General features: G+C 41.4%; 1 protein-coding gene and 1 pseudogene across 5 annotated transcripts; both read left to right on the top strand.

The window, feature by feature from the left end:
* The first annotated feature begins 27,291 nt into the window (after positions 1 to 27,291).
* Positions 27,292 to 28,449, top strand: LOC102269136 (pyridoxal kinase-like; annotated as a pseudogene).
* Positions 28,450 to 62,306: 33,857 nt separating this feature from the next.
* FERMT1 (FERM domain containing kindlin 1) lies at positions 62,307 to 123,206 on the top strand. Of its 5 annotated transcripts, none has more exons than XM_070381265.1 (15): positions 62,307 to 62,486; positions 74,100 to 74,268; positions 76,532 to 76,765; positions 79,684 to 79,830; positions 81,174 to 81,387; positions 83,460 to 83,562; positions 96,593 to 96,700; positions 97,087 to 97,218; positions 98,818 to 98,867; positions 112,109 to 112,233; positions 113,166 to 113,272; positions 114,418 to 114,639; positions 115,481 to 115,605; positions 116,964 to 117,105; positions 120,627 to 123,206. In XM_070381265.1, exons 2-15 carry the CDS (start codon positions 74,118 to 74,120, stop codon positions 120,798 to 120,800), a joined length of 2,034 nt encoding a protein of 677 aa, XP_070237366.1. In that variant the 5' UTR covers positions 62,307 to 62,486; positions 74,100 to 74,117; the 3' UTR covers positions 120,801 to 123,206. The 5 variants fall into 5 exon arrangements, with proteins under 5 accessions (XP_070237366.1, XP_070237365.1, XP_070237367.1 ...); XM_070381264.1 differs by having other exon boundaries at positions 62,308 to 62,568; XM_070381266.1 differs by lacking the exon at positions 62,307 to 62,486 and adding an exon at positions 62,687 to 62,704.
* Positions 123,207 to 144,179: the final 20,973 nt, after the last annotated feature.

The raw sequence follows: 144,179 nt of genomic DNA, 5'->3' as shown, positions 1-144,179 counted from the left end.
GAGCTGCAGGCCACCTGGACTGGTTGCCCTGACTAGACTCATCAGAACACCAGGCACCGCAGGAACTTCTCCCATTAACTTCTACAGGCCACGGGCTGCCACAGAAATAGGGAAGGGGCATCTGGAGGGTCTGCATACTCTAGCACCCACATATCTAAAGATTGAGCTGGCAGAAGGGTGCTCCTCTGCTGTGAAAAAGCTGCTATGTAGCATGGGAATTTGAGCCATGGCAGAGGTGAATTGATGGAACATATTCTCAACCCATCCCTTGATAGAAAGGGAAATTCTTGCCTACATGAGAGGCTCTACCTGGAGGAGTGCTGTGTACACTGCCAGGAGCTGTTCATCTATGGGATCCAGGGGGTTTCTGCCCCCTCCCAGACCTAAGACCAAACTCCTACGAGTACTCTCTTCTGCTGTCTCTGCCATAGTGCCCAGCCCATACTTTGCAGAGTCACAGATACACTGAACTCAAAGGGCAGCCCTGCTTGAGAGATGCCCAGAGCTTTCAACTGCTTCATTAGAGCTCTTCCTTCTCAAAGGCAGCTTGTTGCTCTGATTCCCAATCCCACACATACCTTTTCTTTACAAGGAGGCTTGAGGAATGGGGTACTCTGCCAGGTGGGGAATGAAAGTCCTCCAAACCCCAAATCCTTACAGAGGCTTGCTCCTCTTTCAAGTTCTTAGGGGTTGGACAGGCTTGTATTTTACCAATCACAGCTTCTGAATCAGTGAGAATCTTACCCAACCACATGATTCCTAAAAACTTTATGTCAGCGACTGGGCCTGGACTTTTCTGTGAGTTCACCACCAGTCCTTTCCTCTCAGGTGTTCCAGCTAAGTTTTCAGAGTGTCCTTCAGCAGAGGAAAGTCTTCACAGGTTGACATGATATCATCCGTGTAGTCCAGGGCCCCTTTTCCTGATGTGGGGAAGGAGAACAGGGACAGGTCTTGGGGTCCCATCCCAGGACAGGTGGTGAGGCTGTGTAGGCGGCCTTGGGGAAGCACTTGGAAGTATTTTTGTCCTTCCCACATGAAGACAAATTGATCCTGTGACTTGGCGGCCCAAGGTGTACTAGAAAAAGCAACACAGCATTTTACCTTCCTAGAACGATGGCCAAGGTGTCTAAGATAGGGGTGACGTTGGGCACAACGCTGCACAGACTGGGTATCCTACCTTGCTCTAGTTCTCTGCAGTCTATGGTCAGTTGCCATGAGCCATCTGACTTTTTACCAACCATACCAGCTAAAAGGACTCTGGGCAGGGCATACAATACCCATTGGGCACAGTTTCTCCTGTCTCCTTATGCCCCTCCAAACTGCCAGGAAACTGGCATTGTTTCACAGCAGCCCTCTTCACAGAAGCAGTGGGCTACTGGCTCCCAGTTGCTGTTGCCCCTCAGCACCTGTTTGATTATTCTAACCCAGAGGCAGAACTCACGTATGAAGGCTTGAGAGTTTGACCTTGTAGGGTATCAATGCCCAATACATTCTCTGGTATTGGAAACATAAAAACCTCTTGTTCTTGTGGGGAGAACACCAAATTTGCAGTGTTGAAGGGGCCTTCTTAACCATAACCATTTGCCCTCTGAAATCATGGGTAAAAAGGCAAGGAAACCTCTACAGGTGACCGTGTGTCAGAACACATTAGGCTCCAATACCAACCAGAGCCATACCTTTTATTTTTTATATCTGGGAGTCCAGTAAATAGTGAGCTCCACATTAGGCCTCTGATTGCCTCCATTGGCTCTTACCTGGAGGTGATCTTGGCCTGCATCCTATACCTGGGGAAAAGGAGGCACCCATTCCAAATAAGACTGTATCCATGAAGCTTCTGCTGAAGCAGACAGGTCATTAGGGATGACACTGGCAATTTGGACAGGTTTTAATATTTTTCACAGGCCAACCAACCCAGTGTTGGGTTGCCAAATCTATCTTTTCAGGCGGCATCCTGGCAGCAAGGGGATCAAAGCATATTTGCCTCCAAGTTACTTTTACAGGACCCTTTAGAGCCAGTTGGACTTTTGGAGCTCCCTATCTGTCTTGGGTCTTTCTCACAGCCATATCCCATGCAGGATTTGTCAGTTTCCCCCAGATCAGCAGTGTATTGCCTAACATCATAAATGTATTAACCCACTACTGGGTTCAGCATGGTATTGGCGTCCCATACCAGGTGCTGGAGGCAGGCTGGACTACCTTGGCCCTCATTCCTATGAAGAAAGTGGCCTGATCAAGGCCTTCAAAGACAGAGGCATTGATGATTCATCTCTTTCCCAACTCCCAAAGAATTTGTTGTATCTCCTCTATAAATTTCCAGGATTCCATGTGCTTCATTGGGCCAGGCCTCCCTGTGATCTAGATTTATCCAAGCACCATGAAGTTGTTGCATGAAGGCTGGATGTGTGGTGATGCCACTCATGTTCTGTGCTTTCCACTGGTCAGAGAAATGCCATCACCTCTCACATCCCATAACTGCATTAACCGTGACTGGATACTTTCCCTGATCTTTTGCTGGAACTTGGCCACTATATCAATAAGCCCAAAGGTTCTCATCATGGATATTTACTAAACTGAGGGCTGCCCTGCTGACTAGGCCATTGTTACTTTGCTTTTATTTTCCTTTGTACTGGGGACTGGCAGCATGGGGTGATTTCACTGCCAATCACTACTTCATCCTCCTCTTCGCTTCCTCACTTTTCCAGGGATTCCACCTCTTAGAGTCCCACTCAGGTTTTGTCAAAGCATTTGGACTTTAATCTCAGGCAGCTTGTGCCCTCCAAGTGTTGCAGGGAAAAGTAGGACACAAGAGGAGGGTCATGTCCCAGGACTTGAGTGAGTCCCTGGGATGGGCCACCAAGTGTGGACCCTTGGCTTTGTGCAGGAAAGAATTCAAGAGCAAGCCATAGTAAAGTGAAAGCATGTTTACTGAGAAAGCAGTTAAAGTGAAAGCAGGCTTACATTCCATAAACAGGATGCAGTTTGCCTCAGACAGTGAGAGTGGCCCTGGGAGAAACACTGTACAGATAGAGTATGCTGCTGCTGCTAAGTCACTTCAGTCGTGTCTGACTCTGTGCGACCCCATAGACGGCAGCCCACCAGGCTCCCCCGTCCCTGGGATTCTCCAGGCAAGAACACTGGAGTGGGTTGCCATTTCCTTCTCCAATACATGAAAGTGAAAAGTGAAAGTGAAATCGCTCAGTTGTGTCCGACTCTTAGCGACTCCATGGACTACAGCCTACCAGCCTCCTCCATGCATGGGATTTTCCAGGCAAGAGTACTGGAGTGGGGTGCCATTGCCTTCTCTGTAGATAGAGTATGGGCCATCTCAAAATGCTGAAGCCCCCAAAATATGTGGTGGTTAGCTTTTATGAGCTGGATAATTTCATAAGCTAATGAGTGGAAGGATTATTCCAACTGTTTTGGGGGAAGGGTGGAGATAACCACTTTTCGGCCTTTTATTGTCTGCCTCAGAACTGTCATGTGCCTGTGGGTGTCATTTAGATGCTAATGTATTACAATGAGTGCATAATGAGGTTCAAGGTCTACCAGAAGTTGAATCTTCCACCATCTTGGGCCTGGTTGGTTCTAACCAGTTTATGCCATGTCCTCAATGGCTATGTCCTTCTTTTAAAGGTTTTACCCTGTCCCTTTCCTATCTCACTAGCTTTGCAAAATGACATGCCAATTTCTTCCATTCATCATCCTGCTCTCCCACTTTGTCTGCCAGCCCTGAAGCTAGCAGAGTGGTGGACCAGGCACACCCTTCCATAACCTCAGCTCTTCTGCTTTCTAACTCAAGCCTGAGCCTCTTGTTGGACATTGGAGGCCACCAACCTACCCACAGCAGAGACAGCCATGCATTTGTCTTCTTTGCTGGAGTGCACTCTGAAAAGTTCCTCAGACAAGTGCATCAGCCCAGCAGGTGTTTAGGGACATCCCTGTAGTCACATGGTGGTCCCCCAGCATCTGATATACAAGCCACCCCTCCCCACATAGAGATCAGGATTTCCCCTCATACCTCTTTCCTGAGGCCTATTTCTTGGATGGTCATCAATTGTTAGTTTGCAACCTCAGAATTTCCTTAGGTGAAATCTGAAACTGATCTATGTATACACAGGGCATTGAGTGAGTGTTAAGTCACTTGTCGTATCCAATTCTTGCAAGTCTATGGACTGTAGCTCCTCCAGGTTCCTCTGTCCATGATATTCTCCAGGCAAGAATACTGGAGTGGGTTGCCAGTTCCTCCTCCAGGGGATCTTCCTGACTCAGGGATCAAACCCAGGTCTCCCACATTACAGACAGCTTCTTTACCATGTGCATCACCAGGGAAGCCCCTGTACGTGGAAGGCAAGGAGAGACCAAAGACAGAGCCAAAGCACTCCAAACCAGTACATGCCTGATTTAAAAAGCAAAGGCACTTACGTGAAAGCCTGGTCTTGGGTGACCTCTAGAGGAGTAGATCCCCACACCCACCCACCAGAGTACTAAAGTTTATACAGGAGCTTTAACTGATTTCAGTTGATCCCAAAACACATGCTCTCTCAAGGCCATGTCTTGAAACCAGCTCCCACTGTGGGAACAGTGGGTAGAATGTACATTCTGAGGACAGGGAAGGGGTGAGGAGTCTCCAGTTGCCTGGGTCCAGTTTGTGGGTCAACAGTGGTTATGTCCTCTCCATGACTTCCTCCAACACCTAGCACAGGGGAGGCGTACAAGAGGGCATCACTGAACATTGACTATTGAGTGAATGGTCACTTAAGGGAACATCTAAACTCAGGCCAGTTAATGGAGATTTCCAGTGATAACACATCAGAGAAGCCATTAGAGACTGGCACTCGTTCTTTAAGAACTTTGTTCTACAAATTAGAAATGCCTCTCTGAAATGCTATCAACACTCCCCCATCTCAGGAAATGGGACCACTGATTCTTCAAGCCAGAATGCTGGAGATTCCTTCAGCTGATTCCTCCTGTCTGTTTCTCTTACTCCCACATCCAGAGCATAATTGTGTCTAGCCAAGGCTGTCTCCAAAAGACACCTTACATTCATTCACTCCCTCTCCATCTTTAACTCCACCGCCACCTTGGAGGGCTAAGCCTCCACTATCACTTGTTTGAAGGCTTGCGATTATGTCCTAAATGATCTCCCCTGGTATCCTAGCAAATATCTTCAAAGGGATATCTTCAGAATACCTTCTTCAGCCTGTCAGTCCATTGTAACTTTTTACTCTGTTTTATATGCTTCCCCTTCCAGACATGGACTTCCATAAGGGCCTGAACTTTACTGTTTTTCTTCAGTCACCATTCTACAGTACCTAGCAGGTAAAAGGCAATAAAAATTGCCTAAAATGAGAAATGTCCTTGAAAATCAGCTAACCTAGTAACTTGTAGCTTTGGGGAGGTCGTGGATTGCTTGGAGAAATCAATGAAAGCTATGAATGTTCTCCCATAAAAACAGATTTATATAAGATGTGTAATATATTAACTATAATTTACAATTTTAGCTATTATGATATTCCCCCATAATGCTCCATTTAGAAAAACTCTAAATAACCTCTTAACTTTTTCAGAAGCTTAAATTATGTAGTTGATTGAGTTGAGATAAAGTGAAGTCGCTCAGTTGGGAGTTGAAATAAGCATGTTCAATAAAACTCTAAGTGATTAAACTAGAACCCACATTTTCCAAAGAAATGGTAAAGGAAACCATTTAGCTAAGACATCCTGACTATAATACTCAAGAGCTGAAAAAGTATATAAAAAGCTACTTACCAGTTTATTTCTTAGTAATCAAATTTGTAGAATATAATCATAACAACAAGAGAATTTCCTTTTTTTATCATTTGTGCCATAGAAGTTCCATGACCAGCTAGAGAAGTTACAAAATCCTAGGACCTGGAAAAGTCTTTTGAGACCTGGCAGGTCTTTTACAAAAATGGAGACAAAAACATCCCTAGGGGCAGTTAGACTGAAACTAGGGATGACATTCCAGGCAGAGGGAACAGCCATGGCAAGGTGCAGAATCAAGGGCAGGTCTGATGTGCTCAAAGAAAAGCAAAGGAGCCAGGTTGGCTAGCTCAGAGCAGACTTGAGGGAGGGTAGCAAGAGATATGCTCAGGTAGGTGACTGGGGTATTTGACTTCTCAGCAGCCAGTTAATGCTGGAGAGGTGAGGACAGTGTGGGTAGTAGGTAAAGTTGTGGGCACTTAAGTCAACTATGGATGGGATCCAGATTCAAGGGAGGAGAAATGAAGACAGAATCTTTCTTGTTTTCTACAGTGGTACATTTCCAGTTTTTATTAGATCCCTCCTATTGTTCCCTCCCTCACCAGAGCTACCTTCTCTGTTGACTTTCCTCAGGTCAGTTTGGGAGAAGAGGAGAAATGATAGGTCAGAGGTGGTACTGGGACTGGGTTCAGCTATATCCTTAACAGGGAGGTTGGGGAAGAAGTAGAGAAGGGTATAGCATGGGATTTCTTTTTTGTGTCAAGCCTTCACACAAAAAAAGAATCAACACACATAGAGTTTGCTTCATAATCCAGTCCCATGGCCCCTGTGAACTTCCAGATGTTCAAGCTGGATTTAGAAAAGGCAGAGGAACCAGAGATTAAATTGCCAACACCCGTTGGATCATTGAAAAAGCAAGAGAGTTCCAGAAAAATATCTACTTCTGCTTTATTGACTATGCCAAAGCCTTTGACTGTGTGGATCACCATAAACTGTGGAAAATTCTGAAAGAGATGAGAATACCAGAACACCTGACCTGCCTCTTGAAAAAATCTGTATGCAGGTCAGGAAGCAAAGGTTAGAACTGGATATGGAACAACAGACTGGTTCCAAATAGGGAAAGGAGTATGTCAATGCTGTATATTGTCACCCTGTTTATTTAACTTATATGCAGAGTACATCATGATAAACGCTAGGCTGGATGAAGCGCAAGCTGGAATCAAGATTGCCGGGAGAAATATCAATCACCTCAGATATGCAGATGACACCACCCTTATACCAGAAAGTGAAGAACTAAAAAGCCTCTTGATGAAAGTGAAAGTGGAGAGTGAAAAAGTTGGCTTAGAGCTCAACATTCAGAAAACTAAGATCTTGGAACCTGGTCCCATCACTTCACAGCAAATAGATGGGGAAACAATGGAAACAGTGGCTGACTTTATTTTGGGGGGCTCTGAAATCACTGCAGATGGTGACTTCAGCCATGAAATTAAAAGACACTTGCTCCTTGGAAGAAAAATTATGACCAACCTAGATAGCATATTAAAAAGCAGAGACATTAATTTGCCAACAAAGGTCCATCTAGTCAAAGCTACCGTTTTTCCAGTAGTCATGCTTGGTTGTGAGACACCAAAGAATTGATGCTTTTGAACTGTGGTGTTGGAGAAGACTCTTGAGAGTCCCTTGGACTGCAAAGAGATCCAATCAGTCCATCCTAAAGGAAATCAGTCCTGAATATTCATTGGAAGGACTAATGCTAAAGCTGAAACTCGAATACTTTGGCCACCTGATGCGAAGAGCTGACTCATTTGAAAAGATCCTGATTCTGGGAAAGATTGAAGGCAGGAGGAGAAGGGGACAACAGAGGATGATGGTTGGATGGCATCACCAACTCAATGGACATGAGTCTGAGTAAACTCCAGGAGTTGGTGATGGACAGAGAGGCCTGGCGTGCTGCAGTCCATGGGGTCACAAAGAGTCAGACACGACTGAGCGACTGAACTGAACTGAACTAAACTGACATCCCCCCTTAGTTATAACACCACCAATTAGACCTTCTAAAGAAGAAATCACCCAAACCAGGTCATTTAAAAAAAAATAACACAGATGATGTGGTAGGCAGAACAATGGCCCCCAAAGATATTGGATAATATGATGGAAGTAATAAGGGGTCACAGGCCAAGGAAGGTGGGCAATCCCTACAAAGGGGAAAAAAAACAAGGAAATGGATTCTCCCTAGGGTCTCCAGAAGGAACACAATCCTGAGGACACCTTGATTTTAGTCCCATGAGACCTGCTTCAGACTTCCAGCCTCTAGAACTGTCAGATAATAAATTTCTATCAGTAATTTGTTACAACAGCAACAGGAAACAGGTACACATGTAAAGCTGGTTCTCATTTACTCATTCATTAATTCAATAAATATTTATTGAGAGCTTCTTTGTTCTGGACACTGTTCTTGGCTCTAGGGATACAGTTTTTTTAAAAAGACACAAAGTCCACAGCCCCTTGGAGCTTACATTCTAATGGATATAGACAGACAATAAACAAGAGAATGTCTAATGTATCAGATGACATAATAGGTCAGGTAAGTCCTATGACTGAAATAGATGGAAGTAATGATGAGTGGGAGGGACGATGTTATACAAGATATTTAGAGACATCTGACAAAATGACATTTGAGACCTACACATCAGGAGCCAAAGCATTCCAGGCAGAAGAAGAGCAAATGCAAAGCCCTGAGGCAGGAACTGTGATATAAAACATTGCGATTTCGCTGGTGGTGTAGTTCCAAGAACTATCACTGCTCATATTTATAGTCAAAGGAAATGCTACTTTTGTGTTAGAGGTTAGTGTGTTTTTCTCTCCCTTTTCTAATTCACACTGAATTTGGATTAAGATCTGGTTTAAAACCCTGGTAAAATCAAGGCATTTACTTAATCTCTTAAAAATAGATAGTACTATAGTAAGTTAAAGTAGGAGCCCACTCTCCTCAAATCTCTAGAAACCCTCTCTTTTCAATTCAAGTTTTATTAAGTACTTATAGAGATCTTCATGTGCACAATATGAGCAAATAAAACAACAGTAATAGGAAGTCAATGACAACATGCAAGTAAAGCAAGGATTCTGATAATTATTAGAGGAAAATTTCACCTCTAACTTAAAAATAAACGTATTTGTGTTCTAAATCTAATGACCAAACCCAGATGGGGGAGGGGCAGAAGGAAATGAGGTATATAGGATTTGCAAGCAGGACAACAGTGACATCTAGTGGGAGCTTTGTGGTAAAGCACCTTGAATACTACCAAGAAACCCAGCAGACAGAAATAAGCACAGAAAGACATAGTCATTAAACATGTATTGAGCGCCCAGAGGAGATACCCCACATCCAAGGTCAGGAGTGGCGGCTGTGCTTTGCTGGAGCAGCCCTGAAGAGATATTTCTCATCCAAGGTCAGAGAAACCCCAATAAGACGGTAGGCGCTGGAGTGGGCTATGAGGACATACCCCAAGTCCAAGGGCAAAGGAGAAGCCCAAGCAAGATGGTAGGAGGGGCGAATTCACGTTTAGAATCAAACTCCATTTCTGTCAGAGAAGCTAAGAGGGCTCAAACAAACCTTGTGCGCACCAGGACCCAAGGACCCCACAGAGACTGACACAGAACTGTTTGAGCATTTCCCCTGGAGGTATGGGTCAGCACTGGACTGCCACAGGGACAGCGGCTCTGGGTGCAGCAGACTTGAGTATGTCATAAGCCCTCTCGGAGGAGGTCGCCATTAACCCCACCATAGAGCTGCCAGAACTTACTCAGGACTGGGAAATAGACTCTTGGGGGCACAATCAGAACCCTGCGCACCAGGACCCAGGAGAAAGGAGCAGTGACCCCACAAGAGACTGACCCAGACTTGCCTGTGAGTGTCCAGGAGTCTCCAGTGGAGGCTCGGTGGTGGCCTGCTGCAGGGTTGGGGGCACTGAGTGTAGCAGTACATGCATGGGATGTTTTGCAGGAGGTCACCATTATCTTCATTACCTCCACCGTGGTTTGGCCCCAGGTAAATAGCAGGGTTTTGCCAAGAGAACGCACTGGTCATAGCAAATACACTCTTCCAACAACACAAGAGAAGACTCTACACATGGACATAACTAGATGGTCAACACCGAAATCAGATTGACTATATTCTTTGCAGCCAAAGATGGAGAAGCTGTACACAGTCAGCAAAAACAAGACCGGGAGCTAACTGTGGCTCAGATCATGAACTCCTTATTGCCAAATTCAGACTTAAATTGAAGAAAGTAGGGAAAACCACTAGACCATTCAAGTATGACCTAAATCAAATCCCTTATGATTATACAGTATAAGTGAGAAATAGATTTAAGGGACTAGATCTGATAGAGTGCCTGATGAACTATGGACAATGGTTCATGACATTGTACAGGAGACAGGGATCAAGACCATCCCCATGGAAAAGAAATGCAAAAAAGCAAAATGGCTGTCTGGGGAGGCCTTACAAATAGCTGTAAAAAGAAGAGAAGCTAAAAGCAAAGGAGAAAAGGAAAGATATAAATATCTGAATGCAGAATTCCAAAGAATAGCAAGGAGAGATAAGAAAGCCTTCTTCAGCAATCAATGCAAAGAAATAGAGGAAAACAACAGAATGGGAAAGACTAGAGATCTCTTCAAGAAAATTAGAGATACCAAGGGAATATTTCATGCAAAGATGGGCTCAATAAAGGACAGAAATGGTATGGACCTAACAGAAGCAGAAGATATTAAGAAGAGGTGGCAAGAATACACAGAAGAACTGTACAAAAAAGATCTTCATGACCCAGATAATCACGATGGTGTGATCACTCACTTAGAGCCAGACATCCTGGAATGTGAAGTCAAGTGGGCCTTAGAAAGCATCACTATGAACAAAGCTAGTGGAGGTGTTGGAATTTCAGTTGAGCTATTTCAAATTCTAAAAGATGATGGTGTGAAAGTGCTGCACGCAATATGCCAGCAAATGTGGAAAACTCAGCAGTGGCCACAGGACTGGAAAAGGTCAGTTTTCATTCCAATCCCAAAGAAAGGCAATGGCAATGAATGCTCAAACTACCGCACAATTGTACTCATCTCACATGCTAGTAAAGTAATGCTCAAAATTCTCCAAGCCAGGCTTCAACAATACATGAACAGTGAACTTCCAGATGTTCAAGCTGATTTTAGAAAAGTCAGAGGAACAAGAGATTAAATTGCCAACATCTGCTGGATTGTAGAAAAAGCAAGAGAGTTCCAGAAAAACATCTATTTCTGCTTTATTGACTATGCCAAAGCCTTTGACTGTGTGGGTCACAATAAACTGTGGAAAATTCTGAAAGAGATGGGCATACCAGACCACCTGACCTGCGTCTTGAGAAATCTGTATGCAGGTTAGAAAGCAACAGTTAAAACTGGACATGGAACAACAGAGTGGTTTCAAATAGGAAAAGGAGTACGTCAAGGCTGTATATTGTCACTCTAGTTATTTAACTTATATGCAGAGTACTTCATGAGAAACGCTGGGCTGGAAGAAGCACAAGCTGGAACCAAGATTGCCGGGAGAAATATCAATAACCTCAGATATGCAGATGACACCACCCTTATGGCAGAAAGTGAAGAAGAACTAAAGAGCCTCTTGATGAAAGTGAAAGAGGAGAGTGAAAAAGTTGGCTTAAAGCTCAACATTCAGAAAACTAAGATCATTGCATTTGGTCCCATCACTTTATGGCAAATAGATAGGGAAACAATGGAAACAGTGGCTGACTTTATTTGGAGGGCTCCAAAATCCCTGCAGATGGTGACTGCAGCCATGAAATTAAAAGACATTTACTCCTTGGAAGAAAAGCTATGACCAACCTAGATAGCATATTAAAAAGCAGAGACATCACTTTGCCAATAAAGGTCTGTCTAGTCAAGGCTGTGGTTTTTCCAGTGGTCATGTATGGATGTGAGAGTTGGACTATAAAGAAAGCCGAGTGCCAAAGAATTGATGTCTTTGAACTGTGGTGTTGAAGACTCTTGAGAATCCCTTGGACAGTAAGAAGATCCAACCAGTACATCCTCAAGGAGATCAGTCCTGAGTGTTCATTGGAAGGACTGATGCTAAAGCTGAAACTCCAATACTTTGGTCACTTGATGCAAAGAGCTGATTCATTTGAAAAGACCCTGATGCTGGGAGGGATTGGGGGCAGGAGGAGAAGGGGACAACAGAGGATAAGATGGTTGGATGCCATCACCAACTCAATGGACATGGGTTTGAGTAAACTCCAGGAGTTGGTGATGGACAGGCAGGCCTGGCGTGCTGCAGTCCATGGGGTCACAAAGAGTCAGACATGACTGAGCGACTGAAATGAACTGAGCTGAGCACCTATTATAGACTAATATTTCTTAGGCCCAGGCCAATAGCTCATTCATGTATCTTTCCCTCCCCTGGTTCCATCCCACACCATAATGCCTTTCTGTGTACACATCTAAGCCAGATACAAGGTAGGTAAAGAAAATGGCCCTGGGTACTCTTCCCTTTCATAGACTGGCTAATTGAAGATGTAGAGAAGGCAATGGCACTCCACTCCAGTACTCTTGCCTGGAAAATCCCATGGATGGAGGAGCCTGGTAGGCTGCAGTCCATGGGGTCGCTCAGAGTCAGACACGACTGAGTGACTTCGCTTTCACTTTTCACCTTCATGCATTGGAGAAGGAAATGGCAACCCACTCCAGTATTCTTGCCTGGAGAATCCCAGGGATGGGGGAGCCTGGTGGGCTGCTGTCTATGGGGTTGCACAGAGTTGGACATGACTGAAGCGACTTAGCAGCAGCAGCAGCAGCAGCAGTGCCATAAAAGGTCATGCAGATATGAGGTGACCAAATCTAGGCCAAGGATGTTCGCCATGAGGACAAAGGAAAGCATGTGCCCTGAAGTAGTTTATAATTTTGGAGACCTGGAATGGAATCACTCGGTTCCCCACAAGCTACATCCATGTTCTCTCTCCCTTTGCCCTTTCCTTCCTCCAACAAACCCAGAGTGCCTGAGAGGTAGTGCAAGGGCCATGAGAGAAGAAGATAGACAGCATTTGCTGCAAAGTGAGTTTCCTGGGACACTGCTCAGACCGCCACAGGAGTACACATTGTGGTGATCCACCCTATGGACAAGGGCAGCCTGAGGACTGCTGAGGGCAGGTTGGAGAGGCACTGAGACCTGGGTGGTCAGAATGCAAAGGCTAAGAATGGTCCAGGCAGAAACATGCTTGGGGCCCATTGTGAAGGGAGTTCCAAAGTCTCAGGTACCCAGTGTAAGCCTTTTAAGGGTCTAGAGGTGGTCTCCAGGGGGAAATACTCTAAGCCACATGGGCTCCTCAGCCAGTTGGACAGACATGCCAGAAGGAGCTGCAGGAGGAGAAAGGGTTCTTGCCAAGAAGGATAGCACTGCCCTTACCTGTCCTCCCTTCTGCATTTCCTGGTTTTGGTGTTTACATGACAGTAGCAACTCTAGACATTCACATAGTCCGTATGGAAGAGGAGTGAGAGAAATCAACCACATCTCTCTAACAGTGCTCTGTGGTATAGTCCAAGAGTGGGCACCTGCTCCTGCCAGGCTGGTGGGAAGCCTTCCCAGGACATTGTCAGAACTTTCAGCATTTCCAACTGTAGAGTCATAATGGGCATGGCAAAGTTCATCCTTTTCACCTAGTTGAGTCAGCCTGAGAATAACACCACTGCAGAAGAAAACAGAGCCAAGACATGGGGAGAAAGAGGCAGGGCTCTGATGAAATCCTGAGTCCTGCCACAGCTCTCACATCTCAGTTATGACAAATACACTCCTTTTGTCCCTGAGCTACTTTCAGATGGTCTCTTCTCTTCCTGATTTCAATCTTGCAAGATACAGACAGCAGCTGATTTCAAAATGGAGACATTAATGCTCCCATTTCAAAGGGACACATCTTCCAGAAGCCTTTCCCAACCCCTCTAATCAGCAAGAAGCCTCCTGCATTGAAATCTACAGTTCTGGGGAGTTACCTGGTGACCTAGCTGTTATGATTCCTAGTTGTTATGGTTCCTGCCTTGGCCCAGGTTCAGGGAACTGAGACCTCACAAGCCACTCAGTGTGGTCAAAAAAGAAAAAGAAACTCACAGTTCCAACAGCCCCAGGCCTCTCATTTGGAACTTTTTATTTATAATCCCATTTATAAAGCATTTTCCAGTTACGAAGCCTCTTTCAGACACATAGTCCATACAAGAAGTAAACTGCCTGGGTTCAAAGCCCACTTTGCCCCTTCTTAACTATGTGATGTTGGGCCAGTTACTTAGCTTCTTTGTGATTCCGTTTCTTCTACTTAAGGCTGCTATGATGTTTGGTTGGTTGGTGTTCAGTCGCTAAGTCGTCTGACTCTTCGCAACCCCATGAACTGCAGCACACCAGGCTTCCCTGTCCTTCACTATCTCTCTGAGTTTGCTCAAACTCATGTCCATTGAGTCTATGATGCTATCCAACTGTCTCATCCACTGTAGTCCCCTTCTCCTCTTGCCCCCAATCTTTCTCAGCATCAGGGTCTTTTCCAATAAGTCAGCTCTTAGAAGAGTGCTCAGCACATGGTAAGATCCATATACATGCCTTCCATTACTTATTATAACTACTGATGTTATTTTATCCCAAAGCAACCTTTCAAAGTATGTATTACTGTTTTTATCCTTATTCCCGTTTTACAGGTTAGTGAAACAGAGCAGGACCCTATAGCCCTTGTTCCGCCGCTCCCACCCCCATCCATATCCTCTGCCTGTCTTTTGTCAGTGGTAAACTTTAATCATAGAATAAGTTTAATAGAGAAATGAAAAATGCAGAAACAAAGGAAGACAGTCAAAGGAGACCAAATAATAATAATGTAGTCATTAAGCATAGTCAAAGACTTTTAGTTCCTTCTCAAGGGCTATAAATATTCTGAGCCACAGCCCATGAGCTGTCTTATAGAAACTGAAATCCCAGGTGGTGAAGTTAACTACATGATGACCAGACTGTACAGATGACATGAGTTGTGACAATTATGAGAACTGGGCTCAAAAAAAATGGAAACAAACTGACCTGAAACTGAAGATTAACTGTACCTAAAACAATTGAGATGATGCTGCTCAGACCACTGATGACCAGTATGAAGATGACTGTGCTATTTCTGCATGTAGCCCCCTCCTTCTGTCTATAAAACCTCTTGCTTCCCCTAGAGGTTGACATCAGAGGCTGGTATCAGAAGCTGGCATCTGAAAAAAAGCAAACTTTTCTTTCCACCAACCTGGCCTGTTTATTGGCTTTTGAGCAGCTAAGCAGCTATACCCCTCACCTCTTGGTAACATTGAAAGTGAAAGTGAAAGTCGCTCAGTTGTGTCTGACTCTTTTCTGTATAGTCTATGGACTATACAGTCCATAGAATTCTCCAGGCCAGAATATTGGAGTGGATAATCTTTCCCTCTCCAAGGGTATCTTCCCAACCCAGGGATTGAACTCCAGTCTCCCTCATTGCAGGCAGATTCTTTACCAGCTGAGCCACAAGGGAAGCCCAAGAATACTGGAGTGGGTAGCCTATTCCTTCTCCAATGGATCTTCCTGATCCAGGAATCAAACCAGGGTCTCCTGCATTGCAGGCGGATTCTTTACCAACTGAGCTATTATCAGGGAAGCCTCGGTAACATTAGGAGACTGAAAATATCGTATGGAAAATTCATTTAGTGAACAAAATTGCTGAGATAATTTCAAGTCTTCTGATTCTATATACCCATCAACAATCTTCCCAAACTGTAATGTGTAATTAGGACTTTCCTAATATTGTCATATTATTTAGCTTTTGTATTTGTATGCCTATTTTAGGTCTTCTCATTAACTAAACTGTAATCTCCTTGATGCTAGAAACTCTCACTAATACATCTTTAAAATCCCTGTATGGTGTTAGAAAGTGTTCTAATTTCATTCTTTTACAAGTGGTTGACCAATTTTCCCAGCACCACTTGTTAAAGAGATTGTCTTTTCTCCATTGCATATCCTTGCCTCCTTTGTCAAAGATAAGGTTTCCATAGGTGCGTGGATTGCCTGAGCAAGTAGCACAGTAGCGCCAGGTAGTAAACAAGCATTGTTGTTGTTTAGTCCCTAAGTCGTGTCCGACTCTTTGCAACCCCATGGACTGTAGCCACCAGGCTCCTCTGTCCATGGGATTTCCCAGATGAGAATATTAGAGTGGGTTGTCATTTCTTCCTCCAGAGGGTCTTCCTGACCCAGGGATTGAACTTGTGTCTCCTGTGTCTCCTGCACTGCAGGTGGATTCTTTACTCTCTGAACCATCAGGGAAGCCCCTAGTAAACAAATACCCAGTGACTAATAATATTTAATGGGATAGAAATACATTAATACTTAACGCGTTATACATTAATTCTTTAGGTGGTAGAGACAGTTTGTAAAGCAGGATGTATATGAATCTTATTACTGTAAAAAATATTTTTCTATATATTTTTCTGTATAGAGACAGAAAAAAATGACTAAAGGAACTTATATCCAACAAGTCTGTCATTTCTGGGTAATGGCTTATGGATAACATTTTGTGTGTTTCTGGGATTTTAATTAATAGATTTCCAAAATTATATACACCCCAGTGTCTATAGCAGAATTATTTATAACAAAAAGATATGGAAGCAATCTAAATGCCCATTAACAGATGAATGGATAAAGAAGATGTTGTATGTACATACAGTGGAATACTACTTAGCCACACATAAAAAGGAATAAAATTCTACCATTTGCAACAACTTGGATGGACCTGGAGGGTATTATGTTAAGTGAAAAAAGACAGAAAAAGATAAATACTGTGTGTTATCACTTATACGTGATATCTAAAAAAAAGTTTATGGATAAATATAACAAAACAGAAACAGACTCACAGACATAGAGAGCAAACTAGTATTTACCAGTGGGGAGAGGGACAAGATTGGAGTGGGATATTAAGAGGCACAAACTACTGTGTATAAAACAAATAAGCTACAAGGATGTATTATACTTCACAGAGAATATAGTTAATATTTTATAATAGTATAAATGAAATACAACTTCTAAAAACTGTGAATCACTGTATTGTGCACATGAACCTAATATAATATTGTACATCAGCTATACTTTAATAAAAATAAATAAAAATTTAAAGAGACTTCCAAAGACTCAACAGCTGGCAGGTGTGATGTGCTGTGCTCTCTCACTTCCATCCTCCCCAGTGCTACCTGAGGGCTGTCAGGGTTCCTGTAATCACCTCAATTGGAAATGGACCAAGGAGCCTTCTCAAGTCCAGAATCTATATTTGTTAATATCCTCGGTGTGACCACCTGTCTCAAGCTCTCCCAGTTGGGTTCAAACAGCTTGAGTGAATGCACCACTTTTCAGTGATGCATAAAACTCCCTCTTAGTGCTGCTTGGTGTCTCCTCAGTAAAGGATTCTCAGAGGAGCATAGAAACTGCCTGTTCTTCATTCAAGAACTCTCCCAAATAGGGGGTGGACGATCCCAGGTGATCCTCTGAGCAGAAGAGAGCGAAGTTCCCCATGGGCGCTCTCCATTCTACATCTTCTACCACCAACATACATCTCACAATAGAGAAAAACACATTGTTAAAAGCATTATAACCTGTATTGAAAATATACTGAAATGAGTTCTTTGTCCAAGTCTTGCCAAGTTTGCATGCTTTTCCTAGTATTTATTTTTGCTCTTTGGGAGTCGAAGCATAATCATCTTTAAACTGTCTATTCTGGATTTTTTTGTTTATACTTCCTCTCAGATTCCTGGGATAGTTTTTTATCTCTACAGTGACTGGCACAGACAACTCTAGACATCTATAAAAGGTCTTACCTAATTTCTTTTTTTTTTTAAGTATTGGGTTTTTTTTTTTTTTTAGTATTATCTTTAAATATTTCAAAGGATTAAAAATCAGGAAACTATAGAGTAAGACTGGTTCCTCTTTATTATTTAGCAAATATTTTTTGGTACCTTCTATGTAACAAACCCTGGGGAAAAGTGAATTAAAATACACACTTTTCTTATCTTCCAGGAGCTTAGAGTCTAGTAGCCTTCAATCTCACTCACCTCTAGAAGTGGTGTCCCTTTTCTCCAACTGTCATCTGTCTATTCTATTATTGTTGCTACTGTTCAGTGACTAAGTTGTGTCCAGTGTTTTGCAACCCCAGGTAATGTAGCTTGCTAGGCTCCTCTATCCATGAGATTTACCATTCAAGAATACTGGAATGAGTAGCCATTTCCTTCTCCAGAGGATCTCCATGACCCAGGGATTGAACTCACATCTCCAGCCTTGGCAGGAAGATTCTTTACCAGTGGGCCACCAGAGAAGCCTATGCTCTATGCTCTTTAAATTTTCCAAAATCAAAGCTTTGCATACACACTAAACAGAAATATCAGAAGGAAAGGAATTAGGGGAAAAGGAGAGGTTGCCTCACATATTGTCTTCCTAGTTACTGGTTTAACATCTACCTTTACAAGTGTATTGCAAACTCCATCAGGGCAGAGACTATATCTTTTCATTCATTGCTGTATCTCCAGCACATAGAACATTGACTGGCACAGATGAGGCACTCAACAAATACCGATTGATTTGTTGAATGAATGAATGGACTTAGGAACATTGCCTGACAGGGAATTCACTGGCTGTCCAGTGGTTAAGACTCAGCACCTTCACTGCCATGGGTTTGGGTTCAATCCCTAGTCAGGGAACTTAGATCCCACAAACTGTGTGGGGTGGAAAAAAAAAAAAAAAAAAAGAACATTGTCTAACAGATGTAGGTGCTCGCTTATGGATAGTTAAATGAATAGGTGGTCTGAGTAGATGAGTGGATAAGCATATAGATTAGCTAACAGTGGGGATGAATAGGTAAAAGGGTGGGAAGGTCAAGGAGTGGATGGATGGGTCAGGTGGTGGGGTAAGCAGATACATGGTTGGGTTGATGCATATGTGGTTGGTTGATTTTAAAAATGGAAAGTTTCAGTACAGTTACCAAGATTCTTGTGATAATGTTTGTAAAGAGGTTTGAATTTTCTCTAGTCAGGAAGAAATCACAGAAGCACCACCATAGTTTGGAGCAGCCCACGGCCTAAATATTCCTAAATCACACCCCACACCAAGGTCATGAGGCTCTAGCAGCACACATGGTTCAAACCAGGTACATTTTGCTACCCTCACCCATTCTTACTCCTGGCAACAGCATCTATTTACCCTTTGAAGAACCACCCACCCCTCCAAATATGATCTCATGAGTGCACAATAACATGAGCTGGACTACTCGGATATTTTGAACCTGAAGCAGGAAAACACTGTATTTGTTTCCTAGAGCTGCCATAACAAAGTATCACAAACTGAGTGGCTTAAAACAGTAGAAACTTTTTATCTCATAATTCTGGAGCCTCGAATTTTGAAATCAAGTTGTTGACAGGGCATTTCTCCCTCTGAAATCTGTAGCGGAGAATCCATTCTTGCCTCTTCTAGCTCCTGGTGTTTGCTGGAAATCCTTGGCCTCCCTTGGGTTTTAGTTGTGTCACCCCAATCTCTGCCTCCATGGTCAATCACCATCTTCTCCCCATGTCTCTCTCTTCCCCTCTAATAAGGGCACTAGTCATGTTGGATTTGTCACCCCACTCCAGTATGACCTTGTCTTAACTCAGACAACCTACTTCCCAATAAGCTCACATCTGCAGATATTGAAGAGAGGACCACCACATATCTTTTGGTCAATACAATTCAATGCCTAACAGACACAAAGCCTGAAACCATTTGTCTGAAAAGAGAAGCCTAAAGTGATTTGATCCCTCTATGCCTTAGTTCCTGTGCTTTCCAAAGTCTAATGGGGAGCTTTTCCCTGAGTCTGTGAACTGCAGCTACTTAACCGTACATTTCAATTTTATTTGTTCACTCTTTTAAGACAGAAATGGTTTATGTTGTCTACAACCAAAATATCCTACCAGCTAGACCCAGTCCTCCAGGACAAAGGGATTGGGTGTGGTGCACACACAAACACACCACAAACACACACACACACAGTCATCTCTCCTTCGACCTTGATGAGTGAGCTTGTCAAGAAGAGGCCAAGGGGTTCCTTTGTCAACTCAAATGAAAACAAAAGGTCTTTTCCAGTACATTTTGCTTAACCTTGGGGGCTCAGACAGTAAGGAATCTGACTGCAACGCAGGAGACCCAAGTTTGACCCTAGGTTGGGAAGACCCCCTGGAGAAGGAAATGACCACCCACTCTAGTATTCTTGCCTGGGAAATCCCATGGACTTCCCAGGAAGTCCGCGAAGAGTCAGACACAGCTGAGCGACTAACAGTTTCAGTTTTCCTCTCCCTCTGTATTTTAGTTTAAGAATCTTGAACAGTTCATCAGCTTGATTGTGTTGAATCCTTGTCTAAACTTATCATAAGGGTATTGTGAAAACTAACTAGGGGAAGGAGGTTTGAAAACACAATATGACCAACAAAGTGTCACGAAACAGTGAAGGCCATACTTTAGTTGATGAGGACTGAGAGTAAACTGTAGATTCAGAAGACTCTTGTTAAGGGTCAGTCTCTTATCCTTCTGTATTTTCCTTTGTAAACAATTTTATTACCTGAAATTGCATTTTATTTGTATTTATTTATTTACTTGCCTATAATCGACTTTCCACTAGAAGACAAGTTCCTCTAAGTGGGGACTTGATTTCCCTAGCTGAAGTCTCCATAATGCCTGGATGAATGACTGAAAGAAGCTGCATTGTCAGCACTGAAGACAAATTGGTTAACCTGAGTGTTTGTTGTTTGCCAACTTATTACAGGAATTGAGATGAACTAAGACTAGTAATAGGCTTCCCTGGTGGCTCAGACAGTAATGAAGCATCTGCCTGCAATGCAGAGACCTGGGTTGGATCCCTGGGTCGGGAAGATCCCCTGGAAAAGGAAATGGCAACCCACTGCAGTACTCTTGCCTGAAAAATCCCATGGATGGAGGAGCCTGGTAGGCTACAGTCCATGTGGTTGCAAAGAGTCAGACACAACTGAGTGACTTCTCTTTTTCTTTTCTTTCTTAAGATTAGTAATGCACAATGTAGCCTGGAGACCAGCAGCATTGGCATCATCTGGGAGCTTGCTGCAATGCAGGTTCTCAGGCCCCAACACAGACCCACTGAGTCGGAATTTGCATTTTAACAAGATACCCAGATGATTCATCTGCAAGGTATAGTTTGAGAAGCCTTGAATGTGAAAGGTGCATGAAACTGTTCATTTATTAAGGTGAGTGAAACTATAAAACATAGACATTACCACATTATTATACTGTCGCTATATGTCCCTCACTTTTTCACTTGTGTGTCAAAAGACAGGTATCCTAAGGGCCTAATAGAACATAATATTTAATATAAGAGTGATAACAATGCATAATAATCTTAGAGGAGTTCTGATATACTGCTGGACAGAATATTAACAGATACAATCTTTCTGGTGAAAAAGCTTTACAATCATACCAAAACTCTTTATTTTTTACTCATTTTTGTTTATTTAAACATCTGGATGCTCTGAGTCTTAGTTGTGGCAGGCAGGATCTTTTGGTTGTGGCATGTGGGACTAGTACCCTGATCAGAGATGAAACTCAGACTCCTTGCATCGGGAGCATGGAATCTTAGCCCTGAACCACCAGGCAAGTCCCCCAAAACCCTTTAAATTTTTACATACTTGCACAAAAATTTAGCAAGATGTCCAGCAGAGCCTTAACTTGGAGGGCAATGGAAACAATTCAGAACAGTAGATAATGGATTAAAATAAATAATGCTTACCCAGACAGTAAGTAGAAAGCTTGTAATCATGTTCAGTATATATGAACATATGTATTATTAGTACAATGATTAAGCAATATTAATACAATTCATACATCATAATCTTTTAAAACTATTTTACTTGTTTCCCATTCTGCCTGTAGACACAAGGAGAAGGGGTATTTATCTTCCCTTGCTGCTGCTAAGTCGCTTCAGTCATGTCCGACTCTGTGCGACCCCATAGACGGCAGCCCACCAGGCTCCCCGCTCCCTGGGATTCTCCAGGCAAGAATACTGGAGTGGGTTGCCATTTCCTTCTCCAATGCATGAAAGTGAAAAGTGAAAGTGAAGTCACTCAGTCGTATCCAACTCTTTCGTGACCCCATGGACCGCAGCCTACCAGGCTCTGCCGTCCATGGGATTTTCCAGGCAAGAGTACTGGAGTAGGGTACCATTGCCTTCTCTGGATATCTTCCCCTACTTGGGTGAAAATCAGGGCAGCTTTTATAAGATATCTGGGCCCTCTTAGATCATGAAAAGTGCTCCTGACACTCGCTGGTCCTTTAAAAAAAAAAAAAAAAAAAACATTTGATAAGTGATAGTCTAGTTTCATGTAAAAATTTAAATATCAACTTCATTCAAAGTTAAAAGTTCTCCTTCCTCCACCTGTGCTTCCCACAGCTTCACCACCTGCAGTGCTAGTTCTTAAAGGAAGGTTAGGAATTTACACAAAGAAAGGGTGGAGGAGGGCAGTACAGACAGAAAGAACTGTGTAAACAAATGTGAGAAGCAACAAAGAGCACACCTTTCTCGGTGGACTCCAAGAAAACCATCCTGCTGAGATAGAGCCCTCTTAAATGGCAATAAACTCTCAGAAGCTGCCAGAAATTCAACCTATCAAAACTAGGTAGAATTGGAATTTGCAAAACAATACTGCATGTGTGTGCCAATAGTATTGTGAGCTATTGAGAGCATTGGTTTGAGAGTTAAGCAGGTCCAAGTTCAAATTCCAAGTTTTCCACTTAATAGCTGAGTGACCTTGAGCAAATTGCTTAAGAAGCTTCAGTTTCCTCATCTGTAAAATGTCCCCTTAGTTTGTGAGGATTAAGTGACATAATGCACGCAAAGAACTAGATACTTTGCCTGGGACACAGAAAGTACTCACCAAAAGGCTAAAGACTGCCTCCATGACCCAGGAAACTGCAAACTTGAGCTTACCCTCCGTAGTGGTCAAGGATTGGAGCAACTGTCATTTGCAATTACTACGAAGAAGTTGAGGTTGCCATCTCCTGTTCCCTTCCTAAGAACCAAGAAAAATGCAGGAGAGATATTCACTGGAAGCCTTAGGGCAAGACTCAGACTCAAACTGGGCTCGGGAAAGGAAAGACATTTCCTTTAAGTTAGTAAGTACTTAGAGAAGACAAATTTTTAGAGACCAGTGGAACTGGAGCCCAGAGAACCCTTCCAGAAAGCTCTATAACCCTAAGATGCTGGATGGAGGTCAGGGAAGTAAAATCCAATAACAACAGATAACAACAGAAATCCCTTGCATTCCTATACACTAATAATGAGAAAATAGAAAGAGAAATTAAGGAAACAATTCCATTCACCATTGCAATGAAAAGAATAAAATACTTAGGAATATATCTACCTAAAGAAACTAAATATGTATATATAGAAAACTATAAAACATTGGTGAAAGAAATCAAAGAGGACACTAATAGATGGAGAAATATACCATGTTCATGGATTGGAAGAATCAATATAGTGAAAATGAGTATACTACCCAAAGCAATTTATAGATTCAATGCAATCCCTATCAAGCTACCAACGGTTTTCTTCACAGAGCTAGAACAAATAATTTCACAATTTGTATGGAATTACAAAAAAACTCAAATAGCCAAAGCAATCTTGAGAAAGAAGAATGGAACTGGAGGAATCAACCTGCCTGACTTCAGGCTGTACTACAAAGCCACAGTCATCAAGACAGTATGGTACTGGCACAAAGACAGAAATATAGATCAATGGAACAAAATAGAAAGCCCAGAGATAAATCCACTCACCTATGGACACCTTATCTTTGACAAAGGAGGCCAGAATATACAATGGATTAAAGACAATCTCTTTAATAAGTGGTGCTGGGAAAACTGGTCAACCACTTGCAAAAGAATGAAACTAGAACACTTTCTAACACCATACACAAAAATAAACTCAAAATGGATTAAAGATCTAAATGTAAGACCAGAAACTATAAAACTCCTAGAGGAGAACATAGGCAAAACACTCTCTGACATACATCACAGCAGGATCTTCTATGACCCATCTCCCAGAATATTGGAAATAAAAGCAAAAATAAACAAATGGGACCTAATTAAAATTAAAAGCTTCTGCACAACAAAGGAAACTCTAAGCAAAGTGAAAAGACAGCCTTCAGAATGGGAGAAAATAATAGCAAATGAAGCAACTGACAAACAACTAATCTCAAAAATATACAAGCAACTCCTACAGCTCAACTCCAGAAAAATAAATGACCCAATCAAAAAATGGGCCAAGGAACTAAATAGACATTTCTCCAAAGAAGACATACAGATGGCTAACAAACACATGAAAAGATGCTCAACATCACTCATTATCAGAGAAATGCAAATCAAAACCACTATGAGGTACCATTTCACGCCAGTCAGAATGGCTGCGATCCAAAAGTCTACAAGCAATAAATGCTGGAGAGGGTATGGAGAAAAGGGAACCCTCTTACACTGTTGGTGGGAATGCAAACTAGTACAGCCACAATGGAGAATAGTGTGGAGATTCCTTAAAAAACTGGAAATAGAACTGCCTTATGATCCAGCAATCCCACTGCTGGGCATACACACTGAGGAAACCAGAATTGAATGAGACACGTGTACCCCAGTGTTCATCGCAGCACTGTTTATAACAGCCAGGACATGGAAGCAACCTAGATGTCCATCAGCAGATGAATGGATAAGAAAGTCGTGGTACATATACACGATGGAGTATTACTTAGCCATTAAAAAGAATACATTTGAATCAGTTCTAATGAGGTGGATGAAACTGGAGCCTATTATACAGAGTGAAGTAAGCCAGAAAGAAAAACACCAATACAGTATACTAACGCATATATATGGAATTTAGAAAGATGGTAACAATAACCCTGTATACAAGACAGCAAAAGAGACACTGATGTATAGAACAGTCTTTTGGACTCTGTGGGAGAGGGTGAAGGTGGGATGATTTGAGAGAATGGCATTAAAACATGTATAATATCATATATGAAACGAATCGCCAGTCCAGGTTCGATGCATGATACTGGATGCTTGGGGCTGGTGCACTGGGACAACCCAGAGGGATGGTATGGGGAGGGAGGAGGGAGGAGGGTTCAGGATGGGGAACACGTGTATACCTGTGGCGGATTCATGTTGATATATGGCAAAATCAATACAATATTGTAAAGTTAAAAAATAAAATAAAACAATAAAAAAAAAAAATAACATTTCCCACTATCATAGCAGAAGGGAAAAGGCAAGGAAGAAGGAGTGGTTTAAAATACTTTTGAAAAATTATTCATTTTAAATTTTTTAACAGGTTAAAGCCTATACTTGATTAAAAGCAACAGATTTGTTAGAGGAAGCATGCTGATTGAAACTACCCACCCTGGCCATGAGTTGTTTTACAACAGGAGGTCCTGGTAAGGAACAGGGAACTAATAAGCCTCCACCAACCAGAAGAGTTCAGAAAGGTCAAAAGGAGACACCACCTGCCCGACCACCTCCCAGAATCCTTCTCTCTGGCATCCATCTTGGCTGAACAAGGCATGCACCGCCAGGAAGGACTCTGTCAGAATTTTTGGCCAAAGACAACCCAGAAACTAATCCCATCACCATAAAACCCAAAACTGCAAGCCATGTGACAGAGCAGTTCTCCTGGTTTCCCTTACCCTACTGCTCTCCACCTGGGTGCCCTTTCCCAATAAAAATCTCTTGCTTTGTCAGCACATGTGTCTCCTCGGACATTTCTGAGTGTTAGACAAGAGCCCAGTTTCAGGCCCTGGAAGGGATCCCCCTTCCTGCAACAGATTCATACACCATTCCTTGCCATACAGTGTCCTCCTGTTCCCAGAGGCAAGTATTTCTAATTCTTTTATCTCTTTCTCCTGGGTGTTAAATCTATATCTCTATACAGTGGAACCTCATTACTCAGTTCCATATTTGAGAATTTGTCCAGCCTTCCCTGGTGGCTCAGACAGTAAAGAATCTGCCTGCAATGCAGGAGACCCAGGTTCGATCCCTGGGTCAAGAAGATCCTCTGGAGAAGGGAATGGCTACCCACTCCAGTATTCTTGCCTGGAGAATTCCATTGACAGAGGAACTTGGCAGGCTACAGTTGATGGCGTCACAAAGAGTCAGATGTGACTGAACAACAAACACACACTACTAGCTAAACTTTATTTGTAACTCCAAAATTAATATTCAAGGTGCTTTTGCAGCAGACAACAAAAAATCTGAGTCATCTCTAACATGCTAGTGTCCAACTGAGGTGGAGCAAGACAGTAGATGGCTTTCTTATTTCATGTCTCACACAGATGTCTTCAAAAATAATCAATAAAGAACTTCCCTGATTGTCCAGTGGTTAAGAATCTGCCTGCCAATGTAGGGGCCACTGGTTCAATCCCTGGTCTAGGAAGATTCCACACGTCATTAAGCAGCTAAATCCACGTGCCACAACTACTGAACCCTGCTCACTCTAGAGCCTGTCCTGGGCAGGGCTCTAGAGAAGCCAACACAGTGAGAAGCCTGTGCACCACAACTCGAGGGTAGCCTCTGCTCTCCAAAACTAGAGAAAGCCAGCACGCAGCAACAAAGACCCAACACAGTCAAAAATTAATAAATGAATAAATAAAATTTTAAAAATAATAATCAGTTAGAAATCTACAATGGTAGTATAAGAGAGATTTATTTGACCCAAATTGAGGACTATGGTCAGGGAGACAGCAACTCAGATTACTCTGAGGAACTGCTCTGGAGAAGCATGGTTTTCTGCACAGTTTTATGTCTTATCATAACAAAGAACATCAAGCAAGTCAGGGATACATCATTTCAAGTTTTCAAAAATAAACAAATAAGCACATACACAGCCAGTTAGTATGTCCTTGGCACCTAGGAAGGGAGTCATCACTGAAGGAATACCAGCATTGGCATCACTTGAAGACAGGCATTTCAACTTTATTTTTAATGTGGACATTTCTTTACTTCTAGTCAATGCAATCCTTTTTTTTTAGTGATTAAAGCAGATGTACAATGTATGTTCAAGAGACCACAAACAAGCTGTTTCAGTTAACATAAGTTCAATTAAAATCATGATTAACCCAGAAACCAGGCATTCCCATACCTCAATAGGTGAAATTTTCCATCCATTATTTTTCCCTTTTGATGGCAAATCTTTCTATAGAAAGCACTAATGATCAAAATATTTGTCCCCTCAAGGCCAGGGTGGTTGCTGCCTGCCCTGGGCCCATCATGTCCCTCAGTGCTAAGCTTCCTTTTTTGTTGTTTACATATGTATAGAGATCTGCCTAAGAAGGAGATAGCCTGCCATCCAAGTGAGGGGCCTGTGCCAAGAGGAGCCACAGTGGAGCAAAGCCTGAGCATGGTGGGAGCCAAGCAGAACATAGCCCCGGCGCACAGAGGAGATCCTAATCCCACCTGGCCCGCACTGCCAAGGCAGACCTGGCATGCAGGAGGAGTGCTGGGTGCTCTCCATTCAGAGCCATGTCATCCACAGCTAGAGGGCAACTGAGTGGCCATGTTCCTGCTGCAGGTTTTGGGGTTTGAGGTGGACACAGTGAATTTTGTCCAGTTTTCAAACCACACAGGCCACTCTCCCTGGAAGGGCCAAGTGTTGAACTCAGATGAACTCCCCAAGCTGTCAGATGGGCTGAAGTTGAATGACATGAAGAAATATGACAATGTGCTCACAGGTTACATGCGAGACAAATCCTTCCTGGCCATGGTGGTGGACATCCTGTGGGAGCTGGAACAGCAGAACTCCTGGCTTATGTGAGCAACCCCATGACTGGAGACAAGTGAAATGGAGAAGACTCCATGTACTTCCCTTGAGGACTTCCTTCAGGTTTACAGAGGGAAGGTCATGCTGCTTGCAGACATCATAACCCCCAACCAGTTCTGGGGCTTCCAGTGGTAAATAACCCACCTCCCAGTGCAGGAGAACTAAGAGATGCAGGTTTGATCCCTGGGCCAGGAAGATTCCCTGGAGGAGGACATGGCAACACACTCTAGTATCCTTGCCTGGAGAATCCCATGGATAGAGGAGCCTGGCGGACTATAGTCCATAGGGTAGCAAAGAGTCAGACATGGCTGAAGCAACTTAACACACACAAACAACCAGCTCAAGACTGCGTTGCTGAGCAGGAGGAAGATCCCTAGCCAGAAACAAGCCTTAGCAATGATGCATGTGCTGCATGATGGGCCCCAACATGGTGGTCATCACCACCTCAGATCTGCTGCCACCCAAGAGGCAGAAAATACCCAGTCGAGCTGGGGAACCTGAGGATGCTGACCACCGATGGCTCTGTGGTGACACAGCACATTCATGTGGAGATGAGCAGGGTGGACACAGCCTTTGTGAGCACTGAGGGCCTCTTTGCAGCCATGCTCTTGGTGTAGACACACAGGCACCCTTAGGGTCTCTGGGTGGTCTGTGAGAACACCATGTTGCCAGGTACCATGTTCTGCAGTGGACAGTCAAGTGCACAAAAGCCAAGGCTGGGGACAGACCAAAGCCTAGCCTGGCCTAGCTGAAGCTGAGAATGGTCCAGAGCAAAAAGAATATCAAGAACCCAGAGATCATTGTCCAGGCCACAGTGCTATGAGTGATGCAGAAACCTGCCTCCTTAATGCCCATCGTTAGGTTTTCATCCTTGTGAAAAATGTAACATCTACCTTAGAGCTGTGACTGAAATTTGATTTTTCTTTTATGAGAAAAAAAAAAGAAAGAAATTTGCCTGATTATTCAACTGGGGGAAGGCAGAGTGGGGACAAGTCAGACACAGCTAATTGGGCATGCACAGGCATGCTAATTGGGGAACATTTTATAGGCGATGCATGCATGCATGCATGTGCTAAGTCGCTTCAGGCATGTCCAACTCTTTGCAACCCTAAGGATTGTAGCCCACCAGGTTCCTCTGTCCGTGGGATTCTCCAGGCAAGAATACTGGAGTGGGTAGCCATGACCTCCTCCAGGGGATCTTCCCAACTAAGGGACTGAGCCCACATCTCTGATATCTCCTGTGTTGGCAGGTGGGATCTTTACCACTAGCACCACCTGGAAAGCCCTTCAGATCAGATCAGATCAGATCAGTCACTCAGTCGTGTCCGACTCTTTGAGACCCCATGAATCACAGCACGCCAGGCCTCCCTGTCCATCACCAACTCCCGGAGTTCACCCAGACTCACGTCCATCGAGTCAGTGATGCCATCCAGCCATCTCATCCTCTGTCGTCCCCTTCTCCTCTTGCCCCCAATCCCTCCCAGCATCAGAGTCTTTTCCAATGAGTCAACTCTTCGCATGAGGTGGCCAAAGTACTGGAGTTTCAGCTTTAGCATCATTCCTTCCAAAGAAATCCCAGGGCTGATCTCCTTCAGAATGGACTGGTTGGATCTCCTTGCAGTTCAAGGGACTCTCAACAGTCTTCTCCAACATCACAGTTCAAAAGCATCAATTCTTCGGTGCTCAGCCTTCTTCACAGTCCAACTCTCACATCCATACATGACCACAGGAAAAACCATAGCCTTGACTAGATGGACCTTTGTTGGCAAAGTAATGTCTCTGCTTTTCAATATGCTATCTAGGTTGGTCATAACTTTCCTTCCAAGGAGTAAGTGTCTTTTAACTTCATGGCTGCAGTCACCATCTGTAGTGATTTTGGAGCCCAGAAAAATAAAGTCTGACACTGTTTGCACTGTTTCCCCATCTATTTCCCATGAAGTGATGGGACCAGATGCCATGATCTTCGTTTTCTGAATGTTGTGCTTTAAGCCAACTTTTTCACTCTCCACTTTCACTTTCATCAAGAGACTTTTGAGTTCCTCTCCACTTTCTGCCATAAGGGTGGTGTCGTCTGCATATCTGAGGTTATTGATATTTCTCCCAGCAATCTTGATTCCAGTTTGTGTTTCTTCCAGTCCAGCGTTTCTCATGATGTACTCTGCATATAAGTTAAATAAACAGGGTGACAATATACAGCCTTGATGAACTCCTTTTCCTATTTGGAACCAGTCTGTTGTTCCATGTCCAGTTCTAACTGTTGCTTCCTGACCTGTATACAAATTTCTCAAGAGGCAGGTCAGGTGGTCTGGTATTCCCATCCCTTTCAGAATTTTCCACAGTTTATTGTGATCCACACAGTCAGTCACTCAGTCATGTTGGACTCTTTGTGACCCCATGGACTGGAGCCCACCAGGCTCCTCTGTCCATGGAATTCTCCAGGCAGGTATACTGGAGTGGGTAGCCATTCCCTTCTCCAGGGGATCTTACTGACCCATGGCTCGAACCCAGATCTCCTGAATTGCACGCAGATGCTTTACAGTCTGAGTCACCAGAGAAGCCTTTATAGGCCATAAATTTTATCAATTATACTGAATTGTCACATAAACATTGTTACACTTGTTTTTAGCAATAACCTTAAAGCATGTCCTGAATAACTTCATAGCCAGCAAAAGAATAATAATACCTACTATGACAAAGACGATCATTTGTAAAGCAAAGCAGGAAAAAAAGATCAGATGACCTTGTAACCATTTCATCCTTTTGGGAAATTGTGTGTGTGTGTGTCTACTTTTCCAGGGTTGTTGATATAAGTGCAACAAGTAGTGTGAGCAATAGAATTATTGCTTTCTTGTTTAACCAGCAAAACTATGAGGCAGTTCTATTATCCAATATTATGTGGGCTAAGGAATTTAGGGATGTCTGCTATGCTGCAGTGCTTTTTGCAGTTTCCTCAACTATTTGACCAATGGTGGCTGATGGATTTCTAATCATATCTCTGTTTATACATACTCCTGCGTTAGGAACCAAGATTGCCAAAATATTTTGACATGAGATATCTTATTATCTTGCTAACATGGATCTCTTGACTCTGTAATAAAGAGGGAAAATGGATTCATCTCTTTACTTATGTATAGACAATGTAGTAATATATTATCCTAGTAAACATAAGCCTTCTATTTGCCAGCTAGTTAAGACTATGTGCCCATCTTTAGGAAGGTGGATCAGCTCCAATATCACATACAAAGACAAAACCTGGGTGAGCACAAGTAATCTCTCCCACAGTGCTTTCACTGCTAGCCTCATTAGCTGGAAGTTTTGTTAGCATGAAATTAAGCCATGGGTCATTTCTCTTGCAGGCTTTCCAAAAGCCATCTCTATAGTATTTGACATAAGGGAGTCACTGGCATAATTTACTTGTGGTTTGTTTTTTTTTCATTAAGACATTTGTTAAGTAAATAAGAAACAGAATGAGGTGTCCTAAAGTAAGTTATGTCAAGTCTCTAAGGATCAAGGATCATATCAAAGGAGGGACACATCAATATATTGAAGAATTTGTACCTGAAAGGTTAGGCCAGTGGGAGGTCAGTATAGGTGGATGGTAATGTTAGAAACATTTGAAAAGTCAGCGATATAGGTATTATGGTCTTGTACTATGGCCAATTGGTCTTGTGCTAACAGAGGAATTTGATGGCAAATCCAACAATCAATTAGATTGCCTCCAGCAGTTATTGTTGTTGTTCAGTCGCTGTCATGTCCAGCTCTTTGAGACCCCATGAATTGCAGCACACCAGGCTTCCCTGTCCTTCACTATCTCCCAGAGTTTGCTCAAACTCATGTCCATTGAGTTGATGGTGCCATCCAACCATCTCATCCTCTGTCACCCCCTTCTCCTCCTGCCCTTAATCTTTCCTAGCATCAGGGTCTTTTCCAATGAGTTGGCTCCTCACATCAGGTGGTATTGGAGTTTCAGCCTCAGCATCACTCCTTCCAATGAATATTCAAAATTGATTTCCTTTAGCATTGACTGATTTGAACTCCTTGCTGTCTAAGGGACTCTCAAGAGTCTTCTCAGCACCACAATTCAAAAGCATCAGTTCTTTGGTGCTCAGCTTTCTTTATGGTTCAGCTCTCACATCCGTGCATGACTACTAGAAAAACCAAAGCTTTGACTATACAGATTTTTCTTGGCAAAGGGATGTCTCTGCTTTGTAATATATATTAATGTTTAGTTTTGTCATAGTTTCTCAAGGAGCAAATGTCTTTTAATTACATGGCTGAAGTCACTGTCCATGGTGATTTTGGAGCCCAAGAAAATAAAATGTCACTCTTTCCACTTTTTTCCATCTATTTGCCATGAAGTGATGGCAGTGGATGCCATAATCTTAGATTTTTGAATGTTGAGTTTTAAAGCCAGCTTTTTCACTCCCCTCTTTTGCCTTCATCAAGAGGCTCTTTAGTTATACTCTGTGACAATTTTACTAAAGAATTTTCTTTTCATTCTCAGCATTAGGACAAAAGTATAGCTAGAAGCAAAATAATAACTTTGCATTTTGAATAGGAGGACAAGTATTTAGTACACAGAACAATTGAATTAGTAGCATGGGTCTTACAGGCCCAGTGTGGATTCCTGTGTCAGCTGTATGCCATTGCTGTCATCCTTCTGTCTTAGTGTGGGTGTCATTTGAGGTCAGAAGTCCTTTCTATACAACAGTCCAGTGCAGAAGCCCTTCTTAAGTAGGAAATACAAACTTAAGAGTCAATTCCCATCAGTTTCACTGTACATGAGCTACTTAAGAATATTTTTTTATTTAACTTATTTTTTATTGAAGGATAATTGCTTTACAGAATGTTGCTGTTTTCTATCGAACCTCAACATGAATCAGCCATAGGTATACAAATATCCCTTCCCTTTTGAAACTCCCTCCCGTCTCCCTCCCCATCCCACCCCTCTAGGTTGATACAGAGCCCCTGTTTGAGTTTCCTGAGCCATACAGCAAACTCCTATTGGCTATCTATTTTACATATGGTAATGTAAATTTCCATGTTACTCTTTCCATACATCTCAACCTCTCCTCCCCTCTCCCCATGTCCATAAGTCTGTTCTCTATGTCTGTTTCTCCATTGCTGCCCTGTAAATAAATTCTTCAGAACCATTTTTCTAGACTCCATATATATGTGTTGCTGCTACTGCTAAGTCACTTCAGTCGTGTCCGACTCTGTGTGACCCCATAGATGGCAGCCCACCAGGCTCCCCCGTCCCTGGGATTCTCCAGGCAAGAACACTGGAGTGGGTTGCCATTTTCTTCTCCAAAGCAGGAAAGTGAAAAGTGAAAGTGAAGTCAGTCGGTCATGTCCGACCCTCAGCGACCCCATGGACTGCAGCCTACCAGGCTTCTCCGTCCATGGGATTTTCCAGGCAAGAGTACTGGAGTGGGGTGCCATTGCCTTCTCCATATATGTGTTAGAATATGGTATTTATCTTTCTCTTTCTGACTCACTTCACTCTGTATAATAAGTTCTATATTCTTCCACCTCATTAGAATAGACTCAAATGTGTTCCTTTTTATGGCTGAGTAAAGGCCCATTGTGTATATATACCACAACTTCTTTATCCATTCATCTGTTGATGGACATCTAGGTTGCTTCCATGTTCTAGCTATTGTAAATAGTGCTGCAATGAACAATGGGATGCATGTGTCTCTTTTAACTTTGGTTCCCTCAGGGTATATGCCTAAGAGTGGGATTGCTGGGTCATATGGTGGTTTTATTCCTAGTTTTTTAAGGACTCTCCATACCGTCTTCCATAGTGCCTGTATCAATTTACATTCCCATCAACAGTGCAAGAGTGTTCCCTTTTCTCCACACCCTTTCCAGGATTTATTTTTTGTAGACTTTTTGATGAGGGCCATTCTGACCAGTGTGAGGTGATACCCCATTGTAGTTTTGATTTGCATTTCTCTAATAATGAGCAATGTTGAGCATCTTTTTATCTGTTAGCCATCTGTATGTCTTCTTTGGAGAAATGTCTGTTTAGGTCTTTTTCCCACTTTTTGATTAGGTTGTTTATTTTTCTTGTATTGAGTTGCATGAGCTGCTTATGTATTTTGGAAATTAATCCTTTGTCAGTTGTTTCATTTGCCATGATTTTCTCCCATTCTGAGGGTTGTCTTTTCACCTTGCTTATAGTTTCCTTTGCTGTGCTAAAGCTTTTAAGTTTAATCAGGTCCCACTCATTTACTTTTGTTTCTATTTCTATTACTCTAGAAGGTGGGTAACAGAGGATCTTGCTTTGATTTATGTCGTCAAGTGTTCTGCCTATGTTTTCCTCTAAGAGTTTTATAGTTTCTGGTCTTACATTTAGGCCTTTAATTCATTTTGAATTTATCTTTGTGTATGATGTTAGGAAGTGTTCTAATTTCATTCTTTTACATGTAGCTGTACAGTTTTCCCAGCACCATTTATTGAAGAGGCTGTCTTTGCCCATTGTATATTCTTACTTCCTTTGTCACAAATAAGGTACCCATAGGTGCATGGGTTTATTTCTGGGCTTTCTATCTTGTTCCATTGGTCTATATTTCTGTTTTTGTGCCAGTACAATCCTGTCTTGATGACTGTAGCTTTGTAGTATAACCTGAAGTCAGGAAGCTTGATTCCTCTAGCTCCATTCTTGTTTCTCAAGACTGCTTTGGCTATTCAGGGTCTTTTGTATTTCCATATGAATTGTGAATTTTTTTGTTCTAGTTCTATGAAAAATGCCATTGGTAATTTGATAGGGATTGCATTGAATCTGTGGATTGCATTTGGTAATATAGTCATTTTCACAATATTGATTCTTCCTACCCAGGAACATGGAATATATCTCCATCTGTTTATGTTATGTTTGATTTCTTTCATCACTGTCTTATCATTTTCTGTGTACAGTTCTTTCATCTCCTTGGGTAAGTTTATTTCTAGATATTTAATTATTTTTGTTGCAATGGTGAATGGGATTGATTCCTTAATCGCTCTTTCTGATTTTTCATTGATGGTATATAGAAATGCAAGTGATTTCTGTGTATTTATTTTGTATCCTGCAACTTGACTAAATTCACTGATTAGCTCTAGTAATTTTCTGATACCATATTTAGGATTTTCTATGTACAGTCATGTCATCTGCAAACAGTGAGCAATTTACTTCTTCTTTTCTGATCTGGATTCCCTTTATTTCTTGTCTTCTCTGATTGCTGTAGCTAGGACTTCCAGAGCTCTGTTGAATAATAGTGGTGAAAGTGAACACCCTTGTCTTGTGTCTGATCTTAGGGGGAATACTTAATGCTTTCAGTTTTTCACCATTGAGAATAATGTTTGCTGTAGGCTTATCATATATGGCATTTACTATATTGAGGTAGGTTCCTTCTATGCCTGTTTTTTGAAGACTTTTAATCATAAATAGGTGCTGAATTTTGTCAAAGGCTTTTTCTGCATCTATTGAGATGATCATATCATTTTTATCTTTCAGTTTGTTAATATGGTGTATCACATTGATTGATTTGCATATATTGAAGAATCCCTGCATCCCTGGAATAAACCCAACTTGATTATGGTGTATGAGTTTTTTGATGTGTTGCTGAATTGTTTGCTAAAATTTTGTTGGGGATTTTTGCATCTATGTTCATCAGTGATATTGGCCTGTAGTTTTCTTTCTGTGTGTTGTCTTAGTCTGGTTTTGGTATCAGGTTGATGGTGGCCTCATAGAATGAATTTGGAAGTGCTCCTTCCTCTAAAATTTTTTGAAAGAGTTTTAGAAGGATAGGCATTAACTCTTCTCTAAATGTTTGATAGAATTCTCCTGTGAAGCCATCTGGTCCTGGGCTTTTGTTTTTTGGGAGATTTTTGATCACAGCTTTAATTTCAATGCTTGTAATTGGGTTGTTCATAATTTCTATTTCTTCCTGGTTCAGTCTTAGATGATTGAACTTTTCTAAGAACCTGTCCATTTCCTCCAGATTATCTATTTTATTGCCATATAGTTGTTCACAATAGTCTCTTATAATCATTTGTATTTCTGCATTTTTCATTTCTAATTTTGTTGATTTGATTCTTCTCTTTTTTTCTTGATGAGTCTGGCCAAGGATTTGTCAATTTTGTTTATCTTCACAAAGAACAAGCTTTTAGTTTTATTAATCTTTACTATTCTGGAGAAGGCAATGGCACCCCACTCCAGTACTCTTGCCTGGAAAATCCCATGGACGGAGGAGCCTGGTGGGCTGCAGTCCATGGGGTCGCTAAGAGTCGGACACGATTGAGCAACTTCACTTTCACTTTTCACTTTCCTGCATTGGAGAAGGAAATAGCAACCCACTCCAGTGTTCTTGCCTGGAGAATCCCAGGGACGGGGGAGCCTGGTGGGCTGCCGTCTATGGGGTCACACAGAGTCGGACACGACTGAAGTGACTTAGCATAGCATTGTTTCTTTCATTTCATTTATTTCTGCTCAGATCTTTATGATTTCTTTCCTTCTACTAATTTTGGGGGTTTTTTCTTCTTCTTTTTCCTGAAGTTTTAGGTGTAAAATTAGGTTATCTATTCTATATTTTTCTTGTTTTTTTTTTTTTAACTTTACAATATTGTATTGGTTTTGCCAAATATTGAAATGAATCCGCCACAGGTATACATGTGTTCCCCATCCTGAACCCTCCTCCCTCCTCCCTCCCCATACCCTCCCTCTGAGTCGTCCCACTGCACCAGCCCCAAGCATCCAGTATCGTGCATCGAACCTGGACTGGTGACTCGTTTCATACACGATATTATACATGTTTCAATGTCATTCTCCCAAATCTTCCCACCCTCTCCCTCTCCCACAGAGTCCATAAGACTGTTCTGTACATCAGTGTCTCTTTTGCTGTCTCGTATACAGGGTTATTGTTACCATCTTTCTTAATTCCATATATATGCATTAGTCCACTGTATTGGTGTTTTTCTTTCTGGCTTACTTCACTCTGTATAATAGGCTCCAGTTTCATCCACCTCATTAGAACTGATTCAAATGTATTCTTTTTAATGGCTGAGTAATACTCCATTGTTTCTTAAGGTAGGATTGTATTGCCATAAACTTCCCTCTTAGAACTGCTTTTGTTGCATCCCATAGGTTTTGAGTTGTGTTCTCGTTGCCATTTGTTTCTAGAAAATTTTTTTATTCCTTTTTTGGTTTCTTCAGTAACCTGTTGGTTGTTTAGAAATGTGTTGTTTAGTCTCCATGTGTTTGTGTTTCTTACAGTTTTTTTCTTGTAATTGATACCTAGTGTCACAGCATTGTGTTCGGAGAAGATGCTTGATATGATTTCATTTTTCTTAAATTTACTGAGGTTTGATTTGTGACCCAGGATGTGATCTATTCTGGAGAATGTTCCCTGTGCACTTGGAAAGAAGGTGTATTCTTCTGCATTTGGATGGAATGTCCTGAAGATATCAATGAGATCCATCTCACCTAATGTATCATTTAAGACTTGTGTTTCCTTATTCATTTTCTGTTTTGATGATCTGTCCATTGGTGTGAGTGGGGTGTTAAAGTCTCCTACTATTATTGTGTTACTGTCAATTTCTCTTTTTATGTCTGTTAGTGTTTGTCTTATGTAGTGAGGTGCTCCTATGTTGGGTGCATAGATATTTACAATTGTTATGTCTTCCTCTTGGACTGATCCCTTGATCAATAGGTAGTGTCCTTCCTTATCTCTTGTAATCTTCTTTATTTTAAGGTCTATTTGTCTGATTTGAGGATTGCTACTTCAGCTTTCTTTTCCTTCCCATTTGCATGGAATATTTTTTCCATCCTCTCACTTTCAGTCTATATGTGTCTTTAGGTCTGAAATGGGCTTCTTGTAGACAGTATATATATGGGTCTTGTTTTTGTATCCATTCAGCCAGTCTGTCTTTTGGTTGGAGCATTTAATCCATTTACATTTAAAGTAATTATTGATATATAGGTTCCTATTGTCATTTTCTAATTGTTTGGGGTTGATTGTAGATCTTTTTTTTCTTCTGTTGTATTTCTTGACTATAGACGTCGGTGTAACATTTGTTGTAAATCTGGTTTGGTGGTACTGAACTCTTTTAACGTTTGCTTGTTGAAAAAGCTATTTATTTCTCTATCAATTTTGAATGAGATCCTTGCTGGGTACAGTAATCTTGGTTGTAGATTTTTCCCTTTGAGTACTTTAAATATATCTTGCCATTCCCTCTGGCCTGCAGAGTTTTGCTGAAAGATCAGCTGTTAAACATATGGGGTTTCCCTTGTATGTTACTTGTTGCTTCTCCCTTGCTGCTTTTAATATTCTTTCTTTGTGTTTAGTCTTTGTTAGTTTGATTAGGATGTGTCTTGGGGTGTTTCTCCTTGGGTTTATCCTATATGGGACTCTTTGTGCCTCTTGGATTTGATTGGTTATTTCCTTTTCCATGTTGGTGAATTTTTCAACCAAACTCTCTTTAAAAATTTTTTCATACCCTTTCTTTTTCTCATCTTCTGAGACCCCCTATAATTCAAATGTTGGTTCATTTGATATGGCCCCAGAGGTCTCTGAGACTGTCCTCAGCTTTTTTCATTCTTTTTACTTTATTCTGCTCTTTAGAAGTTATTTCCACCATTTTATCTGATTCATTCTTCTGCTTCAGATATTCTGCTATTGATTCCTTCTAGAGTATTTTTAATTTCAGTAATTGTGTTGTTTGCCTCTGTATGCTTATTCTTTAACTCTTTTAGGTCTTTGTTAATTGATTCTTGCATTTTCTCCATTTTGTTTTCAAGGGTTTTGATCATTTTACTATCATTATTCTGAATTCTTTTTCAGATAATTTTCCCATTTCCTCTTCATTTACTTTAACTTCTGTGTTCCTAGTTTGTTCCTTCATTTGTAAAGTATTTCTCTGCCTTTTCTTTTTTTTTTTTTTTTTTTAAGTTATTGTATTTGAGGTCTCCTTTTCCCAGGCTTCAATGAAAGTTGAATTCTTTCCTTGAAGAAGATTGAATTCTTTCTTCCTTTTGGTTTCTTTTTGTTTTGGTTTCCTTTTGCCCTCCTAAGGTTGGTTCAATGGTTTGTGTGAGCGTCTTAGAGGTTGAAATTTGTGCTGAGTTCTTCTTTGTTTTTCCTCTGATGGGCAAGGCTGAGTGAAGTGGTCCTCCTGTCTACTGATGACTGAGCTTGTATTTTTATTCTGTTCGTTGTTTAGATGAGGCAACCTGCACATGGTGCTACTGGTGGTTGGGTGATGCCAGGTCTTCAAGTGGTTTCCTTTGTGTGAGTTCTTACCATTTGATATTCCCTAGGCCTAGTTCTCTGGTACTCTAGGGTCTTGGAGTCAGTGCTCCCACTCAAAAGGCTCAGGGTTTGATCTCTGGTCAGGAACGAAGATTTCACAAGTGGTTTGTTATGGCATGAAGGGAGAGTAACACAAATATCCAAAAACAAGAAACCAAAGATGAACTCCAGATCAATGGCAGCTACAAAATCAGGCAAATAATAATTAAAATAATTGAATATACCCATGTATGTATACACTCATGAGCATAGTGAAAACAGTCCAACAAAAATAAAGCACAGTAGTGATCCAGTGAACATAGGAAATCAAAAATTGTATTTATCAGTTAAGAACAAAACTAACTTGTGCACAGACTGGAAAACAAAACTAAAGCAAGGTTCCAAGTGGAGAATAAAGCAATGACAACAAAAGTAACAAATGTATTGAGAGGAAAGGAAAGAAAAAAAAGAAAGAAAGAATAGATATGCAAAGTTAAATAGCGGTAGATGAAGAAGATATATGTGTATTAAAGATTAACTGCAAGGGGAACAGAATAGTAGGAAAGGCAAACAAAGGAATAAATGTAGAAAAAATATAACAGGTTTAAAAGATTAAAATTAATAGGAGGAAAACTCCACAGAACTGCAAAAACCCAATGTAGAAGTTTATGACAACAATAAAAAATGTGATTGAGAAAAAAAAAAAAAAAAAACTCAAAAGCTTAATTGGATTTCTTAGTGCCAATAAAATCGTCAACTACAACAAGGTGGGGGGCGGTGCAAAAGAATCTACAGAACAAGTCAAAAAATAAGAATAACAAATGTTTTTCTTGAGTCACTGCTGTCAGAGTCCTTTCCCACGCTGGGAATCACAGTCCACCTTACCTCCCTAGGATGCCTTCCAACACTGTGCTGATCTCTGGACCTGCTGTGGGGGCCGCTCAGATTCTAATCTGGTCCTACACCTGTGTGTTCTTGCCTCCAATGTCCTCAGCTATCAGAGCTAGTGCGTTTTCTTTTGTGGGAGCTCTCAATGTCCTTTTATATATTCCATAGACACAGAGTCTGCCTAGTTGATCATGTGAATTTAATCTGTAGCTTGTACAGCTGGTGAGAAGGTTTGAGGTCTTCCTTAGTCACACTGCCCCTGGGTTTCAACTGTGATTTTATTTCCACCTCTGCATGTGGGTCGTCCACTGGGGTTTAGCTCCTGAGGCTGCCCTGAAGGGCTTGGATTTGCCCTTACGAGGGCCAGGTGTGGGGGTGGTGCAGCTGCTTGGGTCGCAGGGGTTCTGGCAGCACCAGGTACTCAGGGGGGTTGACGGCTAGGGCAGCAGGAAATATAGTGCTCTACAAGGTATGGCAACCAGTATTGGCTGATGTGCTCCAGTATTCTTGCCTGGAGAACCCTTTCTCTGACAGAGAAGCCTGGCAGGCCACAATCTACAGGGTCACAAAGAGTCAGACAGGACCAAAGCGACCCTGCGCGCATAAACACAAGACTTATTTGGTTGTGGGGTTTTTTTTGTTGTTGTTTTTTTTTTTTGCCTCTGGCAACTCTGCCCCAGTGAGAGTTGAACACAAAGGTGGTGCAGCTGCTTGGCTTGTGGGGGCCCTGGCAGCGCCAAGTGTGCAGGGACACAGACTGCCTCCGCTGCAGGAGTTATGGCCCTATCAGAGTCTTTTCTTCAAGCCTCAGGTAGCTGGTGATCAGAAGGCTTTGGCCAGTCTTTGTCCCTAGCTTCCCATTCAGGCACTTAGAGGCATCCCTTGCCTTGGGTCCTTCTCTGTTGTTCCACGCGTCATGCACATAGAGGGGGCCCCCCCTAACAGGGGTCCTACTCTGTAATCTGGAGCATCAGGCACTTAAAGGGGCACCCTGGGTGGGGTCCTACTCTGTAGTTCAGTGCATCAGGTTTTGATGCCGGCCTCTCTATTATTCAGCTGCCAATGCTGGTATGTGGAGAAAGGGTTTGGCTCCACCCCCTACACCTGGCTCAGCAGTATCGCCTTGCTTCCATGGCTACCTGGCTTTCCTCCACATGCATTTTCCACCACGATCTCCTCCCTCACATCCCCTCAATCCATCTCTCTGCAGTCAACAACAGCCCTTGCCCTGGGATTGCTCCACAATCCCTAAGCTCCATCTCCCAGCCACTGCCCCTTCCAGGAGACCCACATTCCTGCCCGGCATATGTATGGCTGTGGCAAGGACCGTCTGATTCTCATTCCATTTAGGCTGCCACGGATCAGCTATTTCACCCTCAGCCTTAAATTTTTCTCCTCTGACTCAGACAGTTGCCCCACTGTGGGGTTTGGAGCCCTGCTTCAGTGCCCCCACCCGCCGAGGGCAGGTCCAGTCCTACTAACACTCCTGTTTTTCCTCCTAGTTCCTTTGTCCTACCGAGTTTTGCATGGTTCTATATATTCTTTTCCACTGGTCAAGTACTCCTGTCTGCTCTCAGCTGGTGTTACGCATGCACTTCTGTGTCTGAAGGTGTATTCCTGATACATCCGTGGAGAAAGATGTACTCCACATCCACCTACTCCTCTGCCATCTTGTTCTCCCATCAAGAATATCTTTCATCTATGATGGGAAGTCCTTTACATGGTGTCTCTCTCAGTAAGCATGGTCTCCTGGATGCAGATCATGTGGCATCTAATCTTCATCCAAAGATAGATTACTGTCATCAACTTCAGAAAAAGCTTAGAATATTCTTTCAATAATTCAATAAAATTTACAGTAAAGTAACATAGCAACAAAGAGGCACCTCAGGTGTAGGTAGTAAAAGCAAAACTTCAGTATAAACAAAACCTCAATATCCATAAAGATATATTATGGAAACATAATTTTTCTCTCTAAATTATCTTCATTTTTACCAAATATAATAGTCAAATTAAGACTAATTTGTTTGTAAAATAAACCTGGTTCCAGTAAACTTGGCCTGATTACATAGGTGGAATTGATCATATAGGTTCTTTTAAATATGGCTTTGCTGGAACTTTTCAAGAGGAATCAAAAGTCCTCTCAAAGAGTAGCTTTGAAAAATACACATTCAGTTCAGTTCAGTTCAGTCGCTCAGTCGTGTCCAACTCTTTGTGACCCCATAAACTGCAGCACGCCAGGCCTCCCTGTCCATCACCAACTCCCAGAGTCCACCCAAACCCATGTCCATTGAGTCGGTGATGCCATCCAACTATCTCATCCTCTGTCGTCCCCTTCTCTTCCTGCCCTCAATCTTTCCCAGCATCAGGGTCTTTACTATGTGTAAAATAGATAGCTAATGGGACATGGTGGTATTATGCAGGGAGCTCAGCCTTGTGCTCTGTGACAACCTAGAGAGATAGAATGGAGTGGGAGGTGGGAGGGAGGTTCAAGAGGGAGGAGACATGTGTATACCTATGGCTGATTCATATTTATGTATGGCAGAAGCCAACAGAACATTGTAAATCTACTACAATTGAAAATAAAATTTTTTTAAAGTCCTCTGAAGACCAAGAGTGTCATGCCAAGGGCTTGCCATGAGATTCTGCCTGCAATATCTAAAGATTTAGGGGTATATCTCTTTTCCCAGGGTCTAAAATACCTTGAGGTTCCTGCATCTGCCAGGAAGTAGCCTTCCTTACTCTCTTGGATAGGCTGCTGGGAATCCAAGAGTTTCTAAATTCTGGAGGGTTCAAGTAGAGAGGAAAGATAAATGCTTCAGTCTGCTTACAAAGATACAATTTACAAAATTGTTGTAAAATTAGCTTAGGATGGAAAGTTTCCTTTGTTCCAGAAAAAAAATTAAAAATTAGTAATATTTCAGACAAAAAGGTCATTAAAATTGTATTTAGTTCATTCAGTCTCATGTAATTAATTTCTGTTCTACTCAAGTCCAGTTTTCCCATTAGTTTTATTGACCTTGCCTGATGATTGAGGATGACAGTGTCAGTGATAATTTCAAGAAATTTGCAAAGGTTTTTGTTAATACTCATCTGATTTGCCTGGTGAAGAGGTGCCTTAATCACTGGAGATTGTAGAAGATATTCTCTAACTGGAAAACACATTTTCTAACAGTTTATCATTGTTAAATCATCAGCCTTGTAGAAAGAGAAGATTTTAACCCATCAAATGAAAACTGGGATTTGTCAGAGAGCTGGGGAGAACCCAGCAACCATCTTGAGTTTCCCACTTACAGTTGTCACTTACCCACCTTAATTTCTCTGATTTAGGAACAGACTGATCATGTTACAAGGACATCATGATGGCAAAAGCCTGACGATAAGGGGTCAATCTTGCAGAGGCAGAATGGACTTTATCTATATGTGCCATAATCTTACAGATTCTGTTGTTACCTTTACATGAAAGCCAACTAGGGCATTCTCCTAATATTTGAGTTCAGTTCCTTTGACATAAGCCTCAATTTTAATGACAAGATAAGATTTTATGTCAGGACATATGACTTCCAGGAATTCACATAATTTCAGGAGACTCGCTGTCCATGGAATTCTCCAGGCAAGAATACTGGAGTGGGTTGCCATTCCGTTCTCCAGGGGATCTTCCCAAACCAGGGATTGAACCTGGCTCTCCTGCATTTCAGGCAGACTCTTTAACATCTGAGCCACCAGGGAAGCCCACATAATATATACTGATACCTATATAACATGTATGGAGATGATTTAATGCTACCTTTTATTTTACAGTGCTTCCCATATAATTTAACATACTGAATAAGCCTAATTAGTTTACTATCTCTCTTTGAGATGCTTCAGGACAAAAATCTTAATTTTCTTTTTATTTGTTTATCTTTGGTTGTGCTGAGTCTTCATTGCCACATGCAGGGTTTTCTCTAGTTGCCACAGTGGGGACTACTTTTCATTGCAGTGCATGGGCTTCTCATTGCAACGGCTTCTCTTGTTGCAGATCATGGATTCCACGTGTGCAGGCTTCAGTAGTTGTGACTCATGAGCTCTAGAGTGCTGGCTCAGTAGTTGCAGAGCAAGGGTTTAGTTGCCCTACTTCATATAGGATCTTCTCAGACCAGGGATCAAACTTATGTCCCCTACTGGCAGGTGGATTCTTAACCACTAGACCACCAGGGAAGGCCCATTTTGTTTTTATTTCTGTATTTTTAAATTTTTATTCATTTATCCTGGCTTCATCACACAGCATGTGGAATCTCAGTTCCTTGACCAGGAACTGAACCTGTACCCCTGCATTGGAAACACAAAGTCTTAACCACTGGACAACCAGGGAAGTCCCCAAAATTACTTTCTTTGTCTTAACAAAATGCATTTCCACTTTTCATACCCTCTTTTACTGAAAACACACATCTTATTTTCATTGTATAGTGAAATATTTCCCTATTTCAAATAGTTTTGCTGCTTCAGTCAGGTCCGCCTCTGTGCGACCCCCCAGATGTCAGCCCACCAGGCTCCCCCATCCCTGGGGTTCTCCAGGCAAGAACACTGGAGTGGGTTGCCATTTCCTTCTCCAATGCATGAAAGTGAAAACTGAAAGTGAAGTCGCTCAGTCGTATCCGACTTGTAGTAGCCCCATGAACTGTAGCCTGCCAGGCTCCTCCATCCATGGGATTTTCCAGGCAAGAGTACTGGCGTGGGCTGCCATTGCCTTCTCCTTCAAATAGCTTTAATTACCTATATATTACTATTTTTAATTTTTTTAAAAACCTGGAACTTCCCTGACAGTCCAGTGATTAAGACTTGTGCTTCCACTGCAGGGGGCATGGGTTCAATCCCTGGTCCCAGAACTAAGATTTCACATCCCACAGGATGTGCAGGGAAAACGCAGGGGGCGGGGGAGGAGACAAAAAAAAAGCCTGAATCTCTACCAAAAACAAAAGCAAGCAATTGTGAACTGTTTGTCATATCAGCATTTCCTGGTTGGCAAACTTGTAAACATACTCTGTAATCTCTAAAAACATGCATTTACTCATATCAAAATTTCTTCCCTCAATGTTATACAAGACATGTTTCCAATAAACTCAAACATCTTTAATTTTTCTCTAATAAGGGGAGAAAAGTGGGTAAATTTAGACTTGCTTAGCAATTAATGTTTTAGTATCTTACCTTAATTGGAAGTGATCAGAATATTCAATGAATTCCTATCATTTAACTTAATTTAGAAAAAACTTTCAGAGAAGGAAACGACAACCCACTCTAGTACTCTTGCCTGGAAAACCCCAAGGACAGAGGAGACTGGTAAGCTGCAGTCCACAGGGTCGAGAAGAGTCAGACATGACTGAGCGACTTCATTTTCACTTTTCATTTTCATGCATTAGGGAAGGAAATGGCAACCTACTCCAGTGTTCTTGCCTGGAGAATCCCAGGGATGAGGGAGCCTGGTGGGCTGCCATCTATGGGGTCGCACAGAGTCGGACATGATGGACACGACTTAGCAGCAGCAGCAACAGCAGCAGAAAAAAACTTTAAAGCTTCAAGGTACCAAAAACCTGGAGAAACTATTTTTAGGTAGACATACTACAAAGCCTGACTGGCCTCTTGAGAAACCTATATGCAGGTCAGGAAGCAACAGTTAGAACTGGAAATGGAACAACAGACTGATTCCAAATAGGAAAAGGAGTTCATCAAGGCTGTATATTGTCACCCTGCTTATTTAACTTATATGCAGAGTACATCATGAGAAACGCTGGGCTGGAAGAAGCACAAGCTGGAATCAAGATTGCCGGGGGAAATATCAATAACCTCAGATATGCAGATGACACCACCCTTATGGCAGAAAGTGAAGAGGAACTCAAAAGCCTCTTGATGAAAGTGAAAGAGGAGAGTGAAAAAGTTGGCTTAAAGCACAACATTCAGAAAACGAAGATCATGGCATCTGGTCCCATCGCTTCATGGGAAATAGATGCAGAAACAGGGGAAACAGTGTCAGACTTTATTTTTCTGGGCTCCAAAATCACTGCAGATGGTGACTGCAGCCATGAAATTAAAAGATGCTTCCTCCTTGGAAGGAAAGTTATGACCAACCTAGACAGCATATTCAAAAGCAGAGACATTACTTTGCCAACAAAGGTTTGTCTAGTCAAGGCTATGGTTTTTCCAGTAGTCATGTATGGATGTGAGAGTTGGATTGTGAAGAAGGCTGAGCACCGAAGAATTGATGCTTTTGAACTGTGGTGTTGGAGAAGACTCTTGAGAGTCCCTTGGACTGCAAGGAGATCCAACCAGTCCATTCTGAAGGAGATCAGTCCTGGGTGTTCTTTGGAAGGAATGATGCTAAAGCTGAAACTCCAGTACTTTGGCCACCTCATGCGAAGAGTTGACTCATTGGAAAAGACTCTGATGCTGGGAGGGATTGGGGGCAGGAGGAGAAGGGGACGATGGAGGATGAGATGGCTGGATGGCATCACCGACTCGATGGACATGAGTTTGAGTGAACTCCGGGAGTTGGTGATGCACAGGGAGGCCTGGCGTGCTGCAGTTCATGGGGTCGCAAAGAGTCGGACACGACTGAGCGACCGAACTGAACTGAACTGAACTACAAAGCCTACCACAGTGCAGTCCATGGGATTGTGAAGAGTTGGACATGACTAGGCAACTGAACAATGAACAACTGCAAGACAATCATTCTTAAAGAGTTCACCTAAAAACTTTTATCCCATTTATTTCTATTCATTACTGATGAAAATTTCATATTGACAAGTTAATTTTCTTGTTGATAAATTTTGTAACAGAGGTAACATGAGCTTACTGATTTTTGGTAAACCGAGGTAAAATATAAATGTTATATTTAATGTTGGTGACTAAAGACATGTCTCCCTTAGTCAAACCAACAACTTAAACTTGTTTTCATTCATTAAAGATTAATCCTAGATCACATGATCTTTTAAAATTTGGGCTTAGTTTTATGTTATGTTTATAAATATTTGATTTGAGAATTCACTGGAAGGCTAGTGGTTAGGACATCATGCTTTCAATGTAGGGTACATAAGATCCCACATGTCACTTGGAACAGAAAAAAAAAAATTTTTTTTTTTTAATTTGTAGGTGCTTTTTTCTTAAGCCAATTAGTAGAGCTCTTTAAAAAACTAATTTTTATATTATCTAGAGGTATAAACATCATAGTTATAATGTGTACACATACATAATACATCTGCTGCTGCTGCTAAGTCGCTTCAGTCGTGTCCGACTCTGTGCGACCCCATAGACGGCAGCCGACCAGGCCCTGCCGTCCCTGGGATTCTCCAGGCAAGAACACTGGAGTGGGTTGCCATTTCCTCCTCCAATGCATGAAAGTGAATCTAGCTAGACACAAACAGAGACCTCATAGTTTTCTTGCTTGAGTTTTAAATGACCTCTTTTTCCATTTTTTCTTTTTTTAAGTTTTAGGATCTACTAATTGAACTGTAGTCTGAAGCAATGTGGGCTGTGTTTACATTTCAGGGACATGATGAGAGTTAAAATTTCAAATATTCTCCTAGGACTGCTTTTGTACTATCAGGATTACAATTTTGAAAAGACGTTTTATTAAGCCAGCTTACTCTAACTGTGCACACAACAGACTTGGAATGTCAAAAGTGTCCCATTCTTGCCATTTTAGGGCTGGATAAGTACTGGCAAGTATTGGCTCTGTACCAATGGTACACGAAGCTAACTGAAGTTCCAGTGGGTAATCAGTCTGTCCAGGAGCTGGTAGTCTTTAAAAGCACAATTTCCTCCTCCTCTTTTTTTTCCAATTTTATTTTACTATAAAGGACAAATATCTCCAATTTTAAGCCACATTTTTTTAAAAAGTCAGCCAACTCGCTTCACTTCAAAGTTCCTTCTAGGCTTTTCCTGCCTAGCAATTCCCTCTAGGTTCTCTACCCAGTAACTTTCCCCTATGCGCCTTTCATTAGGAAATATAGTGGTATCCCTTTAAGACTCCAAGTCTTAAGATAACAAGCAGCTCAAATAAAATTCATTGACCATCACTTAATGCAAGGAGATCCAGATACCAGGAAAAACTCAAGGAAGCACCTGAAAGATGCTGTGAAGTTTGTAGGGTTGGGGCCCAAAGTAGACTCCAGGTAACCTCCGGTGAATTTTTATGATATCCTGTGGGTTATGCCAAGCAATGTCATTGGAAATTATCAGTTAAAAAATCTATAATAGAACTATAAAAGAGTTTTATTTGGCCCAAATTGAGGACTATGGTGTGGGAGAGAGCCTCTCAGATTAATTTGAGGAACTGCTCTAGAGAAGCATGATTTTCAGCAGTATCATATCTTGTCAGAGCAAAGAACATCAAATAAGTCAAGGACACATTCCTTCAAGGTTTCAAAAATAAACAGATCAGCAGAGCATATATACAGTGAGTCAATATGTCCTTGGCAACTGGAAAGGGTGTTTTATAATTGAAGAAATACCAGCACTGCCATCCTAAGAAGGGATAATTTAATCTTTATTTTTTTTTTTTTTTTTTTGTAATTTAACATGGATAAAATACTTTTATTAAATCTACTGTCTGTATTCTAATACTGTTAACTGACCCTCAGTGTCCTTTTTAGCACTTTTTCCTTCTAGTACTAGATCTAGTCCAGGATCAGATATTGCATTTCATTGTCATGTTGATAAAGTCTCTTTTAATCTGGAACACTTTTACAGCCTTTCTTTGTTTTTTATGATATTACTTGTTAGGATTTGTCTTACATACTGTGGTGCTCCCATGTTGGGTGGATATATATTTATAATTGTTATATCTTCTTCTTGGATTGATCCTTTGATCATTATGTAGTGACCTTCTTTGTCTCTTTTCACAGCCTTTGTTTTAAAGTCTAATTTATCTGATACAGTATTGTGACTCCTGCTTTCTTTTGGTCCCAATTTGCATGGAAAATCTTTTTCCAGCCCTTCACTTTCAGTCTGTATGTGTCCCTGTTTTGAGGTGGGTCTCTTGTAGACAACATATGTAGGGTCTTGTTTTTGTATCCATTCAGCCAGTCTTTGTCTTTTGGTTGGGGCATTCAACCCATTTACGTTTAAGGTAATTACTAATAAGTATGATCCCGTTGCCATTTACTTTATTGTTTTGGGTTCGAGTTTATACACCATTTTTGTGTTTCCTGTCTAGAGAATATCCTTTAGTATTTGTTGGAGAGCTGGTTTGGTGGTGCAGAATTCTCTCAGCTTTTGCTTGTCTGAAAAGCTTTTGATTTCTCCTTCATACTTGAATGAGATCCTTGCTGGGTACAATAATCTGGGCTGGAAGAGATAGGGAATCTACCTGATAAAGAATTCCAAATAATGATAGTGAAATTGATCCAAAATCTTGAAATTAAAATGGAATCACAGATAAATAGCTTGGAGACAAGGATTGAGAAGATGCAAGAAAGGTTTAACAAGGACCTAGAAGAAATAAAAAAGAGTCAATATATAATGAATAATGCAATAAATGAAATTAAAAACACTCTGGAGGCAACAAATAGTAGAATAACAGAGGCAGAAGATAGGATTAGTGAATTAGAAGATAGAATGGTAGAAATAAATGAATCAGAGAGGATAAAAGAAAAAAATTAAAAGAAATGAGGACAATCTCAGAGACCTCCAGGACAATATTAAACAAAGAACATTCAATCATAGGGGTTCCAGAAGAAGAAGACAAAAGAAAGACCATGAGAAAATACTTGAGGAGATAATAGTTGAAAACTTCCTAAAATGGGGAAGGAAATAATCACCCAAGTCCAAGAAACCCAGAGAGTCCCAAACAGGATAAACCCAAGGAGAAACACCCCAAGACACATATTAATCAAATTAACAAAGATCAAACACAAAGAACAAATATTAAAAGCAGCAAGGGAAAAACAACAAATAACACACAAGGGAATTCCCATAAGGATAACAGCTGATCTTTCAATAGAAACTCTTCAAGCCAGGAGGGAATGGCAAGACATACTTAAAATGATGAAAGAAAATAACCTAATCTTTATTTTTAATATGGACATTCTTTACTTCTAGTCAACACACCCTTTTCTTTAATAGTTAAAGCAGATGTGCAAAATATGCTCAATAAACCACACACAGACTGTTTCAGTTAGCATAAACTTTAAGCTAAATCATTTACAAGCCAAAATGATTTCCCCATACTTCAATATGTGAAATTTTCTTCCATTATAGAGGAAGAAGAATGGAGAATGACCAGAGGATGGAGATCAGTGGACAGTGTCGTGTTCTGCAAAAATCTCCAGCTCTGGGGTCATTTGGATGCAGCGTGAATCCCAACTCTGGCATCTATTAGTGGAGCAGCCTAAGTTAGCCACAATATTTCTGAACCTCAGAAAATTTTTAAAAATAGAAGCTACCAGGATAAGTTGTTTTTAGATTTAAAATTATGATCTATGGGAAATATGTATGTATGTGTGTTTGTGTGCATATATCTCCCAAGGAGCAATGGTTCATTATTGACTAATCCAATGGTCATGGCAACTTTATAGAACATAATTCCCATGAATAATAAGACTCAACTGTATATAATATGTTTCTACTACTAATTCTTAAGTTTTCAATTTGAGACATCTGTGGACTTCCATGTATAATAGATGAGTATTAAGTTCTTTTACAAATCTCCCACCTCCAAAAATAGGTATATCTAGGCATATTTTTCAGAGAAGGCAATGGCACCCCACTCCAGTATCTTGCCTGGAAAATTCCATGGAGGGAGGAGACTGGAAGGCTGCAGTCCATGGGGTTACTGAGGGTTGGACATGACTGAGTGACTTCACTTTCACTTTTCACTTTCATGCATTGGAGAAGGAAACGGCAACCCACTCCAGTGTTCTTTCCTGGAGAATCCCAGGGATGCAGGAGCCTGGTGGGTTGCCATCTATGGGGTCGCACAGAGTCGGGCACGACTGAAGCGACTTAGCAACAGCAGCAGCGGCAGACATATTTTTAATTTAGTTCTTCTCTTGGCTACTTTTGTTACGCCAGTCCAGGTTCGATGCACGATACTGGATGCTTGCGGTCGGTGCACTGAGACGACCCAGAGGGATGGTATGGGGAGGGAGGAGGGAGGAGGGTTCAGGATGGGGAACACATGTATACCTGTGGTGGATTCATTTTGATATATGGCAAAATCAATAAAATAAATAAATAAATAAATATTTTTTAAAAATTAAATAAATAAATAAAACAAATTAAATCCAAAAAAAAGAGTAATATATTAATACCTTGATTACTTGTTTATTAAGCATATCTTTTGGCATTCTGTAATGTAACATGAGGCTTTTAGCACCTCTGAAAGTTCTCATGAACTGAGAACTTCCAGATGTACAAGCTGGGTTTTGAAGAGGCAGAGGAACCAGAGATCAAATTGCCAACATTTGTTGGATCATGAAGAAAGCAAGGGGGTGGCTTCCCTGAAAGCTCAGTTGGTAAAGAATCTGCCTGCAATGCAGGAGACCCTGGTTCAATTCCTGGGACAGGAAGATCCACTGGCAAAGGAATAGGCTACCCACTCCAGTATTCTTGGGCCTCCCTTGTGGCTCAGCTGATAAAGAATTCACCTGCAATGTGGGAGACCTGGGTTTGACCCCTGGATTGGGAAGATCCCCTGGAGAAGGGAACAGCTACTCTTTCCAATATTCTAGCCTGGAGAATTCCATGGACTGTATGGTCCATGGGGTTACAAAGAGTCAGACATGACTGAGCGAATTTCACTTTCCAGAAAAACATCTACTTCTGCTTCATTGACTACACTAACATTTTTTGACTGTGTGAATCACAACAAACTGTTGAAAATTCTTAAAATGATAGGAGTACCAGATCACCTTACCTGTCTCCTGAGAAACCTGTATGTGGGTCAAGAAACAACAGTTAGAACCGGACATGAAACAATGGACTGGGTCAAAATTTTGGGGAAAGGAATACGTCAAGGCTGCATATTGTCCCCCTGTTTATTAAACTTATATGCAGAGTACATCATGCGAAATGTCATGCTGGATAAATCACAAACTAGAATCAAGATTGCCAGGAGAAATACCAACAACCCCAGATATGCAGATGATACCACTCTAATAGCAGAAAGTGAAGAGGAGCTAAAGGGTTTCTTGAGGAAGATGAAAGAAGAGAGTGAAAAAGTTGGCTTGAAATTCAACATTCAAAAAATGAATATCATGGCATCCAGTCCTATCACTTCACAGCAAATAGAAGGGGAAAAGTGGAAACAGTGACAGATTTCATTTTCTTGGGCTCCAAAATCACTGTGGACAGTGACTGCAGCCATGAAATTAAAAGACGCTGGCTCCTTGGAAAGAAAGCTATAACAAACCTAGACAGCATATTAAAAAGCAGGGACATCACTTTGTCAACAAAGGTCCGTATATTCAAAGCTTTGGTTTTTTCAGTACTCATGTACTCATATATGAACGTGAGAGTTAGACCATAAGGAAGACTGAGCACTGAAGAATTGATGCTTTTGAATTGTGATGTTGGAGAAGACTCTTGAGAGTCCCTTGAACTGCAAGGTGGTCTTAAGGGAAATCTTAAGTGAACCAGTCAATCTTAAGGGAAATCAACTCTGTATATTCATTGGAGGGACTGATGCTGTAGCTGAAGCTGCAATACTTTGGCCACCTGATGCAAAGAGCTGACTCACTGGAAAAGACCCTGATGTTGGGAAAGATTAAAGGCAAGAGGGGAATGAGGTGACAGGGGATGAGAATGTTAGAAAGCATCACTGACTCAATGCACATGAATTTGAGCAAACTCTGGAAGGTAATGGAGGACAGAGAACCCTTGTGTGCTACAGTCCATGAGGCTGCAAAGAGTCAGTCATGACTTAGTGACTGAACAACATTCTTTATTCCACCCCAAAATTCTGCCACCTGTGCCTTTATCTTTGTATAGCTGAGGTTGACTGGAAGGTTTTTTTCCCCCAACCAGTTCTTATTCTCTGACACAAAATGGTGTCCTTCAAGTGAATGCAATTCTGTCACTGGCCACCTGGAGTAGCAGCAGACCCCACAGGTATAAGAGCTCAGTCCCACAAGACTGTCCTCACTTCAGATGCCAGTGATAAGAACTGCATCCCAAGTTACCTGTATTCTGTCTGATCTGGTTACAAAGTCAGACGTTCCCACAATCCCCTTTCCTCAATGCAAAATAATTTACTGGAAAGATTCACAGCACTCAGGAAAAATGCTGTATTTACTACTCCAGTTAATTAGAAAGGATACAAAGGAACAGGCAGATGAAGATACTGAGAGTGAGGTCCAGAAGGGTGGCAAGTTCAGGGGCCTCTGTCTCGGTGGAGTTGGGTGCAGGATCTCCTGGCATGTGGATGGGTTCACCAACTCAGAGCCTCTCCAAAAACCATCACTGAAGGGGTTTTATAGGCATGATTGTGGCAGGTGGTGATAAAGTCAAACTCCAGCTCCTGGAGATTAGAGGATGGTGCTGAAAGTTTTTAATCAAAGCCTGGTCTTTCTGGCCACCAGCCCCAGCCAGAGGCTATCTAGGGCCCTGTCAAGAGTCACTAGTTACAACAAAAGACACTCCTGTCGCCCTTATCACTCAGGAAATTCCAGAAGTTTTAGGAACTGTGTGTCAGGAACCGGATGAAGACCAAATATCTTTCTTACTATATCACACTGACAATGTTTACATCCTGTTTCATAACTATAATTCAGTCTTATCTGCTTTGTTTATGGATTAATTTTTGAAATTGAGAAAGTTGTATATCCTTTTTTACATCTATTTTCTTTCCTGAGTTTTCTAATTGACTTTACTTTTTCTTGCACTATTTTCCTTTACCAATCCCAAATCTTTTTCCAAACCTCTCCTAGCATCAAATATTCTTGACATCTTCTTTTGCCCTATAGACTTCCTCTCAGGGAAAGAGGTCTTCTTTGCTTTTCAGAATTGAATCTACTGTTCCCTGTATCCTAATTGTCCCTCTCTCTTGATTCACTACCTTGCTTTCTGGAACTCATTTTGAGAATGTTTCTAAGACAGGTTTTGTGAGAATTAAATTTTCTGAGTCCCAGCATTTCTGAAACATATTTGATTGATGGTCTGACTCGGTATAGAAAGTTCATTTGGGTTCTTTTATAGATAAGCTGGGTTTTCTTACTAAAAGCTTTTGAGTTTGTATATTTCCACAGTGTTATTACATTTCTTAATGCTGTACCTTGATATAGCTATTTCTTACTAATTTGATAGGTATCCAGTAAACTCTTTAAACTGGAGACTCTTTTTCCTCACTCTGGACAGTTTCTCACTCTATTTCTGTGATAATTTATCCCACTGTGGTTTTGCTTTTCTCTTGTATTGACCTTGATGCTTTTAAACTGTGGTGTTGGAGAAGACTCTTGAGAGTCCCTTGAACAGCAAGATCCAACCAGTCCATTCTAAAGGAAATCAGTCCTGAATATTCATTGGAAGGACTGATGCTAAAGCTGAAACTCCAATACTTTGGCCACCTGATGTGAAGAACTGACTCATTTGAAAAGATCCTACTGCTGGGAAAGATTGAAGGTGGGAGGAGAAGGGGATGACAGAGGATGAGATGGTTGGATGGCATCATTGACTCAATGGACATGAGTTTGAGTAAACCCCAAGAGTTGGTGATGGACAGAGAGGCCTGGCATGCTGCAGTCCATGGGGTTGCAAAGAGTCGGACATGACTGAGTGACTAAACTGAACTGAACTGTATTCACCATCTAGGTTTCTTATCTTTTTAACTTGTTTTGTATTATTTATTTATTTGGCCATGCCAAGTCTTAATCACAGCACATGTGAGATCTAGTTCCCTGAGCAGGGATTGAACCCAGGCCCCCTGCTTTGGGAATACAGAGTCTTAGCCACTGGACCACCAGGGAAGTCCTGTTTTTTACTCATTTTTTGTGTGACATTTTCTCATGTCAGTTATTTCAATAAAACTGGGGGAAATAAATAAAATAAGAATTTTTAAAAGTTTGTTTCTCTCTCATGTTGCATGGTTTCCTTAAATGTTTGATAGCATTTGAAAATGGGGATATAGATTTTTTTTTGGGGGGGAGGTGGGAAGTTTCACTAATAGGCTTTGCTTTCAGGTAACTGAGTGGGGAATTGGTCTTTATAGCAGGTAGCCTTTTCAAAGGAGACATTTAACTTCTAAAGAGCAGAGCCATCTGAATTCAGGCCAGCAGGGTGGAGATCTTGCAGCCACTCCCTGAATGTGATAGTGAGGCAACTGACTGTTCTTTATAGAGATTTTCTATTAATTCCCTTGTTTTTGATAACACACCTCATATCCACATTTGATATTTCATACCTATTTGTTATACTTGTCATTTTCTGGGACTTGAATTTCTCTGAGAATATTCTAGAAAGCCACGGTTACATTCCCATTTTCACATACTCCTAGACTATGGATTTCACTGCTCTGCTTCATTACTAACCACTCCTTCTTCAATTTTCTATCTTCTAGTAAATCTTGAAATCTCTTATTGGTTGATGGCCTTTCTCCTGTTAACCTTTGTTGTTGTATGTTTATACCTTTTATTCCTATACTGTAATTTTAGCAGGGAGTCAACAGGAAGAAAAGATGAGTGGCAATCAACTATCTTTAACCAAAAATTAAAATATAAATTTAGACTTAGAAAAATTAAGGGTTATGACTATTCTCACACTCAGCATTCTGAATTTTCCAAAATCATACTTGCTACTATAATAATAGCTAGTGTTTATTGAATATATATTACTAGAAAGGAGGACAGAAATCACTCCAATATTTCTAGAGCACCTTACACCTATATTGAGATTTGGAAAGAACTTGCTGTGACCCTTTTCCTATTGGCCTGGTGTAAACTGTCACATTTTCCCTGTGGTGCAGTCTGGGAAAATTGATAAATTCCTAGAGATTCACCTAAGTGACAATTCCTCCTCTTCTTTCATCCCTTACCTGTGAGCAAAAATGCAGAGAAGTAAGCACAGTCTTACCGCACTGGGATGAGATGCAACATCTTCAGAGTCTCCAATTCCTCCTCTTTATTGGAGAACAGCCGTCTTTCTTATTTACTTATTACTGTAGTAAAGTTTCAGGCTCTATGCTTGGGGAATATCCTTTCATTTCACAGCACCTTATGAGATGGGTATTAATAGTCCCATTTTATAGAACCAGAAACTGAAGCTCAGAGATCCAGACTAAAATTTGCCCGACCCTTCTCATGTGTAATGTCAGCAGTACCAGAAGGTGAACACAGATTTGTCAGTTTTCAAATCCTGAACCACCATTCTGTAAAGTCACTGCCAAGATGAGAATATTAGATATGGTCCCCAAACCCCAATCTAGTTCAAAAACTCTGAGTTACAATACCAGAAAAGTAAACAATCCAATCAAAAAGTGGGGGAAAGACCTAAACAGACATTTCTCCAAAAAAAGACATACAGATGGCTAACAAACACAAGAAAAAATTATTATTAGAGAAATGAAAATGAAAACTACAATGAGATATCACCTCACACCAGTCGGAATGAACATCATCAAAAAGTCTACGAACAATAAATGCTAGAAAGGGTGGAGAGAAAAGGGAACACCCTTGCATTGTTGGTGGGAAAGTAAATTGATACAGTCACTATGGAAGATGGTATGGATATTCCTTAAAAAAACAAGGAATAAAATGACCATATGACCCAGCAATCCCACTCCTAGGCATATACCCTGAGGAAACCAAAATTGAAAAAGAGACACGTACCCAATATTCACTGTAGCACTTTTACAATAGCTAGAACATGGAGGCAACCTTGATATCCATCAACAGATGAATGGATAAAGAAGTTGTGTTAAATATACACAATGGAATATTACTCAGCCATAAAAAGGAACACATTTGAGTAGGTTCTAATGAGGTGGATGAACTTAGAGCTTACAGAGTGAAATAAGTCAGAAAGAGAAAGATAAATATCGTATGCTAACACATATATACAGAATCTAGAAAGATGTTATTGATGAATTTATTGGAAAGGCAACAACAGAGAAACAGACATCACAAACAGACTTATGGACATGGGGAGAGGGGAGGAGAGGGTGAGATGTATGGAGAGAGTAACATGATAACTTACATTACCATATGCAAAATAGATAGCCAATGGGAATTTGCTGTATGTCTCAGAGAATTCAAACAGGGGCTCTGTATCAACCTAGAGGGATGGGATGGGGAGGGAGATGGGAGGGAGGTCCTAGAGGGAGGGGACATATATCAACCTAAGGCTGATTTGTGTTGATGTTTGACAAAAAAAGCAGCAAAATTCTGTAAAGCACTTATCCTTCAACTAAAAAATAAATTAATTTTTTAAAAACTTGAGTTACAGCAAACAACCACCTGCACATGACATTTTCTCTACCTGCTCCCTGGAAGGTCATGGCTGGATCCAGAACCTCAGTTCTCCTTCTCTTTTTAGTGAGTTGCCTCAGGGTCAGAGCATGCTCCTATTGTTATCTTCCTCCTTCTCCTCATTTTGAATAATCTTGGTCTTATAGGAAAGTTATGAAAAGTACACAGAGAACTTGTATACCCTTGTACATAGTCACAATAAAATTATGGAAATCAGGAAATTAGCATTCTAATAATACTATTAACTAATCCACTGCCCTATTCACATTTCACAGACTTTCCCTACTGACATCTGCTCTCTGTTGCAGGATTAAATCTCACACGGCATTTGTCTCTTTGCTGCTGCTGCTGCTAAGTCACAGGACTCTGTGCGGCCCCATAGACGGCAGCCCACCAGGCTCCCCCGTCCCTGGGATTCTCCAGGCAAGAACACTGGAGTGGGTTGCCATTTCCTTCTCCAAAGCAGGAAAGTGAAAAGTGAAAGCGCACTCGCTCAGTCGAGTCCAACTCTTAGCGACCCCATGGACTGCAGCCTACCAGGCTCCTCCGTCCATGGGATTTTCCAGTCAAGAGTACTTAGTCTCCTCCAATCTGACACAGTCTCAGTTTTTCTGTCTCTCATTGTCACTTTTGAAACATATTAATGATTTATTTTATAAAAAATGTGAAAGTGAAGTCGCTCAGTCATGGCTGGCTCTTAGCAACCCCATAGACTGTCGCCTACCATAGACTATAGCCTACAGGCTTCTCCATCCATGGGATTTTCCAGGCAAGAGTACTGGAGTGGGTTGCCAATTCCTTCTGCAGGGGATCTTCCGGACTCAGGGATCAAACCTGGGTCTCTCACATTGCAGGTAGACACTTTACCCTCTGAGCCACCAGGGAAGCCCCTTATTTTGTAAACTATCCTTCAATTTGGGTTTGTCTGATATTTTTTCATGATTAAATTGAGGTTATATATTTTGGTCAAGAATACCATGGAAGTGATGCTGTGTCTTCTCAGGTATGCAAGGTCAGTATGCATTATTACAGATGATGCTTATTTTGATCACTTGATTAAGGTGACAACTACCAGTTTTTTCCATTCTAAAATTATAATGTATCTTGTAGGGAGATACTTTGAAACTAAAACTATCCTGTTTCTCTTCATACTTTTACTCATTTATTTTCTAATCCTTTCTTTCCTAGGATTACTAGATGTGGAAACTTCAAATACATCTTGTCTTTGCATCTTACTCACTTCCAAATTAAAGTTGTGCTTGTGTGTACCCGAGCAAAAGGGTCTAGGTCGCAGGCCTGTGCCCCAGCTGCAAAGGAGGTTGGAAATTTGAGTTCTGATTTCTAGACTGAAAGAATTTCTACAAATGTAAAGAAGACTTTCCAAGGGTAGTAGACAATGATGACTATGAATGATGTCCAGTATCAAAATATTTTAGAGTGAAAAAACAAAACACAGGAAAAAAATATATGTATAGAATATTACCACTTGTATAAAAGCTAAATAGTCTACTCACACAGACTATCTCTGGAAGGTTCAAGATGAAACTGCTGCTGCTAAGTCACTTCAGTCGTGTCCAACTCTGTGTGACCCCATAGACAGCAGCCCACCAGGCTCCCCTGTCCCTGGGACTCTCCAGGCAAGAACACTGGAGTGGGTTGCCATTTCCTTCTCCAATGCATGAAACTGAAAGGTGAAAGTGAAGTCGTTCAGTTGTATCCGACTCGTAGCCATGAAACTAGTAACAGTTTTTTCCAGAGAAGGGAACTTAATATTATCAAGAGAAGATGAAGACAGTTATCAGAGTATATTCTTTTGTACCCTTTGATTTAAATGGATGAAAAGGAAGGAGGTCTGGCATGCTGCAGTCCATGGGGCCGCAGAGAGTCAGACACAACTTGGCAACTGAACAACAGTAACAACAAAGGAAGGAAGAAGAAAGAAAGAAGGAGGGAAAGAGAGGGAGGAAAGCACAATCTTTCTTGCTCTTCTCACTCAACGGTGGCCTGCAACAAGATCTCCTTTGCCCTTCCTCACTATCTTTACATTGTACTTGTCCACAGACCAGGACATACCTCTTTGCCCACTCAGGGAGAACATTTTAGAACTTGTCTGAGCATAGAAAGTACTTATTACCCACCCAACTGGAAAGGAGGGTGTAGCTGCAATAGGCACATTGTGATTTTTTTTGCATTAAATAGAACACAAACATGAATACAGCTACTGAGTCTCAAGGACTCAGTGAAAACAAAAATACATTTTCAGTGACTGTTGCCTTTTCTTAGTTGCCAGACTAGTGACACATTTATGAGCTGAATGCGCAATACAGAAATTTACATTGAGTAATGGCTTATTTGTTTTGTCAAATAAAACCATCAATCAGGGGAAAAAAATCCCTCTTTTCTCTTTCTAACATTTTTCGAATTTTCTCTAAGTCAAGCATATAGAATTCTTTAAACTGTGCTGGATCATCTGGTAGAAGTGAAAACGTATTAGCAGAAGAAGGTCATTTGTGTCTAACAAGTTAAAGTAGCTAGGATGGTCAAAGGCCCTCTACTGGTTTATTTCCTTTTTCTGTTCAGTGAATAAGAACATGGCCACATCAATCATCCACTCCAGTGTACTTGTTACCAAGTCCGAGCTCACACCACTGGCCAGGCAACAGGCCAATAAATCAAGAGATGAGCTGTTGGGACAAAGAATAGCAACTTTATTTGGAAAGTCAGCATGTTAAGAAGATGATGGACTGGCAATCCAAAGAACCATCTTCCCAGCATTAGAATTCAGCCTTCTTTTATCCCAAAAGAGGAGGCCTGTGTCTGGTTGTTTCAAACTTCTTGGTACTAGAATCCTTTGTGCTTGCAGCTGTCCAAGTAGGTCAGGTCACCATGTTTATGTAAATATTCAACAAGGTTCCTGTAAACCAAAAAGGTTCCACAACTTTTTGTCTCTATATGAGTGAAAAATGTTGTATCTTTAAAGGGGGGAAGAGCCTTGAAAATGGGCTATCCTGTATATTTTAGGTTTGTTCTTTTCTGTTATACCTTTATAGTCCACATGATAATACAGACCTGACTAACTTACCTATTGAGGGTAATGATTTTCAGTCCAGCTCTGCAGTACGATAAGTATCTGATAATAGTTATTGTTTCAATATTTGCACTGTGAACCTGGAAATTTTTGAGATGAGGAAATATATCTCCTGAAGCACAATAACTATTTACTAACTAAAAAATATACCTTAAAACTGTTTTCTAGAGACTACAAGTTATTATCAGAGAAGGCAATGGCACCCCACTCCAGTACTCTTGCCTGGAAAATCCCATGGATGGAGGAGCCTGGTAGGCTGCAGTCCATGGGGTCGAGAAGAGTCAGACACGACTGAGCAACTTCACTTTCGCTTTTCACTTTCATGCATTGGAGAAGGAAATGGCAACCCACTCCAATGTTCTTGCCTGGAGAATCCCAGGGACGGGGGAGCCTGGTGGGCTGCCGTCTATGGGGTTGCACAGAGTCGTTCACGACTGAAGCAACTTAACAACAACAACAACAACAGGTTATTATAGGCAACTATCAAACTTCCAATTCTATCTCAAAAAACCATCTCTGAAGCCTTTTCTAAAGCTCCCCACCATGCCACACACCTGGGAGAGGTACACACCACTCCTCCATATTCCCTCGGATCTGAAGATAAAGTCTGTGCCTACTCTGAGTATTTTCAGCACTTGTTTCAGTGTCTAGCTCACAGTAATACCATGGATGAATGAATAAATAATCTTATTCATTGCTTGATGAACATGTGTGGATTAAATAACAGACTCAAAGTGTTGATTCTGCTTGTTTTTAAGAAGAATTCAAGCAAGCATTGCTTGTTAATATATTATGAAATTTTGAAGTCGAAAATATACTTTTTAATACGCTTGTAAATCAGAACCTTAGAGGATGAATTGAACTATCACAATAATAAGCAAGTACTAAAAAAAAAAAAAAAACCTAAGACATTCAATATAGATGAAACTCAAAAACAATGCTAAACAAAAGAAACTAGACACAAAATAATATATATCATCCAATTCCATTTATATATGGTACAGATATCAGCAAAAACCCATTTAAGGATTTGAAGTCAGGATAATGGCTACTCTTGGTGAGTGGTGGTAGTATTAAAAACTAAAAGGTGAGATTAAGGGGCTTCTGAGGACTTGCAAAGTCCTGTTTCTTCATCTGGATGTTCATTTCACAGATGTGTCCAGCATGTGAAAATTCATCAGCTATATATTCTTGATTTGTGTTCTTGCATATAAAAGCATATTTCAATGAAAAGCTTAAAAAGGAATTTAGGCCAAGCAGAAAGCTTAAAACCAGTTAAATTCTTTAGCGCAATCTAGATATTTTCAACTAAAATAGAAAACCAATTTGGTGCAGAGAAAGCCATCACTACTTATGATCGTTTCCAAAATCCTGAAGACAGTCTATACTCTAATCAGTCATGCACAGTCTCCAGAAAGCAAGTCTTAGACACTCTCTACTCCAAATAAGTGCATATTTGCTCAGTTGGTATTAGGTATGCAAGAAAGTGGAACCAGATGACAGTTGACCACATTCCTATAGTTGACAAACTACCAAATTAGGAAATTCAGTTTCAAATTTTTAATCATTTTAATTCTAAAACCCCATATTTGCTGCTGTTTGTTCAACTGGCCTTTTAAAATTAAATGTAAAGTACTTTCAGAACCATAATAATGGCTGAATATGGTAATGCCAAGCAAAAACAAGGATTCCACTTCTAAATTTTGCAATATTTTAAATTAAACATAAGTTATCAGAAGCTTTATGTACTTGATGAAAATCGGTAAAGACTGTATTACTGCATGAAACTCCTCCATGGACTGAAATTCGGGTGGTGGGAATCCCTTTACCCATTTTACAAATGAGAAAACTATAATTTCCTGTTTTATAACCCTGTATCCTCAAAGCTCAGACTCAGGCCTGGTGCGCAGTAAATACTCAACAAAAGGTTTGGAGAGCTGTGCCAATTGCCCAAGGTCACCCACCCTTCCTGCTTCCTTCGGAAGTGAATCCGACAGGAAGGTGAGTGGAGGGCTGGGTGGTGAATCTGAGGTGAGCCACCCAGACTTCAGCGAGGGGAGCGGCCTTAGGTTGCCCAGGGATCTTCCAACGTGCGTGTTTGGGACGCCTCGCCCTTCTCAGAGGTTTACACCATCCTCTTACTCAGAGATGAACCACTTTTGTTTCTTCCAGCTGGCAACCACAGGTGCTCCGGGCTGAGGCAGTTGAGCGGAGGCAGCTGTTCTTGCCTAGAGCCAGGGCTGAGAGGAAGTGGATGCACCCGGGATGTGAGTGACGAGTACACCCGCAGGGCGGGGAAAGTAGCAGGATCTTAATCACCAGGCTAGTCCCGGGCGGGCCTCGGGGAACTGGGAAACGAGAGGCGGTCTAGAGAAGGGTGGGCAGGATGAGAGGTCGCAAGAGGTGCGTGGGTCTGAGCATCCGCCCCGATTCTCCCCGCTGTCCTGCCGCGCGGCAGCCCAGAGACCACCATTTGTCCGTAAAGTCTGCAGAGCGCCCCCTCCCTGGGCAGTGGGACCTGGCAGGCTGGGGCTAGTCGTGCTGCTGCCTGCCCGCCGCGCTGGCCGGCCGTGCCCGGAGGGCCGCGCGGGGCGGAGACCAGTCGGCGGGGGCGGGCGCCAGTCTAGGCTGTAGGTCCGCGCGCAGCACTCGCCCGCAGAGCCTCGCGAAGCAGCCGCCGCCACCGCGCGCCCCCAGCTCGGCCTGGGTGGCCTCTGCCCGCGTCTCCAGGAGGGCAGCGGCACACGTGCCCGGCCGCGAGACCGCACGCCGCAGGCTTGAGAAAGGAAGTGAGTGCCCAGGAGCTGGGCCCCGGCGGGGACTGGAGACTGGCGGGGAAGGGAGGCTGCGATGGGCACCGCTGGTTCCCCAGACCCCCGCTCCTGCCTTTCTGCGGCTTCCTGCACATAAATAGCTGTTGAATTAAAAATCGCGTGATCAGCTTGTGACCACCTTCTCCAACCTTGAGCATCTGGCTGCGCAAAATAAACTCAGTCCAGCAGCGGTGCTGACCTTACGGGTAGGGAGGGGTTTCTACCCACCCACCACATTCCCCTGGGCCCCAGGACCTTGCATACCTGGCAAAAGACAGGCCAGTGGCCTTCGGACTCACTCACTCTCTGTTCTTCCAGAGGAAGCATTCGGTCTATTTCCCTCTCTGTCTCTCTGTCTGCCTGTGTCTGTCTGTCTTGACTGAGTTTTCTATAAAGGACCGCCGGAAGTGGGCCACTGGGTTTCCCCAGGGAAGGCAGGTGTGCTGGTGCGCTTTGCTTCTTGTTCTGATCTTTAACACACTAGGTCTGCTTTCCCAGCCGAAGTTTGAGGCTTTCCTCAACAAGCAACAGCTTGCTGCAGAAGTTCACTCTCGAAAAGAAAGGCGCAGAAAAGATAGGAGTGGAATGTGGGTAAACCAGATTGTCTAATTTTAGCCTGAATTTCGTTGTAAGGAAATCACTACCGCCTGTTTTTTAAATGAGAAATACTTTATTGCCCAGGTTAGGTAAAGAAAAATCCTGTCTGATTGCTCCCAAAACAAGCAGCAAGGAGTCATTTTAAAAGTAAGGTTATTTTCTTTATGTACAAAACATTTTAAATAACAAAGCCTCAAAGCATAGCATTTAAAAAGCTGTAAGAATCTTAAAGTCAAATACTTCAATACCATGTTAAGAATTTGACAGTGAAAGAGGTATCTTTATTGTCTCCTAACTGGGAAAGATTTATGTTAGTTACAATGTTTGGTGAAGGTACTGAGAATTTAGCTCATAGTTTTAAGTGTTGTATTTCATATTAACTTTGTAATATTATCGAAAATATGTCCCAGAGTGCTGGTTGAGAGTTTGGAGTTAGAACCTGAATTTCTGTTTGCACTCCATGATCTAACTTGCTGTGTGACTTCTGATGAATTACCTAGCTTTTCTGTGTTTCCTCATTTCTAAATGGGATTGCTGAGAGGATGGAGATAACACAAGGATAGTAGTTATCCCAGAGTACATCATTCTGCATGATGTACACAATAAATAACACCTGAGGCTGAAGATGACAGTGAGGTGGTTAGGCCCAACATAATCACTGCATGACACTGCCCATGCAAGAAGTCTTGTATGTTCCTCTGTGCATTGGGAGGTGCAAACATTAGGATCCTTCTAGTCGCCTCTGAACTCTTTAAGTTGAGTGGAACAAATGAAATCTGTTCTAAGCCTGTTCAGATTTGCAGCATTTATCTTGTGATTCTCTTTTGCTTACAAATGTGAACAGTGACACTGGTTTAATTATTGCTTTTTATAATTTTTTTAACTTTTTAATGAAATATAGTTGATGTACAGCATTATAAGTTACAGATGTACAACAGTGATTCACAATTTTAAAGGCTATACCCCATTTATACTTATAAAATATTGGCTATATTCCCTGTGTTATACAATATATCCTATAAGCTATAAAGGTTATTTTATACATGATAGTTTGTGGCTCTTAATTTCCCCTATTTTGCCCCTCCATCCTTCCCTCTCCCCACTGGTAACCACTAGTTTTTCTCTAGATATGTGTTCTCTATCTATATATCTGTTTCCTTTTTGTTATATTCAGTAGTTTATTATTTTAGATTCCACACATAAGTGTTATCATACAGTATTATCTGTCTGCCTTATTTCATTTAGCATAATATCTTCCAAGTCCATCCATGTTGTTGGAAATGGCAAAATGTCATTCTTTTTTATGGTTGAATAATATCCCATTCCACATATTTATCCACTCATATGTTGATGGACACTTAAACTGCTTCATATTTTGGCCATTGTAAATAATATCTTTACAATATGTATATTTGGTATCTTTTCAAATTGGTGTTTTGGGGGGATTATTTGTTTTGTTTTTTGATATATATCAGGAATGTCATTGCCGGGTCATATGCTAGCTCTATTTTTAGCTTTTTGAAAAACCTCCATACTGTTTTCCACACTGGCTACACCAATTTACATTTTCACCAACAGTGTATTGAAGGTTCCCTTTTCTCCATGTCCTCACCAACGTTTGTTATTTCTAGTCTTTTTGATCATTGCCATTCTGACAGGTATGAGACTGTATCTCACTGTGGTTTTAATTTGCATTTCTCTGGCGATTAATGATGTTGAGCATCTTTTCTTGTGCCTGTTGGCCATCTATATGTCTTCTTTGGAGAGATGTTTATTTAAGTCTTCTGCCCATTTTTTGAGCGGGTAGGGTTTTTTTAATTGAGCTGTATAAGCTGTTCGTATGTTTTAGAAATCAATCCCTTGTCTGTCACATCTTCTACAAATTTTTTCTCCCATTCTATATGTTGTCTTTTTGTTTTGTTTATAGCTTCCTTTGCTGTACAAAAGCTTTTACATCTAATTAGGTCCCATTTGTTTATTTTTGCTTTTATCTCATTTGCTTTAGGAGACATACAAAAAAAAATGTTGTTACCATTTATGTCAAAGGTGTTCTGTCTATGGTTTCTTCTAGGAGTTTTATGGTTTCTGGTTACATTTAGATCTTTAATCCATTTTGAATTTTTGTATATAGTGTTAGAGAATATTCTAATTTCATTCTTTTACATGTAACTGTCCAGTTTTCCCAGTAGTACTTATTGAAGAGACTATCTTTTCTCCATTGTATATTCTTGGCTCCTTTGTTGTAGAATAATTGACCATAAGTGTGTAGGTTTAGTTTTGAGCTCTCTGTTCTATTCCATTGATCTAAGTGTCTGTTTTTGTGCCAGTCCCATACTGTTTTGAGTACTATCAGATCAGATCAGATCAGTCACTCAGTCGTGTCCGGCTCTGCGACCCCATGAATCACAGCACGCCAGGCCTCCCTGTCCATCACCAACTCCCGGAGTTCACTCAGACTCACGCCCATCGAGTCAGTGATGCCATCCAGCCATCTCATCCTCTGTCGTCCCCTTCTCCTCCTGCCCCCAAGCCCTCCCAGCATCAGAGTCTTTTCCAATGAGTCAACTCTTCTCATGAGGTGGCCAAAGTACTGGAGTTTCAGCTGTAGCATCATTCCTTCCAAAGAAATCCCAGGGCTGATCTCCTTTAGAATGGACTGGTTGGATCTCCTTGCAGTCCAAGGGACTCTCAACGTCTTCTCCAACACCACAGTTCAAAAGCATCAACTCTTCAGTGCTCAGCCTTCTTCACAGTCCAACTCTCACATCCATACATGACCACAAGAAAAACCATAGCCTTGACTAGACGAACCTTTGTTGGCAAAGTAATGTCTCTGCTTTTGAATACGCTATCTAGGTTGGTCATAACTTTCCTTCCAAGGAGTAAGTGTCTTTTAATTTCATGGCTGCAGTCACCATCTGTAGTGACTTTGGAGCCCAGAAAAATAAAGTCTGACACTGTTTGCACTGTTTCCCCATCTATTTCCCATGAAGTGATGGGACCAGATGCCATGATGTTCGTTTTCTGAATGTTGAGCTTTAAGCCAACTTTTTCACTCTCCACTTCCACTTTCATCAAGAGGCTTTTGAGTTCCTCTTCACCTTCTGCCATAAGGGTGGTGTCATCTGCATATCTGAGGTTATTGATATTTCTCCCAGCAATCTTGATTCCAGTTTGTGTTTCTTCCAATCCAGCGTTTCTCATGATGTACTCTGCATATAAGTTAAATAAACAGGGTGACAATATACAGCCTTGACGAACTCCTTTTCCTATTTGGAACCAGTCTGTCGTTCCATGTCCAGTTCTAACTGTTGCTTCCTGACCTGCATACAGAGTTCTCAAGAGGCAGATCAGGTGGTCTGGTATTCCCATCTCTTTCACAATTTTCCCAAGTTTATTGTGATCCACACAGTCAAAGGCTTTGGCATGGTCAATAAAGCAAAAATAGATGTTTTTCTGGAACTCTCTTGCTTTTTCTATGATCCAGCAGATGTTGGCAATTTGATCTCTGGTTCCTCTGCCTTTTCGAAAACCAGCTTGAACATCAGGAAGTTCACAGTTCACATATTGCTGAAGCCTGGCTTGGAGAATTTTGAGCATTACTTTACTAGTGTGTGAGATGAGTGCAATTGTACGGTAGTTTGAGCATTCTTTGGTGTTGCCTTTCTTTGGGATTGGAATGAAAACTGACCTTTTCCAGTCCTGTGGCCACTGCTGAGTTTTCCAAATGTGCTGGCATATTGAGTGCAGCACTTTCACAGCATCATCTTTCAGGATTTGGAATAGCTCAACTGGAATTCCATCACCTCCACTAGCTTTGTTCGTAGTGATGCTTTCTAAGGCCCATTTGACTTCACATTCCAGGATGTCTGGCTCTAGGTGAGTGATCACACCATCATGATTATTTGGGTCATGAAGATCTTTTTTGTACAGTTCTTCTGTGTATTCTTGCCATCTCTTCTTAATATCTTCTGCTTCTGTTAGGTCCATACAATTTCTGTCCTTTATCGAGCTCATCTTTGCATGAAATGTTCCCTTGGTATCTCTGATTTTCTTGAAGAGATCCCTAGTCTTTCCCATTCTGTTGTTTTCCTCTATTTCTTTGCATTGATCGCTGAGGAAGGCTTTCTTATCTGTTCTTGCTATTCTTTGGAACTCTGCATTCAGATGTTTATATCTTTCCTTTTCTCCTTTGCTTTTCGCTTCTCTTCTTTTCACAGCTATTTGTAAGGCCTCCCCAGACAGCCATTTTGCTTTTTTGCATTTCTTTTCCATGGGAATGGTCTTGATCCCTGTCTCCTGTACAATGTCACGAACCTCATTCCATAGTTCATCAGGCACTCTGTCTATCAGATCTAGTCCCTTAAATCCATTTCTCACTTCCACTGTATAATCATAAGGGATTTGATTTAGGTCATACCTGAATGGTCTAGTGGTTTTCCCTACTTTCTTCAATTTAAGTCTGAATTTGGCAATAAGGAGTTCATGGTCTGAGCTCCTGGTCTTGTTTTTGCTCCTGGTCTTGTTTTTGCTGACTGTATAGCCTTATAGTATAATCTGAAATCAGGAAGCATGATTCCTCTAGCTCTGTTCTTCTTTTTCAAGCTTGTTTTCACTATTTGTGGTTTTTTGTGTTTCCATACAAATTTTTTAATTATTTGTTCTAGATCTGTGAAAAATGCCTTTGTTATTTTTATAGGGATCACACTAAATCTGTAGATTTCCTTGCATAGTATCATCATTTTAACAATATTAATTCTTCCAACCCATGAACATGGTATATCTTTCCATCTGTTTGTATTAGCTTCCATTTCTTTCATCAGTGTCTTGTAAATAGATCCAAGTACAGATCTTTTACCTCCTTAGATTGTTTTATGACTAAGTATTTTATTATTTTAGATGTAGTGGTAAGTAGGATTGTTTCCTTAATTTCTCTGATAGTTCATTGTTAGTATACAGAAATGCAACAGACACTATATATATATATATATGTGTGTGTGTGTGTGTGTGTGTATAGTATCCTGCAATGTTACCAAATTCACTGATTAGCTCTAGTAGTTTTCTGGTGGCATCTTTAGGGTTTTCTATATATAGTGCCATGTCATCTGCAAACAGTGACAGTTTTACTGCTTCCTCTCCAGTTTGGCTTCCATTTATTTCTTTTTCTTGTCTTATTGCTGTGGCTAGGTCTTCCAATACTATGTTGTATAAAAGTGGCTATAGTGAGAATCCTTGTCTTGTTCCTGATCTTTTGTTGATTTATTGATTTATTTATTTATATGCATCAGGTCTTAGTTGCAACACGTGGGATCCTTCATTGCCTCACAGGGACTCTAGTTGTGGCATGCAGACTTCAGTAGTTGCAGCATGTGGGCTCTCTAGTTTTGGCACAGAGGCTCTGGAGTGCACAGGCTCAGTAGTTGCTCCAGGGTATGTGGGATCTTGTTCCCCTACAAGGGATCAAACCTGTGTCCCCTTTATTGCAAGATGGATTCTTAACCACTGGACCACCAGTGAAGTCCCTGTTCCTGATGTTTGCTGTGGGTTTCTCATTTATGACCTTTATTATGTTGAGGTAGGTTTCCTCTATGCCCACTTTCTTGAGAGTTTTTACTATAATTAGTGGTTGGTGGTTTAGTTACTAAGTTATGTCCAACACTTGTGACCAAATGGACTGGAGCCTGCTAGGCTCCCTTATCCGCGGGATTTAGTGCTTAATATTAAAAATAATGTTCCTCAGAGGTCACCATGGTCCTAGCTTAATACTGATCTAATTAGGTTGAAGGGAGGAACTGAGTCCTGGAGCTAATTTTTTTTAAGTGGCTGTTGTGACTTAAGAGTTTAAGATGAAGACTAGCCTCAGCTGGAGTATGTTATGAATGCAGGGTTTCCACATCATTCCCAGATCTGCTGACTAGAAACTGCATGTTAATAAGATCCTGCTGAATAGAATCTGCATATAAATAAGATCTACAGGGTTCCTGTGCACTTTCCCTTAGAGAGACCCTTTCCCGAGCCCTTTGCATACACTGATGGTTTTCAAGAACAGGCCTTATGAAAACAGGGATTTCTTATAAGCTGTCTTTACCTAGCAAAGTGAAACAGGTTTGTCATCACTTAAATGACTGATTTTTATTTCAACTCTTAAAATAGCCAGAAGAGGTATTATCATTTTCTTCCTACTTAAGAGAGAGCTGACATTTTTAAGTTCTGCAAATTTGGGATTCCAGTCTTCCTATTATACTCAAAACACTCAGTTTTGATACTGCTTAGCTTCATTCATCCTAGTTCCTCCAATGATGGGACACTGTGGGTTTGAAGCACTCACCCCATCTGCACTTTGAAGAGTGGGATTGTATGTCTGTCACTTCTGTTTTAAATATTTCACCAAAAGTGTGTCCAAAAACTTATATGATATATATACTATAAAATGGTAACTCAAGTAAGTTGAATATGTGCTGCCCCTGGCCACCCTGGGGCTGATCCACCACTCAAGAGCAGAGGGCCCCTCTCACCTTCTCTGCTGCTGCAGGTCACCCTGGAGCTGATCCCCCATCGCTGCCAAGCTCTGGCCCCAGCCTCTCCTCTCCTCCTGCTCTGTGCTAGGAATTGGTGGTGCTGGTCACTACCCTGCTCCCATCTCTGTCTCCAGTGTGATCTCTGTGAAGCTGCTTCCCAGGCCGCAAGTGCCTCTTCAGGCTGCTGCTGCCATGTTGTCCTGTGGACATCCAGTCTACCAGAGAAGGGAATGGCAAAGACCTCTAAGGAGGCCTTACAGAAACTGAGAAAAGAAGGGAAGCGAAAGGCAAGGAGGAAGGGAAAGATATACGCAACTGAATGCAAAGTTCCAGAGAATAGTAAGGAGAGACAAGAAAGCCTTCTTAAGTGTACAATGCAAAGAAATAGAGGAAAACAATAGAATTGGAATGACTAGAGATCTCTTTAAGAAAACTGGAGATAGCAACGGAACATTTCATTGCAAAGATAGGCACAATAAAGGACAAAAATGGTAAGGACCTACAAAAGCAGAAGAGGTTAAGAAAAGGTGGCAAGAATACACGGAAGATGGTGTGATCACTCACCTAGAGCCAGCCATCCTGAAATGCGAAGTCAAGTGGTCCTTAGGAAGCATCACTACAAACAAAGCTAGTGGAGGTGATGGAATTCCAGCTGAGCTATTTCAAATCCTAAAAGATAATGCTGTGAAAGTGCTGCACTCAATATGCCAACACATTTGGAAAACTCAGCAGTGGCCATAGGACTGGGAAAGGTCAGCTTTCATTCCAGTCCCAAAGAAAGGCAATGCCAAAGAATATTCAAACTGTAACACAATTGCACTCATCTCAATGCTAACAAAGTAATGCTGAAAATTCTCCAAGCCAGGCTTCAACAGTACATGAACTGTGAACTTCCAGATGTTCAAGCTGAATTTAGAAAAGGCAGAGGAACCAGAGATCAAATTGCCAACATCTGTTGGATCATTGAAAAAGCAAGAGAGTTCCAGAGAAACATCTACTTCTGCTTTATTGACTATGCTAAAGCCTTTGACTGTGTGGATCACAACAAACTGTGCAGAATTCTTAAAGAGATGGAAATACCAGACCACTTTATCTACCTCCTGAGAAATCTGTATGAAGGTCAAGAAGCAAGAGTTAGAACCGGACATGGAACAGACTGGTTCCAAATTGGGAAAGGAGTACATCAAGGCTGTATATTGTCACCCTGCTTGTTTAACTTATATGCAGAGTACATCATATGAAATGCTGGGCTGGATGAAGCACAAGCTGGAATCAAGATTGCTGGGAGAAATATCAATAACCTCAGATATGCAGATGACACCCCCCTTATGGCAGAAAATGAAGAAGGACTACAGAGCCTCTTGATGAACATGAAAGAGGAGAATGAAGAAGTTGGCTTAAAACTCAACATTCAAAAAACTAAGATCATGGCATCTGGTCCTATCACTTCATGGCAAATAAATGAGGAAACAACGGAAACAGTGACAGACTATTTTCTTGGACTCCAAAATCACTGCAAATAATGATTGCAGCCATGAAGTTAAAAGACGCTTGGTCCTTGGAAGAAAACCTATAACCAACCAAGAAAGCATATTAAAAAGCAGAGACATCACTTTGCTGACAAAGGTCTGTCTAGTCAAAGCTATGGTTTTTCCAGTAGTCATGTATGGATGTGAGAGCTGGACTATAAGGAAAGCTGAGTGCCAAAGAATAGATTCTTTTGAACTATGGTGTTGGAGAAGATTCTTGAAAGTCCCTTGTACTGCAAGCAGATCAAACCAGTCAATCCTAAAGGAAATCAATCCTGAATATTCATTGGAAGGATTGATGCTGAAGCTGAAGCTCCAATACTCTGGACACCTGATGAGAAGAACTGACTCATTAGAAAAGACCCTGATGGTGGAAAAATTGAAGGTGGAGGGAGAAGGGGATGACAGAGGATGAGATGGTTGGATGGCATCACTGACTCGATGGACATGAGTTTGAGCATGTTCCAGGAGTTGGTGATATACAGGGAAGCCTGGCCTGCTGCAGTGCATGGGGTCACAAAGAATCAATTGGACATGACTAAGCAACTAAACTGAACTGATACACAGAGTTCAGTTCAGTCACTCAGTCGTATCCAACTCTTTGGGACCCCATGGCTGCAGTCACCATCTGGAGTGATTTTGGAGCCCCAAAAAATAAAGTCTACCACTGTTTCCACCATTTCTCCATCTATTTGCCATGAAGTGATGGGACCAGATGCCATGATCTTCGTTTTCTGAATGTTGAGCTTTAAGCCAACTTTTTCACTCTCCTCTTTCACTTTCATCAAGAGGCTCTTTACTTCTTCTTCACTTTCTTCCACACACAGAAGATACACAGAAGAACTGTATAAAAAAGCTCTGAATGACCTGGGTAACCATGATAGTTTGGTCACTGACCTAGAGCCAAACATCCTGGGAGTGTGAAGTCAGGTGGGCCTTAGGAAGCATCACTGTGAACAAAGCTAATGGAAGTAATAGAATCCCAGCTGAACTGGAATGATGCTGTTAAAGTGTTGCACTCTTAGCCAGCAAATTTGGAAGACTTTGCAGTGGGCACAGGCCTGGAAAAGGTCAATTTTCATTCCAATCCCAAAGAAAGGCAATGCCAAAGAATGTTCAAATTACTGTACAATTGCACTAATCTCAATGGTAGCAAGATTATACTCAAAATCCTATGCAGTAGGCTTCAGCAGTATGTGAGCCAAGAACTTCCAGATATACAAGCTGGAATTATAAAAGGCAGAGGAACCAGAGATCAAATTGCTGACATTTGTTGGACCATGAAGAAAGCAACGGAATTCAAATGAAACATCTGCTTCATTAACTATGCTAAATCCTTTGACTGTGTGGTTCACAACAAACTGTGGAATATTCTTAATGAGATAGGTGTACCAGACCACGTTACCTGCCTCCTGAGAAACCTGTATGCAGACCAAGAAGCAACAGTTAGAACTGGACATGGAACAATGGACTGGTTCCAAATTAGGAAAGGAGTATGTCAAGGGTGTATATTGTCACCCTGCTTATTTAACTTAAATGCATCATACAACAGGCTGGGCTGGGTGACTCACAAGCTGGAATCAAGATGGGCATGTGGATGGACATGAGTTTGAGCAAGCTTTGGGAGATGGTGAAGGACAAGGAAGCCTAGCATGCCTAGCATACGACCATGGGGTCACAAAGAGAAGGGCATGAGTTAGTGACTGAACAACAAGAACAAATTATTAATGACCTGTATCTCTTATGTGCTTAAGATAAAACTACATGTTATATGACTAAAAAAGAAACTTTTTTGTTCTGTTTGTTTTTTTTTTTTAATTTTTCATACCAGAAAATGTCCTTACTATTTTATGGGTGAATGTAATAATACCTATGTATAGATATTCTTTTTAAAATCAATTCTATTTAAGTATAATATGCATATAATAAAATGCATCAAAGTATACATTTCAATTCAATGCATTTTATTGTATGCAAATTATGCTTCAATAAATGTGATTTTTTTTATGTCAAGGATTGTCGTGATTTGTTGCCTATTGCTAAAGTAGTTCATAGAAAGTTAAGAAAAGTCAGGAGAAAGGGATGGATGCATTGGGCAGACACAGAAAATAAATAGCTAGGTAGACCTGGGAGGGTAGAAAGTTTAAAGTACAAGAGATTTAGAAGAGATCATTTTTATAAGACTTTTTGTCTTTAAAGTTAAGATGCTGAATTTAATATCAGGAACTCTGCAGCATTTTTGAGGAAGGGACTAAAAATGAGAGAAAAGAAAGTTTTGCTCTGCAGAGTCTACCTGATGAGCCTCAGTTTCCTTCTGGTCTGTCTGCCTTTTTTCATGTAGACACCTGTATTTGCCACAATGCTGTCATCCAGTGACTTTGCATCTGCTTCTTGGGAGCTTGTGGTCCGAGTTGATCATCCAAATGAAGAGGAGCAGAAGGACATCACACTGAGAGTGTCTGGAGACCTGCACATTGGGGGAGTGATGCTCAAGTTAGTGGAACAGATAAGTAAGTTGCTGCTTATTTATGGTTTCTCTACATTTGAAACCCTCTATGTTGCATCATCACTGAATGACTGAACTAGGCTGTCTGACTATCTAAGTTTTTCTGATCATCCATCTTGCAATGGCCCCTTTCTGCAGGAAGAAGAGAAATGGAGCCCTGAAGGAGCCCAAACAACCCCCTGACCCCCTCTGTCAAAACTTGGTAGCAAACTGAAGCTCCCCAGTAGGTGTAATAACCTATTTGCACTGGAATGAGGTCACCCTCCATGGTGACATCTAGGGTAACCTTAGACCACACCTGGGGCCTTAGACTGTTATGTGATTTTTTTTGTCAGTGCTTGATTGCTCTGTGAACAAGCAGCCTGGTGCCAGTGTCCTTACCCACCGTTTGCTACTAGCCCTTGTTTAAACAAGGAAAGAAGTCTTCAGGGTCAGAGTCTTAACATCAGGAGTCAACATGATGGACCTAGAATTTAATAATGTTTTATTTTCTTTGCATTTATTTTTTTGTCTTCTATTTAAGACCACAGATGTTGGCTTTTCACTTATACTAGTGATATAAAGTATTTTTAAGTTGTCTTCATTGGAATATAATATACATACAAAAAGTGCAATTATCAGAAGTGTATAGTTCAGTGAATTTTCACAAAGTCATATAACCACCACCCAGATCAAGATATAAAACAGTACCTGTTCACCCACCCAAGTCCCACATCTGACACCTCCCAGCCACTGTCCCACTAAGGGTAGCTACTACCCTGAATTGTAACTCCAAAGGAATAATTTTACTTGTTTTCAAACTGTATATACGTGGAATTACACAGGATAATATACCCTCAAGCATCTGCTTTCTTTCATGCCACATTATGTCTGTGAGATTTATCCATTTTATTGCATATAGTTGGGTTCTTTGATTCTCATTGCTGTATAATATTCCGTTATATGATTTTTTTTTCCCACAATTTATCCATTTACCTGATAGTTTATGGACATTGGGTTCTTTACATATGGGGGCTTTTATAGATAGTACCTGTCTTAGGTAAGTATAGGCATTTCTGTTGGACATTTAGATCAGGGAAAATTTAGTGAATCATAGGACTTTCCAAAATAGTTACAGCATTACAGCATTTATGCCACACTGCGCTGTGCACAGTCGCTTCAGTCATGTCTGACTCCTGTGACCCCATGGACTATGGCCCTCCAGGCTCCTCTGTCTATGGGATTCTCCAGGCAAGAATACTGGAGTGGGTTGCCATGCCCTCCTCCAGGGAATCTTCCCAGCCCAGGGACTGAACCCACATCTCCTGCATTGCAGGCAGATTCTTTACCACGAAGCCACTGGGGAAGCCTACAGTAGAAGCTATTCTACTAATAGCACTGAGAGAAAGGTTTTCTAATTTAAAAAGAGAGAAAGAGGGAGAAGCCATTTTTTAAGTAAAAGTACTGATGGCTCTTAATTTAGCAAAATAAAAGATTGAATATGACTCTAACATTGGCAAAGGGGAAAGATTCAATCTTGATGCCAAGGGGCACTGAAGAAGTGGAAGGGTTCAGTGTTGATGCTACCATTGAGAAATAAAATATTCAGCTCTGATTTTAGTGTTATCAATTTTGGAAACTGGTAATGCCGTGGTCCTGATAAGAGGTGGACATTCCTGAGAAGGGTGAAATGTAAACTTCTCAGTAGTTCTGTGTGCACTTTGACTGGAAGCTTTTGATATTCCCTTGTGAGCCGGTGTCTGAAGGATTCATCTGTTTTCCCTCGTTGTGGTGGTGATGTTGGTGGTGTGTGGGCTTCTCTAGTTGTAGCACATGGGCTTAGTTGCCCCACAGCAGGTGGGTTCTTAGTTCCCTGACCAGGGATCAAACCCACGTGCCCTGCATTGGAAGGGGGATTCTTAACCACCAGACCACCAGGGACCTGGAAGGATCCATTTCTATTTGAGAAATCATCTTGATTAAATAAAGCCTTGCTTCTGGCACTGAGGGACTTGGGAGAAGACAACTTTAGCATTTCATCGTGAATAAAAGTTGTATGTTTCTGTTCCTTCCATAGTATTTAAATATAAAGAAGGTAAGGTTCAGTCAGTCTTCTAGCTGCCTTGTCTTAGGGACTTTGACAAGAAGCCAAGAATGATGGAGGCTTGGGTTGTAGGAAGATGAGAGTGGAAGACCAGCATTGGTTTTGGTTTTGCACATGCAGGACTTGACTCCAGGGTGCAAGTGCTTGCTCTCACTTTACTGAGATCTGTTCTCTATTCTTGCAGACATAGCCCAGGACTGGTCAGACTTTGCCCTTTGGTGGGAACAGAAACATTGCTGGCTTCTGAAAACACACTGGACTCTGGACAAATGTGGGGTCCAGGCAGACGCAAAGCTTGTCTTTACCCCTCAGCATAAAATGCTTCGCCTGCGCCTGCCGAACATGAAGACAGTGCGACTGCGAGTCAGCTTCTCGACTGTGGTCTTCAGAGCTGTCAGCGACATCTGCAGAGCCCTGAGTGAGTCCCCACAGGCGGGCACCTCTGCCCTCTGTACTCTCAGCAAAAGAGGACAGGAAAATACACACACTTCTGCCCACAACTGCTTGGCTTTACATCCCTTATTAGGAGCACAGTTTTCAAGCCCAGTTCTGGGGACTTTAGCCATTTAAGTGAAGTTAAACCAGATGGAACATTATCAGAATAAATCAGGTTCATTTTCCCAAAGCTTAAAGCTATTTCAAAAGAGACTTGTAAACAGAAAAGACAACTCCATTAAGATTTCCACCCCAAAACTCATTTCCCTAAGCCATACTGAAATTGTTATATTGAAGACAAACGAAAAGAGTTCCATTAAATCATTATCACCATAGAGCTGATATGTCTATGTTGTTCTTGAGATAATGGTGATGCAGTATCCTAATTGCTTCCCTAACACTTGGCTCCAGTAAATAACTCTGTCCATAAACATCATTTGTGGAGTTTATTTTAAGCAGAAAAGTACACTTAATTATGGATCAAAAATTTTAACAGCCTTTAGGGACAACACTGCCCAAACCATTTCTTCTTTCTGGGACTTCCATAATAGTAGCAAACTCTGGGTCAGGAAGTATATTTTTTGAAAGTGTGTAGGTATACTCTTGAGTTCCAAGGCTAATATTTAGGATTTGAACACAGTATACACGCTATGTGAGTGGGTGATCTATCTTCCCCATTAAACTGTACACTGCTTATTCATTCCTTCAGCAAATATATATTTTGACTTGGCAGGCACTATGGTAAGTGCTAGAGATTGGTTAGCAATAAAAATAATCGAAACCCTCTGCCCTCCCTGAGCTTCCATTGTAGCATACAGAGACAGAAAATAAATCATGTAAAAAATAAGATGTTAAAAGAGGGTAGGTAATGGAGGAAAAAAGGGAAAAAGTCTAATAATGTACACAGTATTGAGAGTGCCAGTAATGAGTGGTGCAGGCTGGTATGGTATTATATAGGATGAAGACAGCCGTTTCTTGAGCATGTCTGTTCCTAACACTTAGCACAATGCCCAACACATATCACCTGCTTAGTAACTGTTTGCTGACCAGACAAATGATTGGAAGCTTCCATTACAAAAGGTAAGTTCCAGAATTTTTCCTTGATGCATGGTGAGCAAATGATATAAGCACAAGGTACCTGGCTTTCAATAGTATTCTAATGAAAATTTGAAAACAGTAAATGAGTAAATAAAATGTACATTTCAGACACCACAGTGGACTAGAAACACACATCATGGCTAGGGTCAAAAACTTGAAGTTTTTAAATAGAAGCATTCATACATTCTTTTCTTTCCAGATTACACCTTCATGGTAGCTCTAAATGACTCAACTTGGCATTTCTAATAATCACTTTTTTTTTTTGGCCAAGATGCACAGCATGTAGGATCATAGTTCCTCAATGAGGGATTGAACTTTGAACCTATGACCCCTGCAGTGAAAGTTCCAAGACCTAACCACTGAACCTCCAGGGAATTCCCTAATAATCACTTTTTATATCTGACCAACTGAACTTAAATCTAGCAATAGGATGATTTTTTTTCTCTCAAAGAAAAGACAAGATACAAACCTTGGGCTTAGGTATCAGTGAGGTTTTTGTTTTGTTTTGTTACTAATGCTTCCACTAGAAATTTTTATTTGTCTCCTGGTTTTGTGTATAAATTATGCATTTGGAATGGTTACAGGTGTGTGTTGCAACCTGACAGTCAGGCTTGTTTACTGGCAGCTCAACTGCCAGATTCAACCTCAGCTGAACTAAGAGGTGGGGATACCTGTGGAATTAGTGCATTTACCTCCAGGAAAGCTGCCCAGAGATTCTAACATCCACATTCCTTGATTTTTACCTGGGATCATAACAGCCCAGTGTACAATCAGTTCTAATTGGAAATGGCGGTTAGAAGTATATTTGAGTAATGGAGGACAGTGGGGACTATCTTCTTAGCTTGAGTTTTCCAGAAGAAGACCTGAGATAAGAATTCAAGTATAAATATTATTTATTTAGAAGGTTATGCCAGGAAACACTGGCTGGGAGTGGTAAAGTGAGACTGGAAAGAGAAGGCCACTATAAGCGAGTGTCACTAATCAGCTCACACTACGGACAGCTGGGGCCCTCTGGGAAGCGGTGTGGTCATGCCTTGGAGCTGTGCAACCAAGGGGTGAGGGACCTGGGGTGTTAATATACCATTCCACCAGTCACTGAGTTATTGAGGGCTGCTCTTGGGGAGTGTTAACTCTCTGAACTCATGTGACCTGTTGCATCTCTGTCTGGGGAGTGAGGACTCTGGCATCCAGAGCAGGCCCTTGGATAAAGAGATACATCCTAGCTACCACTGGAAGGAGGTCAGAGTGCACCAAAATGGGGAGGGCCAGGAGATGGACAAGGTGCCTAGGATGTCTGCCACAGGGATGGAAGAAGCCACTTGGCAGATAAAAGCTCTGAGGGTCACTGGCCCATAAAGAAATAGATGGAGTCCTTACTGGTTGCTTAAAAACCTAAAAACAGAAAAGGAAGGGAGAAAGGAAAGAAGGAAGGAGGAAGGGGAAAACTGCTAGTAAGTAAATGACACAAGAACAGCGAAATACTAGGAAAGGTTTAAGGGGGTGGCGAGCATGGGAAGGGGCCACCATACTAGCATTGAATATGTTTGAAATAGTTTCACAATAGATTTAAAAACAAACTAGAAATGTTCCTAGAATGAATCTCCCTCCACTGTTTGATCTCTACACACCCATTTTGGGGGCCACTGATCTTCAATTTCTTCAAAAGGAATGTCATTTAGTTCCATTTACTTCTCAGGAATTTTTTGAGAAATGGTTTCACATGCCCAACATGACTCAAAGTCTTAGAAGGAATTTTCTTTTTACTTCTTGCTTTTCTTTTTTCTTTTTTATATTTATTTTTAGATATTAGAAGAGCAGAAGAATTGTCATTATTAAAGCCTTCAGGTGAATATTTTAAAAAGAAGAAGAAAAAAGACAAAAATAATAAGGAGCCCATAATTGAAGATATTTTAAACCTGGAGGGTTCTCCAACAATTTCAGGTCCATCTGGTAAGATTCATGATAGGTGTTTCATTATTTTAATTTATTATTAAATCCAAGAATTTCTTAAATTCTTAAGTCTCAAGAACTCTCCTTTCATCTACTTAGCCTTTCCTCCTCTCTCCCTAAACAAGGACTAAAATTAAGGATTCCGGTGATAAGGAAAGAATATCCAACTAATTTTAGAACAGAAATTTTTTAATAAGGTGTGTTATATAGCTCATTATTTTAATGTATATATTATGTTGCTGATGAATGAAAAACTTTCACAGAATTGACCATGAATTTGTGGGATAAGGAAATTTGTTAGATCATTCAAATATACTTCTCCTCCTGATTCTACCTTCACATGACTCTTTTCTGAACTCAATTTAAATCTTGCATTAGGTATGTAACAGGAGAGGCAGTAAAAACTAGAAAAGTGTCATCCTTTTATTTTTACAGACATACTCAGAGATACTGCAGACTGCTGTAATAAAGCGAGTTGCATAAAATTTTTTTTTTGTTTCCCAGCACATATAAAAGTTATGTTTACACTATATTGCTACCATTAAGAGTGTAATAGCAGTATGTCTTTTTAAAACGTACATACCTTAATTTAAAATATTTTATTGCTAAAAATGCTAACATCATCTGAGCCTTCAGCAAGTCATTGTAGTAAAATGAAAGATCACTGATCACAGTGACAAATATAATAGTAATGAAAAAAAGGTTGAAATATTGGAGGAGTTACCAAAATGTAACACAGAGTCACAAAGTTAAAAATAAAAAAATTTAAAAAACAAAAAAACGTATCTTCGAAGCATAGTGAAATGAGATATGCCTGTATATAAGAATGAATCTCTACCTTGCTTGCAACACTGAGAGTTTCTTGCATAGTACATTCCAGTACAAAGAATGAAAGGGATTATTATACTTCCCTTATGCAAATTAGAGTCAGATGATTTATAAACCATCAACTAGCTAAATTCCTTAAATTGGTAAGCATTGCAATTTAAGAGATTTGCCCAAAAATAAAGTATATGCGTGTATTCTGTGAGAGCTCCAGTTTTCTAATAGTGCCAGAACGCACTACTGATATAAAAAATTTTTGAATTATTGAGAAGAAAATAGTCCTACATTTGTCTGGGTTGATTTTGGAAGATTTTACAGCCTATGAGTTTCCTAGCTTTCCAGGAACTAAATACCCAGACTGGAGTTTTACCTGTGTTTAACTTCTGCCATCATTCATCTGATTTTTCTAAATAATACAAACATTTAAGTTCAAAATCCATTTTAGTACAAGCAGTGTTGTTCTAAAGATCCTTATCCCAAATCTCATATCCTAGTTCGTACTTTCCTTTGCTTTGCAGTAAGTCCTGGCTTATACAGTAAAACCATGACCCCCACATATGACCCCATAAACGGAACGCCAGCATCATCCACAATGACTTGGTTCAGTGACAGCCCTCTGGCAGAACAAAACTGCAGCATCCTGGCATTCAGCCAGCCACCACAATCACCAGAAGCACTTGCTGATATGTACCAGTCTCGGTCTCTGGCTGACAAAGCCAAGCTTAACTCAGGGTAAGGACGTGACTTGTTTTACTTCTCTGTGAACTGATATTAATGTAGGAAGAGAGATGCTGCGGAGATGAGGCAGGGAGGGGTTGTTCAGTTCTCAAGTCAGCACACCTAGGAATTGTATACTATTCACAAAGGTCAGCACTGATTTTAGCAACAAAAAAGACAAAATGTAGCCATTTGTCATTTCAATACATTTAAAGTGTGACAACATTTACACATTGGGTTAACTCAATGGTTTACTGGCTAGTGAATGCTAATTCTTTGTTCGGACACGTGTGCAAATTTTATGGGATGTAGATCAGCTTATAAGTGGGCTGGTCCCCTCTGTGGCAGCAGGGGAGACCCAAGTGGCCCTGCTGTCTTTTGTAGAGCACCCCTTTTCCATTCTGCATTCCAATTAGTGAGTCCTTAAGCTTTGAAGTAGTCTCAGAAAATACACTCAAACTATTTCTCAAACCACCACTTATTTCATTCACTGTTGTCCAAGTAAAGTCACATTTGTTAGCATTCCACTCCCCCGGATCCTAGTTCATACTCTCCTTTGATCCCCTGAGATCAGACCCCATGTATGTCCATCTGTGTGTCCTGCTGTGCTCTCATGCTCCCCATCCCCCCAACGTGCATGTTCATTCCTGTGTCGCTGCCTTGCCTCCAGCTTTCCCTCTGCTCCAGGACCCTCTCCTTCCCTCCTGCTCTACTGGCCTGTCCCTGTTTGTCCTATAAGGCCCAGCCACTTCCAGTCTTCTCAGAAGATCAGTCACTCCCTCAAGTCCTGTTCTACTGCTCCAGTGTCACCTTGTTTCTTTAATATGAGGCTTGGTTACCCCACTGACTGTCAGTTCCTTTCGGATGGAGACTGCATCTTGGTTATTCTTATTCTCCTACAGGGGAATATATGATTATATAATAGAATATTTTATATATAAATAAATAAAATAAAATCAATTTATATAAACATATAAAATACATAAAACATATAAACTGATCTTCTATATATTCATATATAGAAGTTCAAGCCATTTTCAGTGGTATTGGAGGGCCCTCATTCCCACCTCATTCATTGTTAACTTTTATTCTCTCCTCATCATTACCCAGTATTTATCTTTCAGACTCTAGAACTGTGCTGCCCAGTACAGGAGTCACCAGCAGCATGTGGACATTTACATTTATGTTTGAATATAATTAAAATTAAAACATGGCACTGCTGCTGCTGCTGCTAAGTCGCTTCAGTCGTGTCCGATCTGTGCGACCCCATAGACAGCAGCCCACCAGGCTCCCCCGTCCCTGGGATTCTCCAGGCAAGAACACTGGAGTGGGCTGCCATTTCCTTCTCCAATGCATGAAAGTGAAAAGTGAAAAGTGAAGTCGCTCAGTCGTGTCCGACTCTTCACGACCCCATGGACTGCAGCCTATCAGGCTCCTCTGTCCATGGGATTTTCCAGGCAAGATTACTGGAGTGGGGTGCCATTGCCTTCTCCAAAACACGGCACTAGGCACATCTAAATCTTCAGTAGCCTCATGCGGTTAGTGGCTATTCAATTGGACTGGGCAATGTAGAAGATTTCCATAGTTACAGAAAGTTCTAGACAATAAGATAAAGCCACTTTGGGGTCAGATCACCTGGTGTGGAAGTGGTCAGCAGTCAGCAAGTGCACACAGCACAAGTAGGGGCAGCAGTCAGCAACTGCAGATTCTTATTCCAGCTCCACCAGGAGGCACAGGACCTTGAACATGTCATTTACTGTTACTGAGGCTCATTTTTGTTATTGCTAAAACTAGGAAAATAATAACTGCCCTGGCTCCTTCACTGATTTACTCTAAAGTCAGTGAGAAAATACATAAATACAAAAAAACACTTAGAAAGCTGTGTGATAAAATGGAGGCACACGCTACTATCAAGTCATCTCCTTTACTGGGTTTAGATTATGTTACATACCCAGACTTTGTTCAAGGGTGTATATAGACATACATGCATACATTTACATGTATATATATGTATATATATCATATTATATAATACTAAAATATGTGTGTAAAATTGATTGACTTTTAAAACTTATCTTGTTTTCTAGTTGGCTAGACTCCTCACGTTCCCTTATGGAACAAGGCATCCAGGAGGATGAGCAGCTGCTGTTACGATTTAAATACTACACTTTCTTTGACTTGAATCCCAAAGTAAGATACTTTTTCTCTATTCTCTCTCTCTTTTTAAAATGAATGCATAGAAATGTAAAACTGAATCATTTAGTTACCAAAATTTGGATTAATTCTTGTAACCTTCTGTTTAGCTCTGCAGGGTTAGACCGATAAGTGTATACTGGTCCCTGGATTTTCCTGTTGGTTTCTAGTGGGAATGGTGAGCTTCCCCTGAGTTAGGGGAGTCTCTAAGGACCTTCCGGAGAAGGCAATGGCACCCTACTCCAGTACTCTTGCCTGGAAAATCCCATGAATGGAGGAGCCTGGTAGGCTGCAGTCCATGGGGTCACTAGGAGTCAGACACGACTGAGCGACTTCACTTTCACTTTTCACTTTCATGCATTGGAGAAGGAAATGGCAACCCACTCCAGTGTTCTTGCCTGGAGAATCCCAGGGACGGGGGAGCCTAGTGGGCTGCCTTCTCTGGGGTCACACAGAGTTGGACACGACTGAAGCGACTTAGCAGCAGCAGCAGCAGCTAAGGACCTTCATGCATGGCATGTCCTGTCCTTCTCCACAGGGACCCAGAACAAGAAGAGAGTGAGTGGCTCACAAGCATGAAGCCAGAGCCCTTCATGCTTAAGAAAGGAGTTGTCAGGGCCAGGTTAAGAGGCATAGGGGTTCTGGCGAAGAAGCCAGGACCCCATGATAGCACACGCTTGGCTCCCCACCACAGTGCTGAATGAGTCTTGATTGGTGAGACAGAGGGGTCACCTGGGTCAATAAAGAGCCCAGCTGGTTGCCAACTCCCATGTTAAGTGCACATCCCCTCCCTGAAGTTTCCCAGGACAGCTGAGTGATGAAACAAGGCCTCTGAATGTCTGCCCTTTCTTTGCCCCAGCTCTCCCTTTTGTAGAGCTGTGAACCAGCACTTAAAATGGCCCAAAGTAGAAAATACAAACTGGTTACCTGAGTGCACAGAAGGATTGTATTATTTCCACCCCAGTACCATGCTGGCTGCTTTTGTCCAATTACCAAAGGGCTGCTCTTCGAGGAGCCTGCTCCAGGTTGCCTTCTGCGCCCATCCTTTCCTCGTGCATGGCAGTGTCTCTGTCTCTTGTGCCACTGTCTTCTCCTTAGTGCTCAATTTAAATCTGGTCTCCAGAGGCCTTCTGGGCTCACTGCTTCTCTAAGTGGTGTCTTCTTTAAAATAAGCCCTATTTCTTGTCCTTCTGTGGAGCTCTTGCTCAGTCTTTGGTTGAGATCCAGCTTTCTGCCCCTGGACCTGGCTTGTGTCTGGAGTGCATCACTTCCATCAAACCATGGTAAGAAAGCAAATTTTGGTTCTTCTTTGATTAAATCTTGAGGAGAAATTACTATTACAGCTTTTCCTAACCAATTGTTTTAATTTTACTAAACACCAGGAAGGGCAATGTGAATTATACAGCTATTAGGATTTTCTTTTTGTGTTGCCTATTAGAACCAAATCTTTTTTTTTAATATTTATTTATTTTAATTGTTGATGATTGGTTACAATGTTGGTTTGATTTCTGTTATACATCAACATGAATTAACCATAGGTGTACATATGTCCCCTCCCTTTTGAATCTCCCTCCCACCTCCCGCCCATTCTCACCCCTCTAAGCTGTTACAGAGCCCAGTTTGAGTTCCCTGAGTCATACAGCAAATTCCCATTGGCTATCTATTTACATATGTCAGTGTATATGCATCCATGCTACCCTCTCCATTTATCTCACCCTTTCCTTCTTCTCCCCCACCCTTGTCCATAAGTCTGTTCTCTGTGTCTGCATCTCCATTGTTGCTCTGTGAACAGATTCGTCAGTACTGTCCTTCTAGATTCCATATATATATGTTAATATATGATATTTGCTTTTCTCTTTCTGACTTCCTTCACTCTGTGTAATAGGGTCTAGGTTCCTCTACCTCATTAGAACTGACTCACGCATCCCTTTATATGGCTGAGTGATATTCCATTGTATATATGTACCACTACTTCTTTATCCGGTCACCTGTCAATGGACATCTAGATTGCTTCCATGTCTTGGCTATTGTAAATAGTGCTGCAATGAATACTGGGGTTCATGTGTCTTTTTCAGTTCTGTTTGCTTCAGGGTATATGCCTAGAAGTGATATTGCTGGGTCATTTGGTAGTTTTATTCCTAGTTTTTTTTAAGAAATCTCCATACTGTCTTCCACAGTGGCTGTAACAATTTACATTCCTACCAGCAGTGTAGGAGGGTTCCCCTTTCTCCACACCGTCTCCAGCACTTGTTGTTTGTGGATTTTTTAATTATGGCCATTCTGTCTGAGATGAAGTGATATCTCACTGTAGTTTTGATTTGCATTTCTCTAATAATGAGTGATGTTGAACATCTCTTCATGTGTTTATTAGCCATCTATGTATGTTTTCTTTGGAGAAATGTCTGTTTAGGTCTTTTGCGCACTTTTTGATTGGGTTGTTTGTTTTTCTGGTATTAAGTTGTATGAGCTCTTGTATATTTTGGAAATTAATTCTTTGTCAGTTATTTTGTTTGCTATTATTTTATCCCATTCTGTGGGTTGTCTTTTCACCTTGTTGGTAGTTTCCTTTGCTGTGCAGAAGCTTTTAAGTTTAATTAGGTCCCATTTATTTATCTTTGTTTTTATTTCTATTATTCTAAGAGGTGGGTCATAAAGGATCTTGCTATGATTTATGTCATACGGTGTTCTGCCTGTTATCTTCTAAGAGTTTTATAGTTTCTAGTCTTACATGTAGGTCTTTAGTTCATTTCAAGTTTATCTTTGTGTATGGTGTTACTAAATGTTCTAATTTCATTCTTGTGTAGTTGTCCAGTTCTTCCAGCACCACTTATTGAAGAGACTGTCTTTTTCACATTGTGTGTTCTTGCCTCCTTTGTCAAAGATAAGTGCCCGTATGTGCGTGGATTTATCTCTGGGCTTTTTTTCCTGTTCCATTGATCTATACTTCTATTTTTGAGCCAATATCTTACTGTCTTGATGACTGTAGCTTTGTAGTATAGTCTGAAATAAAGCAAGTTGGTTCCTCTAGCTCCATTCTTCTTTCTCAAGATTGCTTTGACTATTCGGGATCTTTTGTATTTCCATACAGAATTGTGAAATGTTTAGTTCTAGTTCTGTGAAAAATGTCATTGGTAATTTGATAGGGACTGCATTGAATCTGTAGATTGCTTTTGGTAGTATAGTCATTTTCACAATATTGATTCTTCCAACCCAGGAGCATGGAATATCCCTCCATCTGTTTATGTCGTTATGATACTGTACATAGAAAACCCTAAAGACACTATCAGAAAATCACTAGAACTAATTAGTGAATTTGGTAAACTCACAGGATACAAAATCAATAAATAGAAATCACTTGTATTCCTATATACTAACAATGAAAAATCAGAAAGAAATTAAGGAATCAATCCCATTTACCACTGCAACTTAGAGAATAAAATACCTAGGAATAAACCTACCTAAGGAGACAAAAGAGCTATATACAGAAAACTATAAGACACTGATGAAAGAAATCAAAGAACCAAATCTTTACATTTTCTATGACCTCAGTTTCTAGTCTCATTCCTGACTCAACTTACTCTTTCCTTGTCTAGTTTCTAGGTAGCTTATTCTATCTTGTTGTATGCTATCTATTCTAATACATAAGGTTTTTTCTGAAATCTGATAACACATAAATAAAGCATATTTATGCATTTTCTAATTGCTAAGTCAGGAACGTGGCTCCATCTTGTCTGTTCAGACTTGTACCCCTGTTGTTTATTTTTTCATTTCTTTATCAAACAACTGCTGTGTGCCAAGGGCTTCCCAGGTGGCTCAGTAGTAAAGGATCTGCTGCCAATGCAGGGAATGGTCTCTGGGGTCCCCTGGAGAAAGAAATGGCAACCCAACTCCAGTATTCTTACCTGGAAAATCCCATGGACGGAAGAGCCGGACAGGCTACAATACATGGGGTTGCACGGAGTCGGACATGACCTAGCAACCAAACAACAGACAACAACCATGTGCCAAGAGCTAAGATAGCAGCTGAGGACCCCAAACTGCTGGACAGTAGAATAAGGTTTTCACATTTATGAAATGAAACATAAGATTACAATAAGGAATAATTATATTGAACTACAGTAACCAAAATCTTTTCCAAAATGGATATAAGTAAATCTCTTTCATTAACTGAATAAATATATAGTGGCCATTCATAACTAGCTTAATATTGAAGTGGTGGTGATGCATGTGAGCATTATTGGAAAATAGCAACTGTGAGGAATATGAAAAATCTGTGATTCTGATAGTCATGAGTGCTCTATAATACTGTGGTTTGTTGCCTACATTCATCATGGATGGAAATGCTAAATTTCCATTAGGAGTTGGTACAAATTGAGATGTAGTTTTTCCTCATCCAAGCTTATGGACTACCTGATTTAGACTCCCAGATTCAGAAACTCTGTCCTAGGATCACACTCAGGTCTTATGCCTTCTAAAATAAGAGCTTTTCTGTGTTCTTGGTCACGCTGGCCCTTCCATTTTCTGAGCCACAACTGAGTGTGATTTAAGGACTCATACTTCTAATTGTACCACGTTCATGAATTTTCTCTACAAACTGCAGACTCCTTGAAAATAGGGAACACTTCTGATATATCCTTTGCCCTCCACTCCTACATGTTGCAAGGATGCTAGGAGAGTGATCCTTGGTCACTTGCTCTGTGATTGGATCAGCTAGGTCTTGAAGGCCCTCCTATCAGTTTCCTTGCCAAGAGATTCTGCATTAAATTCCTTGCTTTGGCAATTGAGCTCATTGCTGAAAATAAACTCAGTCATCTACTTCTAAAAAATGTCGGAAACGTGAATGACATCACAGTCAAAAAATTCAGACATGTCAAATCATCAGCCTAAGTAAGCAAACATGGAAGAGCAGTGTTAAATACGTGTTGTCTAAAAAGTGGAAGATTATGAGACTTCCCTTGATGGTCCAGTTGTTAAGACTCCATGCTTCCAATACAGAGGGTGTGGGTTTGATTCCTGGTTGGGGAACTAAGATCCCACATGCCTCTCAATGTGGCCAAATGTTTTTTAAAAAAGTAAAAAGAATTTTAAAAGTGGGAGATTAAAAAGAATCATAATCCCAGAAGGGGGCAAGCACACCAAAGACAAAGGTCACCAGGGCCATTATCCTAGGCTGTTTGCCTCCAGTCTCTGCTTGCTTAATTGGTAAGGAATTCTCTGTCCACAGCCTATGAACAAAATGTGTTTGAATCCAACAGCCAAATAGCAGCTACCAACCCAAAAATGACTGAAAGATCCAGGCTGGCAGCATATGACTTTGTGGCGCAAGATGATTCCCAACCATCTGGAGTTGTGGCAGCCCTCCTTCCCTTCCCCTCCTAAAGTACAGAGTGCTATAAATGAAACCAAGTTTAAGGCTTCTACCGTGTACTGGGTAGAGCGATACAGAAACTTAAGATAGAGTTCATGTTTTCAAAGAATCTACAATCAAATTAAGAAGAGCAAAGATGGCACCCAGGAAACCACTGCAAATATACAAGGCACCCTGTATTTAGGAGCTAAATCAGTTAATTGGACCAGGGAGCTTCTCTACTCTGGCTTTCAGAGGAGAGATACAAGCAAGCTACTGGATGGCATCACCAACTCAATGGACATGAGTCTGAGTGAACTCCAGGAGTTGGTGATGGACAGGGAGGCCTGGCGTGCTGCGATTCATAGGGTCGCAAAGAGTAGGACACGACTGAGCGACTGAACTGACAGGGTGTGGGCTACTGGAACTGATTAAAATCTCAGATGTATGAGAGTACTAGAATACAACATTTCAAATATATTACTTTAGAAAGGCTAAAAGAATCCATAAAAGGAAAGATTGATACATTTTAATTAAAAATAAAAATTGTACACATGGCAAAAAACTACAAATAAGTAGAAAAATGTTATTGTAATACTTAATACAAACAAAAGGCCAGACTCTCTAATATATAAAGAGTTCTTCCAAACCAGTAATAAAATAGCAACAACGCAGTAGCAAAGGATGTGAACACATAGTTCATAGAAAAGGAACTACAATAGCTCTTAGTCTTATATCCACAAAGAACAAAAAGTTCCATACACTATCTTATTTATCTAGAGCGTGGAGAAACAGGTGCTCTCATACACAGACTGATTGTAGGTCAAAGTACAAATTAAGTCTCTGTGGAAGACTATTTGACAGTATCTGTCAGAATTACAATTCTGCATAGCTTTGACCCTGAAAATCTACCCTTTGGTATTTTTACCACAGTTATACTCAAATATGTGAGTCAGTATGTCTGTACACAAGAATAGTTATTATTACACTGTTTGTTTTAGGAAAAAACTGGAAACCACCTAAACAGCCAGCAGTAGGGAACTGGTTAGTTACATTATGATCCATTCATATAGTGTTGTGATTAGGAAGAATGAGTCAGCTTCCTTTTGATGGGAAACATGGTCAGGGAATATTATTGAGTAAAAAGGAACAAGATACAAAACAATCAGTAGAGAAACCACCTTGTTTGTGCGGAACAAGGAAGAAAGAGTTGACTTTTTATTGTACACCTTTGTCTCTTTTAAATTCATTCAAAATTAATTTCATCATTATATACTCTTTTGCCCCATTTAAGGGCATTTTTAAATGTGTGCATTAAAAAAAAATAAACTTTTATGACTTCAAAGAAACACTTTCCTTTTTTATTAGGCTCATGTGGACTTTTTAAAGTCCAACGTCTTTGAAAAATGTTTCTTTGTTATTAACTTCCTTGTTAGGAAGCAGACAAACTCTGTCCTTGAAAGATGTGTTTTCTACTTGATACTACACTCAGTCTTCAGGCCTGCCCAAGCAGCAGTCAAGTCTAACATCTTAGAGAATAGTGCTGTCAAGGCAGGAGGTAATCAACCAGGGCCTTCCATACTTCATACATATGTGTATGTGTGTGTGTGTGTGTGTTAGTTGCTCAATCATGTCTGACTCTTTGCAACCCCATGGACTGTAGCCCACCAGGTTCCTCTGTCCATGGAATTCTCCAGGCATGAATACTGGAGTAGGTTGCCATTTCCTTCTCCAGGGTATCTTCCCAACCCAGGCATCAAACCCAGGTCTCCTGCATTGCAGGTAGATTCTTTACTGTCTAGGCCACAAGGAAAGCCTATATAGATAGATAGGTGCATATATACATTTACATTTGTTTTTTACAAAAATAATATAACAGGGTTTACAGAGTTCTATTAATTCTTTAAAGTTACATAGTCAAGGTCTATGCTTCAATATACTCATTTTTTACTCTGGAGTAAAATGGGAATTTTAGGCCTAAAATTAGATTTAAGATTACTGAACAGAGGCCGTATAGCAACACAGACATGATAAATCTTGATCATCACATAACTAGAAATATGTTGCTTTTATCCTTATGCTGGGTCTTACACACCCCCAATCAATTAGTTTCATTTTAAGTAAAATACAAAAACAAAATAGTTCACTGAAGTAATCTTCTTTTCATTACATTAGCACATATGCCAAATTATACTAACTGCATGATAATCTCTGTGTACTGAGGCTATATTTTTAGCATGTGCTCCTATCTACTTCATTAAATACAGCATCCAGCTAGCAACCACAAAAAGAGGAATGCATGCTGTACAGCAAAAAAGAGAACAACAACCTGCAGGATGGTATCTTGCAGGATTTGTTGTTGTTTTTTAGCCACTAAGTCATGTCCAACTCTTTTGCAACCCTATGGACTGTAGCCCACCAGACTCCTCTATCCATGGGATTTCCCAGGCAAAAGTACTGGAATGGGGTGCCATTTCCTTCTCCAGAAAAGGCATGTCAGTTTTATAAGAGGCTTAAAAGATACTAAAAGTTGCTACCCAACTAACAAAGAATCTTGAATGATTAGATCAAATAGTAATCCTCTCCTGAGAGCATGAAACCTATGGGAGGTAGGCTTTATTATTTTTTCATATTGTTGATTGGTGGAAGGAGAGAGAGGTTTATTGAACTGACTAGATGAGGAAAAATGGATTTGAGCAGTGGAGGTGGCAGAGGCCACATGTTTTGGTGATTTCTATTTTCAATTAACCGGGAGACAAAGGAAATCGAGGGCCAAGGAGAGGGCAGCAGTAGCCAGTCCCCACCAGGGAAAAACATGTTTCTGAATCACTGAAACCCCTGAAAGAGTTCTCAGGGAAAATCTTTTGGGGCCCCTCTTAGCAAATGAACCTGCAAAAGACCCAGGACCCTGTGCTCAGTGGGAATGCGAACAGTCCAAAGAGGAAAGTCCAGAGCTCTCTGGACGCAGCAGACGATCTGGGGTTCCTCAGCAAGAGCCAGGCCTGACCCAGCCTGTTCTCCTGATGTCAGTCTGGAAAAGTAGGCAACTCTTATTAACCAATACTTTCAAAGAATTGTTTTACCAGACTTGGGAATGGAAAAGAGATAAGTAATTTTAGGTGTGGAAGCGCGTATTCAATTTTTTAAATCTGTACTGACTGCATTTGAGAGAAAAGCCTTATTGGGTGATTTAATTTACTTTAAGTAGACAGAGAAGGAGTGATAGTTAGGCCAATAGATACATACATGCACACAGATATATATAAATATGTATATGACAAATGACAGTTTATTAGCCCAATTCAAATTTCAGCAACTGCACATACTATTTAAATTGTGTGTGTCAGCTTGAATTCAGAGCAGGGGCCTTTTGTGGGGAGAGGGTTGGGAGTTGGTTGCCTGGTTTTTGGTGTGCACTGTGTGTATGTGTGGTTTTTTTAGTTTTCATGTCTTTGGATGGTAGTATAATTGACATGCCATAAAATTCACCATTGTAAGTATACAGTGTAATTTTTAGTAAATTTACATAGTCGTGTAGCCATCACCACAATCTCATTTTAAAACACTTGCATCACGCAAAAACGTTTCCAATCATACCCATTTGTGGTCAGTGTCTGTCCCCAGCCCCAGCCTGCACCTGATCTGCTTTCTGTCTTGAGTTTTGCCTTTTCTAGAAATTTCACATACGGAATCTACAGCATGTAGCTTGTGTCTGGATTCTTTCATTGGGCATGATGGCTTTGATGTGTATCTGTGTTTCTGCCTGAGTGGTGTCCCATCTGTGGATGGATACATGTGGATACATTTTGTTTATTGATCTTCAGTTTGAGGGACATTCAAGTGTTTCTGGTTTGGAGCTGTTGTGAATAATGCTGCCATGGGGGTTTTCATGCGTGTCATGTTTCAGTTTGTTTTTGGAGGATTCTGGGGCAAACTCCTGAGGGTTTCCATGACACCTGGCAAAGCTAAGAAAACAAGGACAGACTTTCTTGAGATTGTTATTATTCCAGCCTCCTGAAAACCACACACTTGGATCTGCACTGGCCCTCCTTTCCAAGCAGTTTTAAAAGCCATGAGAAGGAGAAAGCCTGGGGGCAGGTCACAGTCCCACATGCATAAAGTTAATGCAAAAGGAAAAGTGGACTCACGCTAACCAACCAATGATAAACCTGTTTACACGCTCTGAATGTCTTTCTATTTCTCCACCATGTTTTCTTCAACATTTTTATCTTTTTTAAAGGATACAGTATAAACTCAATATGAAGGGAAAAAAAGAAAATCAAACATAGGAGTTACTGTTTAATTGAAACAGAATTCCAGTTCTGCAAGATGAAAGAAGTTCTGGAGTCAGATGGTAGTCAATGCGAGTGTACTTAATGCCACTGTGTATACTTAAAAATAGTTAAGATGGTAAATTTCATATGTATTTTTAAAAGGAATTTTTAAAAATCAAACATAAAAAGGAAGTAGTTCCAGTAAAAATGGAAAGTAATCCTTTACCAAGATCTTTCTCCTGAGAGGTAGCCATGGTTAACAGCGTAATGATTAACCATCCTTGCAGATTTTTTCACATACATTTATAAATGTGTATTTGTTTTGTAGCTTGCTTCTTTTTACTTTATATCAGCCATATTTTCATGTCAGCATATATGTGTCTGACTCACTTTTTTTAACTACTACAAAATAATCAAAGAAAAGGCGAAAGCATAGTTTATCAGGACCTGTGGGTTGCTTCTTTGATGAATGCTTTGTATCTCTTTAGAATAGTAGCCATGGACATGCTCATGAAAGGGCAAAAAGACATTTAAAGATCCTGCCAAAGTGCTTCCTACTGACACATGTGTAAGTGCCAGTTTACACCACGTCCTCACCAATACCACACATTATCAGTACTTACAACCTAGATAAATCTGATAGGAAAATAGAAATTATGTCATCGGGTTTTAGTTTTACTTCTCTGATTATTAGTGAGGTCGAGCATATTTTCCAATGTTTATGTGGCCATTTTGGTTTCATCTGTGAATTGCCTGTTTATATATATTTGCCCCATTTTTTATTGAATTCTTTATATTTTTCATATTGATTTATAGGAGCACTTACTTATTGCAGATATTTTCTTTCAATCTGTATCTTGTCTTAACATATAATCTTCTCTAGGGTATTTTTCACCATTAAAAATGTTTAAATGATTTTAAAATGATTGTAAAGTCAGCCTTATGCATTATAACCTAAAGGCTTCCTGTCTTGCTTAGAAAGGGCTTCCTCTCTGAAAGATAACAAAGTTTTCTATTGTGTTTCCTTCTAATAGTTTTGATTGTTACCTTAGATTTTTAAATATAATATGCCTTTAGATATAAAATCATATACCATGCATTTCACGTACCAACATTTCACTCATTTAAAATGTACAAGTCAGTGGTTTTTAGTATATTCAGAGTTGTGCAACCATTGCTGCTATGTAATTTCAGAGTATTTTCATCATCCCATCAAGAAATCTTATCACCCATTAGGAGTCTCTTCCCATTTCCCTCCAATTCTCCCAGTCCTCAGCAACCATCAGTCTGCTTTCTACCTCTGTGGATTTGCCTGTTCTGGACATTTCATATAAATGGAATTATACAATATACAAAATACGTGGTACTCTGTGACAGTTTCTTTCCTTTAGCATATCTTCAGGGTCCATCTGTATTGTAGCATGTATCAGTATTTTATTTCTTTTTATTGCCAAATAATATTCCATTATATGTATATGCCATGTTTTATCATGGACATCTGAATTATTTCTATTTTTTGGTTACTGTGACTAATGCTGCTGTGACCATTCATGTACCCATCTGGGGTTTTTTTCCTTTGATTTTTTTTAATTGTGCTAAAATATACAAAATATAACATTTGTCATTTTAATCATTTTCAGGTCTACAGCTCAGTGGCAAGAAGTACAATCACAGTGTTGTGCAACTATCACCACTATTTCCAGAACTGTTTCATCATCCTGTACAGAAACTCTATACACATTAAACAGAACTCCCCATTTTTTCCTTCCTCCAGCAGCTAGTGAACTCTATTCTACTTCCTATCTGTATGAATTTGTCTATTCTCAGCACTTCATCACATAAGTGGAGTCATACAATAGTTGTCTTTCTGTGTCTGTCTGTTTTCACTGAGCATAATGTCTTCAAGATGCATATATGTTACAGCTTGTATCAGAATTCTTGTCAGAATTAAGGCTGAATAATACTCATTGTATGTATATACTTCTTTTTGTTAGTCATTCAATTGATAGATATTTTGGTTGTTTCTACTTTTGGGCTATTGTGAATAATGCTACTGTGAACATTGCAGTACAAGTATCCATTCAAGTCCCTGTTTTCATTCTTTTTCAGTATCTACTTATGAGTGGAATTGCTGGATCTTATTCTGTGTTCAACTTTTCCATGAACTGCCAAACTGTTTCTTATGGAGGCTGCACCATTTTACATTCCCACAAGCAATGCATAAGGGTTCCAATTTCTCCACATTCTTAGCAACATTTGTTATTATCTGTCTTTTAGGTTAGATTGATCCTAGTGGATGTGAAGTGGTATCACACTGTGGTTTTGCATGCTTGGGTTCTTTAATCTATCTGTATATTTTGGATGTGTAAGGCTTTGTGATTTTCTATCTTGTTTTCCAAATGGCTAGGCATTTTTAACACTATTATAGTGTTGAAAGAAAGCTTCTCTTGCTTATAAAATGCCATTTTATTTTATATTAAATTACATACCTTCATTAGGTCTGTCCTCACTCCAGTACACTTGCCTGGAAAATCCCATGGATGGAGGAGCCTGGTGGGCTGCAGTCCATGGGGTCGCTAGGAGTCAGACACGACTGAGCGACTTCACTTTCTCTTTTCACTTTCATGCATTGGAGAAGGAAATGGCAACCCACTCCAGTGTTCTTGCCTGGAAAATCCCAGGGACGGGGGAGCCTGGTGTGCTGCCATCTCTGGGGTCACACAGAGTCGGACACGACTGAAGTGACTTAGCATAGCATAGCATAGCATTAGGTCTGTTGCTAGATATTGCTTTATTGACATTTTGTCCATTGCCACAGCAATAACACACTGTTTTAGTTGCTGCCACTTTACTATATGTTTCAATAACTGAGAGGAAAAGTACCTTCCCAACATTGCTATTTTTCAAAATGTTCTTGGAGATATTTGAACATTGTCTTTTCCAGCCCAACTTGAACAGCTTGCATGAAGTTCCACTAAAAACCTGTGTCCTTGTCCACTGAAATACAGAGGGCGGAGGGTTAAGATTCTGCTTAGAATTACACAGAGTACAGATCAGCTTGAGGACCCCTTCTCCTTATTTTACTTAACACATAAACCATTCCATTAGCTGTATTTCCCACCAACAGAAGTATGATAAGAAAGGAAAAATAATGGAGTCTAACTAAGATGGGTCAGTTTGGGCTCTTGAAGAAGCTCTGGGAAATATTTTGAGAAAGAAAGTTCTTAATTCAGAAGTAAAATGAACTGGGGTAGTAGAAAGATAGAGGGGTTTCTTTCAGTTACTGAACTAAAATGCATTGCATCTGATTAACAAGAATTGACCTGTTATTCTAAAACTTTTGTATCATGGGATGTAAATATGTCCCACCACACACACATAAGCACATGCCTGTTCTTCTCTCTAGTATGATGCTGTCCGAATAAACCAACTCTATGAACAAGCCAGGTGGGCCATTCTCTTAGAAGAAATTGACTGCACAGAGGAAGAAATGTTGATCTTTGCAGCACTACAGGTATGGGAACGTTGGTACCTTCCTCTGGAAGGAAACAAAGAAAATTTGTTCTCCTTAAAGTTTCATTTTCTTTCTACTGATTTTTTCTTTGAAAAGGAGTTGAAAATTAGTGTAGTAAATTTAAGTTTAAAATATTCCTCATAACCAACCCATGCATACATCTTATAAGGCATCAGTCTTGCTATCCTCATTGCTTCTGCACTATAAGGTCAACCAATGACGGAGAAGAACTGAGTTGGAACATGACTAACCGTGAATCTCAAAATAATTTACATTAAAATGTCATTTTCCATGCATACCCGGGAGATCTCCTTCCAGGAGATGTTCAGTATTTTCTTTCCTCATTTGTGTTTCTAATAGTCCTAAAAACTCTGTTTCTGTTGTAGTATCACATTAGCAAACTGTCGTTGTCCACTGAAATACAGGATTTTACAAATGAGTCTGAGGTTGACGAAGTAGAAGCAGCACTTTCTAATTTGGAAGTGACCCTGGAAGGCGGAAAAGCAGACAACACTTTGGTATGAATGTTTCTGATAACTCAGAATTGTGGCTTTGCTCTGATTGACAAGTATAAATGAGCTTTTTTATTATAAATAAGGGAATATTTTGTCTGATTTTGAAGAAAGGAAAATACTCTCTTCCTCGAACAAACTTAAACTTGACTAGCTTTTCTCGGATCAGCTCTGTAAGTAACTGTAAGGTATTTTTATCACTCCCAATGCCAATTCTTTTGTACTGTACTTCTTCTTAAAAATAAGCTAGCTTGGTATGAGGGAAAGACCGCGCTGGTCTCCATTTCACTAAAGTGGAACATGAAATTGGCCCTTTAACTGAAGTCTAGAAGAATGAGGTAGCTGTGAAAGTAGAGAGAATGCTTCACAGATACAAAACCATGTGATCTGTTGACCTAGTCATGCATTTCTTTGGGCAAGACTGTACACTGTAAAAAGTTCCTGAACCCTTTGACTTTAGGAAATAAAGAAAAACTCTCCAGTAAAACATAAGATAATAACGCTCCTGCTTCTTATCCAGGATGGATGTGGCTGAACTGTCAGCTTTATAATTGCAGTGCCCTGCCTTGTTTGATTCATTTGTTGGGAGCCACCCTTTTGTTTAACTTCTTCAATCATTAGTTTAATCACATTGAATCAGAGAGGTAGAGTCATTGTAGTTTGTATAAATAGTAATAGATGCAATGAGGCACTGTATTGTATACAGTAATACACACATTATTGTATTTAATGTGTGTTCTCTTATGATTAAATTCCTTAAAATAGGACATTGCTATAATGCAAAAGCAACTACCTTATACAAATGAAATTCTCAGATTCTGAAGAGATCCAAGCCCTGAACCACATTTATGAGACCTGGGCCCCACGAAACTGGATTTGTCTTTTGTTACTTCCTCCACCAAATACTTACAGTGGAAAAGTCATCCTTAGAACAAATAGAAAATTCCCTCTCAATGCCCTCAATATTTTTATGTGATGCCAAACAATAGTCTTTTCAGTTTGAAAATAGGCACCAACCTATACCATAGAATGAACTTTGAACCAGATTCTTTCTGAGAATCAGTAGGATTCTATATATCAGTAAACTAGATATGGCTACTCTTATACACTCTGATGTAAAAATTATGAAACATTTTGTTTGGACATAAAAGTAGTTTCTAACTCAGATTTTTAACTTGAATGATAGTGTATGGTCAGTTTTTTTTTAATCTTTTTTCATTTGTGTAATATATGACACAGAAAGTGAAAAAATACAAAAATGTAAAGCTTAACAAATCAGTATTAAATTATCAGCCAAGTTAAAAAAATAAATAAATAAATAAATTATCAGCCAAGTTACCACCCAAATCAAGAAATAGAACTTCACCAGTTACCCCCAGGATCCCCACAGGTGCCTAATCTCAGTCCCAGCCCTCTCTCACCCTATCCCTGAGGTAAACTACTGGAAATGTAGCTAGTATGACTGAGGAAGTGAGTTTTTATTTTATTTAATTTAGTTAATTCTTACGTAAATTGTTCCACGTGGCAGGTGGCTACAGTGTGGGATAGAGTACCAGCACCACCTGTCTAATTACTGCTTGTCAAATGTTATCTGCTTTTCCTCAGGAGGACATTACTGATATCCCTAAACTTGCAGATAATCTCAGATTATTTAGGTAAGTCACCCTTGAAGAGGAAAGAAGTTACTCATAGCAAAATCTTGCAGGTAAAGAGTGTAGGAGTTTAAATTGAACATCCATTAGGCAAGTTCTTGGTTCAAAGGTAAAAGCACAAGCTTTGGCATCAGAGACATAATGGATGGAGTCCTAGCGCCATAGCGCACAACAGCGGGATGATCTCAGGCATTGCCATCATGTCTCTGAGCCTCAGTTTCCTGATCTATGAAGTGGGGATATACCTCCTCTTGGGCATGTTGGGAATATTAAATTAAATGATGCATATGAAGCATTAAACATGGTTCCTGGCTCATTAAATGCTGGTATAAATATGGTCGGTATTGGTGATCGTGAACACATATGCCAGACTTTTATGGTCCACCTGCTCAGGGCTCTCATACCATTTGAAGGCTCTTTTATGATTTAAAAGCAAGTTGTCTCTAGAGCTTTGATCCCAGACTTATAGAGAGTTGGCTTCCCTGGTGGCTCAGAGAGTAAGAATCTGCCTGCAATGCAGGAGATGTGGGTTCAGTCCCTGGGTCAGGAAAATCCCCTGGAGAAGGGAGTGGCTACACACTCCAGTATTCTTGCCTGGAGAATTCCAAGGACAGAGGAGTCTGATGGGCTACAATCCATGAGTCAGACATGACTGAATGACTAATACACACATATACACACCTTAGTTTATCTACCTTCACCTGTTAAAGTATTTCTGATAAACCCCCCAGTCACCTCAGATCACTCTGAAACTGTTAAAAGGAATAGAAGTTTTTTACTTTCTTCATGAAAGACTGCCACATTTGTGATGGTGCCAAGGTGGGTTAGGATGAAAGGAGTAAGGTTCGTTTGAAGTTCTATCACTTTATGGTTTGTTGACTTTCCTTACAAACTGACACTTCACTTAGTTGGCTTGAAAAGAAACACCGGTTGCTTTTGTTACCACGATTCAAAGAAAAACTTGGAAAGAATGGGCAATGAATCAGATATAAATGAGAAATAAGAGTCCAAAGGTAACAGTATTTGTCACTGAGTTTCTGCAGGGTTTTTTTTAATGTGATCTTAGCAGATGGTCCAAACAATTGGGTCATTCATTTAACTTCTGTGGCATAAATAATTGTAACCATGCATATCACTACAGTTAAAATTACAGAAAAAAATAATAACAATTTGAATCCACAAATCTATCTTTATAAATTACTAATTGTTCTTGAGAGAAATCTGGTTGCCATAGCTTCTGTATAGAGCAAACTGAGCTCTTCACAGACCAAATGATGACAGTATTCTTCCTATAAAATGATAAATCCTAAAAAGGAGATGATATTCTGGAAGTAAGCCCCACATCCATATCACTTTAAAGTGACTTTCATGCTAAAACTCACAAAGTTGTCCTCATATTTGGCCAGTGGACACTTTGTCTGCCAAAGTTCTCAATGCATTGAATATAACATATAATATTGTTTCTGGAAGAAAAAAATACAGGACAAAGGGAAGAGGGAGAGTGGAGCTGATGACACAGAAAAGGAGAAGGGAAAGGAGGAAGGAGGTTGGAGGGAGTACCTCTGCTGTTGGTGGGTGTGTGACCTTATAGGCCATTCTTTTCTCTGGGCCTCCTCTCCTCAACAGAAGAGCATTGAACTAGCCCTTCGGTTTTAAATTTTTTTCTTTGACAGTGAAGCTCCTTTTTCTTTCCTAAGCCACATCTATTGAACCCACATGTAAATAACGGACTTCTCTTCCTAGCAATGTGGTATCTGATCTGATGCAAATCTCAATCTTGCTTACCTATACAAAATTGATCTTGAAGTGAGACTGGGAAGTCACAAGTGAGACTTCCTCAGCTTGTAGGGAATGAAGAGGGAACCAGTTCTATTAGGTTGGTGCAAAAGTAAATGTGGTTTTGTATTGTTGAACTTTGCCATTTGATATTGGAATACATTCTTAAATGTGGTTATGTTATATATCATTTAATGCATATTTCTCGCTTTATTTTTTTCTGCTAATGACATTACTTGCTGTGTATTTTACACTCATTTTAGAAATGTAAAGTATGGAAATGATATTAGACAAAAAGCAAATTCAAGCAATTTTCTGATTTGAGTTCAGAAGGGGTCATAAAGCAGCAGAGATGTTGCATAAAACCTGCAATAATGCATTTGGCCCAGGAACTGCTAATGAACGTACAGTGGCAATTCAAGAGTGTTGCAAAGGAGATGAGAGACTTGAAGATGAGGAGCGTAGTGGCTGGCCGTCCAAAGTTGACAACAACCAATTGAGAGCAATCATCAAAGCTGATCCTCTTATAACTGCATGAGAATTTGCCGAAGAACTCAGCATTGACTATTCTACAATCGTTTAGCATTTGAAACAAATTGGAAAGGTGAAAAGGCTTGATAGGTAGATGCCTCATGAGCTGACCAAAAATCAAAAAAATCATCATTTTGAAGCGTCTTATCTTATCCTATACAACAACCACCAACCATTTCTCAATTGGATTGTGACGTGCAAGAAAAAAGTGGATTTTATATGATGACCAGTAACAACCAGCTCAGTGGTTGGACCAAGAAGACACTCCAAAGAACTTCCCAAAGCCAAACTTGCACCAAAAATATGTCATGATCACTCTTTGGTGATCTGCTGGCAGTCTGATCCACTACAGCTTTCTGAATCCCAGTGAAATCATTATATCTGAGAAGTGTGCTCAGCAAATCAATGAGATACACCAAAAACTGCATCACCTGTAGCTGGCACTGGTCAACAGGAAGGGCCCAGTCCTTCACACCTAACCACACTGCATGTCACACAACCAAAGCTTCAAAAGTTGAACGTATTGGGCTACATACCAAGTTTTGCCTCATTCATCATATTCACCTGACCTCTTGCCAACCTTGGACTACCACTTCTTCAAGCATCTCAACAACTTTTTGCAGGGAAAATGCTTCCACAACCAGCAAGAGGCAGAAAATGCTTTCCAAGAGTTCATCAAATTTTGAAGCACAGACTTTTTACATTACAGGAAAAAACAAACATTTCTTGTTGGCAAAAATGTGTTGATTGTAATGATTCCTATTTTGATTAATAAAGATGTGTTTGAGCCTAGTTAAAATGATTTAAAATTCACAGTCCAAAACAGCAATTACATTTGCACCAACCTAATACAGATGCTGGAGAAGGAAATGGCAATCCACTCCAGTATTCTTGCCTGGAAAATCCCACGGACAGAGGAGCCTAGCAGGCTACAGTCCATGGGGTTGCAAGAGCCAGACATGACTTAGCAACTAAACCACCACCATACCTGAGTGGTCTAGTGGTTTTCCCTCCCTTTCCCTAATACAAATGAAGGGCTTCCCAGGTGACTCAGTGGTAAAGAACCCTCCTGCCAATGCAGGAGACATAGGAGACGGTTCGATCCCTGGGTCAGGAAGATCCCCTGGAGGAGGGCATGGCAACCCACTCCAGTATTCTTGACTGGAGAATCCCAAGGACAGAGGAGCCTGGTGGGCTACAGTTCATAGAGTCACAAAGAGTCAGACACAACTGAAGCGACATAGCACACACGCACAATACAAATGAAGCCTCAGTTGCACAGGCAGATTAGGCTATAGACATCGATTCTCATGGCTCAGGGCTGGGATTGTAATCCCTGTACAAAATTTAAGGTGGGATTGCCTCCTGTGAGGCAGTGAGCCAGGACTGAAGCCACTGCCTAAAAGCAGAAACTTGTAAGACCTGCCTTCTTTGCTTAACCGGGAATAGAAAAACTGCCCATCAGTGGAAGGAAGAGTAAAAAGTTCATCTTTGCATGGAGTTCTGTGTGGGGAAATGCGATGTCCTTTGAAAAATAAGAGCCATGGTCTGTGCCCCACACACATGTAGATCTAAATTTAAATGTCTTATATGGTAAAAGAATTCTGAAAAATAAAACATACTGGTCCAAAACCACAAAAGCTATGAAACCCTGGCAAATGTAATTGCAGAAATACCTAGAGAGCTACAGAGAAAGTAAACCCCCCAAATAAACAAACAAATAAAAACCTTCCCAATAAAAATCGCTAACCATGTGAGTTCATAAACTACCATAAAGGTCAGGAGGCCCAATAAATAAGAGGATTAGGTAGTAGAACAATCTGAAGAAACCATAAAATGAGTATGTTGCTGCTGCTGCTGCTAAGTCGCTTTCAGTCGTGTCCGACTCTGTGCGACCCCATAGACGGCAGCCCGCCAGGCTTCCCCGTCCCTGGGATTCTCCAGGCAAGAACACTGGAGTGGGTTGCCATTTCCTTCTTCAATGCATGAAAGTGAAAAGTGAAAGTGAAGTCGCTCAGTTGTGTCCAACTCGTCGAGACCCCATGGACTGCAGCCTACCAGGCTCCTCCGTCCATGGGGTTTTCCAGGCAAGAGTACTGTAGTAGGTTAGGAATCATTAAATATACTGAAAGGTAAACATTTTAATGAAAGGTAATACTAGAAACTCTAGAAAAAAAAAAACACAGTCACAGAAATTGAAAATTGAATACATGTGTTAAACATCAAGTTTAAAACTCAGCTAAAGGGAGTCCCCTGTCAGTCCAGTGTTTAGGACTCAGATTTCACTGCCAAGGGCCCAGGTTTGTTCCCTGGTCAGGAAACTAAGATCTCACAAGCCGCACAGCATGGCCAAAAATAAAAAAAGTTAAGGAGAGGACTTAGAAAGATAAAAGTGGAAAATATGATATAGGTAGAATAAGAGGGTTCAACTAGGAGTTTAAGAAGGAAAAAAGGGTGGAGAAGCAAGCATTCAAAAGAGAATACTCCTGGACTTGCCTGGTGATACAGTGGATAAGACTCTGCTTGCCAATGCAGGAGACACAGGTTCGATCCCTGATCTGGGAAGATTCCATATGCTGCAGAGCAACTAAGCCCGTGAGCCACAACTACTGAAGCCCATGCTGCTGCTGCTACTGCTAAGTCGCTTCAGTCGTGTCCGACTCTGTGCGACCCCATGGACTGCAGCCCACCAGGCTTCTCCGTCCATGGGATTCTCCAGGCAAGAACACTGGAGTGGGTTGCCATTTCCTTCTCCAATGCATGAAAGAGGAAAGTGAAAGTGAAGTCGCTCAGTCGTGTCCGACTCTTAGCGACCCCATGGACTGCAGCCTACCAGGCTCCTCCATCCATGGGATTTTCCAGGCAACAGTACTGGAGTGGGGTGCCATTGCACAGCCAAATAAATAAATAAAAAGTCAACAAATGAGAAACCCTCAGGTTAAGAGGATTAAACTGCAGAGATTGAACATTGCGGCTCTGCCTTTCTCTGAGCATTCCTTGAAATGGCATAGGCAAATTACAGGAAGAATTTCTTTGAAGGGCCATTAGATGAAGAAAATATGATTCTCACATTGTATCCAGTTAATGAGGAAATTGTTGAAAACCGTCAAGTGGAACCAGGTGTTTCCTCAACTTCAGACGTCAAAGAGGAGGCACTGAATACAAATGATCAAGTTCCTCCTCCTCAAACAAAGGAGCTTGAGGAAGCTTGTCCGAGCTCTAGCTTTAGAAGATCAGTTTGTCCCTAGCCAACTACATTGCCTCCAATTAACGACGTGAGTCGGGACACTGTGGAACTGGTGCCAACAACTTAAGTTGAGTACCGACGTCCAGAAAATAGAAGTTTATCGGAGACTCCAAGAACATGCTTATCCTGAAAAAGATCAGTATGTTCCTAAATCATCACGGGAGGCCCAAATGCACTCATGTTCAAGGAAATACAACATGATGACCAAGAGGGGAAGTATACAGAAAAGAAAGATGAGTGAGAGTGAGGAAAGGACTAACATGGTTGATGTGGTAACTTCAGCTCAGGTAGCCGTGCTGGCAGCATGGTCAAGAATTGCTGCAAGGGCTGTTCAGCCGAAGGCTGTGAATTCGTGTGCCCTTCTCACCTCTCAGTACTTTCTGCCCCAAGCCTCAAGCATCCGGTGTTTTGTGGTCCACAGCAGACCACTCTTGGCAGACACAGAATGTTGGGTTCACCTGCAGTTCCAAGCAGGTCACACCTGGGTTCCCAACACCCCCAGGAGGATGACCTCTCTCTTCATGACCTGGAAGATAATATGTTATGCCCTGAATGTGTTAAGAGGAATAAGAAGATTATGAAAAGATTAATCCCAATGGGGAGGAGGAAGAAACCTGCTTTGGATACATCAACATCATTGCTTTTAAATGGGCCGTGTCTTAAAATAGAATAAGTGATTACCAGAGAGGAGGGAGTGTGAAGTGGGGAAATGGGTGATAGGGGTAATTTTATGGTAATCATGGTAACTAGATTTTTGTAGTATCAAATATAGAATTACCATGTTGTATATCTGTAGTGGTGTGTGCATGTTTATGTGTGTGTGTGTGCTCAATCGCTGCTGTTCAGTTGAGCTTGATTCTTTGGGACCCCATGGACTGCAGTCTGACAGCCTTTGCTGTCCATGGAATTTTCCAGGCAAGAATACTGGTGGAGGACTTGCCATTTCCTTCTCCAGGGGAAACTTCCTGACCCAGGGATCAAACCTGCGTCTCCTGCATTGGCAGGAGGATTCTTTAACACTGTGCCATCTGGAAAGCCCTGTACACCTGTAATGAAATGTTATATACTGGTTTTGCCTCGATTTTTTACAATGTTAGAATTTATCACTGGAGCCATCTGGTCTTGGAGTTTTACTTGTTGAGAAGTTTTTGATTACTGATTCAATCTCCTTACTAATAATCAGGGGGAAAAGAATAAATGGTGGAGAGCCCACAGTTAAAGTGACTCACATCCCAATGATTGCTATGCTCTGTCCTCACCATCCTCAGTGTGGCCTGATGCCTTAAGTACAGATGGGAATGTCTGTATTCTGTACTTGAGGTTTACCTGAAAGTGACTGTTACTAGCTATGTATTGATAGAATGTAATTTGGTTTTGTTTTAGTTAATAGATTTTTTTTTAGCAGTTTTAGGCTTAATGCTGAATACTCCTTTGTCTGGATGTACCATAATTTATCCATTCATATCTTGAAGGCCACCTGGGTTGCTTCCAAGTTTTGGCAACTATGAATAAAGCTGCTAAAAACAAACAAACAAAAAAGTCTATAGAATAAGGCAAAAATCACATATAAAAAAAAGAATGCTTGAGAGTTTTTCATAATTGTTGAGGACAAAATCCTTAAATTCAGAAAACTCAAATCCCAACAAAATAAATCAATATAAATGTACATCTTGATATGGCCAAACATTGGTAAGAGAAAGTTGTTAAAGTCTGAGAGAAAAGATAGATTTCCTACAAAAGAAGAATAGGGGCAGCAGATTTCTTGTTGGCTGGAAGATATTTTGAAAGGACTAAGGAAAGATAAGGGCTTTCCAGGTGGCACTAGTGGTAAAGAACCAGCCTGCCAATGCAGGAGACATAAAAGATGCAGGTTTGATCCTTGGTCAGGAATATCCCCTGAAGGAGGACATGGTCACCCATTCCAGTATTCTTGCATGGAGAATCCCATGGACAGAGGAGTCTGGCAGGCTATCATCCATGAGTGCGTGCTCAGTCACTTCAGTCATGTCCAACTCTTTGCAACCCTATGGCTCCTCTGTCCATAGGATTCTCCAGGCAAGAATACTGGAATGGGTGGCCATGCCCTCCTCTAGGGGATCTTCCTGACCCAGGTCCATGGGGTCGCAGAGTCAGACATGACTGAAGCGACTTAGCACACAGCACACAAGAGAAGATAAGTCAATCTAGAACTTTATGCCCAATCTCTTCAAGATTTTACTTGCTACAAACCCTTAAATATAAATCAGGCAAGATACAATCCCAATAGTCAATTATATGTTTAATAAACACAATGATTTATCCCCAAACTGTGAAGTATAACCACTGTTGGAGAGACTGCTTTGGAATAAATGGCTCCACAGCAAGGTTATAGCTGAGAGGTTATACATAAAATTCATTCATGGAGCTATTCACAGTCAAGTTACTATAGCAAAGAAGTTCCAATCAGACATACAGAGTGTGCTATAGAAAACTGTCAGTTTGATTCAATTTATAAATGAGACTCTTTACAGTACTTTTAAAGAGATGGAGGGTGACCATGAAAATCTTTGGTCCTGCTCCAAGGCTCACTGGTTATCACATTCAAAATTACCTATAAGTGTTATACTTTAAAAAAAAAAAAAAACTGTTCCAAACCTATGACTTTTCTGTGATGGTAAGTGGCCATTGGTAGTGAGTCTCCAGATACTTTAAAAATAATAGATACTTAATCTGTAATTTTTTTAAGGTGATTGTAAAATGAGTGAGTATGGAACTAGATTTTGAAAGATATTAATGCCATGAAGAGAACATTTTGAGAGTTATTTGGAAATGTTCCCATTGCCACAGTGTTGCCGGTAATGATCCTGCCTATTAAAACAGTATTATCTGCTCACCCTTAAAACCTGGAAACAGAATTTTTCTGTTAAACAGCATCCAAATTGAGTGATAGTGTATTTGAAACACACTTATTAAATATACTAAATTACAACATATCCTGATTAATTTTCATAAGTGAGTGATTGACATCAAGGAATATGAAAATTAGTAGCCTTGCTTCAACAAAAACCTTCACAAACAGATAGACGGCATTAAAATATGAATATTGTAATTAGTGAACACAGCCAACAGTGTGGTTCCTCCACTGGGGTTTGTATAACCTCCCTTCTTGAAACAAAATGAACTTTTCATATATAATTTTCAATAACTGTAAATATGTTAGGAAGTAGGTACTCAAAATATTTTAAAGATAGATTGTGCCCAGATTTACTTTGGAGATTATGGGGCAAACTAGGAAACCATGTTAGGAAAGCTTACCTAAATTGCAGACACCTGTGCCCTAAACTGAACCTGCTGAATAGGACTCTGGGAATGGGTCCAGGCTTATATATCTCCAATAAGTTCCCTTCCATGTCTTATGAACACCAGAGTTTGAGAACCATTTTTCTAGAAAATAAAGTCCAACTTCTTAGCCATACATCCAGAGGCCCACAGTGGCCCCAGCCTGCTTGCTGTTCTTGTCTTCATCAGCCCTGACATGGAAATGACATAGTTTCAGAAACTGCCCCTCTGCCCATTTCCATGGCTCAACCCAGCAGCACCCAGCATAAGGGAGATGTCCAGGAAGTGTTGACCCAACTTCTACCAGCAAGGTACCCAACTCTGACTCACCTCTGCATTTTGGACATGCAGTTACCTGCACTTTTCTTTTTGAAATTTCTTTTCTGTTCCTCCCATCAAATGCTTATTGATCTTTCATTCTGAGTTTAAACATTGTGTCCTCTGTTACAACTCCTAGATCCTTGTCGTGTGACTTACCACATTTTTTTATATTTATTTACTTATACATTTCCCTCTTTAAAAGGGAAGCTCCATGAGGATTTGAGACTGTCTCATTCTTTTTTCTTTTATTTCTCTTTGTCATTCTTCAGGTAAAATTTATGGATTACTTTTTCATTTATTTTTATTGAGGTAACACTGATTTATAGTATTATGTAATTTTCATATATACATCATTATATTTCTACTTCTGTGTACCCTACAGTGTGCTCACCACCAAAATTTAGTTTCCATCTATCACCATGGGCTTCCCTGGTGGCTCAGTGGTAAAGAATCTGCCTGCATTGCAGGAGACACAGGTTCAGTCCCTGGGTCCAGAAGATCCCTTGGAGAAGGAAATGACAACCCACTCCAGTATACTTCCTGGAAAATCCCATGGACAGAAGTGCCTGGTGGGCCACAGTCTATGGGGTCACAAGAGTCAGACACAATTTTAGCAACTAAACCACAACCACCACCACCATATAGTTTATCCCTTTAACCCATTGTGCCCCCCTTTCCCCAACCCTCCCCTTCTAGTAACTGCTACTCTCATTTCTATATCTATGTGTTTGTTTTGGTTTGTTCATTTATTTTGTCTGTTTTTAATTAGTTTTTTGTATTCCACACATGAATGAATTTGTCTTCCTCTGTATGACTTATTGCACTTAATGTAGTACCCTCAAAGTCCATGACAAATGATAAGATTTCATTCTATTTTGTGGCTAATATTTCATTGTGAATATATATATTGAAAATATACATATATATTCATATACATGTTCATATCATATCTTCTTTATTCATTTATTGATGGATACTCTGGTTGTTTTCATATCTTGGCTATAGTAAATAATGCCACATTGAACATAGGGGTGCGTATATCTTTTCAAATTAGTGTTTTCATATTCTTTGGATAAATACTCAGAGAAATGAAATTGCTGAGTTATACAGTAGTTCTATTCTTAATTTTTTGAGGAATCTCCATATTGTTTTCCATGGTAGCTACATCAACTTACATTACCACCAACAAACAGTGTGTGAGAGTTCTCTTTTCTCCATAATCTCACCAACACTTTTTATTTCTATTTTTCATAATAGCCAGTCTAACAAGCATGAAGTGATTTTAACCTTGTGGCTTTGATTTGCATTTCCCTAATAATTAGTGATGTTGAACATCTTTCCATGTACCTATTGATCACCTGTATGTCTTTGGAAAAGTGTCTATTCATCTCCTCTGCTCAGTCTTTACTTGGGCTGTTTGTTTTTTGTTATTGTTGAATTATATGAGCTCTTTATATATTTTGGATATATATATTTGCTTTATTGGATATATCATTTGCAAATATCCTCTTCCATTCTGTAGCTTGTCTGCTCATTTTGTTGATGGTTTCCTTTGCCATCCAGAATCTTCTTAAAATCCAGTTTTTAAAATTTGCTTTTGTTTCCCTTGCTTGAGGAGACTTAGCTAGAAAGATATTGCTAAGACCAATATCTAAACAATGTTGGCAAACATAGGTGTAATGCCTATGTATTCTTCTTCTAGGAGTTTTATGGTTTCAAGTTTTACATTCAAGTCTTTAATCCATTTTGAGTTGTTTTTTGTGTATGGTATAAGATAATAAGCTTCCCACGTGGCTCAGTGGTAAAAAAATCCATCTGCCATTGCAAGAGACATGGGTTTGATCCCTGAGTTGGCAAGACCCTCTGGATAAGGAAATGACAACCCCCTCCAGTATTCTTGCCTGGAAAATCCCATGGAAAATCCATGGACAAATCCCGTGGACTGACAGGCTACAGTCCATGGGGTCACAAAAGAGTAGGGCATGACTTAGCAACTAAATAACAACAATAAGATGGTGATCTCATTTCATTTTTTTGCCTGTAACAGTCCAGTTTTTCCAACACCATTTACTGAAGAGACTATTCTTTCCCCATTGTATGTGCTTTGCTCCTTTATCTAAATTAATTGTCCACATGTACATGGGTTTTTCTGCTTATACCATGCTGTTTTGATTACTGTGGCTTTGTGATATAGTTTAAAACCCGGGACTGTGATACCTCCAGCTTTGTCCCCCTACCCTCATCAGGATTACTTTGGCTATTCAGAGTTTTTTGTGGTTCCATATAGACTTTAGAAATTTTTGCTCTTTATCTGTGAAAAACATTCTTGGGATTTTGATAGGGATTGCACTGAATCTGCAGATTGCTTTAGGTAATATGAACATTTTAATTATGTTAATTCTTCCAGTCCATGAACATGGAGTATCTTCCCATATATCTGTGTCTTCTCCAGTTTCTTTCAACAATGTCATATAGTTTCCAGTGTACAAGGGACTGTCTCATTCTTGTGTACATCATTCCCCGTTCTGACGCCTTCTCCACTCTTCTTTCCCTGCCTTTCCTCAGTCTCTGGAACATGGAATGAGAGTCTGGGGATGTGGGACAGCAGTTGGAGGATGACCCAACCTGGAAGAAGATAGTAGGAAGAGTTTAAAATCTGTTGATATGTTTCAAGTCTGATTAAAATGGAGAAAGAGTTTCATTCTTAATTCTGAATAGAAATATTTAGAGACTAAACTGAGACTTCACTATATTTTGTTTGTAGGCTGTGTCCTTAGATTTTATTTTGAAAACGTTAACTTTGGAAAATCTGATTCTTAGACAGGTACCTTTTAAATATGTCCCTTAAAATTAGCTTACAACTCTCAACATGATAAAACTTTTTTAAGTAGTAGTTTGTTAAATCTGGGAAATATTAACTACATATAATGTTTTTCAATTTTATTATATAACTGTTATGTAACAATCTCCTGTAATATGCTGGTTTTTTAAATTAACATTTCCCTTATCCTTGTGTTAAGGATAGCACATTTTTAGCTGACAAAGATTAGTACCAACATGTTAAAAGACTTGCCTAGAAGCATATGTGAGTGCAGTTAACCCCAAGCTTCCTGTCTTCCTCCCATTCTTGAATGCAGAAACCCACCTCTCTGATACGAGGTACCCTGATCCACCCCAAAGCCAGAATTGTCCCACTGAACTACATATGAAACCTGCTACCTTTTCTCTGTCTAGCTGTACCCTCTTCCCTGCTCCCCAGCTTGCTCTCTCGTTTCCTAGTTTGAATGACTCAGCTGAGGTCTTCTTTTGGCACTGCCAACCTTGTCTAGCCCAGAGTACAGTTTTCTGGCCTAAACAGATACCATGGTTAGAAATCTTTCCTCAAAATATTTTTTAATAACAGTCGGGTCTACACGGATTAGCTATAGATTTTGGTGATTTCCGTGGCTCACTGGGAATTTTCTAGTTGGTTTCTCTTAGGGTCAAGAGGAAATACAGAAAAGGTTGCTTACTTTTATATCTGGTCTTTATGTCTTTAACTTGAAGCTTGCATTGTCCATATGGAGAGCTTTTTCAGAATCAAGAAATAAATTGAAATTTTAGATGTCGCCATATTCATGGATGTTTCTCACATCATCACAATAATAATAATTTGTTGAGCACTTCAGTTTGCCAGGCACTTTACAGAAATTACCTCTTTCTACCCTCACAAAAGCCCTGTGAATTCGAGGCTGATACTCTCCCATCACACAGAAGTAGCACACATGACCCAAACAGACACAGTGTCTTTCCCAGGGTCACACATTTATACCGCAGAGCCAAAGTGTAGCACTGAGTGGTCTAGCTCCTGAAATTTTGTGTTAACTTCTACATCTCATATCAAAACCCCCATTGTCCATTTTTAGAAATGAGTTAGCAATTTGAAAATTATTAAAAAATAAAGAGAATGTTGTTTGAAAGGATCTCTAGAGCATCTTGATTCGCTTGAATTTGCAATGTGTCCTACATTTCTGGATGGTTTTTCAAATGTTTACTGTACTTTAATTTGCAGGCCCAAAAAGCTAATATTAAAAGCTTTCAAACAATATTGGTTTGTCTTTAAAGACACATCTATAGCCTACTTTAAGAATAAGGAACTTGAACAAGGAGAACCAGTTGAAAAATTAAACCTTAGAGGTAAGAGGGTCCAGTATCTCAGTATGTCCTGACTTGGCCCATCAAGAGGGTGAAAGCATGTTCATTCCCAGAGAAACCTCTGTCTGTCATGGCTGTCAATGGCCACCTGCCTGAAGCTCGTCCTCCCTGTGAAGTACGAACCTGGAATGCAAATCAGTGAAAAAACAATCAGTTATTATGCCGTCCCTTCTTTCCCAGTGTGTCCAAGTCTCTGATGTGATGGTAATTGTTGTCATAAATGTAGTACATGAGACATTGTTGGATCCTGTAAAGCTTTCTGAATTCCAAAACAATTTAGTTTAATTCAATGTCACATTTGGGCTTTATTTCTGAAAATGGCTGTGAGTGTACTGGTAACTCCATTAACTAAAAATTTAATTAACTAGTGCACTCAATTCCCTTATCATTGTGACAATCGGAGAATTCCCTCTTCTTTCTTTCAAAGTTCATGTTCAATAACTGATCATATGAGTTAGCCAAATTAGCCTGAAAAGGAAGTCAATCAATGATATATTTAAGAAATCCATAAAATAAAGTATTTTTATTTATCCATGTTAAGGTCCTAACTTACCTAGTGATCATTTAATTCAGCAGCCCCTAGCCCTTTTGGCACCAGGGACTAGTTTTGTGGAAGACAGTTTTTCCACAGATTGGGGGCGGGGGTGGGGGGACGGTTTGGGGATGATTCAAGCACACTACATTTATTGTGCACTTTATCCCTATTATTGTTACATCATCTCCACCGCAGCCCGTCAGGCACTAGATCCCAGAGGTTGGGGACCCCTGCTTTAATTAATGTTATCAGCCTGCTCTTCAGTTTTTCAGAAGAGAGTCAAATCTGAGGAGTTTATGTTCAAACTCTTTGTTTTTAGATGCACATCTGATATTTGATTTCTCAGAACTCAGTTCTTTCCCTGCCTTCTATCGTTCAGGTTGTGAAGTTGTGCCAGATGTGAATGTAGCAGGGAGAAAATTTGGAATCAAATTACTAATCCCGGTTGCTGATGGTATGAATGAAGTGTATCTGAGATGTGACCATGTAAGTAAAATCACTTCTCTTTTATTAAGCCTCAAGACAAACCATCTCAGTTGTTTTCTCAAATCAGAGCACTCACCAGTCAGCTCCTGCTTTGTAACAATCACAAAAATCATAAAGATACATACCAATAAGCATTCTGCCAGGTGACTAGGGATTGGATGATTCAGGCTGTGGGCAGCTGGACAAATCTGCTTCAAGCCATCCACCTGGCTCAGCTGGCTCTTTACCACTGGCTGAGCTCATGGGCTTTACTTTGAGCCCCGGGCTGCCTGGGGAGGCTCTTCTCATTGTGATGGCAGAAGTGCCAGAAGGAAAGTGGGAATGTGTGAGACCTCCTAACACTTAAGCTTGGAGTCAGTTGGTAGGTATCCTGTCATTTCCAACCACACTCCATTGATTAAAGCACATCCTTGGCCAGGCTGAAAGTCAAAAGATGGGAAATTACACTCTGGCTCTGATGGGAGGGACTGTAAAATTACACGGCTAGAGATATGGATGCAAGGAGGGTGATGACTGAGGCCAGTGATTCAGTGAACCACACCTACTGTTGCCCTGAAGAATTAATTTCACTCTTCACCCACATCCCCTTGGCTTCTGGACCACTCCCTTTGCTCCCTGAGGTAGCAAATGAGCACAGACATTAAAGAACAATAGAAGCCACAACTAGCTGGTTCACATCCACCAATGGACCTGATTCCTATCATAGGATTAGAAGCTTTGCTAAGGACAGGCCGGGAGAGAAATAATATGAGAAGTCAGTTAATGATTTTCCTCACTGTCTTCTGTAAAGGGATAAGACATGATATGAAAATGGGAATATACATCAAGGACGTCCCCCAGTAGTTTGAGTTTCCACCTGTCTGTGCTCCACGAAGCTCCTTTGTGTCCTTGGTTCATCTTTAAATTCAAAGTTCTCCACACAGAATTTCTCAAAGTCAACATTCCTGTTCTCCAGTCCCTTGGTCTCTAGAAACTCAATACAGGACTCAAAAACTCTCATATGGTGTTAAATTAGGTGATTAACAGACAGTTCAAATGCATGCCACCCCACATCTTCTAGATTGATGGTCCAAATCCTGCTCTGTTCCCGAGCATGGCAGCTTTGTACTTGAACTTGCTTCTCAGCCCTCTGGTATTTCTTGCAGGAGAGTCAGTATGCCCAATGGATGGCTGCCTGCATCTTGGCATCAAAGGGCAAAACCATGGCAGACAGCTCCTACCAGCCAGAGGTCCTCAACATCCTTTCTTTTCTGAAGATGAAAAATCGGAACTCAGCACCTCAAGTGGCTTCTGGTCTCGAAAACATGGACATGAACCCGGAATGTTTTGTGTCACCTCGGTGTGCAAAAAAGCACAAGTCTAAACAGGTACTGCTAATCTGGCTGGGGTGATTATTTGCAGTACATTCTGTATTTTCTGAAATAGAATAGGGAATTAAATTGATTGAGATCATCATCATGAAAAATCAGCTAATGGGGAAATTTAACTATGACTGGGTATCAAATGATATTAAGAAATTATTGTTAATTTTTTAAATGTTTATTTATTTGGCTGTGTTGGATCTTAATTACAGCATGAGGGGTCTTCATTGTGGCAAGTGGCCCTCTCTCTAATTGCAACACAAAGGCTCTAGAGCATGCAGGCTCAGTCACTGTGGCACATAGGTTTAGTCGCTCTGTGGCATGTGGGATCTAAGTTCCCCGACCAGATATTGAACCCATGTTCCCTGCATCGGAGGGTGGATTCTTAACCACTGGGCCAACAAGGAAGTCCCAAATAATTGTTAATTTTGATCGCAATGACTGCACTACTAACTGAACATGGCAATATTCCCAGAATAAAAATTTTGAAAGAATGATTTAGTCCCCACAAATTAAAATTTTAAATTTATGCTTCCATAAGAGTGGGTTGAAAGTTACACAGTAAAATGATTCGAGTTGAACCATTGCCCATGGAGACTCCACAGACCCCAGAAAGAAAGCAAGCCTACATATTACCTGATCATCCTGCTTCTCCCCAGTGATTTGTATGTATTATAGAAAAAGAGAGAGAGTGAATCAATGAATGAATGGAAAGGAATTGTCTTTGTGAAGCTGCAATTGGGTCTTGTGTTCATTCTTCTCACTGGAGACCTGAAGCCAACAGGATGCTTGCTGTAGAGAGTCAGTGTCTGCTAAAGGGAATTTGACATCTCCCACTTCTGCTTAGCTGGCAGCCTGCATTCTGGAAGCCCACCAGAACGTGGCCCAGATGCCCCTGGTCGAAGCCAAGCTGCGATTCATCCAGGCATGGCAGTCTCTACCTGAATTCGGCCTCACCTACTACCTTGTCAGGTGATTATAATGCTCACCTGCCTCTTACTTTCTGTTCAATTCTAAGTGGCTTCCTTGGAATCCAGTTTATTCTCATTTGGTCTAGAATATAAAATTCTCTTTTTTTTTAACTTTAGAATACTGTCTGTTCACAAATGACCATCACTTTTGGCTGCTCATGACAATCTTCCATACCTCTGTTCAGAGTGCCTACCTGATCTCTCTGCTTCTCCTGCTTGTCCCCTAAGTTTTCAATTTAGCAGCCTGTGTGATCCTTTTAAGTCAAATCCTGTCAGGCTTCTTCTCACCCCATCTAAAGGCATTCTGTCACACTCAGGGTAAAGGCCAAATCCTTACAGTGGCCCTGCAGGACCTTAACTCTGGAATTTAACTTCCTATCCCCACTCCAGTACTCTTGCCTGGAAAATTCCATGGACGGAGGAGCCTGGTGGGCTGCAGTCCATGAGGTCACGAAGAGTCGGACACGACTGAGCAACTTCACTTTCACTTTTCACTTTCATGCATTGGAGAAGGAAATGGCAACCCACTTCAGTGTTCTTGCCTGGAGAATCCCAGGGATAGGGGAGCCTGGTGGGCTGCCGTCTATGGGGTCGCACAGAGTTGGACACGACTGAAGTGACTTAGCTTAGCCCCTCATTCATGCTGCCCTGGCCTCCTGGCAGGGAGCCACGCTGGCCTCCTGGCAGGGAGCCACGCTGGCCTCCTGGCAGGGCTTTGAGAATGAGGGGGCTGGTGAGGGAAAGAGAGCTCAGGCCTTTGCACTGTGCTCTCCGCCTAAGATACTTTTTCTCCAGGTATCCACATAACTCACGCCCTCATAGACACCAGTTCTTCAATCAAATCTTCCTTCTCACTAAGATCTCCCTGACATTCTATTTAAAATTGTAACAACCTCCTCGCCATTATTCCCTGTCTCACTTCTGTGCTTTATTCTCATTCATGATCTTATCTGACATATATATTTCACTTATTCATGACCCTGTCCCCCAGCTAGGATATAAGCTCAATGAGGTTAGGAATGTTCTTTCTGCCTGCTTAGGTCACTGTGCCTAAGCAGTGCCTAGAAGGGTGCCTGGCATACACAGTTGGTACTAATTTGAATTAATTGACTTGACTACCTCTTATTTTGCTTTCCTCTGATGTCAATTTCATTTAAATAATGTCAGCAGGACATCCTAATTCTCTCCAGCCTTCATATTCTCTCTATCACAATAATAATGCCCTTTGCAGAAAGTTAATCCCTCATTGTCTACTCTTCAGAAATGATTTAGAAATGTTGGTATTATTTTTAAGAAGTTGTGTGTGAATAAACATCTTGTCACAGGAAGCAGTTACATCTTTTAATTAATTTTTTTCAGATTTAAAGGAAGCAAAAAAGATGACATTCTGGGAATTTCATATAATAGGTTGATTAGAATCGATGCAGCCACTGGGATCCCAATTACAACATGGAGATTTACAAATATGAAACAGTGGAATGTAAACTGGGAAATCCGGCAGGTAAAGTGAAAGTCTGGATACATTCAATGTTGAACCTATTAAACCTGTGCTCCCTCAGAACTGCAGTTTATTCTGATTTTAAGAAGGTATTCTTATACCTAGAATTTAGAAACCACAAGCATGTGGTAATTGTCTGCTAAAATAATCACAGGCAGTTCTGGGCAGTTCCCTAACAAGTATAGGCCAAATGCTTTTGAATTAACATAAGTTGGCTTGGTCTCCATACAGACAGACTCTAAAATTGCTCAGTAGTTTAATTTCCTTCAACTCATGTATGATTATATAAGATTTAGGCTGATAATTACTTAGCAGAAGCCACCTGAGATGTATATATCATACAGAATAAATCCAAAACAGGCCTCATCTGACTGGCTGCCAAGAGGTATAACTGGTTGAGGACTCTCAGGCTCAGCTGCCCATGTGGAGAGCATTCTAGTCCCAAAGGGGAAAAGTACCAAAGAAGCCAGCATGGTACACAGGGGTGACAGGGGAAAATTCCACCTCTGACTTTAGGAGCCGTCCACCCCGATCATCACTGCCCTAGGAACCAGGCCACACCTACGTCACAGGCTGTGCTGGACTGAGTCAGAGACACCTGAGAGTCCTGATGATTTAAAACATTCTTCTAATGATGATAGAGGATCTTTACCTCATTCCTTTGGCATTCCCATTTTTCCAGTAGAAAGCTGTCAGTGTAGAGGGAGGTTAAGAGACTCACATTTTTTTAAGAACCATGGATTCCTCTCAGCACAGCTGTTGACAGTCTTAACTCTTTTGTAGCATGAAGGTCTGAGATTAGATGGCCTCTAAGGCAGTGGCTTGAAAAACCTTGCTATACCCTCAAGGCCATATAAATCCACCTCCGGGAAATGGAAATCAACACTACAATGAGGCGCCACCTCACACCAGTCAGAATGACCATCATCAAAAAATCAGCAAACAATAAATGCTGGAGAGGGTGTGGAGAAAAGGGAAACCTCCTACGCTCTTGGTGTAAGTTGGTGCAACCACTCTGGAAAACAGTATGGAGGTTCCTCAGAAAACTGAAAATAGAATTACCATATGATCCAGAAATCCCACTCCTGGGCATATATCCAGACAGAACTCTAATTCAAAAAGATATGTGGACCTCTATGTTTAAAGCAGCACTATTCACAATAGCCAAGACATGGAAACCACCTAAACGTCCAACAACAGATGAATGGATGGAGAAGATGTGGTCCATAGACACAATGGAGTACTACTCAGCCGTGAAAAAGAACAGAATAATGCCATTTGCAGCAACATGCATGCACCTAGAGATCCTCATACTAAGTGAAGCAAGTCAAAAAGAGGAAGATAAATACCATATGATTATTATGGTATAATGGTGTACATATGGTATACAATTATATGGCTATACCATATGATACAGAATCTAAAATATAACACAAATGAACCTATTTACAAAACAGAAACAGACTCACAGACATAGAGAACAGACTGATGTTTGCCACAGGGGAGAGAGTTGAGGGAGGGATGGAGGGGGAGGTTGGGTTTAGCGGATGTAGGCTTTTGTATATAGAATGGATAAACAAGGTATATTGCTATACAGCAATATACCTGCTGTATAGCACAAAGAACTATATTCAATATCCTATGATAAACCATAATAGCAAAGGCTATTGTAAAAATGTGTGTGTGTGTGTGTGTGTGTGTGTGTATTGGGTTGGCCAAAAAATTCATTTGGGTTTTTCCAGAAGATGTTACAGAATGAACGAACAGTTTGGCCCACCCTGTATATATATATCTGAATCACTTTGCTATACAGCAGAAATTAGCATGGCATTGTAAATCAACTGCAATTTTAAAAAATAACCCAACTGTGTACCTTAAATAGGTCTGTTTTTGATATATCAGTTATACCTCAGTAATACCATATGGAAAAAAATCCAACTCTGGGAATTGCCAAAGTCAGTGACTCTTTTTCTTAAGGTTTTTAAAATAACATATATTTCTTAAAAGCTACCATGTGCATAATAGGAAACCAAAAAACACAAAAGGCAAAACACAAAGTCATCCATAATCACAAGCAGTCTACCATTTGATGTGTCCTTCTAGGTTTCATTTGTGTATCTATAAAACTAAGCATCCATTTTTATATAATTAAGATCATACAGCTACATATCATGCTTTTTCACACATCATGAATATTTACCATTTCAAAGTGCCAAAGTTATATGAGTATTTGATAACCAAGAATACAGTACACCAACTCAATCTAGAAGGAAAAAATGTAGTCCTACCTTTCTTGGGACAAAAATTTCGTAAAAGTAGAAAATGGCAACAGACCTCTACATAAAGATGTTGGCAGAGTCATGATTAAAATACTACATTCCCTTAATATTCCATTAAAAATGAGACATGAAGCAAAATATAAATATGAACACATCCACATATATCCCTCCATTTATACTTCCTCCTGCCCCTCTGCTCCCAACCTAGTGAACAAGTCCTGACATACATTTCTCAGATGGATTAATAAGTCCATGTCCAAGATGCTACTTTTTTTATCAATTATAACAAAGATATTTACAAATTGATTAATTCACTAGCTCTACTTTTTATCATATGTTGTCACCTCAGGACATCTAAAAGGCTTAGATGTTGCAAATAGAGAATGAACTTTGCAAAGATGTTTTGCTTTGTGTACAAGAACATTTCAACATATCCATTGTTGTATAAGTTACATGCATTTTAGCTTTACTGTATATTCTTTGTAAATACTGGACAGTATGTCCCAATTGTTTAATATCTAGTCTCTAGATATTAAAGAGTAGCCAATGTATGACAAAAGTACAGTTAGTAAACTAACACATTTTGCACACTTTGTGTTAAGATTCATTGAAAGGCCATCTTCTGAAAGGGATCTTTGGAAGTGAATTTGTAAGTCACATCTAAGTGAGACATGTGCCCATACGTACCTACTGTTGGATGGATGATGGAAAGAAGAAATTGGGAGAAATGAAGCATTCTAGATTAGAATGTTTCTATGTAGATCATCAGTTCTTAAAGGTCGTCAGCTGATTCCAGTGGGTAGCCAAGGTAGAGAACCCATCAAGCTTCAATTTCTTCTAGTGTAGAGTTTATGACTTCTAGCTGGGAAGGACTGAGGGCCGTGGCCATAGAAAAATTCACGTGAGCCTTTTCTTCTCCACTCAAAACTCTGCAAAGCATCCTGTCCCTCCACACACAGTGTTTAGACAGTTCTTTCATCTAAAGAGAGACAGACAGGAAGTATCTTTGCATTAGGTCTTAGCGTTTTCCCAGGTGTGCGGCAAAGTTGACACCACAAGAGGGCGCACGCAGAGCAGAGATGTTTTTCTGTAAGCTTTGATGCAAGCAGTGGGGTTTTGTGGGGTTTGGGGAAAACTATCTGTCAGCACCTCAGCAGTCCTCAGCTCTGGACCATCTCTAGCCAAGCGGCTTCTTTTCGATCCATCCTTGTCAGGTTTAAGCGTACCTATGCCTTCCCCTTCCAGGTGGCTATCGAGTTTGACCAGAACGTCTCCATTGCATTCACCTGCCTGAGTGCGGATTGCAAAGTCGTGCATGAGTACATCGGAGGCTACATTTTCCTGTCCACCCGCTCCAAGGACCAGAATGAAACGCTTGACGAGGACCTGTTCCACAAGTTGACCGGCGGCCAGGAGTGAGCAAAGCAGGCCTACACAGAGGGCGGCCTCCCCGGAGCTGGGTCCACGGCCCGAAACGTGTGTACGCTCCAGGCTGACAGCACATATTCCCATGGACACCCAGACCCTCTCCTTATTTCAGACACCTTGCCTAGTGCATCCCTCCCCCAACTCTTCCCTCTGCCACCTGTGGTGGAAGGAGCCTCAGTTAACTTAAAATGTGGGGTGGGAGAGAGCACCTTACTTGGCATTGCTCTGAGGCCCCACCTGTGACTTGAAAAGCCCGCACGTACAGGGTTGGAAGCTGCCTGTGTGCTTATGGCTTGGTTGTTAAGTCGGAGGAAAGCCAGGTAGCACATGTAGTAAGGACAAATCTTATTCCCCAAACTCAGATATGAAAAGAAATACGTCTTTCCTTAACAGAAGTGCTTTTACCTTCCCATCTTGTGAAAATGGCAGAGGGAGCCCTGAATATTCTCATGTCCTGGGGATGAAGGTCTAGGGTGCAGATCTGGGTTAAGGTGGGGTTACCTGTACTAGTTGGTGACAAGGTGTCAGAGTAGAGGCCCTTGGTGTCATGAGTCCAGAGTGACATCTGCCAAGGTGATCATTGACCCCTCTTGTCTTGGACAGTTACTGCCCCCTACCCCGCTGCAAGTCCCATTCCATTCCAGCCACCTTTAAGTCCTTCTAAAGACGTGAAAACACATGGGTTCTGGGAATCCCACTCCTCAAAACTGCTTCATGTCTCCAAAGCTTCTACTCTGGGTTGGGGCTCAAGAAGATGGGTCCAGTTCTTTCTTCATAAAACCACCACATGCATCGAGGCTTCCAGCAAAGTTTCCATTGCAGCCAGTAAGGGAGAGAAGAGCAGGACAGCCCATCCCCAAAGCCCACCAAATTTAAGAGCTCTTGGCATCCCTAGAGACTTCCGTCTACTGGGCCTTTGGCTGGTGGGTGGGTGGGGTAGGGAAGCCTTGCTCTTACCACTCAGCAGTGTTCTCTTAGATTTGTGTCTAATGATTGTGTGTGCTCAGTTGCTTGACTCTGTGACCCCATGGACTGTGACCCACCAGGCTCCTCCATCCATGGAATTTTCCAGGAAGAATACTGGAGCAGGTTGCCATTTCTTACTCCAGGAGATGACTAGATAGCATCACCAACTCAATGGACATGAATTTGAGCAAATTCTGAGAGACAATGGAGGACAGAAGAGCCTAGCATGCTGCAGTCCATGAGGTCACAAAGGGTCAGACATGACTTAGCAACTGAGCAACATATGACTCATGGCCTTTCCCCTAAAGGCTTTTGACTTTTGTAAATCAAAAGCTGATAACAAACTTTTTTTTCCTCTGCTTTTTGCTTTGTCATCTCTGCCATGAGACATGAACATGGGCCAATTAACAGCTGCCTCGATTGTCATTTCCTGTTTTGGTTTGTCACTGTTGGGATGAGTGAATTTTAAGAAAGTAGAAAGCAGTACTGGGGATAGAAGGATATATGAGATGTATTTTATTATGTTTTTATAAATATTCTTCTGTCACACAAAGGATATGGGTTGCAAGGTTAAGGCCGAGACTCCCTTTCCACTTTGAAGTTCTTTTAGGATGCAAACCTTAGGGGGCCTGGCTGGACCTCAGATGCCCAAAGACATCCACTGTTACTTTATTTTCCAACAGAGCTATTTGAGAAGACAGATCTCTGCAATTCGGGGGGCCACCTCAAGACATCCTTGGCTGGGCACTCTTCAGCCCTGAGGCAGAAGTTGTCACTGGAAGTTCCTCTTTCAGCCTCACCTTAGAAGTGAATGTTAGTGAAGAATCTTCAGGCAATACCTGAACTTCTGAGGCCTAGCTTAAAGATTAATTGTGCCTCAGGCACTTGACTAATCTGGTCCATGTCACAAAGAACTGAATTTGAAACATTCTATACAGAAACCAGTGCCAAGTGAACGGTGTTGAACTTGGTGGTCATTTCTCCATAGTCCTGGGCCCCATTATTTTAGAACCTAGCTGGGCCCTAGATTAAAATAGTGCTCCTTGATATCACAGTTTACCTGTCTGCTGTCAAACATAGCTCTGCCTAATTTACCAAAGCTAGACCAAAGCTAGACCTTTGGTTCAACTTTCTTCCTCCGCTTTTCCTAGTTGTCTGATATTTCCATGTAAACCCTCAAAAGAGTTGACTGGTTTTAACCAGACCTTTAAGGGAGCATTTCTTCCATGACTATACAGCAACATCCCAGAGGAAAAAGCAAGTGTGACAAAAATGAGAAACATTGCTATTCTAAAGAGCAACTTACAGATTTTTTTACATTGGGTGCAAAGGTCACCTGACTTCCTATGATGAAATTTGAAATTAATGTGTGGCTTTCAACCTTGTTTTCTTATCTATGGTACATGGGGAAATCTGCATTTTTTTGTTATTTTATATGACTTTTTAAAAGTTTTCTACAGATTTGAATATGGTCTAGTTGTGTCATCTCCAGTCTGTTGACTCTAAAAAGGTGAATATTTTCTCCATTTTAAAAAAGAAGTGCAACTTTCAGGTTTAACATATGCCTTTGCTCACAATTCCAAGATTTGAGCATATTCTCTGCAGTGAGATTGACTTAGAAACATTAATCATTGGTTTCAACTTCTTTTTTGAAACCAATTGATCATCACCAGATTTTCTGACATATAGTGAGCTCTTTTTATCCAGGTCTACCTTTTGGAAAAAGCACCATAGAGCAAAAATAGCCAGAGGCATCAGAAGGCCTCTGATTTATGGTCAAATGTCAAGGGCACATCTTTCATTTAGATGGTCCATAAGGATTAGGGATGTGGAGTTTGTAGACATCCTTTCATGCAGTTCTCTTTTTTTAACTGCAGTTGATTTTCAATACTGTATTAGTTTCAGGCACAGATTCTTTTCCATTATAGGTATTACAAGATAGTGAGTATGGTTTCAGGTACTGTTGCGCCCTTTGTGCAATTCTCATATCAACCCATAAGGAGCAGGAATGACTTGCCTTCTCATTTCACAAAGGAGAAACCAGGCTCAGAAGATAAAGTAACTTGCCCAAGGTCACAGCAAGAGTAAGAAATGGTACAAGATTGAGAGGCAGGTCTTAACTGCAGAGACCATTGACCTTAGCCCAGCAAACCCCACCAAACCTGCGCAGCATTGAAATGCCTACTCCAACCCCAGGCCCAATGCAGGCCTCTCCTGAGCTCAGTGTCCCCATTTCACACACTGGTTGGGGAGGGCCAGGGAAGCTAGATGGTTGGTTGCCTCCTAGGAGCTAGGGAGGTGCAGGGGTATCAGAAAGGTCTGGGTGCCAGACAAGTGAGTTGCCTCACAAGTATTTTGATTCTGGGAAAGTTTCATTTTCAGTCCCAAGGTCGAAAAAGTAAGCAGATGAGTCTCTCATTTGAAAACTCATCTTTGAGTTGCAGGCATTAGAAGCAAGACATTCTGAAATTGCTTAAAATTTTTAAACAATTTTTTTAATTCACTTGTAAAGACTTTTTTTTTTCACTTCAGTACAATTTTTTTAATTCACTTGTAAGTAAAGACTTTTTTTTTTTCACTTCAGTACATTCAGCAAAAAGTGAAATAGAAAAGGAGGCTCCTTTTCCACCCCTCCAACCTCCCTGAGAGATTCCAGGCTGACCAGAGGAAGAGAAGAGGCAGCAAAATCATGTGAAACAATGAAATATACATGAAATACATTCTTTCATTATTTTCCCACACAAACACATGATTTTTATAAAATCACAGGAGAGCTGATCATGTGAGATAATGACATACATATGATTTTCATTATTTTCCCACACAGCATGTGGTTTCCTACTTCCTCCTCATCCCTTGCTATCACCCCAAAATCTCTCTAGATGGTAAGGGTGGGAGAAAGCTGCCTCCTTTTCTTTTCCACCCCCTTTCCCCTCTTCATGCCCCTTACTTCCAAGAGCCATTGGACCCTGAAAATCCTAGAAGAGCTGATGGTCTGCACATAGCCCTTCCTTGTATTCAAGTTTCCCTATCCTCTTTCTCAATAGCGGGTTCCTCCCTGAATCCAAGGGGAAGTACTGAGCTCCAGCAAAGAGAACAAAACCAGCCTGTGGGTTCTCCCTCCTCACAAACGCCTGCACTGCCCTGAACTCTTGCTGGCCTTGGGGTGATGGATTCTCAGATTTATTCAGAGCAGAAATCTTCTGAGTGAAAGTTCATATTCCAATAAGACACCCTGGAGCCCAGAGCTCCCAGAAGCCACTTCACATGACACTAGGTCAGAAGATTTAGAGAGAGCCTCCAGGAGCCTCCCCACATTTGCCCAGACATCCGTGTTGCATGAAGACCCAGTTCCCTCAGAGCAGCCCTTCTGTAAACAGAATGTAAACAGAATGGGAATGTGAGGTTTCTCTTCAGATTTGCTCATGCTCCTCACTAACAACTGTCAAAAGAGATTTTCAACTAAATGAATTTCCTTCCTTCTGACTCGCCGCTATGTGACCTTGCAGGCCTCAGTTTCTCCAGTCCTTACAGAGAGAAAATCCCACAGTCCCTCCTTTACAGAGGACCTCAAATGACAGTGCTGTCCAGGACCCAGCAGGGTGTTGTTTCTCTTCTCCTCCCTTGAAAGTTGGGAGGCAAGCCTCTGGCTGCTCTCTGAGATCCCCAGAGGCAGGAATGTGCCAGGGGATGGGGAGAGCCTTTTGTGAGGGGCCCCAGGGCCTCAGGGGAGAGCAGGGCCCAAAGCCCCAAGCCTGTGTCCTTGTTGGCCCCAAATAGGGCCCATAACAGCGAAGCAAGGATGGCAAATGAGGTCCCAGAAGGGGGAAAGAATTGTATATCTTTGAGAAAAGAAGGGATGGGGAATGCAACAGGGCCTGGGGGCCCAGGCCCCACACATACGGGTTGGTGGTAGAGTGGCTGGTTTGGGCCCAGCACCTGCCTTGTAAAGGAAGCCCTGACTTGTGCCCACTGTGACTATTGCAAGAGAACAAGGACGTTCTTTCAGGCAACATAGTGGAGAGTGGGAAAGCCAGTGCTGAAATAGTGAGGTCTTCCAGGAACGGGTGAGGCTCAGGGATGGAGGTCTGATGGAGGGGCTTACAAAGGGGCTCAGATACCTGCAATGTTCCAAAAAAATCAGTATTAGCAGCCAGGTCAGTTCACATGACCCAGCATTAAAAACACAGCAGAACCAGTGTTTCTCTTCTAGGACTTAGCCCACACACTCAGCTTCAAAATGGAAAAGCACACTGTTTGCTATTGAGGGTCAGATGCTGAGCACTAAACCCACATACACTGCAGCTTGCATGCATAAGTGCTAAGTCACTTCAGTTGTGTCCAACTGTGCAACCCCATGTACTGTAGCCTGCCAGACAACTCTGCCCACGGGGATTCTCCAGGCAAGAATACTGGTGAAAGTGTATTGTTGGATCCACAGCACTAGTTAGAGATGCCAGATCCACAGGGCCGGGAACAGGGTGAAGCAAGCAAGTCACCCGGGGCACATTTAAGGAGGTCCTCACCACCAGGGCCTCCTTGTCTCATCCTTGTCCCAGCTCCAAGGCCCACCCTGACCTCCTGAATTTTAACAAGACCTTCAAGTGATATGTGTACACAGCAAAGTCTGAGAAGCTCTGGCCTAAGACACATGGCATGGATTTGGCGGAGAGAACATTAAACACTGAGGAATTGTGAACACAAATACCATAAAACCTGCTTGCCAGTGTATGGGTTGACTAGTTTTCCCCCCAAACTTCATGTTTACCCAGAACCAGTGAATGTAACCTTAATTGGAAATAAAGTCTTTGAAGATGTAATCAGGTTAGGATGAGGTGTACTAAATTAGGGTGGCCCCTAGATCCAGTATGACTGGGGGCTTTATAAGAAGAGAAGAGACAGGCAGAGACAGGGAGAAAGAAGGCCCTGTGATGACTGAGGCAGAGATTAGAGTGGTGTAGCTGCAAGCCAGGACTCCTCAGGTGGCACTAGTGGTAAAGAAGCCACTTGCCAGTGTAGGAGACGTAAGAGATGCAGGTTTGATCCCTGGGTTGGGAATGACAACCCACTTCAATATTCTTCCCTGGAGACTCCCATGGACAGAGGAGCCTGGCAGTCCATAGGGTCGCATAGAGTTGGACGTGACTGAAGCAACTTACCACGCACGCACACATGCAACTGCAGGTCAAGGACTGCTGGCAACCACAAGAGCGAGAACACACTATTCCCAAGACCCTTCAGAGAGATCACGGTCCAGCTGACATCTTAATTTTAGACATTTAGATTCCAGAACTGCAAAAGAACAAATTTCTATTTGAAGCCACCTGGCCTAAGGTAAAATTTTATGGCAGTTCTAGGAAAATAATGCAGCCAGAATTTTCACATCTTTAAAAATGGGGGTGCTGCTTTCCCCACCAAATCACTGGGTTACTGGAAAGAATATATGACAGAATGACTGCAAAGATGTTTCAAAAACTATAAAACACAGAGATTTCCCTGGTAGTACAGTGGCTAAGATTCTGTACTCCCAACTCAGAAGGCCGGAGTTCAATCCCTGGTCAGGGAACTAGATCCCACGTGTGGCAACTAAAGATCCCACAGGCCACAACTAAGACCTGGTGCAGCCAAAGAAATAAATGTTAATGAAAAAACTATCAAATGCAATTCAAAGATGAAACATTCTTTTTTTTCATATTTTTAAATCTTTATTTTTTGGTCATGCTGTGTGGCATATGGGATCTTAGTTCCCCAACCAGGGATCGAACCCTCAGCCCCTGCATTGGGAATGCAGAGACTTAACCACTGGACCATGAGGGAAGTTCCAATATTATTATTTTTAATGAGAACATTCAGTTATAAAATATTTATATGCTTATTTTCAAAGAAGTTTGTGTAATAATTTGGATACTTCCCCCCTCCCAGGTGTTGGTAGTACATACCTCTTGGCCCGTTGTGTGGATTTGGCCACTTGACTTCCTTTGAACAATCGGATGTTAGTGATTGATGTGAGCAGAGGCCCTCATGAGCTTGTACAGTTTGACTGCCCTTTTGCACTCCTGTCATCCACTGTGAGAACAGGTTCCCCAGATAATCACCTGGGCCACACAATGGAACATAATGCTTCATCTTTTAAGACATTTTCTCTTTTTTTTCCTTTTTTTCCCCCCTATCTTCACCTATTTCTTCCATTCTCCACTCCCCACCTCTGGAAACCACCAATTTGTTCTGTTTCTAGGGGTTCAGTTTTTCTAGATTCCACATATAAATATGATTATACAGTATTTATTAAAATCTTTTTCTGTCTGACTTATCTCACTTGCCATAAAACCATCCAGGTCCATCCATGTTGTTACAGATAGCAGCATTTCCTTCTTTTATGACTAATATTCCACTGTGTAGATCTATCCATTCATCTGTCAGTGGACACTTGAATTGTTTCCACATCTTACCTATTGTGAATGATGCTACAATGAACATGAAGGTACACTTACCTCTTCTAGATAGTGGTTTTCATTTCCTTCAGATAAATACCCACAAGTGGAATTGCTTGATCATGTGGTAATTCTATTTATACTATTTATCATTTTTTTTTTAGGAACCTCCATACTATTTTCCACAGTGGCAGCACCAGTTTATATTCCTATTTTAAGATGTTTCCCTGTTTGCTTTTCTGATCCTATTTACAAAATTCTCTTACAGAGTCTGAATTTGATCATTTTTTTACCATAATCAAAAGCTAAAAGCAACAGCCTGGTCAAAAAGGAAATCAGAAAAACAACGGTAGAGGAAGATCAAGCCTTGATCTAAGAGTATCTGTCTCCTCAGCTGAAAAGCAAGGGTTTAAGACTGGGTGGTTTCTTGTAGCCCCTTATATCCCAGGTTTCAGTGATTATTGTCCATTCCCCCACCTCCTCAGTCAGGTCAGGGTGCATCCCCCACTCCATTGTAACACTCCAGGCCTTTCTACCATATCTTTGCCTTTCTCTCAAAACTCTGTCATCATTCTGCCAACACAACCGCATTATCTGTGTCAGGACCTATTGTCATATAACTCAAATTTCAGGGTAGGATGACAAGCTGCTGTGGCAGTCAAATATGCCCCAGGGGCCAAAGGAATACTGAGAGGTTAAATGGTTCAGCCACCTTAGAGCCAGTGAAGTCAGCTTCTGCCTCCCCAAAGAGCAGTCTCAACAGTAACATTGCTAACGATCCATGGCTAAAAGAACTAGGAAACTAACACGTATTAGGGGCTATCACTTGTGCTTCCCACGAGGTCATTCCATTCATCCTCTGGCTGAGATAGGTATTATCAGCCCCTGATAGGTATTATCAGATTTGGAAAAGTACAGGGAGACTTGGTAAATTTTTAATAACTCCATGGGCAGGAGGGAGCCCCAGTTTGCCAGTTTCCCTGGTTTAAAGATGCCTACCACAGCCAACATGACCCAAGATGACATCAGAGTTGGGAAGAGATTCAAACACCTGGCTCTCTGACAGGGCTGAGAAGACTCCAGCACTCACCATAACTGTGTACAGAGAGGTCAAGCAACTAATCAAGGTCACCAGCTAAAATGTGGAAAGTGAGGATGTGAACCCAGACCTCTGACTTGAGTACAGCTCTTGATATTCCCATGTGAACGGCAAGTCCTTGTGAGCAGAGAGCCCTAGACTGTCTTTATACGTAATAATATACCCCTGAGGTGATTTTTCCCAGAACATATTAGGTCAGACCTACAAAACTCCATAGACATTTTTTCCTCCCAATTACATCACATCAGATTTCCAACAACAAAATGAAGAAAATTTCTTTCTAAAATCTTAGACCTAACTGCTGACCTACTTGTTCAATATGACATTTGACTGCAAATGGGACAGAGGCGGAATTTAGGAGGGGAAAGAATTGTGCCTTCTTCCAAATAGTGCAAACACCCAATGGTGACCGGAGACAACCCTACCCACTCCCACTCCCACCCCTATACAGGGTTGGCCCAGCTCCTGCCATTGCATGTAAATGATTGATGCCAATTCCACCAGGGAGAGGTGACCCTTCCTCAGGGACTGAGCGCCACTTTCAGAGGCTGAGTGAAATGTTTTTATTCTAACCTTTGCCTCCCTTTACAGATGGTTCTTTGAAACCAGTAGACATCAGGAGAACAAATGGGCAAACACTCTGCAAGAAGCTGTTGAATAATCAACTGTTTATAACCCAGCTGAGTCCACTCTAGGATGTTGTTGTTGTTATTTAGTCACCAAGTCATCTCTGACTTTGCGACTCCATGGACTGTAGCCCACCAGGCTCCTCTGTTCATGGGATTTCACAGGCAAAAATACTGGAGGGGATTGTCATTTCCTTCTCCAGGGGATCTTCCTGATCCAAGGATCAAACCTGTGTCTCCTACATTAGCAGGCAGATTCTTTACCACTGAGTCACTGGGAAACAATACTCCAGGATAAAGGGCTGTAAATGCAAGTACGTTCAGGGGCAGACAATGTGCATGGTCACAGCCAGACATGTGAAACCACAGGGCTTCATGAAGCTCACCCATGCACATATCTTTAAAATACGTGAATATGTGTCCCATGTATCTGAGAACGTGATGCAGCCACTGGGCCGAGAGTTTTCAAGCCTTGCTAGGGTTCAGTCAATAATAATTCAACCAATGTAGTTAAATTACACACACACACAATTTTTACATATTTCAGTTAGAATTGTTAAGCTACAAGTGACAGAAAACCCAAAATAATAGTGACTCATAAACAAGCAAGAAGTTTTTTCTCTTCCACCTAAAACTCTCAAGGCAAGCCCAGACCAAAAAGGCATTATGTATGTACATGTCAGAGACCCACATCCTTTTAACCTTTTCCTCTGCCATCTCATGGTGTGACTTTGGTGTCATCTCTTTGGTGGCTGCTTTAGCTTCAGGCATTATGTCATACAGCTTCAATTAGCTACAAGGGAGATTGAAATATTTGGTCTTTATTCAAAGTAACCATGAACTCAATTCAAAATCAGCATTCTGGGACTTCCCTAATGGTCCAGTGGCCAAGAGTTTGCATTGCCAATACAGGGAGCCAGGGCATGATCCCTGGTCAGGAAACTAGATCCCACCTGCCACAACTGAGAGTTCACATGTGCAACTAACAAGGCCTCGCATACCATAACTAAGACCCAGTGCAACCAAATAAAGAAAGAAATGTTTTTAAAATAGGGTTGTAAAACTAACTTTGCTAGTTGGGGGGATGGAAACCCAGTTGATTAATAAATATAAAGAATACTGGAGGGAGAGAAGGCATAGATAATAATCAGTGGACACAGACAACGAGTTTGGTTTGGGTGATCTAATATCTCAATCACTCCTGGTACGATGTAATTCTATGAAGTACGTGCGGATCTTTGCAATGGTGCATCGTCAAAACTCCCCTTTGGAAATTCTTAGCAAAGCCTCATTCACCTTATTTGGGATATCCTGACTGGATGAATCTTCATTGTTTTCATGGGAATTCAGCTTTTGGAAATATCTAAAACTAAATAAGGTGAGTTATGAGATTTTGATAAAATATTTTTGTGAATGCTCTAGTAAATAAAAGTAATTCTATTGATTGTTTTCTGTGCATATCATAGTCCTTCTAAAAGCAATTCCACAACAAGAAATACAAATGTTTTCAACTATGAAAGCATCATTTACAAAAGGACACCACCTACCAAGTAACCTCACTCCAGACAAACTCTTGCCAGATTTTTTTTTTTAATTACACTCAGGAGTTGGTGATCCAAACATCCTCTTAAATAAAACAGGCAGGTATTTTTCATTTTCTCCATACTCCTAAAAAAAGAAATGATCTCAGAGTTCTAATCTTGGGTTCTTCCTCAGGCTTAATTTATGAAATTAATCCTAATTCCCCCAAGCAATAAAACAGAAACAGCAAATGCCTCCCATCGAAAGGAATGTGGTGAACAAGAATTGGTCATCAACTTCCTAGAATTTAGTGTATCTCCCCTAGTTTACATAAGTACTTGACATAATTAATAATCACCAGTAAAATGGTTTTGTTATTAATATATTACTCAGGATTGATCATCAGATACTTAGGGCTTCCCAGATAGTGCAGTGGTAAGGAATCTGCCTGCCAAATGCAAGAGACACAAGTTCAATCCCTGGGTCAGGAAGAGCCCTGAGAGTAGGAAATGGCATAGTATTCTTGTCTGGAAGATTCTATCCTGTCTCAAGGCCGGCTGCCCCATTCTGACTACAGAAAAATCTGAGCAGCCAGCTAGTTCCCCTCTTGTTCGCCCTCCCTCAATTTTGTTTTCATGTAAAAGACAAATAAATGACTTGACTCCCCCCCTCCCCCCAAAAAAAAGAAGAGGCTGGTGGGCCACAGTCCGTGGGGTCACAAAGAGTATTATCTATATTCCTTTTGGCAATAATAGAAAGGCAGCACTGTTAAAATCTGCTTTTCAAACAAATACCTAATGTTCCCACTTTCTGAAATCACTGTGCTGTACAGCTTCTTTTTTCTCAATCCTCAGCACCTACCCTTAGCTCATGATTTGTAATGTAATGACCTATACATTACTGGGCACAGTGAAGTCATCAGAGGGGAGCAGTCTCATCTTTTCACTCCAGATCCTTCCTCACCACGTTCTTCTTCCCTCCTGTCCTGGTGAGAACAGTGCTCAGTCTCGAGCCTTTGAGTATTGTCCCCTTGTGACCTGCGAAGGACTTGATTCCTAAAGTTTGCTCTTCTCTCTTTCACATCATTCACCTCTCCCTATCTCATGGTGCACTCTCACCCAGCCTGCAAACATGTTCTGATCTGTGGGGATTTAAAACATAGCTGCAAATTCTCTGACTGTCCTTCCACCAAAGGGCAGGAACTATGTCCCAACCCTTAATCCGGTTGGGCTTCTGGCTAGATTGATCAACAGAGTACAGCCAAAGTGATAGTCTTTGACTCCTAAACATTAGTCATAAAAGTCCAGGTAGCTTCTATCTTGTCATGGGACACTCCCTCTTGGAGCTCTGAGGCCATTATACTAGAGAGGCCACAAGCAGGCACTCCAGATGACAGGCAAGTGAAGCCCATATCCACCAGATGCCAGACCTGTGAGTGAAGCCATCTTGAACCCTCAAAACCAACCTCTTCAACAGCTGAATACTAACAATGACTCCAGTTAATACAAACTGGAGCAAAAGAATCATCCAGCCAATCTCTGACCAAATTCCTGGCCCACAGTAATCATGGAATAGAATATAAGGATTATTGCTTAAAGCCACTATTTATAGGGTTCTTGCTAGGCAGCCATTGAAAACTACAACAATATTTCCAACTTTAAAAAGTTTTGAATTCCACCTTACCCCATTTTTCTGCTCCTTCTCACAGCAAAATTTCTTCCAAGCATTAAGAAGGCTAAAACCTTCTTTCTTGTACCTTAATTTTTTCCTCTCTGGCTTCTGCCCCTTGCTCCCCACCTCAAACTCTGCTCTCACCCAGGTCATGTCCTCCCTTTATTTGGTCTCTCCAAGCCTGATGGGTCATGCCCTCCTCACCAAAACTCTGATAATACAAAACTTTCTTGAGTTTTCTTCCCCTCCCTTGCTGATCCTTCTCAGCCGGCTAGGTTGCCTCCACCTTCACGTGCTGGTAACTGAGTCCCCTCCTTTCCTCTCTGCACACATTCCCTGGGAAGCCTCGACCAGGCTACTGGCTTTAAGCACCATCTCTATGTGGTGACACCTCCAGAGTGTAGCTCTCCCGTTCTGCCCTCCCCTCAGAATTCCATAGTCAGATGTCTGCTTATCTCCTTAACAGCTCTGGAAGTCCAGCAGATATCTCAAACAGTATGGCCCAAACAGAGCCTGTGATTTTCCTACCCTGAATCTGTTGTTCTCTGAGTCTTCTCTTTCCCAGTAAATGGCATCTCAATCCATTCAGTCCTCAAGCCAAAAGCCTGCATGGGTGCTAAGTCGCTTCAGTCGTGTCTGACTCTGTGTGACCCTATGGACTGTAGCCCTCCAGGCTCCTCTGTCCAGGGGATTCTCTAGGCAAAAATACTGGAGTGGGTTGCCATGCCCTTCTCCAGGGGATCTTTCCAACCCAGGGATAGAACCCACGTCTCTTACATCTCCTACATTTGCAGACAGGTCCTTTACCACTAGCACCACCTGCGGGTCATCCTTAATACCTTCTTTTCTCTCCCTCATGTATCAGTTTCCTACAGGTACTATAACAAATTGCCACAACCTCAGTGATTTAAGAAGGCAATAGCAACCCGATCCAGTACTCTTGCCTGGAGAATCCCATGGATGGAGGAGCCTGGAAGGCTGTAGTCCATGGGGTCGCTGAGGGTTGGACACGACTGAAGTGACTTAGCAGCACTGATTTGAAACAACACATGTAATATTCAGCTATAAAAAGGAATGAATTTTTTTAAAAAAGGAATGAAATTTTGATATATGTTACAACATGATGGACCTTGAAGACGTTATGCTTTAGTGAAATAAGCCAGAATAGAAGGACAAATATTGTATGATTCCACTTACCGGAAGTATCTAGAATAGACAAATACAGAGACAAAAAGTAGAATAGAGGTTACCAGGAGTAGGGGAGAGGGGGGGAATGAGGAGTTATTATTTAATGGGTTCAGAGTTTTTATTGAGATGATGAAGGTTTTTAAGCCAAAGATAGTGGTGATGTTATACAACACTGTGAATGTATTTAATGCTACTGGTTTGTAAACTTAATGAATAGTTAAATTGATAAATTTTAAATTATGTAAAATTTGCCACAATAAAAAAAATAACATACATGTATTCTCTCAGAATTCTTGAGGTGAGAATACTGAAGTCAGATTCACTGAGCCAAAATCAAAGTGTCAGCTGGACCATGCTCCTCCAGAGCAATTAGAAGAGGATCCATTCCCTTGCCTTTTCCAGCCTCTAAAGCTGCATTCCTCAAGCCAGCAGTGGAGCATCCTTCTTCAGTCTCCACTTTGCCTTCTTCTTCACAGCAAAATCTCTCTCTGCCTCCATCTTCTGAATAGATAAATAAAAACACCTGTGATTACATTCAGTGCCCATCCACATAACCCAGAATAATCTCATCTTCAAGATTCATTACCTTAACCACACTTGCAAAGTTCCTTTTGCTATGTAAAGTAACATCTATAGGTTCCAGGGATTAAGACTGGATATCTTTGAGGGCAATTATTCAGCCTACCATTCCTCATTTTCAATCCACTAACAAATTCTGTGGATTCTACTTCATACATATCAAATATCTACCCTTGCCTCCACTTTTATTATCAACATTCTCAAGCCAGTATCATCACCCTACTAATGTAACTCCTTAGCTTTGTTCCAGGAAGGGGGACCCCTTCTAGGGCTCAAGACTAGACTTTTATCCAAGGAGACATACATGCTGACAAAGCTAGAGACTTTATTGGAAAGGGGAGCCCAGGCGGAAAGCAGCAGAGTAATGGAACCCAAGAGAACTGCTCTGCCACCTGGCTCAGTCTCAGGTTTTATGGTGATGGGGTTAGTTTCCAGGTTGTCTCTGACCAATCATCTTACTTGGCCCATAGTCTGACTCGGGGTCCTTCCTAGTAGTGTGCACATCTCTCAGCAAAGATGGATTCTGGCAACAAGGATTCTGGGAGATTGGTCATCTTCTCCCTCCTTTTGGCCCCTCCTGAATTCTACTGGTTAGTCTTCCAGTGGCAGCACCAAGCTCCTTATTGGGACCTCCTGTTCTGAGACAATTCAAGCAAGCAGTTATCATTGTAACCCTAACCCTGGCCATAGACAGCATTTTGGTCAACAGTTCCCTAGCAACTTTGCCCTTGCCTACAACAAAGCAAAGACAGTGACCTTTCAACACACCAAGCAGGCCATGTGCAATTTATTTGCAACATACTGTCCCTGCCTTCCTCTCCCTCCCCTACATTCCTACAGACACAAAGATCTACTTTCTGTGACTCAGACCCAGCAGGCCCTTTCCTGAAGGCTTTTCCCTGGAACATTATTCCTGTGGCTCTTGGCATGACAGCTCCCTCTCATCCTTGGGTCTCAGTTCAAATGAAGCAACCCCTCTTGATGTCCATCTCCACTCCCCTCCATGATTCCTTTACATTGTAAAGGAATGTAACAGTCACTAGCCTGTTTATTTCCTTTACAGCTCTTATTGCAATCTGTAATTACCTTATCTATGAATTTGCATGTCTTCTATACTCCCCAATAGGATGAAAGTTTCCAAAAGAAGAGACTATATTTGTTCCAGCATTTTGAATAGTGGTTAGTGTAGAGCAGAAGCTCAGTGTGTTGAATGAATTAATGAACAAATACAATTGACATTGTAATCAAGGTCTGTATCAACCAAAATAGATAAAAACATGCTTCAGTAGTAACTAGCAACCTAAAACTACAAAGTTTATTTCTCACACTATATATGTCCAACCTCAAGAGATCTCTGGTCTTCCTAGGGGCCAGGCTAATGGAGCAGCCACCTCCCAAACAGTATCAACTGCAAGAGAGGAAGAGAGAACTCCTTCAAAGTTCTCACTATAGCAGTTAACGACAGAGGATGAGATGGTTGGATGGTATCACCAGCTCAACGGACATGGGTTTGGGTGGACTCCAGGAGTTGGTGATGGACAGGGAGGCCTGGCATGCTGCGGTTCATGGGGTCGCCAAGAGTTGGCCACAACTAAGAGACTGAACTGAATTGATAACAGTTAAATGCATTGCCTAGAAGTGACACACATTGCTTCCTGTTACAACCCACCGACTGGAACAAAACACGGAAACATGGTCCCACTCAACCACAAAGGGCCAGGAGTAAAATCTTACCAAGTGGCCAGAGGGAGAGAATCTGAAATATGTGGCTAATAACATTAACGGCTACCACAGTGCCTTTTACAAAATGGGCCAAGAAACCTTCCAATCTCTCTCCCTACAAGCCTCCTCCCTGGCTCTTGCAATCCTCCTGCCATACTAGGTTGCCCCCCCTCAAAACACCAAGCCTTGTCAAAACTCCATTTCTTTGTACATACTGGGCCCTCTGCCTGGGATGTTCTTCAGAGTCAACCGCTATAGCCCATCATATGACTATACCATGATTTATGTATCTATTCTCCAATTTTGTGTGTGTATATCATAACAAACTGTGGAAAATTCATCAAGAGATGGAAATACCAGACCACCTTACCTGCCTCCTGAGAAGTCTGTATGCAGGTCAAGAAGCAACAGTTAGAACTGAACATGGAACAACAGACTGATTCCAAATCAAGAAAGGAGTACATCAAGGCTGCATATTGTCACCCTGCTTATTTAACTGTTATGCAGAGTACAATCATGCAAAATATCAGGCTGGATGAAGCACAAGCTGGAATCAAGATTGCCGGGAGAAATATCAATAACCTCAGATATGCAGATGACACCATCCTTATGGCAGAAAGCAAAGAAGAACTGAAGAGCCTCTTGATGAAAGTGAGAGAGAGAGTGAAAAAGTTGGCTTAAAACTCAACATTCAGAAAACTAAGATCATGGGATCCGGTCCTATCACTTCATGGCAAATAGAAGGGGAAACAATGGAAACAGTGGTAGACTTTATTTTGGGGGTTCCAAAATCACTGCAGATGGTGACTGCAGCCATGAAATTAAAAGAAGCTTGCTCCTTGGAAGAAAAGCTATGATCAACCTAAACAGCATATTAAAAAACAGAGACATTACTTTGCCAACAAAGGTCTGTCTAGTCAAAACTATGGTTTACCCAGTAGTTCTGTATGGATGTGAGAGTTGGACTATAAAGAAAGCTGAGCGCTAAAGAATCGATGCTTTTGAACTGTGGTGTTGGAGAAGACTCTTGAGAGTCCCTTGGACTGCAAGGAGATCCAACCAGTCCATCCTAGAGGAAATCAGTCCTGAATATTCATTGGAAGGACTGATGCTGAGGCTGAAACTCCAATACTTTGGCCACCTGATGTGAAGAACTGACTCATTGGAAAAGACTCTGTTGCTGGGAAAGAATGAAGGTGGGAGGAGAAGGGGACAACAGAGGATGAGATGGTTGGATGGCATCACCAATTCAATGGACATGAGTTTGAGCAAGCTCCGGGAGTTGGTAATGGACAGGGAAGGCTGGTGTGCGGCAGTCACAAACAGCTGGACCTGACTGAGCGACTGAAATGAACTGAACATTCTTATTTGTATCATTTGGTCTATTTTCAGTTCAGGGCTTTTGAATAAAGCTGTTATATACATTCTTTTGGTGGATATATACACTCATTTCTCTTTAATATTAACCCAAGATTAACTGCTGAGTCACCAGTAGATGTACACTTGACATTCACAGATCGATAGTGCCAGTTTTCCAAAATAGCTGTACCACCTTACACTCTCATCTGCAGGGTTCTAGCTGCTCCTCATCTTCCCCACAACTTGGTACCATCAATCTTTTTCGTTTTGGCCATCCTGGTGGGTGCCTACTAGTATCTCATTGTAGCTTAAATTTGTGTTTCCACGGTGACTAATGACATTGAGCACACACTCATATACTTATTGGATGACATGCATTACTTCAGTCCACAAAATGGTACTGAACATCCACATTGCATGTGTATGTGGCTATAGCAATGGGAATAAATAACACTCAGGCTCCATGAAATCCTATATCATTGCCTTGTTTGTGCAACTTGAACATTGTTGCTTCAGAAAGAATTTTATTCAACATATTAAAAATCTAAATAAATATACAGGCAAACCCTGACAGTCCTTCTATGGAAAATCCTAAATTAGGAAATATAACTGATCAGAAACAGAAGGAGATGCAGTTAATAAACCCTTATTCATTCAGGAAATATTTCTTAAGCATACATGTGTGCAGGTACTGCCAGACCCTGAAAACAGCAAGGAACAGGCTGGACACCTCCAGAGCTAGCAGAACTTTCAGTTCAGCCCTTTGTGACGGGAAGGTGCACTCACACTATGCAGGACTGTATTCTGTCCTCTGCCCTTTCTAGTCTGGGAACTGCGTGAGGACAGAGTCCCATGTCCTGTTCATCTCTGAGTCACCATTTTATATCCTGAGCACCTCAGGCAAATGCTGCCATCTTCTGAGGACTGTTTTTGTTGTAGTTCAGTCACTAAGTCGTGTCTGACTCTTTGCGACCCCATGGACTGCAGTGCACCAGGCTTCCCTGTCCTTCACTATCTCAAACATGTGTTGAATTGCAAAGCCTGAACCAATTAATTTACTTAAAAATATGAGACAGGATCTTCCCTGGTGACCCTGGTAAAGAATCCTCCTGCCAATGCAAGGGACATGGGTTTGATCCCTGATCCCAGAAGATCCCACATGCCATAGAGCAACTAATCCTGTGTACACAACTATCGAGCACGTGCTCTAGAGCCTGGGAGCCACCACTGAGCCCATATGCCCTAGAACTTGTGCTCTGCAACAAGAGAAACCACTGCAATAAGAAGCCTGTGCACTGTAATAAAGAGTAGCCCCTGCGACTAGAGGAAGCCTGTGCAGCAACAAAGACCCAGCACAACCAAAAGTAAATAAATAAATAAAATTCAGCATTGGGAGTAGAAAGAAAATATATGAGACAAGTAGAAGCTTAAGGATGCAGACCTTGTACCCAATCAAAGATTAGCACTGTTATGATGCAAACCCAGTATCCTGTCCCACTTTAAAGAACTTTTTATTTGTGTACTGCCTCTGAAAAGTGAAAAAAGTGAAAATGTTAGTCACTCAGTCATGTCCAACTCTTTGCAATCTCATGGACTGTAGCCTGTCAGGCTCTTCTATCCATGGAATTCTCCAGGCAAGAATACTGGAGTGGGTAACCATTCCCTTCTCCAGGGGATCGTCCTGACCCAGGGATCGAACCCAGGTCTCCCGTATTGCAGGCAGATTCTTTACCACCTGAATTACCAGGGAAGCTCATGCCTCTGAGATGTGGTAAATTCCAGAATGTGTTTTATAAAAACAGCCTAGGGACTTCCCTGGTGGTCCAGTGGTTAAGAATTCACCTTGCAATGCAGAGGACACAGGTTCAATCCCTGATGGGGAACCTAACATCATACATGCCTTGGAGCAACCAAGCCCACACACCACAACTAGAGTCTATGCGCTGCAATGAACATCCCATGTGCTGCAACAAAGACCCTAGTGCAGACAAATAAATTAACTTAAAAAACAAACAGCCTATTTACTACCTTATCCCACTTACTACAGCCGCATACAAAATAAAGTGGCAGATTAGAGTCTCACTTTTTAATTTTTTCTCTTCCACTACAAATTTTAACAGGATCTCAAGTGGTAAATTTTTTTCTCATTCTAAGCATCCTACAAATCCTTATGTTAAAATTTCACTGTCACTGACTGATGTGTCAATAGAAAAATAAACACGAGTCTCAACCCATTACTATTTCATTCTGTCAAGTTCAGATCGGCTGCATGAGCGGAGCCCCCACCTCTGTTCTGCATACCATTCCGTGAGAGCTGCTGCCTGGAGACTTGACAACCTGGTACCATCTCCTCCCACAATCACCCTCCCATTCCTCCAGCTTATCTCTGATGTCAGAGAAGAATGAGCCTCAAACTTGTACATTCCAACTCCAGCCCTTGGGGGAAGAACCCTCGGCACAGACATTTGGCATCTGGAGGCAGGATGGGGCAGCTGGCTGCCCAGTCACCCATCACATAAGCCAGGCCCCCACACTCCACCCAGGCTGGCAGAACCATTCACAGAGCTAGACAGGGTCCCTTTGGAAAGCACCAAATCTGAGTCTCTGGGGCAGCCCCATATAGTCTCGGGGTATTTATCTCTGGGGTACTGGGAATGGTATCAGGACCACAGGGGTCAGCACCCCTAGAAACTCCGCCAGTCACCTGACGAGAGTGTTCCATCAGTCACGCCTATGGAGAAAGGCCCACCATGCTAATGCCAGGGCAGATGAGACCTGGCTGGCTATGCAAACAAGCCCAGAGCCCAAAACAGAACAGTGAGAATTAGGTCAACCCTTCCTTCTCACTGGACTATTGGGACTCAACTATGTGACCCCAGACAAGCCAGTGTTCCTCAAAGGGGCTCAGTTCTCTCCCTCTAAAACGGACAGAGATGGGTGGAACCAGACAAGTCACATCTAAGGCCAAAGATCCATGACTCTGATTTCAATCTAAAACCAGAAAAAACGTGTAGCCAGGTGTGTAATTACTAATGTACTGTTTTTCTTCTGAAGGCTCTGGGTTTACTAACATCTAACCTTGTGATCTTCTTCCAAGAGAACTTTCCCCCAAATATCCCTAGTTGTACTGGGGAAAGGATTGGAAACTTCTTTGGGACTCAGTTCTCTCCTTCCATTCCCAACTCCACCACCTCCACCTGTACCCACCATGCCCACTTCAACCTTCACCTGAGCTCTTCTCAAGGCTGGGATGCTGGCAGACCAGGGATGTAAATCTCAGGCACTTGCATTTTTTTAAATATTATTTATTTGGCTGTGCTGGGTCTTAGTTGCAGCATGTGGGATCTTTTATTTGTAGCATGTGAACTCTTAATTTCAGTGTTTGAGATACAATCCCATGACCAGGGATTGAACCCTGGGCCCCTGCATTGTGAGTGCAGAGTCTTAGCCACTAGACCACTAGGGAAGTCCCAAGCACTTGCATTTAACATTCGCTGTTTAGAGTCCTGCCCTATCCACTCCTGGGCCCCTTGGAGGGAATTCTAACTCATTTCTCATCCTGTGTGCCAGCCTATACCCTGGGCACCTGGGCTCAAAAGAAGAATGATGTGTCCCATACTCAGGGCGTTGACTCTTAAATTAGGGAGGCACCACATCAGTCCATGGGACAGCAGTTAACCCCAGGCCCACCTGGGAGAGAACACCAAGTGAAAGCCTGCCTGGGCAAAACCTTGAAGGTGCTAGGCAGATGCTGTCAATGCCCCCCCATCCCCATAGCCCTCCTTAGAATTCTCAGGACAAAGCAGACGTGCTGAGCAGTTAGAGCCATAGGAAGAACCCTTGAGCCAACAAGCAGCAGAGGCTGAGGGGGTAAACATCCCATCTCCCCGCCACGGGATGAAATAATCCCAAGGCAGCTGGACACAGGCTCCCAGGAGGGCTGAGTGAACTGCTTGTAGTTAACACAGCTGTAGTACCTGCCCTTCCGGGTCTCACTTCCTTACTCCCTCTCCATGCCTCTCAGGATGGTCTCTGGAGTAAACTACCTGCATGCAAGTCCTTACCTAAAGGCCAACTTCTGAGGGAAGCCACGGAGGTCTGGAAGAGTGAGCTGGATTGGAGAGTAAGGTGCTCCTAAGGAGGGCACCCAGACAGAAAGCCCACTTGGGAACACCCCCTGGGCGGGGGAGGGGGGGGGGGTGGTGCAGCCTGACACACTTGTTGGCTCCAGGACTTTGTCATTGGACTTTAGCATCCTTGTCCAAAGAGGGCAAACACTTGAGTCATCTTTTCCAGAGGTGGTGCTGAGGGAGGAGAAGGGGCAGGAAAAGATGACCAGGGTCTTCCTGAGAGGTGCCCAGTGACTCTGCCCAGCCATCTGCCTCAGTCCTGAGACCACAAGGGCCCAGAAAGTCAGCTCTGTTTCTTTGGAGAATGATCTGCTCAACTATGAAAGGAAATACCCCATCTGTCCTGGCTTCTAGAGTGATATGGATCCAAGTATTTGGAAGAGTTTCTCTTGTGCTTACAAAGGATATTACAGTGTGAAATCCTGAAGCGTGTGGAAGGCAATATAAAGCAGTGGGTAAGCCAGACAGAAACTAATAGTGTGCTCCAAAGCCTAGAAAGCCTCTGAGAGCCTCAGTTTCCTTACCTGTAGCATGGGAAAAATCTTACCCAGTGAGGATTCAAAAAGATAACGCATATGGCATTGGGCTCTGAGTATAGTAAGTGCTCAATTTTAAAAGGCAGAGGGAGGGTCCAGGATGCTGGTAACAAGCAGAGTGCACCCACTGAGGCAAGGCCAACATACCACCCGGGTGAGACCCCTGAACAAATGCTGCCATGAAGGATCTGCCTCCAGACTCCCTGGCTTAAAGGCCCAACTGGACAGCCCACCAAGAGCATCTCTGCTTGAGTTGCTGCTGCTGCTGCTAAGTCACTTCAGTTGTGTCCGACTCTTAGCGATCCCATGGACTACAGCCTACCAGGCTCCTCCATCCATGGGATTTTCCAGGCAAGAGTACTGGAGAGGGTTGCCATTGCCTTCTCTGGTCTGCTTGGGTTGGGTATGACCAAAGCAACAGAGCAGTCAGAGGGCCGAGCTCAGACATCGGGCCCACCTCACTGGCCAGGCCCTTGCTGCCACTGGCGGGCCCCAGCAAGAGCAGGAATGAGAAGGTGGCTCAGAGGGCCTGGGGCTCCGGCAAGTGTCAGACAATGACCTCAGGGGGCTCCTCGAACAGGGCCTGTCCAGGCCTCTTGCCCCACTGGTGTCCAGAGGAGCAGGCCAGCATCACTCTCTGGAGTCCTCTTTATAGGCCTCCATGGACAGCCACTTCCTCCTCAGGGTCTCTGTTCCAATGGGCATGTTTCAGTGGATTCAGCTCCCTCTCATCTGGGCACCCCAGCCTGAACACCCCAAACCTCTGCTGCCCTCAAGTTGCTGGTCACCTTGAGAGCAGACCCAGCTGGTTATTCTCTGAAAGAAGATGAGGTTGTGGTTGACCTGCTGGGTGCTCTCTGGCACGAGAACCAAGCAAAGGCAGAGGTCAGGGCCTTACCTCAGGCTGCCCACTGACCCCCATGCCAGTCCTTTCACTCTTCCCATATTTCCCTGACCCCTCCTCCCTCTTGACCTCAGGTAATCTGTGACACAGCATTTCTACCTCTGGGGCCTGAGCCTCAGGCTCCTTGGATAGTGAATGCAATGCCCCAAACAGTGTTGCACAGAACAGGCATCTCCCTGCCCTCTCGTGTGGCTGATGGAGGTATATTTCTGAGCAGCAAGGCTCCGGGCTAGCATTTAACTGAAAGGATATTTTTGAGGCTTTAGGTAGAGAAGGCCTCAGAAGAGATGCCCAGGAATTTGCAATTATCTAATTAAACATGCCAATCCCCAGAGGTCCTGGAGTTCCTCAGGGCTGTTCAGATAAGGACTGACAGGAGGAAGAAGTTCTGGTCTCAGAAGTCTGTGTACACAATGCTGGGAATGATTAACCCCTGGCTGGGGGTGGGGGGGTGTGCAGATCAAAGACCCTAGATGAACAAACAGTCTTGGAATTCTGGAGAAGAAAGGCACTGACTGCTCTAAACAAATATGCTCGAAGGAACGCACACTTAACATCCCCACAGCTTCAGGAAGACCTGGGCTTGTGGTAACCAGGACTGATCACCCCAGCCATGAGGTGGGAATGATCTTTCTGTA

The sequence above is a fragment of the Bos mutus genome, chromosome 13 (genome assembly GCF_027580195.1).
Source record: "Bos mutus isolate GX-2022 chromosome 13, NWIPB_WYAK_1.1, whole genome shotgun sequence".
Lineage (NCBI taxonomy): Eukaryota > Metazoa > Chordata > Mammalia > Artiodactyla > Bovidae > Bos > Bos mutus.
Note: the sequence above shows the minus strand (reverse complement) of the source record. Positions and strands in the feature narration are given on the sequence as shown.

Coding starts and splice junctions, on each gene's coding strand:
- FERMT1 (XM_070381265.1), top strand. CDS start 74,118: ATGCTGTCATCCAGTGACTTTGCATCTGCTTCTTGGGAGCTTGTGGTC. Junction 97,219..98,817: donor GAAAAGCAGACAACACTTTG/GTATGAATGTTT, acceptor GCTTTTCCTCAG/GAGGACATTACTGATATCCC. Junction 117,106..120,626: donor TAAACTGGGAAATCCGGCAG/GTAAAGTGAAAG, acceptor TTCCCCTTCCAG/GTGGCTATCGAGTTTGACCA.